General features: G+C 35.6%; 5 protein-coding genes and 1 long non-coding RNA gene across 9 annotated transcripts; 3 read left to right on the top strand and 3 right to left on the bottom strand.

Annotated features, from left to right (window-relative positions):
- Positions 1-6,771: 6,771 nt before the first annotated feature.
- On the bottom strand, positions 6,772-24,021 carry LOC123532469 (60S ribosomal protein L27-like). Its single transcript, XM_045313915.2, has 5 exons — positions 23,947-24,021; positions 23,587-23,669; positions 11,915-12,084; positions 7,323-7,433; positions 6,772-6,858 (listed from the first exon to the last, which is right to left on the bottom strand). The coding sequence occupies exons 2-5, from the start codon at positions 23,665-23,667 to the stop codon at positions 6,810-6,812; spliced, it is 411 nt and encodes a 136-aa protein (XP_045169850.1). The 5' UTR covers positions 23,668-23,669; positions 23,947-24,021; the 3' UTR covers positions 6,772-6,809.
- Positions 24,022-34,114: 10,093 nt separating this feature from the next.
- Positions 34,115-77,813, top strand: LOC123532663 (ceramide synthase 6-like). Of its 3 annotated transcripts, XM_045314184.2 has the most exons (11): positions 34,115-34,380; positions 42,123-42,249; positions 50,955-51,061; positions 52,756-52,813; positions 55,710-55,760; positions 61,035-61,127; positions 61,906-62,034; positions 64,362-64,468; positions 64,691-64,850; positions 65,764-65,790; positions 70,988-77,813. In XM_045314184.2, exons 1-11 carry the CDS (start codon positions 34,130-34,132, stop codon positions 71,090-71,092), a joined length of 1,215 nt encoding a protein of 404 aa, XP_045170119.2. In that variant the 5' UTR covers positions 34,115-34,129; the 3' UTR covers positions 71,093-77,813. The 3 variants fall into 3 exon arrangements, with proteins under 3 accessions (XP_045170119.2, XP_045170120.2, XP_045170122.2); XM_045314185.2 differs by lacking the exon at positions 65,764-65,790 and having other exon boundaries at positions 70,985-77,813; XM_045314187.2 differs by lacking the exon at positions 65,764-65,790.
- Positions 35,206-38,831, top strand: LOC123564482 (uncharacterized). 2 transcript variants are annotated; one of them, XR_006688991.2, is made up of 2 exons: positions 35,206-36,493; positions 37,223-38,831. XR_006688991.2 is itself a non-coding variant. In XM_053517109.1 (2 exons), the coding sequence occupies exons 1-2, from the start codon at positions 36,586-36,588 to the stop codon at positions 37,431-37,433; spliced, it is 312 nt and encodes a 103-aa protein (XP_053373084.1). In that variant the 5' UTR covers positions 36,558-36,585; the 3' UTR covers positions 37,434-38,826. The 2 variants fall into 2 exon arrangements, 1 of the variants encoding a protein (XP_053373084.1); XM_053517109.1 differs by lacking the exon at positions 35,206-36,493 and adding an exon at positions 36,558-36,686 and having other exon boundaries at positions 37,223-38,826.
- LOC128546513 (uncharacterized) lies at positions 35,995-37,228 on the bottom strand. The gene is made up of 2 exons (XR_008365997.1): positions 36,562-37,228; positions 35,995-36,501 (listed from the first exon to the last, which is right to left on the bottom strand). It is a non-coding gene; the product is annotated as an uncharacterized LOC128546513 (long non-coding RNA).
- Positions 77,814-90,475: 12,662 nt separating the features above from the next.
- LOC123531638 (2-amino-3-carboxymuconate-6-semialdehyde decarboxylase-like) lies at positions 90,476-98,875 on the bottom strand. The gene is made up of 9 exons (XM_045312778.2): positions 98,724-98,875; positions 96,297-96,491; positions 95,627-95,786; positions 95,102-95,178; positions 94,337-94,430; positions 93,739-93,834; positions 92,814-92,986; positions 91,782-91,877; positions 90,476-90,804 (listed from the first exon to the last, which is right to left on the bottom strand). Exons 1-9 carry the CDS (start codon positions 98,778-98,780, stop codon positions 90,733-90,735), a joined length of 1,020 nt encoding a protein of 339 aa, XP_045168713.2. The 5' UTR covers positions 98,781-98,875; the 3' UTR covers positions 90,476-90,732.
- Positions 98,876-106,092: 7,217 nt separating this feature from the next.
- LOC123530873 (retinal homeobox protein Rx1-like) lies at positions 106,093-111,290 on the top strand. The gene is made up of 5 exons (XM_045311650.2): positions 106,093-106,096; positions 106,472-106,699; positions 106,947-107,113; positions 108,297-108,372; positions 109,584-111,290. Exons 1-5 carry the CDS (start codon positions 106,093-106,095, stop codon positions 109,787-109,789), a joined length of 681 nt encoding a protein of 226 aa, XP_045167585.2. The 3' UTR covers positions 109,790-111,290.
- The last annotated feature ends 22,926 nt before the right edge of the window (positions 111,291-134,216 follow it).

The raw sequence follows: 134,216 nt of genomic DNA on the forward strand, positions 1-134,216 counted from the left end.
GGTGAGGCGCAATTCAAATTAGCGACACTAACTACTCGGCGACGATGGCCCCTAAACCCTTCATTGGAATAATATAATTAAAGGTTCAGACATTATTTCAAGTAATAAAACCGGCCTACCTTCTATATAGCAAAGTTTTAGAACATGAAGGATGTTCAACTAAAAGTTTGAAGCAAATTGTATTCAGATATGGTTGTGCATCTGAGCAACTTTGAATCCATTCCTCCAAAAAGTGCAGGAATTGAACACACCAAATTTCATCAGTATGGCCTATTTTTGTGAAATCAAGAAAGGGCCATAATCCTAGAAAAACTAGAAGATGCTTTTGTAGAAAAGCGCATGTCTCCCCCAATGCATAGTCATATAGGCAAGAAGTCAATAGGGGACAGGAGCAAAAGTCAAAAAGACACTGATGGTTGGCTGCAACAGGATCATCTACTTGGCATGTCCAGTCATCCCATTAAGTTTCAACATTCTGGGCCTAGTGGTTCTCAAGTTTGAATTGGGAATGGTTTTCCATGTTCAGGCCCCTGTGACCTTGACCTTTGATTGAGTGACCCCAAAATCAGTAGGGGTCATCTCCTCTGCATGTCATATCCTCTTATGAAGTTTCAACATTCTGGAACAAGTGGTTCTCAAGTTATTGATTGAAAAGAGTTTTCTATGTTCAGCCCCCTGTGACCTTGACCTTTGATGGAGTGACCCCAAAAACAATAGGGGTCATCTACTCTGTAAGTCCTATCACCCTATGAAATTTGAAGGTTCTAGGTCAAATGGTTCTCAAGTTATTGACTAGAAATGGATTTCCATGTTCTGTCTGCTGCGACCTTGACCTTAAAGTGACCCGAAAAACAATAGAGATCATCTACTCTGTAAGTCCTATCACCCTACGAAGTTTCAACATTCAGGGTCAAGTGGTTCTCAAGTTACTGACTGGAAATGGATTTCCATGTTCTGTTCGCTGTGACCTTGACCTTTAATAGAGTGACCCCAAAATCATTAGGGGTCATCTACTCTGCATGTCCAATCATCATATGAAGTTTCAACAGTTCTCAAGTTACTGACCGGAAATGGTTTTCCAGGTTCAGGCCCCTGTGACCTCGACTTTTAACAGAGTGACCCCAAAATCAATAGGGGTCATCTACTTTGCATGTCCAATCATCCTATGAAGTTTCAACATTCTGGGTCAAGTGTGACATACAGATAGCAGCAATGCTATATGCCCCCCAAATAAATGTGGTCATAATGGTTGCTCCATGCATGTCCAAGTTGGACAAAATCGGATGCACATACACCAGTCATTTTGACATCTATGTTCAGCTCACTGCAAGGGAGCTACACAAAACGTCAGTTACTGCTGGAATTAGCTCTAAAATCTTTAACCCCAAAGTGTGACCCAGACATTCAAGAAAGGGTGCGACACTCCCTGTCATTAATGCAAGGATTTATGACAAATAAAACCAACACTGCTTCACTATGTCAAAGTTACTGTCCGGACAAAATCAGAGACGCACAAATGCACACACACACACACCCAACAGCCGTTTCAAGAACTCCTGTCCAGCTCAACTGGTTCGACAGAAACTCCTTTCGAGTGAAATTTTCCAAAATTACTTCTTCTGATTTTAGCAATTTCAAAGAACAAGCATCATATTAAAGGCCCTTTTCATGTTGTACTACAAATAAGCCCTGAAGGATATATAAAGAAAGGGCAGCAAGTGCCCAACCTAGAGGTACAGTGATGTCATAGAAAATGTGCTTTCCTCACAAGAATCGGAGAACACCTACTCCAGGACAATGGACAACATTTCAATTGTTCGGCTTCACTAACTAGATGCCGACGGGCAACATGTCGAGCCCGCCCTTTGACCCTAACTGTGACCTTGACCTTTGAGATAGGAACCTAGGGTTTGCACATAACACTCTGTCTCATTAAGTTAAACATTCATGCCAAATATAAACAAGATTCCTCAATGCATGCCAGTTTTGGGCCAGACATGATCTGACATGACCTTTGACCTTCAACTATGACCTTGACCTTTGAGATAGGAACATGGGGTTTGAGCATGACACTCCGTCACACTGAGATCAACATGCATGCCAAATATAAACAAAATTGCTACATGCATGTCAAAGTAATGGGCTGGACAATATCTGACATGACCTTTGACCTCCAACTGTGACCTTGACCTTTGAGATAGAAACCTGGGGTTTGCGCATGACACTCTGTCTCACTGAGGTCAACAGCCATGCCAAATATAAACTCGAGTTGTCACAAGAGTGACGAATTATACCCCCACAATATGGCCTTGTCACAGAACTAAGCCAATGTCAAAGCCGAACTTGCTTGACCTTTGACCTACTGACCACAAAATCAACAGAGGTCATCTGCTAGTCATGATCAACATCCCTGTGAAGTTTCATGATCCTCCGCCCAAGCGTTCTCAAGTTATTGTCCGAAAATTGATTAAATATTCCTGGTCACTGTCACCTTGACCTGTGACCTACTGACCTCAAAATCATTAGGGGTCATCTGCTGGTCATAACCAACCTCCCTATCAATTTTCATGATCCTAGGCCCAAGCATTCTTAAGTTATCATCCGGAAACCGTTTAAATGTTCCAAGTCACTGTGACCTTGACCTTTGACCTACAGACCTCAAAGTAGAACTTGACCTGTATTTCATGATGTTACACCTGTGTACCAAAATTTATGATCCTTGGCCCAAGCGTTCTCAAGTTATCATCCGGAAACCATTTAAATGTTCTGAGTCACTGTGACCTTGACCTTTGACCTACAGACCTCAAAGTCGAACTTGACCTGCATTTCATGATGTTACACCTGTGTACCAAAATTTATGATTCTAAGCCTAAGCGTACTCAAGTTATCATCCGGAAACCATTTATCTGTTCCGAGTCCCTGTGACCTTGACCATTGACCTACATACCTCTAAGTCGAACTTGACCTGCATTTCATGATGTTACACCTGTGTACCAAAATTTATGATCCTAGGCCAAGCGTTCTCAAGTTATCATCCGGAAACCGTTTAACTGTTCAGGGTCACTGTGACCTTGACCTTTGACCTACTGACCCCAAATTCGAATTTGACCTGTATTTTCTGATGTTACACCTGTGTACCAAAAATTATTTCAATTTGTCAATCCTTTCTTGAGTTATCATCCGGAAACCATGCAAAACCAACAGACCGACAGACCAACCGACCGCCAAGCTCACTCCTATATACCCCCCCAAACTTCGTTTTGTGGGGGTATAACAAGATTGCTCTATGCATGTCAGTTATTGTCTGGACAAACAAATCCAGACGGACGTGCACATGCACTGACACACGCACATACACCGAACAGCCATTTGGATGACTATGTCTTCGCTTCCGCAAGCGGGCTCGACAAAAAGCATTGTAGGTCCATTAAACAAGAGGACCATGATGGTCCTGAATCGCTCACCTCTTCCCACATGACCCAGTTTTGAGTATGACGTCGTTTTTTTCTATTATTTGACATAGTGACCTAGTTTTGAACATGACCTAGGTATTATCAAGATAAAAATTCTGACCAATTTTCATGAAGATCCATTGAAAAATATGGTCTCTAGAGAGGTCACAAGGTTTTTCTATTATTTGACCTATTGACGTAGTTTTTGAAGGTACGTGACCCTGTTTTGAACTTTACCTAGATATCATCAAGATGAACATTCTCACTAATTTTCATGAAGATCTCATGAAAAATATGGCCTCTAGAGAGGTCACAAGGTTTTTCTATTTTTATACCTACTGGCCTAGTTTTTGACCGCATGTGACCCAGTTTCGAAACTGACCTAGATATCATCAAGGTGAACATCAGATCAATTTTCATGAAGATCCATTGAAAAATATGACCTCTAGAGATGTCAAAAGATTTTAATAATTTTAGACCTACTGACCTAGTTTATGACCGCAGTTGACCCAGTTTCAAATTTGACCTAGATATCATCAAGATGAACATTCAGACCAAATTTCATACAGATCCCATGAAAAGTATGGCCTCTAGAGAGGTCACAAGGTTTTTTTATTATTTGACCTACTGACCTAGTTTTTTAAGGCACGTGACCCAGTTTCAAAACTGACCTAGATATCATCAAGGTGAACATTCTGACAAATTTTCATGAAGATCCATTCACAAGTATGGCCTCTAGAGAGGTCACAAGGTTTTTCTATTTTTAGACCTACTGACCTAGTTTTTGACCGCAGTTGACACAATTTCGAACTTGACCTAGATATCATCAAGATGAACATTCAGACCAATTTTCATACAGATTCCATCAACAATATGGCCTTTAGAGAGGTCACAAGGTATTTCTATTATTTGACCTACTGACCTAGTTTTTGAAGGTACGTGACCCACTTTCAAACTTGACCTAGATATCATCAAGATGAACATTCAGACTAACTTTCATACAGATCCCATGAAAAATATGGCCTCTAGAGAGGTCACAAGGTTTTTCTATTATTTGACCTACTGACCTAGTTTTTGATGGCACGTGACCCACTTTCGAACTTGACCTAGATATCATCAAGATGAACATTCTGACCAATTTTCATGAAGATCTCATGAAATATATGGCCTCTAGAGAGGTCACAAGGTTTTTCTATTTTTCGACCTACTTACCTAGTTTTTGACTGCACCTGACCCACTTTCGAACTTGACCTAGATATCATCAAGATGAACGTTCTGACCAATTTTCATGAAGATCTCATGAAAAATATGGCCTCTAGAGAGGTCACAAGGTTTTTCTATTTTTAGACCTACTGACCTAGTTTTTGAAGGCACGTGACCCAGTTTCAGACTTGACCTAGATATCATCAAGATAAACATTCTGACCAATTTTCATGAAGATCTTGTGAAATATATGGCCTCTAGAGAGGTCACAAGGTTTTTCTATTTTTAGAACTACTGACCTAGTTTTTGACGGCACATAACCCAGTTTCGAACTTGACCTAGATATCATCAAGATGAACATTCTGACCAACTTTCATAAAGATCCCATGAAAAATGTGACCTCTAGAGTGGTCACAAGCAAAAGTTTACGGACGCACGACGGACACCGCGCGATCACAAAAGCTCACCTTGTCACTTTGTGACAGGTGAGCTAAAAAGTACAACACTTTCTAAGGACTGATCGGATGAAAACTGTTCGACTTAAGAGAGCGGACAAGGCTAAATTGGCAGTTTTTTTTAGTAATTCAAGGGCCATAATCCAAGTGTCTGGGGCGATTTGGGTGGTTATCGAACTTGGCCAAGATATTATGCTCACATAAATCGTCAGCAAGTTTGGTGAAGATCGGATGAAAACTGTTCAACCGAGAGAGCTGACATGCTTTTGGACGCTGACCGCCCGCCCGCCACGGGTGTTCACATTAATACGCCCCACTCTTTCAGAGATGGGCGTATAAAAATGCAGCCCCTATTGCATACACAAGGTTTTTTGTTATTTGACCGGGTGACCAAGTTTTTGACCCCAGATGACCCATATTCAAACTTGACCTAGATCTCATCAAGACGAACATTCTGACAAGTTCTCATGATCACGAGTTTCAAACTTAAAATGTGGTCTCTAGAGTGTTAAGAAGATTTTCCTTCAATCTGGCCTTGTGACCAAGTTTTTGATCCCACATGACCCAAATTCAAACTTGACGTAGAGGTCATTCTGATTAATTCTCATGAGTTTCAAACTTAAACTGTGGTCTCTAGAGTGTTAACAAGATTTTCCTTTGATCTGGCCTACTGACCTAGTTTTAGACCACATGACCCAGTGTGAAAGTTGACCTAGAGATCATCAAGACATTCTGACCAAGTTTCATGAAGACTGGACAAAACATGTGGCCTCTAGCATGTTAACAAGCTTTTCCTTTGATTTGACCGGGTGACCTAATTTTTTATCCCACATGACCAAGATTCAAACTTGACCTAGAGGTCATCAAGACAGACCAAATCTCGTGAGTTTCAAACTTCAACTGTGGACTCCCAGTGTTCACAAAATTTTCCTTTGATCTGGCCTACTGACCAAGTTTTTGATCCCACATGATCCAGTTTCAAATTTAACCTAAAGATTATCAAGACAAACATTCTGACAAAGTTTCATAAAGATTGAGTCACAACTGTGGCCTCTCCAGTGTTAACAAGCTTTTCCTTTGATTTGACCGGGTGACCTAGATTTTTGACCCCACATGACCCAGATTCAAACCTGACGTAGAGGTCATCAAGACAACCAGTGTGACCAACTCTCACAAGTTTCAAACTGTGGACTATACAGTGTTAACAAGATTTTTCTTTGATCTGGCCAACTAACCTAGTTTTTGACTCCACATGACCCAGTTTTGAACCGGACCTAGAGATCATCAAGACAAACATTCTGTCCAAGTTTCATAAAGGTTGGGTCACAACTGTTACTTCTAGAGTGTTCACAAGGCAAATGTTGACAGACGCCAGACAATGACCAGTCACAATACCTCATCTTGAGCACTTCCTGCTCAAGTGAGCTAAGAAAACTTGTAATTTCTGTCCATTGTAATAAAGCATTTAACAGACCAAGAATCATCAATGACTTGCCAGTCAAAAGATGGTTTTGACCGCAAGTGAATATCAATGATTCATGCAAGTCTATATGCAGGTTTCAGTATAAAATTCACTCGAGGACAGGTCATCTATACATTTAAGCTGTCTCAATCAAAGAGCACTTTAAACAGCTTCACAGTATCAATGAACAACAAATTCATCTTAGAGGCATTTTTAATATTTTTTTTCTTTGTACATCTAAAAGCGTAACTTCTGGAAGAACCATCTGTTTTTGCCACTCTTGTACCTGAAATATAAATATGATGCAATATGAAGTACAATTTAGCCACAATCTACACATATATATGAGGTTTGGTCCAACGTATCTTTTAATCAGTATTGTATATTCATATTTTCTTCTGTCATCAAAAATGTACCAGGCAGAGCTAAGTAAATTTTGCGTAAATATGCTATTAAATTGGTAAAATATGAAATTCAAATTAATATAATGCATACCAAAACATGCATTTAAATCAAACATATGTACAAGTAAAATACTATTTTCATATTTCTGTCACTTCAACTCTATTGCTTGGGACAATTTTACAGTATCATTTTAAATTTTTTTTTTTTACTTTATATACATCTTATAATCAAGGTTGCTTGCACAGCAATTTATGTAGCAGTTTTGAATGACCAACAACTGTTTGTCTATCACTGATTTTGATATATATTTTAACACTGGTATAACAGCTGTTATTTCAATCTTACCTCTCCTCGAATTTTGCTTTGACATCACGTTTTGCTTTGCGTTTCTTGGCTGGATCCTTAAAAGCCTCTTTGTTGACTGCAGCCTTGTCGAATCCAACATCAACAGAGTATCTGGAATGTTAAGTATCATTTACTTGAAATATGGAAACAAGGACCCTGGATCCCTCACCTGAGTAATATGAGCTACATGTTTCAGATGTCAAACTGATGCTAAAATATTAAGAAAGTAGGTCAGTAGGTCACACTTATGGTCACTGAAAGTCAGTTTTAAGATTGGCGTGCAAAACTGTACATGTCATCCAAATTTCAAGGCTGTATCTTAAAAAACAAGAAAGTAGGTCAGTAGGTCAAATTCATGGTCACTGAAAGTCAGTTTTAAGATTGGTGTGCTAAACTGTACATGTCATAAAAATTTCAAGGCTGTATCTTAAACAAGAGGACCATGATGGTCCTGAATCGCTCACCTATCCCCACATGACCCAGTGTTGAACTGAGTATGACGTCGTTATTTCTATCATTTGACATAGTGACCTAGTTTTTGAGCATATGTGACCTAGATATCATCAAGATAAAAAATTCTGACCAATTTTCATGAAGATCCATTGAGAAATATGGCCTCTAGAGAGGTCACAAGGTTTTTCTATTATTTGACCTAATGCCCTAGTTTTTGAAGGCATGTGACCCACTTTTAAACTTGACCTAGATATCATCAAGGTGAACAATCTCACCAATTTTCATGAAGATCTCGTGAAAAATATGGCCTCTAGAGAGGTCACAAGGTTTTTCTATTTTTCGACCTACTGACCTAGTTTTTGACCGCACATGACCCAGTTAAGAACTTGACCTAGATATCATCATGCTGAACATTCTCATTAATTTTCATGAAGATCCATTGAGAAATATGGCCTCTAGAGACATCACAAGGTTTTTCTATTTTTAGACCTACTGACCTAGTTTTTGACCCAGTTTCGAACTTGACCTAGATATCATCAAGGTGAACATTCCGACCAATTTTCATCAAGATCTCTTGAAAAATATGGCCTCTAAAGAGGTCACAAGGTTTTTCTATTTTTAGATCTACTGACCTAGTTATTGATAGCACATGACCCAGTTTCGAACCTGACCTAGATATCATCAAGATGAAAATTCTGACCAATTTTCATAAAGATCCCATGAAAAATATAGCCTCTAGAGAGGTCACAAAATTATTTCTATTTTCAGACCTACCGACCTAGTTTTTGACCGCACGTGACCCAGTTTCAAATCTGATCTAGAGATCATCAAGGTGAACATTCTGACCAATTTTTATGAAGATCCATTGAAAAATATGGCCTCTAGAGAGGTCACAAGGTTTTTCTATTTTTAGATCTACTGACCTAGTTTTTGATCCCACGTGACCCAGTTTCGAAGCTGACCTAGATATCATCAAGATGAACATTCTGACCAATATTCATGAAGATCTCTTGAAAATATACCTCTAGAGAGGTCACAAGGTTTTTTCTATTTTAGATCTATGACCTAGTTTTTGACCCCACGTGACCCAGTTTTGAACTTGACCTAGATATCATCAAGATGAACATTCTGACCAATTTTCATGAAGATCCATTGAGAAATATGGCCTCTAGAGAGGTCACAAGGTTTTTCTATTTTTAGACTTACTGACCTAGTGTTTGACCCCACGTGACCCAGTTTCGAACTTGACCTAGATATCATCAAGGTGAACTTTCTGACCAATATTCATGAAGATCTCTTGAAAAATATAGCCTCTAGAGAGGTCACAAGGTTTTTCTATTTTTAGATCTACTGACCTAGTTTTTGACCCCACGTGACCCAGTTTTGAACTTGACCTAGATATCATCAAGATGAACATTCTGACCAATTTTCATGAAGATCCATTGAGAAATATGGCCTCTAGAGAGGTCACAAGGTTTTTCTATTTTTAGACCTACTGACCTAGTTTTTGACCCCACGTGACCCAGTTTCATATTTGACCTAGATATCATCAAGGTGAACATTCTGACCAATTTCATGAAGATCTCATGAAAAATATGGCCTCTAGAGAGGTCACAAGGTTTTTCTATTTTTAGATCTACTGACCTAGTTTTTGACACGTGACCCAGTTCAACTTGACCTAGATTCATCAGATGAAATTCTGACCAATTTCATAAAGATCCATGAAAAATGTGACCTCTAGAGTGGTCACAAGCAAAAGTTTACGGACGGACGCACGGACGACGGACGCCACGAGATCACAAAAGCTCACCTTGTCACTTTGTGACAGGTGAGCTAAAAACAAGAAAGTAGGTCAGTAGGTCACATTCATGGTTACTGAAAGTCAGTTTTCAGATTGGTGTGCAAAACTGTACATGTCATCCAAATTTCAAGGCTGTATCTTAAAAAACAAGAAAGTAGGTCAGTAGGTCAAGGTCACAGTCAAGTGATCCCTAATCGCTTACGGTCATCAGGTAATTATAATTAAACAGTCTAGGAAATATGATCTGATAATTTTTGAAGTATTTTTTCCTAGATAACTCATATAACAAGTGACCCCCAGGGCAGGGCCTCTTTTCACCCCAGGGGCGTAATTTGAGCAATCTTGTTAGAGATCCACTAGGCAATGTTACATACCAAATATCAAAGGCCTAGGCCTTGAACTTTCAGACAAAAAGATCTTTTTTTTTTTCCCTATACAAGTCTATGTTAAATTTGGTACCCCCAGGGCAGGGCCTCTTTTCACCCCAGGGACATAATTTGAACAATTTTGGTAAAGAAACACTAGGAAAGGCAACATATCAAATATCAAAAGCCTAGGCCTTGCAGTTTCAGGCAAGAAGATTTTTAGTTTTTTTCCTATATAAGTCTATGTAAAACTTGAGACCCCCCGGGACAGGGCCTCTTTTCAACCCAGGGGCATAATTTGAACAATTTTGGTAGAGGACCACAAGGCAATGCAAAATACCAAATATCAAAAGCAAAGACCTTGCATTTTCAGATAAGAAGATTTTTAAAGACTTTTCCTATACAAGTCTATGTAAAACTTGAGACCCCCCCCCCCCCCGGGGCAGGGCCTCTTTTCAACCAAGGGGCATAATTTGAAAGAATTTGGTAGAGGACCACAAGGCAATGTTACATACAAAATATCAAAGGCCTAGGTCTTGTGGTTTTAGACAAGAAGATTTTTAAAGTTTTTTCCTATATATGTCTATGTAAAACTTGTGACCCCTGAGGCGGGGCCTCTTTTCACCCCAGGGGCAAAATTTGAACAATGTTGATAGAGGACCAAAAGATGATGTCACATGCCAAATATGAAGGCTCTACGCCTTAAGGATTTGGACAAGATGATTTTTTAAGTTTTTCCTTTCGGTTGCCATTGCAACCGAGTTCTGCATGGAATTCAATTCTTTGAACAATTTTGAAAGGGGCCACCAGATCATTCTGTAAATTTGGTGTAATTCTGCCCAGTGGTTTTCTAGGAGATTTTTTTTAGAAAATGTTGACGGACAATGGACATTGAGCGGTCACAAAAGCTCACAATGAGCCTTTGGCTCAGGTGAGCAAACACTGGCCTTTCATGTGTTACCCAGGTTCGAATTTAAGTTTACATACTTGAAAAATGCCGGTGAAAATTGAAAATTTTATGCGGTGAGATTTGACATACTAGCAGTTTCTTGTGAATGAAAATGTTGGAAAGAATAATCCACATTTTCAATTAAGATCTCATCACTTTCTTTCTTTTGCAAATTGCAATCAGTGCAGTTTTTTTCTCATACTCGGAAGCTGGGCATACCCTTCTTCATTTTAACATGTTTAACCAAATCCATAATACACTATTTATGATTAAGCAAAAACAACTGGTTGGGAGTTTTTCATACAGGATTTTCAGGTTTTTTTTTTCCATTTACACAGTAAAACAATATTTACATAAAAATGCTAGTAGAATATCTGGCCAAATTCGAATCCTGTTATGTGAAATATGACCATTTTGACTAATTCAAGGGCCACAATAATTATTCTTGATGTTACTGGAGCAATTTCATTTTTACCCATGATTGAAAATGACCAAGATCTTGTTGCTACATTATATATTTTCAGGAGAATAGTCAAGCCGAGTTCTCCACAGTGAATTCAAACAGTAAAGTTTTTGATAGATGGACATAAACTGACGAAATCCACTACTTGGAGCCGCCGTAGCGCAGTGGTAGCGCGTCCGCCTTGAGATCAAAGGGTCCCGGGTTCATTTCCGACCACTGCCTTGGCAGTAGTGTCCTTAGGCAAGACACTAATTCCACACTGCCTCTCTCTCTGCTCTTAGAGGTTGGTTCCATCAGGAATGAGTCGCGAGAGCCATTAATATAAGTTGTAAGAACTTGTTTGGCAATCGAGAATAAATAAATTAGTATAAACTAAACTGACGAAAGGTGATAACGGAAGGATATTCTTGAGAAAAGGTATCCCTGATTTCATTTCTCATTCAGGGAATGAATGGCAACTGTGCAGCTTTATAAAAGGACGTAATGGTCATTTAATCCTGTTTGAATTTGCTTTTTTTTTCAAAATCCTTTAAAAACTACAGAAAACATTTGAATGTGTACCTTGTAGGCATAAGATGGTTGAAGTTGTATACTCTAACAAATGGCTTGACCTTTGACCTCTGCTTCATCTTCTTTTTGCCCATCCCTCTGATCACTCGTCTTGGGTATCTTTCAATACCAGCAACCAAAGCGTGGCCATATGGTTTCTCTGAGGTACCATCATCGTAATTCTGCAAATATAAAATGAAATAAAATCAGACTACAATAGCTGCTATATGACTACAATGTAAACTGAATAAAGCAACCCCCTGTATTTCAAGACTTCCTGTCTTAAACTACTGCTTTCATCTCACCAAACCAAATTTGCTATATAGATATAAATTAGCTGCATTAAACGACTTCTTTTTTATTGTAAAATATTTATGAAAAACACTGCTTTTATCACAACACAATTTTCCCCCTATTTTAGTGGTTACTGGCAAGTTTTTTCCTCCTTACAGGCCCCGCCACCATTCCCCAAAGCTTAAAAAAACATGACCTGTCACTAATGGTGACAAATGCAACCGCAGCACCTTGACCTTTGACCTGGCGACCTTGACCTTTGACCTGGTGACCCCAAAGTCAGTAGGGGTGGTGTACTCAATAAGTACTATCAGCATGTGAAGTTTGAAGGTCCTGGGTGAAGTGGTTCGTGAGTAAAGTGCCTTCATGCAAAAAGTTAACATTGGCCCCTGTGACCGTGACCTTTGACCTGGTGACCCGAAAGTCAGTAGGGGTGGTGTACACAATAAGTACTATCAGCATGTGAAGTTTGAAGGTCCTGGGTGCAGTGGTTCGCGAGTAAAGTGCCTTCACGCAAAAAGTTAACGTTGGCCCCTGCAGGGCTTTTTCAGGGGGTTTTGGGAAAAAGGCCCCTGGTCATATTGGGAATTTTTAACGCGGTAAATTGTCAAAATTGGGAAAATATACTGACAAATTAAGTGAGTTTTTAATTAATATTAGTTTAAATCTTCAGTTTAAATTTTGCTGGTAGAGAGTATCCCCTTGTGAAATTGAGAATTTTTTTTCAGGATTGTTTTCCAATATTGCCTAAAAATACAGTAACTCTACATTTGTCATGTTAAAATTTTTGTTTACAGTTCGTTTTCACCAAAGTTGTAACTGAAATTATCCAAAAAGTAGAATGGCAAAGTGGGTGTATTTTCGAGTGTAAAAACTGGGTCGTGAAAATATGTGACAATTTAATTCTAATGGTGTAAGAACTACCTGTCAACATGTTAGTGATGGGCCGATTAGCGGATATAATCAATTGACGGCTAGAAAAGTCCAACTGATTCCGATAATCGATTATGTTTTCTCAGAGTCGATAGCGGGTACGAATCTACACGGGTATGAACGAAGGTTTCAGAAGGGAAATACCGTGCATGAAAATTTATGTTTACCTTAGAAATATCCGAAATATGGACTACCTGCATGCATAACGGATAAAACAGAAGTATGCCGACACTCAAACGTTAGTATTTCGTTTCAGTTATGCAATGAAAATGGATTTAACATCTTACAGTTAGGATCAGCTGTTAACATGGCGGCGTCCATAGCGTCAATAAAAGTGGGGCCAAAAAAAATAGCGAAACTCTGATAAATTTTCGTATTTTACAACGGTATGCCCGAGGGAATTTATCTGTTGAAAGATGTCAAGGTATCTACAGGCATTATCAAACAGTTTTAACCAATGCTGACTGTAACTTGGTCAATGCACTTAGCCAATGGGCTGATCTGAAGTATCTGGAAATGCAAGATATACCAACAAACATCCACTTTTAGTTTGGCAGCTAGTTAGTCAAATGGACCAAGATAAGGGTGACTATAAAGATATACTTAAAATAATACATCTGACAAATGTCTTGCCATTGGCTAATGCCTCATGTGAGAAAGCATTTTCCACAATGAAGAGAATAAAGTCTGACTGGAGGTGTAGGCTAGGAGCTGAAGTCCTTGACACTTTGATGCGAATCAAAGTTGCTGATGTTGCCCTTAGAGAGTATGACCCAAAACCTGCTGTGACAAGATGGTGGTTGTCTGGACAAAGACAGAAAAGACCAAATACTCTGCCATATGGAGCCAGAAACTGAGATGCAGTTTCTAGGCCAAACTATTGCAAGTTCATGTATCTGGCACTGCCTGACCTGAGTTCACTGTCACAGCAAGTTTTGGGTCATGTACATTACAATGGCCATGATAACAGTGTATTGCACTATTAATTTAGTTAATATTTTGGTGGTTTAGAATTAATGTTTGATAATAAAGTGACAAGTCGTGGAAAATGCAAGTTGTTTTTTCATTTAGCAAGTTAAAAAAAATACCACTTGCGAAAAAATGCAAGTAGAAAATCTGGCTAAATTCGAACCCTGAAAATCACTGACAGATAAATGAAATTGGGTGGCGTCTACATGGAAGGAGGGGGATGTATTTTGTTTGTGTAGTGTGGAAGCAAAGGGAAGGGAAGGGAGGGGGGTAGGGGAAGGGGGTATTTTGAGGTAACCAGGGTGTGAAAGGGTGAGAGGGGGTAAAATGTCTAAGGGAGGTGGGGTAAATTTCTTTAACAAGAGCTGTCTGTTGACAGCCCGCTAGACTATTCAAAGCATTGATGGAAGTATGGCGTGAAAATATTACCAGAGATTTTCAGACAAAAAAAGACAAGAGGGTCATGATGACCCTGGATCGTTCACCTGAGTAATATGAGCCACATGTTTCAAATGGCAAACTGATGTTAAAATATTAAGAAGGTAGGTCAGTAGGTCACATTCATGGTAACTGAAAGTCAGTTTTAATATCGGTGTGCAAAACTGTACATGTCATCCAAATTCCAAGGCTGTATCTTAAAAAACAAGAAAGTAGGTCAGTAGGTCAAGGTCACAGTCAAGTGATCCCTAATCGCTTGGGGTCATCAGGTAATTATAATTAAACAGTCTAGGAAATATGATCTGGTAACTCATAATTATAACAAGTGACCCTCAGGGCGGGGCCTCTTTTCACCCCAGGGGCACAATTTGAACAAACTTGTTATGATCCACCAGGGAATGCTACATACCAAATATCAAAGGTCCAGACCTTGAAATTTCAGACAAGAAGATCTTAAGATTTTTAAAGTTTTTTTCCTATATAAGTCTATGTAAAGCTTGAGACCCCACAGGATAATTTGAACAATTCTGGTAGAGGACCACAAGGCAATGCTATATACAAACTAGAGATGCTTTTGAGAAAAGCGCATGTCTCCCACAACTGCAACATTGAAAAATGTCTAGTTTCTCTCGATGGCTTTGATGAATGGACCCCATTGAAAAATGTCTAGTTTTTCTCGATGGCTGTGATGAGCGGATCCAATCAGTAATTCAAGGGCCATTATTCAATAGTGCCTGGGAGGATTTGGCTAGGTATCGAACTTGGCCGAGGTCTCACTGTCAAAAACATTTTGTTCCAGCTCGGTGAAGATCAGATGAGAAATGTTCGACTTAAAGAGTGCGGACAAGCTTGAAAAATGTCTAGTTTCTCTAGATGGCTGTGATGAGTGGATCCAATCAGTAATTCAAGGGCCATAATTCAAAAGTGCCTGGGTGGATTTGGCTAGCTATCAAACTTGGCCGAGGTCTCATGGTCAAACACATTTTGTTCAAGTTTGGTGAAGATCATAATTATGAGAAATGTTTGACTTAAGAGTGCGGACAAGCTTTGTGACAGACAGCCAGACACATACACACACACACAGACTGGAGTAAATCAATATGTCTCCCACACCACTGTGTGGTGGGAGACATAATTATCAAAGGTCTAGGTCCTGTGGTTTTAGACAAGATTTTTGAAGTTTTTTACTATATAATATCTATGTAAAACTTGTGACCGCCGGGGCATTCTGACCAAGTTTCATGAAGATACAGTATTAAATACATGTGGCCTCTACAGTGTTAACAAGCTTTTCCTTTGATTTGACCTGGTGACCTAGTTTTTGATTCCAGATGACCCAATATCGAACTTGTCCCAGATTTAATTGAGAGTAACATTCTGACAAAGTTTCATTAAGATTGGGCCAAAAATGTGACCTCTGGAGTGTTAACAAGCTTTTCCTCTGATTTGACCTGGTAACCTAGTTTCTGACTCCAGATGACCCAATATCGAACTCATCCAAGATTTTATTGAGGGTAACATTCTGACCAAGTTACATTAAGATTGCACCTAAATTGTGACCTCTAGAGTGTTAACAGTCAAATTGTTGATGACGCCAGACGCCGACAGACACACGGCAATCACAATAGCTCACCTTGAGCACTTCGTGCTCAGGTGAGCTAAAAACAAGAAAGTAGGTCAGTAGGTCAAGGTCATAGTCAAGTGACATCATAATACTTGGGGTCATCAGGTAATTATAATTAAACAGTCTTGGAAATAGGATCAGATGATTTTTTAAGTATTTTTCCTATATAACTCATATAATAACTAAGAGACCCCAGGGCTCTTTTCACCTCAGGGGCATAATTTGAACAATTTTGGTAGAGGACCACAGTACTAGACAATGCATCAAACCAAATATCAAAAGCCTAGGTCGTATGGTTTCATACAAGAAGATTTTTAAATCTTTTTCCTAGATAAGTCTATATAAAACTTAGGACCCCCAGGGCAGGGCCTCTTTTCACCCGAGGGGTACAATTTGAACAACTTTGGTTGAGGACCATAAGACAATGCTACAAACCAAATATCAAAGGTCTAACTGTTCTGGTTTCAGACAAGAAGATTTTTAAACCTTTTTTTTCCTATGTCTATGTAAAACTTGGGACCCCCGGGGCAGGGCCATATTTGACCCTAGGGGGATAATTTTAACAATCTTGGTAGAGGACCACTAGATGATGTATCATACCAAATATTAAAGCCCTAGGCCATGTGGTTTTGTACAAGAGGATTTTCAAAGTTTTCCCTATGTAAGTCTATATAAACCATGTGACCCCCGGGGCGGGGCCATATTTGACTCTAGGGGGATAATTTGAATAATTTTGGTAGAAGACCACTAGATGATGCTACACACCAGATATCAAAGCCCTAAGCCCTGTGGTTTTGGACAAGAAGATTTTTAAAGTTCCATGGCAACCAGAGTTCTGCATGGAATTCAATTCTTTGAACAATTCTGAAAGGGGGCCACCCAAGGATCATTCCTATGAAGTTTGGTGTAATTCTGCCCAGTGGTTTTCAAGAAGATGTTTTTAGAAATTGTTGACGGACGCACACTGCACGACGGACATTGAGCGGTCACAAAAGCTCACCATGAGCCTTTGGCTCAGGTGTGCTAAAAAGATACTAAATAAGCTATTTATAGTAACATAAAAGGGAAGCAATTAAAAAAAATTGTGTAAGGAATCGAGATCTTATGGTGATACAAGCTGTGTGTAAGTTTGGTTAAAATCAAATCATAAATGAAACTGTTATTGTGCAGAAAAGGTCAAAATAACTAATTTTGGCTCTTTCAGGGGCCATAACTCTGAAACCCATTAAGGGATCTGGCCGGTTCAAGAAAGGAACCGAGATCCTATGGTGACACACGTTTTGTGCAAGTTTGATTAAATTCAAACCATAAATGAAGCTGCTATTGTGCAGACAAGATCAAAATAGCTAAGACGGACAGTTGAAAACTAATATGCCTTCCTTCGGGGGCATAAAAAGGCCATAACTGAGCTAAAGTCCTTGTCCTAGTTATGTAGTCTTGCCTACATAATGTAGACTATGATGGTATACAAGTGGTCAAAGTTTCAAAGTCATATGACAAACAGATTAGGCAAAATATGGACTGGTTTCCAAGTCCAAAAAGGGCCATAATTCAGCCAAAATAGTTGACAGAGTTGACTCTTGCCTACAGATGGAAATTATGACGATAAGTGTTTAAAGTTTCAAAGCCACATTTCAAATATTTTTGACAAAACCTTGATCCAAAAAGGGCCATAATTTAGCCAAAAAACTTGACAGTCATGTTTTCATGCCTACTGATGGAAATCATGATGATAAACAAGTGTTCAAAGTTTCAAAGCCACATGTCAAATTGTTTTGACAAAACATGGACTTGTACGAAAACTGAACCAATTTCCAAGTCCAAAAAGCACCTGTGTGCAGTCGGTGAGTGTCATAACTGCGTATTAACAGTTACTTGGGACGTCTGATATTTTGACACATGATTTGACAGTTTGGTTAGATATAATTAACTGCTGAAGGGTCAAAGGGGCGGTGCTGAAGAAAGGCAAAAGGGCGGCAATTAGGGCAGAAGGGCGACGCTAAAAAAGTGCAGGGTGCTGGGCCCGGTTTTCTCTCTCTAGAAAAATCCCTATGTTATTTATTTTTCGTTACCGCTTTTATAGCATAGTTTTGCATTTTGTTTCTGTACCTTTACGACATATTTGTCGTTAACCCGACTAGTACAGGTTTTATACAGTGGAGTATATACGAGAGTATTTGTTGATTTGTTTGTTCTGAGCATTCTTCCCATGAATGATGCATAACCTATCTGCAAGGTGACAATTGTAACTGCATTCAAGTTTAAAATTAAAACAGCGTTTTTTCTGAAGAGACTCTGAGACACTCAACAGTCAGTAAAACCTTCACTTGTGTACAGTGTTTTATCAACTGTTTTTTATCACGATATGATCCGAGGATGTGTTTAACATGTCAGTGATTTTTTTTGCGCCGATTTGACTCCGAAATTCGGTGTCTTCCCAACTGACAAAAATGGTCAAAATTCCCAAAAAATGCTTAAAAATTCCCCAAAACAAGATGATTTTTCCCAGTAAGATTGATTTCTTGTGAAAGTTGAACTAAAACGATGCAAATAATCATAAAAATTGCGACTCTAATTATGGTTTATTCGCAGAATTTTGTTGCCAACTCGAAACGCATTGTTTACACAGAACGGGTCACGGCATAGTACGGCATTTAGTATGACTTTCATCACGGTCACTAAACGCTTTTTCATGCGTCAAAATGAGTCGGAAAAAAAAATTGTTAGAAACTTACCAGTGTACGAAACTCAGATTTGGATCCAATAGCCCGTTTGGGCTACCAGATTAAAAATTTTCCAAGCCCGACACCAATTTCACTAGCCCGAACTTAAACACCTTAAAATACATAATTTTTGCACCATATAACATTTTGTTTTACAGACATCTCTATGCATGTTTGAAGTAATAAAAAAGACATACAGTACATGTTTGCCATGTTTTTGAAAAATTTTTACTCGAAATACTTCAGTCCAGATCAGCATCGTCAGAGTCCAAAAGCATCGGACATGACACTCCTTGCCAAAACGAAATCTAAACTGTTATGCCCGATTTTTTAGGATCCGCACTCGCCAATTACTGCAACTCGGACTGTTGACAATTTGTAAGATGTAATACCGAGTGCTGAATACACATTTACACACACGCTGATAACATAATTTAAGCTCTGCCTACTGCAGGTACTTGTGAGATTTTCGCGAGAAGTGTGAAAGCTAATCAAATTATCCGTTACGCTAGAGGTGATTGTATTCAGCCAATTAGCGCTGCGGTTACGTCTTTGACACTGTTTGATTCTCAACACGTGAGAGTGCAAAAACCAATAATTCCATAAGTGTTTCTTAATCTGGAAAATCACGATGCAGTACTCGTTTAATTAGCATGTTTTTTTTAAACAAATGAGGAAAATTCGGTAGCCCAGTCGGGCTTGTACCTGTGGAAAATCGGTAGCCCGAGCTGAAATTTGGTAGCCACGGGCTGTCGGACTACCGTGAATTTCAAACACTGACTTACCTAAATTAGCGAAGAATGTTGCATAATTCCAAATATTATAGTAAGAAAATAAAACTTAAACACGTAATCGGTACTCTGGTCATTTGAACATCTTTTGGTAAAGTTAAAGAGAAATTAAATTCAAATCAAACGTCAGAAAAGCAAAGTGATCTGTCCAAGAAATCTGAGTCCCCACAAAATGACCCTCAGAAATCAACAGAAGCTCATGGTGACCCTAAGCTATCTGAGCTATCAGATCCTGTGACATCAGAAAATAACCTGTCTGTCCTGTCTGTTCAACCTCAGTGCATATTTGAATGAAATAAATTTACCTTAAAATAAAACTTTTCAAAATGATTTCTTTATTAAGGTTTGTTCATTTTTCCCAATTTTGAAGTTTATCATGCTAAAAATTCCCAATTGAAAAGGCATGGGCTGTTGCCAAAAAAAGTAAAAAAATCACTGCTCGTCATCAGCGTTCGCTGATCTTACCGTATCCCCCGAGACGTTATTGCACAGCGGTGGCCCATTTCTCGGCACTTGTTTTATTGACAAAGCCGAAGCTAGACAGATTTTGGTTGTCAGCAAAACTGTAGATTTTGGTAATTTGCAAATTGTCCCAATTAAGACAATTTCCGAGAGCATTTTCCCAATTCCACCGGTGTCGGTGGTATTCCCAAATTGATGAAAAAAAGGCCTGTGACCTAATTGTACAAAATAAGTACTTGTTTGCAAAGCAATTCGCAGGTTATTGTTAGTGTCAAATTCATTGAAATGTATTTGCATTGCATAAGTAAAAGTTCAGTACATGTAATTTAAACCATAGAACGTCCTTAGTATGATGCAAATATCCACACAAAGATTGTTAGTCCTCATGATTTATGGTTCATTAGGCCTATGTTTACACGTCTTACTATGGGTCACAGTGATTTTTTTTTGCCCTTTTGGGAAAAGGTCCGGTACCGGTTAAACTGGAAAAAATAGTGGGGTTTTTACTCAGATTGGGAATTTTTATAGTTAACTGATAACATCATTTAGAATGCTTCTTCCTTTAATTCCATGTAAATAGCATCAAACAACTATTTAAATGGTTAAATCATGGTGAATGTCAATGTAACTAAGTTTTCCTTCTGAAATCATCAAAATGCAAACTTAATTTGGTCATGTGGGGAATTTTTGGGATGATAATTGGGGAAAAAAAAGACAGCATTTTTCAATTGGGAAAAAGTCCTTTTAGGGGTACTTTATAAAGAAGGAAAAAAATCGCTGGGTCAATTGAACTAGCCTGGAACTTCAAACAAACCGGCCTGGTGCAAAGAGGCCATCTCTCTGACCTGATAGAGAGAGGGATCGAACTATAAAGATGTATGTTATCTTTATCCATTCAATGTCTGCCGATTGGTTGTTGTTTCATAATAATTTTACATTTCTATTCATTCAGGGGTCTAGCTAGGTCCAAATTTTTGGGAGAAGTCACTTCTCCCTCAAGCTGATTTAGGGAGAAGTGGGGAGACTTTAGGGAGAAGTGGGAAGACTTTTTCTACCGCAATATGATGTTGAGTGATTCGAAAGGTGGCTGTAAATTTTCTTGTTTCTTGATAAAAAACATTGATGTGACCATTCATTTTCTTAGTTAAATCATTTCCCATACAGTGGTAATCCTTTCGTTACAAAATTCTGAAAAAAAGTAGTTTTCAAAATTCAAGCCGATGCTGTAAATGTAACCTGCCGAATTTTGGTTATATCTTATATGAAGTGTTCATTATTAACACCGAGCAAAGAAGTAGAAGTGTATTTATTTTTATAGCTCTTTGCACCGAGTTATTCACCGCGGCATGTCAGTATCTCACTCGAATTATAAAACTGAAAGTAAAATGTGTAAACTAGAAATACATAAATTCAAATAAATTCATCAATGGAAGTCAATTTAACGTAGTTAATACATTACATGTCGTTCTTTTATCATAGATAACAAATATTTGTGTACCATATTCCAATTAATCGCATGGTTAATCAGCAGTTTCTTTAATAAAACATTGTGTTGTTTGTTTTTTTTGCACTCGAACATGTTGACAATTAACGCGAAGTGTCAAAGACATAAACGCGGCACTGATTGGCTTAACACAATAGACTCTGGTGTACCAGATAATTTGATTCGCTTTCACACTTCTCGGGAAAATCTCGCAAGTACCTGAGGTAGGCGGAGCTTAAATTATGCTACCGGCGTGTGTTTGTGTATTCGACACTCATTTATGACACCGTGCAAATTGTCAGCAGTCCGGGTAGCAGTAATTAGCGAGTGCGGAAATCAAAGAAAATCGGGCGACTTGCATTTCGCTTTGAGGTTAGATTTCAGGGGGTTTTTTTACGACTGGGGGAAGAGGCCCCAGCCTGTCACTGGGGGAAGAAAATAGCGCGCGACGAGCAGTTTTGGGGAATTTTTTCACTCGGGGGAATTTACAATTATGCATAATAAACACTTTAAACTATGTTTTTATTACATATTCTTGCAACTTTTAGCAACTATACACACTGTCACTTAGCAATAGATGGACTTGCACTAATGTTCACTTATCATTGTAACAAGGTGGGTGGGGAGAGTTGAAATGCTCAAATCATTGAATATTTAAAGGTCACATGCTTTTATTCACAAAAAATGCTTTAAAATAAGAGTTGCTTTTGCAAGAGTCATCATATTATTATTAAATGCATACTTTTGTTGGCTTTTTATTTCAATTGTACTAGAAAATCTTGTAAGAAAGGATAAAAAAGTCCGAAAATCACGATCGCGAAAACGTGTGACAAATATGAAAAAACGAAAGCAAACATTAAAAATTCTTGATAAAATACCCGTTTTAAATTTCATCTTTTCACCAGAACTATTCCATACTTATAATATCTGATTACTTAAAACATTTATATTTTATTTTGCTCTAGCAAAATACCTCGGCAAAGATAATAAATTTGCGTAACGGCCGACCGGCTTATTTAATCGAATCAAGCACATAAAATAATTACTTTAAACTAACAACACATATTACACAATACAGCATAAGCTGTTACCGCTAATTAACAAGAGGTACAAACACAATAATCTGACGCTGCATTGTTTATCAATCATCTATATTACATACTGATGATAACCACGTGTCAGTCGGCGCGTGGCGTGATTGACATCTGTCAGTAGCTAATTAACATACGACGCTCCGCCTACTGTCATACTTACGCTGGTGTCGACAAACAGTATGAAGTTCACTGGGATTTTGATTGACAAGGGGCAGAGCTTTCGAACTCGTTACGCATCAAAGAGTATTACCGCGAGACAAGCAGACGCCCACGGCATATTATGTGCGGGTCAGATACGAGTTTTTATCGATTTTCGCTGGTCAAAACCGGAACCTCGGGTCCACTGAACGCTCTTCAAACATTTTTCTACTATTTCTAAAGGTTTCCACACCCATTGAAAATTGTGAAAGACCGTCTGCAATTGTGAACGGGTCCGATATTCGGTCGGGAAAATCGCTGGGAGTAATCTCCATTGCTTTGTTTACGATTTTGGAGGGGGGAATTTCGGACGTAGGGGAATTTCGACTGCGGTAGGGGAAATCCATCGGCTGGGGGACGAGGCCGATATTCGGCCTCTGCTATAGTATAAAAAAAAACCCTGGATTTGAGCGAAGTTTAAAGTTCTAGAGCGCCTATTTCGCTCAAGTCGCCCACTTGCGAGAGCCCTGTCATTAAATCAGAGCTAAATCGAGCTATACAGCCCAATCGGGAAGTGTAACCTGCCTGTTTACAGAATGTTGTTGGAACAATCAATATCCTTGACCTGATAACAGTTCAAATGAACCATGCTGTAGTTGTTGCTTGTGTCCTGTAGCAATGCATGAAAATATCTCCCTTAAATCACTAGGTAAAATTAAATCTCACTTTACTTACCTTGACAATAACTGCCTTTCTGCCAGCGAATCTGCCTCCTAGGACCAGGACAACCTTCCCTGGTTTCATAAATTTGCCCATGGCTGCAAACAGAATAGAAAGACGGGCGTTATTTAACTAGGCAGACATATAATGTGACGTAGACTGAAACCTAACATCATTACCGAATTATTCCAATGCAACGGATAGTAATTGACTGGACAATTTGCAAAACATTCATGAAATCCGGTTTGTTGTGAACAAAATGAAGGTAGTTTAATGAAAAATAAAGCATGTACAATTATTTGATATACAACTTTCTATATAGAAATGTTTATAAAGGCCGCTGTTCTCTGATTTTTTTCATTCTGTACATCATACCTGCGATATATTTTGGTCGCGAACCGGAAAAGGAAGTTAACAAAGATGCGTTTGATTATAATGCGGTGGGCATGTATTGTTATGATGGGTTCTGACATTCGGTGACTTCTACATCTACGGGGATACTCCGCAACAATCAATTCCTGATCATAACTGGGAAGTCGGGGCAGTTGTTAAAAACATGTTGCTATGTTACATGTCTTAAGAGAGTAAGAGCAGTAATATGTACAGCTTTGTTAAAAATAAAAACAGGATAATGACATTAGTACACTGACAAAAATGAGACAACAACACCCAAGAAGATTTATATGTGCCTGCTTAAATATTAATAGTTTACGAAATAAGTTTTATAGTATTCAGGAAATTTTGATAGAAAATACTGTTGACTTATTATTTATTTTAGAGACAAAACCTGATGAATCTTTTCCAAATTCTCAATTTGCAGTTGACAATTACCACATGTGGCGGGCTGATAGAAATTCATATGGTGGAGGCATCATTGCATATCTACGCTCGGACATCGCTGGTGAAAGACGCCCAGAATTGGAGTTTAAAGACATTGAATCCATCTGTGTCGAGGTAAAATTGAATCAAACAAAGTGAATCATTTTTGGAACATATAAACCTCCATCTCTGAACAGTAAAATTTTTGAAGAAAATTGTGATATTATTTTGGACAAATCTTTAAATAAATATGACAGTTTGTTGCTAACTGGAGATTTAAATTTTAATATGCTCATTGAGGAAAAGTGTGTGCCACTTAAAAATACTTGTGATATCTTTGGTTTAGAAAATATTATAAAAGATCCTACATGTTTTCCTATTAATAGTAGCCCTGAATTATTCGATGTTGTGTTAACCACTAGCAAACACCTGTTTGGCAATCATGTAAATTTTGACTGTGGGTTAAGTGACTGTCACAATCTCATAGGAATACAATTTAAGCAGGAAATAGATAAACTGAAAAACAGATTCAGTATCTATAGGAGCTTTAAGCATTTTAATACTGAAAATTTTAACCAGGATTTATCAAACATTCTTTTAACTATAGACAATTGCGAGACAGACGTTAATAAAAGGTATAATGATTTTAGTAAATTATTTATTGAGACTGCAAACAAACATGCTCCCTTAAAGAAGAGGAGGGTTCTCCAGAGACCAGTCCCTTTTATGAATAAAGCCCTAAAACATGCCATATATAAAAAAAAGAATGCTGTTTAATAAATACAAAACAAATAAAACATCAAAAAACTGGGAAAATTTCAGGAAACAAAGAAACTTAGTCACAAGTTTGAGGAGAAAATCTTTGAATAAATATTTTATTGACAGATGTGTGGGGGGATGTAAATCAGCTGATTTCTGGCCTACTGTAAAACCTTTTCTTACCAATAAGGGCAACATCAAGCATAAAGATACCATTTTACTGGAAAATAATAAATTGATAACAGATCAACAGGAAGTATGTAATGTGTTTAATAATTTTTCATTAACGTAGCAAAAAATATAGGTAACAACTCAATTGAAGTAAATGAAAATCATCCAAGTATTGTAGAAATCAAAGAAAACACTTCAATTAAAACTGAATTAACTTTTAAACCTGTAAGCCCTGATTTTATTGATAAGCAAATTGATAAGTTATGCATTAAGAAAGCCACAGGAGCAGATGGTATTTCCTCTAAACTAGTTAAGCTGGCTAAACCTGTTATTTCAAATTACATCACTTCCATGGTTAACCAGTCTTTTACAACTTCAGCTTTCCCTGATACTTTAAAAATGGCACAAGTCACTCCTTTACATAAGAAAAACAGCAATCTTGAGAAAGGCAATTATCGCCCAGTCAGCATCCTTCCAATTGTGTCTAAAATTTTCGAACGTGCAATGAATACCCAAATCGTTGAATTTTTCGATCAGCATTTTAATATATATCTTTCTGCATTTAGGCCAAAATTTGGGTGTCAGACAACATTATTAAGGATCATTGAAGATTGGAAACAAGCGCTCGATGGAAATAAATATGTGGCAGCAGTCTTGATGGACCTGTCCAAGGCCTTTGATTGCCTTCCTCATGATTTGCTGATTCTTAAATTAAAACATTACGGAGTTAGTGATAGTGCATTAATGTTAATTACAAATTATTTAAGTAACAGAAAGCAATGCATTAAATTCGGTCATCTTACTAGTAGCTTTCAATATATAGACAAGGGTGTGCCTCAGGGCTCTATCCTTGGGCCTGTTTTACTCAACATTTTCATCAATGATATTTTCCATTTTGTAAAGAAAAGTAACTTGTATAATTACGCAGATGACAACACACTATCTCATTCGGACCACAACATTAATGAAGTAAAAAACTCTTTAGAACAGGACAGTCTTTCTTTAATACAATAGTTTACTGACAACAAAATGCAGGCAAATCCTGATAAGTTTCAGGCAATAGCTTTAGGACCAAAATCAAACAAAAGTAACCTTTCCATAGATTTAAAAGATACTTCAATTACTTGTGAAGAGGAAGTCAAACTTTTAGGAGTTACAATAGATTTTAGATTAAATTTTAAAACTCATGTTTCAGATATTTGCAAAAAGGCTTCTAGACAGTTAAATGTGCTAAACCGTATTGGGAAAAATCTTTGTAAATTAGGAAAACTTAATATTTATTACTCTTTCATAATGTCAAATTTCAACTTCTGCCCCTTAACATGGCATTTTTTTGGTGAAGTAGATGCAAATAAAATAGAGAAAATTCAAGAAAGAGCTTTACGGTTTATCTACAATGATTATACATCAAACTATCCATCTCTCCTAATTAAATCCAACCTACCAACCTTAAAAATTAGAAGATTAAGAAATGTTGCCTTAGAAACATTTAAAATTATAAACAAACATGCACCAGTTTATCTTCATGATCTGATTACAGTAAAAAATAATTCATATTCTTTTAGGTACAGCAACACTGCAGAGGTTCCTCAAGTTAGAACCACAAGGTATGGCCTGAACTCTTTCCGCTCGGCAGCGCCCAGACTTTGGAACTCACTCCCTCAGCATTTCCGTGAGGAAACAAACCTGAGCCAGTTCCGGAGTCTGATCAATGCCTGGAGCGGACAGAGTTGCAGATGCTTTTCATGTGCCGTTTTGAGTTAACCTAGTTGTTACATGCTTATTTTCATTCTGCTTTTGCTGATTTTATTTTGTTGTGCTTGCTTTTACCTAAGCATAGTATTTCTAATTGTATTTTATTACAGGATTTTCTTTGCTTCTTTGCTTGTTGTACATTGTACCTGCATTATTTGTGTTATGCTTCATGTTTGCATGCACGTTATATAACGTTGTGTTTTGCTGCAACTATCGAGATGCAGGTGCTAATCCGGTCATTTTGTTTTTAATTCTATTTTATAGGTGTTTTAATAAAATTAGACACACTTGTGCTGTCTTTTATCTTCAGTTTTTATCCGATGTTATCTTAGGCATTTTTAGGCTACAGTCAAGATTAGCATCAGTACCTCAGTTTTTCTTTTTATATGTAAATGTGCTATTACATTACGATGTTTTAATAATATGTGTGCAAATGCTTTTACTCATACTAAAATTGTGTATTAATTGTTATATATCTGTTAAATAAGTCGGTCAATAGATATTCATAGCTAATGTTGATTTGTTTTGCCATACCGACAATAAATAAAATTTGTAAAATAAAAAAAAAAATATGCGAGTCTAGGTCAGATGTGAAGCACTGAAGGTTCACACTGTCCTTGATGTTATAAGGCAAGGCGTTCCAGTATCTGATTGTGCGGGGGGGGGGGGGGGGAAGGAGTTCATATGATATTGTGTTCTTGAAGATTGAATGATAAAGTTTAAATTTCTAGAGGCTGTCGGGTGGTTATGATCTACAGAGACGAGGTTGTGTGATATTTTATACAACATAATTAAAGATGCATGTATTCTTCTCTGTTCTAATGTCTGCCATTTAAGTATTTCAAGCATTGATGTTACGCTGCTTTGGTATGAGTAATCATTCATAACATATCTGGCTGCAGCTCTTTGTACCTTTTCTATCTCTTATGCTAAGTTTTTCTGCCATGGATGCCATATGGTGTTACAGTATTCTAATTGTGGGCGGACGTATGTTTTCTAGGCAGTTTCTTTGATATTACGGTTATTACAATGTACATTTCTTTTTATGAATCTGATAGTGTTATTAGCTTTTGAAGATGTAGTTTCAATATGTTTTTTTTCCCCAACTAAAATCATCACTAATAGTAATCCCAAGATATTTAGCATTTTCTGTGGTTTTTAGTTCTTGATTATGTAATTTATATGGAAAGATGATATTTTTTCTTTTTTGGAGATTCTTACTAGACATTGCGCCTTTAAATTTCAAAAAAGGTAGAAAATATTGCATACCAACACGAAAAATGTCTGATTCAAAATAAACATTTTTGAAGAAGGGGTACCCTTCCTAGAAGGTGATAAATGTAACAATAAAAATTCTGGTCATACGTTAATAACTTTAAAAGTGGCTCCAAAGGTATTACATGTCTTAGAGACAATGGTATCCTTAAAATAGACAATAAAGAAAAGGCTGATATTTTGAATAAACAATTCTATTCTGCCTTAACTGTCGAAGAAAACTTACAAATTCCCGATATGGGGCCTAGCATGTACCCATCAATGTCAAACATACATGTTGAGAGTAATGGGGTCTTTAAATTATTAAATAAACTCAACCCACATTTTATAAAGCGTCAGGTCCAGATAGTAAAAATGCCCGTATACTTAAGGAGTGTTCTGGTGAACTTGCAGACATATTGTCTATCATCTTTAACCTTTCCCTGCGCTCAGGACAGACCCCTAATGACTGGCGTAATGCCTCAGTAGCTCCTATTTTTAAGAAGGGTGACAAGTATAACCCGATCAATTATAGACCAGTTTCCCTTACATGTATTTCATGTAAAGTCCTTGAACACATAATTGTTAGTAACTTAATGAAACACGTTTCATTGTCTAACATTTTATTAAATTTATAACACGGTTTCCGAGAGAAAAGATCATGTGAAACGCAACTAGTCCAATTCATCCATGACTTGGCCCACAACCTGGATAATAGTAAAACCAAGAAACATGTCCAAACCGATATATTAATCATGGATTTTGCCAAGTCCTTTGATAAGGTGTCTCATAAGAGACTCCTGCACAAGTTAAATTTTTATGGTATACGGGGTTCCACCCTTAAATGGATTGAATCTTGGTTAAATAACAGGTCTCAGGTTGTAGTCCTTGATGGTGCAGAGTCTGACCCAGTCTCAGTAGTATCTGGTGTTCCCCAAGGCTCAGTTCTTGGACCTGTATTATTCCTCTTGTTTATTAATGACCTACTTGAGGGTATCGTATCAACAGTGCGTCTTTTTGCTGATGACTGCGTGTTGTATCGCGATATCCATTCCTACTCAGATTGTCTGACCCTACAAGATGATTTGAATAAACTGCAGCAGTTGGAGCAAACTTGGTTAATGAAATTCAGTGTGGCCAAATGCTATGTTATGAGAATTTCTAGACATAAACAGGCCAACCTTATTAAACATAATTATTTGCTCTATGGTCAAGTCCTAGAGGCAGTTGACTCTGCTACGTATCTTGGTGTAACTATCACCAATACTCTGGATTGGTCCAAACACATAGAGAATGTGGCTAGTAAGGCCACTAGAACACTGGGTTTCATACGTCGTAACCTCTCTTTTGCCCCACAGATTGAGTATGCGTCCTCAGTATGGAATCCTTACACCCAACAGAATGTACAGAGGATTGAAAAGGTGCAACGCACAGCGGCAAGATGGGCATGTAGGAGGTGGCGCAGGACTAGTCATGTGGGTGACATGTTGACAGAATTAGATTTGGATAGTCTAGAGCATAGAAGAGAGATCACAAGTTAACCTTTTTCTACAAAATTCATAACAATCTAGTCTGTGTCGATAAGGATAGGTATTTGACCCCTATTAAAAATAGGTCACTTAGAACCAGACACAGTCAGCCCTTCCACTACTACAGACTTTCCCCACATACAGATTGCTTTACGTACTCCTTCTTTCCTAGGTTAATACCAGTCTGGAATGGCCTGTCTGAGTCAACTGTCTCCATTAGTACAGTGGACTCCTTCAAGAAGGCCATTATGACAATGTAAGGTAATATAGCCTTGTACATAGTTTTAACAGGTTGTGTCGGCTACCCTTTTTAAAACATATAATTTGACTGTCAGAGCGATTTTGGCATCAAAATTACTTATTTTCTATTAACTGTATTATACATGGGTAGTTGTTTGTTTTTATCAACTCTTCTGACTGTACAAATTACCTCCCGCATGACGTTATGATCAATAATGATCGAAGTCATTAAAGGAAGAAAGAAAGAAAGAAACTCTGATCTAAGCCAACTCGCACCCAAAATAGGCAACTAATATTTGATGCAAATTCAAATGAATAATTTAATGAAAATTGGGTATGGCTAAATACCGAACATGAGTCATGTCCACGGACATGACTGGTAAATACCGAACATGAGCGATTATTATTTTATTAAAGCAATATATTATGTTTTGTGATTTAAATTGACTATTTATGCTAAAAACTAGTGCCTACCAAAAATATTTAAAATGAAAGCATATTAATGCTTTTGATTTATATGAAATAGAAGACTGGCGATCAGATTCATGACCGTGAACAGACTGGTAAATACCAAACATGAATGATTATGTGTACATTGAGGCGTTACCTATAGATGCCTTCAAGACCAGGATGGGCAGGCTACACATGTAAGTCTGGAGCAGAATGTTTTTATCCTGTTTTTAGATGCACTGATTTTCCCTTCACGCATGTACACAGTCACAATTGTACGACGGTGCTCAAGAGGGTTCCAGCACATTATCCGGAAGAAGACGAAGAAGTTATGGTAACACAGATCAGTTTGAGTTGTAAAAAGGAGTAAGAAACGAATACAACTTTGAAATGAAACGTCAAAAGAGAAACACACCCAGTGAAAAGACCGAGAACGCTAAAGGTGATTCCAAGACTCTGTATGGATTAGTATCTAAACTAACTGGTACCAAATCTGAAAACCCACTGCCTAAATGAGAGTAATAAATGCTGAACTTTTTATGGCAAAAACCTAAAAAATACGTCAATCCATAAGTGAATACCGTCCGAATTTGTGTCGTGCATATCTAAAACGTATTCGACCTGGAGCAATCAAACAGCAAAGAATTATTATTCCGCTTGTCAAGTTGTGCACCAGGGGTTTTGTATATGATTCCGATCAGCCATACCAGAGTTATGACACTTGCCTCATATGTCTTTATTTTGATCTAGATTCGCGAAGCGTTTCTTCTGCAGAATACTCTGCACGGGTAATGGTTGATTCTGTGGCAGTGTGTGTGTGTGTTCGGGTTTAACGCGCAAGTAATGTGAATAGTTGTTAAATGTGCGAAAGATCTCTCAAAGTGCAAGTTTATAAAATAAAAAGACTACTGTTTTGTATAAAAAAACTTAAAAAGGGGTCACAGTAGCTAGACAGCCGGCAAATAGACTAAGGCGGGGATTGGACTGTATATTGCAAGGGAGGGTATTCTACAGACGAATTGGTCTCGGAAAGAACGGTTTTCAGTAGTAATATGTGCGTAATGTAAAGTTAGATAGTTTAGGTTCCCGGTAGGGGTGAGGTGATATTGATATTCATGGACTAAGTTTATTTGATTTGGTTACAGACAATCTGAGAAGTTTGGTGGCCGTGTTTGTTTGAGGTTTGCCAATTTAGGGATTTTATCATGTGGGGAACACTGGTTGTTTAGTCATTCTTGTTACAGACATAGCGGGCTGATTGCCCATTTAATAATTTCAATTTTATTAGTTAAGGAATTTTGCCGCGGGTGCAAAACGCCTGAACACTATTCTATTTGGGAGAGGACATAGGTGTTATAAGCCTTTATTCTAGATGAAACGGAGAGACTCATTTGCTTTAAATGTAATATGACTGATATGGGCTGACTAGTTTAGATATTTCAAGATTTTCACCCCAAGGTATCTAGCGACATCGATGCTTTTTATTTTAGTGGTATGTAGAGTACCGGTATATGGGAACATATATGGACCATTTTTCCTAGTTTTTCGCAACACCACATACACATTAAGATTTACTTCCATGGACCAGTCCTGTTCTCACTGTTCAAGGACATACATGTCATTTTGTAAGAGTTGAGAGTTTTGAGCTCATAAACAAAAGCAATGGCAAAAGCCAACGTCAGTTTGCAGAAATGTTTGGTATCGGAAAACTCAGGTAAAAACTGCATAAGATCATATAATTTAATAACTGGATATTGGAAATTGCAATCAAATCCTTGATTAATGCAAACAGTATTTTTTCAATTTTTGCTTAAAAAGAGATGTTCTATCAGATGAAGGCTGATATGAATTAAAATAATATATTGTTATAAAACGTCAGGATTAAAATTTATAGATATAATTTATTACATGTTCAGGTCCAGAAATCCTCAAACGCAAGGCGGAAATCATGAAGGGTTATGAGTGTAATGATTTTAATCAATATCAATATATAATTGATAGCCTTTGCCAGCACTACTTGTGTAACTGATTAGCTGTAATGACAATGTTATGATGGACGTTGGAAAATAAAGATGATATTGTTTTGATGAATTTTTTAGTACATTTGTATTTCCTTTTATTATTCCTTCTCTTGAGAAGGAATATTATAGTTTGGTTAGTCACACTTGACTGAGCTACTGATATCGAAAGCTGTTGTCATTACAAGCTGGCCAGTCAAACTCCGTGACCTTAGAAATAACCTCTGATGTTAAAACTATTCTTTCCTAATTGAGGCGACTCTCTGACTGAACGCGTCCATGGATTACATATTACTAAACCCGAGGATGGTTGACTGATTCTTTTATTTCCTCCATTCTTGAAGAACATAACATATGTACAAACAAATTTACATGTAAACAACTAAATATTATCGTTATCTCCAAATGCATGGTTAATATGTGAAAACAAACCCCATTGCGACCCTCTTATTATGTGTAACAAATTCACGCATCGAATCATAACGGATTGACCGGGTCAATGTCTTATTGCCATATTTACTCAACTGAAAGTGGTAACAGATTTAATTTGTTGTTGGATTTAACAATTTATGTTAAATAATAACTAGCGTAAATACCTACTTGACATTTTTTGGCAGTATAAAACAGACATTGCAACCAAAATTTTACAAGATGATCATTATAAATTTTTATAGATGTGCCCTAGAAGAAACTTTTGATATGCTTTAGCTTGTTCTATCTTATATTAAAATCATAATAATTATAAATATATAAACATTCAATATACAGTGTATATGATCTTAAAACACATAACACACGTTAGACCTTATGTGTGTGTTGGATGACTTCCACCTATATTAAGACCACCCCTCTATTAAGAACACCTTTTGAAAGAACCATTGGTGGTCTCATTAGCGGGGTTCTACTGTACCTGAGTAGGAATCGCCGTCGAAAATAACAGATTCCAAATATGACAATAAACAAACCTGATTTGCTTTTGGATACTGTAAGTAAAAGTAGATACTAAAAATAGAAGTTTGATATAGCGTCACGTGCCAACCGCACTATGCTGCGGCTGTTATTTGATTTTTTCGGCCCCGATCTGCTGAATATATTTCATATTAATTCATCAGTCCGAGAGTAATACGAATTACGGCGTACAAAATGCTATTTATTACTTATTGAATTCAATTTGCAATCGTATTTTTCTCGGGATTAAATAATTATAAATACTTCTGTTTCCTGTCGCTTACAATGTATTTAAAACGTCGAGAAAAATATGAGAGCAAACTTTTGAAAACATCTCCCGTTTTTAAAGATAAAATATTTATAGGTTATTAGCTTTGTGTCGGGAAATATGCACGAGTTCTTCAGCGGAAATATTGCGCGACTTTAGGAGCCATTTACAACGGGTGTACGGATGGTAACTGGACATCTAGACTCCGGGTTCACACATGTCCGGTCAGCCACTGCCTTTTTTCGATTACCACAATTGTCTGACAATAAAAAGGCAAAAATCAAGTCTTATTATTCGGATATTTCGGGTATCATCCCACGAATTTACTTTGGTACCCGACGCCCTGCATGTGCAAATGGAGCAGAAAACCAGCTGAACGTTCGATCTCGCGTCGGATTATTTACAGCAAAATGGTTTGGCTCTTTGAAAGACTGTATGCTATATTTTGGAGTGAATGGTTTTGGCTTCCAAGAAATACTACATGGGACATACTGAAAAATAAACCGGGTAGTGGTAAATACTTCCCAGAGACAAAGGACTTGTTGGTTGCCGTCGGAGTAGCACTAGCGCTCTATGTGTTTCGGCTGCTCTATGAAAAGTAGGTCACACGGTCATATCACATGTTGCTGTCACCCCACCACATGGAGTTATGACAAATGCATATTTCCAGATTCAGTACTCATTTTTTGTAGAAAAAGATTCAGTATTTTCTGATATTCACAAAGATTTCATTAGTGTTTGCCTCTTTAAAAATGACAGCAGGACATAGGAATGTCCTGAATGGGAGTGTCTGAATTATTTGCCACAGGCAATTTGCTGAAGCTGAAAAAAGGAGTTACCTGACAGATTTAAAAGATGTTTTATAGTGGTTGGGGAAGGAGGGCGCAATGCACGATTTTTCGCATTCAGTTTAAAAAAAAAACAACCCACAAACTCGCATAAATGCGCGAAAATCCCGGCAGAGAAAACGATAGAGTATTCAGTCGTGACGTCAACACAGCGACAAAAATAGTATTGAATCGAGACGGAGACAGAGTAGTGGTACTTTCCAGGGATACCTATGCTATTCAAATCGCTTTCCGCGAAGTTTCCATTTATGATGAAAATGTTCGTGAAAATGTTTGTTAACTAGAATAATCTCTTTACGTCACAGGTTTGGCCAGATTTTCTGCGTTCCGTAGTTGCTGAGAAATTATAAAAATAAGAAATGTATTTCAACCAGTAATTTGAGTAAAAATGTGAATTTTATTTCTGGCTGGATATTGTTAGAAAGGTATAGCTATTAGTATTAGCCATGATTAGTTTTTGTTTGATTTGAAATGAATAGCGCAAAACATGGGGAAAAAGACCACTGTCAGGACAATTTCCATCCGATGACAAGAAATGGCTGGCGTCGCTGTAATTTTTATGTTTGACATTTTATTTATAGTAACCATCGCAACAGAATGAATTATATATTTCAATCTAAATAAATCAGAGTATGCATTTTGGATGCATCAGATTTTTTTTATTTTATATAATTACAATTGGGTTGTGCTGTCATATGTGGATTTTACAGTCAACCATGCTTTTCTCTTTTCATACCGCCTCGGTAGCCTAGGGTAGAGCGTCCGCTTTGAGTGCAGGAGGTCGTGGGTTCAATCCCCGGCCGCGTCATACCAAAGACGTAAAAAATGGTACTGGTAGCTTCCTCGCTTGGCGCTCAGCATTAGGAGGATAGTGCTAGGACTGGTCAGCCCGGTGTCAGTATAATGTGACTGGGAGGGGTATCATGCAGGTTTTTTCTAGCTAATTTGGGAACATAGCCTTTACCCCCAGAATTGAGAATTTTGATGCATAAATGTTCCAAATTGGGAAATATTTAATCCCATAGGATATAGTTAAGGATGTGTTTAAACACTTTCTCATACACTTGTTTCACATTGTACAACCTCTTTAACATACTTCCATTACAAAATTGTCCATAATTTGGTCAATATTTGTGCAATTTTGATGATTTTTTTTTTCAGAATGTAGATTGGGAATTTTTGCACTAATTTTGGGAAAAATGCATACTTTTTAGCTCGACTCTTCGAAGGATAGTCTAGCTATTCTACTCACCCTGGCGTCGGCGTCACACCTTGGTTAAGTTTTTGCATGCAAGTACATACAGCCATCAATAAGAGGCATATATCTTTGAAACTTATTTTTTCTTTTTCTAGGTCAATTACCAACCTTAGTGTTATTTCTAGAGCGACGCAGCGGGGCGCCCCGCCCCACCCTTTTTAACTGCCGCCACGCTGCCCTAAAATCGGTCCTATGTTCCGCCCCTTTACTGCCCTTTTCAACTGCCGTCAAAGTGCCCTAAAATCGGTCCTATGCTCCGCCCCGTTACTTCGCATTAGCCTCAAATTTGCATAATCACCTAAGCGCGTGTCGTATCGATTCAGCAGCCTGTTGTATACATAGGCGATAATTACGTCACGGAGCGTGAACACACTACAGGTCACATGTTGTGTAATGATTAAATTATGTCAGCGTTATAATGATGTACGGAGATTTGATTGAAAGTTGTAATTGGGATCAAGGGATTACGACTAATTGTATAAATTAATACAAATAAAAGGACTTTGATCGGTGATAACAAAATTAAACATTGATCAGAATCAAAATATTGCCGTGTTTGTAACGCTATTAAAGAGACAATGGATTACGGTGCTGAAAACAAAAAGGTAAAAATCTGAATTCTAAAATTATATGTTCTTGTATCATTCTTAATTCAGAATTTGACGAGTTAAACCATAAATTCATAGTTTAAGTGAACATGCCTTCTGTAAAAAGAAAATTGGTTCAGTTAGAGAAAGAGAGGGCTAAAATTGCAATAAATAATCATTGTATGACATCGTTCTTCGGAGCTAGAGCAAGGTAAATAAATAGATTATTCTTTAATATTAAAGGCACTGACCGACCAGATCAAACATTTTTAGAGAAATTATTTTATTGTTTGCAGATGCATTCAATAGATGCGTTCACATGCATTTTATTTTTGCTTGATAAAGGTAGATCTATATTGAATCTAAATTTCATATTTAAAAAAATGCACAATTACTTCATATTGTTTATTTGATGACGACTTTATACATTTAGTTTATACTAATTTGTTTTAGCTCGATTGTGATGAAAGCTTCAAGCTTATTGGAACCACTCTCGAGTCCGCTTCCTGGAAAAACCAGTACTGGTGTCATATGAGAAGTCATGGTCGTGACCCCAGTGGGGCTCGAACCCATGACCCCTGGATTGAGCGGCCGACACCTTAACCACTAGACCACCGCTCCCCTTTATACATTTGAAGTAAATACCTAAAGATAAATCATTTTAGTTAAAGTTGTCCATAGGATATCTATTATGGAAAAATATTTTTTTTTTTTTGGTACTACAGGGTTTTAATTGTATTATTTCAGTGATGAGACAACTCAGGCTACCGAGGCTGTATTCGATCCAGCTCCTGTGCGTCAAGAAGAATGCCAGCCACCAGTATCAACAACTTCAACACCAAAACAACGGAAAACGCTGAAAGCTAAACACAAGATTGGCTTTGAATCTGCATGGACATTGACCAGACCTTGGTTATACAACAAACACGAATCTGAATACTTTTCACTGAAATATTGAAGACAAAATTGATACAGCTAATTTCATCACAATTAGAATTGCTAGATTACATTATATGAATGCTAATTTTGCAAAAGATATGAAATTATTCAACTGATTAAAGAAATGAACTGTATAATATTGTATTTGATTGTAATCCTTACTTCAATGCAAGGGAAGCAACACCATAATCAGGTGTAATTGTTCTAAAGCCCTCTCAAACAACATGTTAGAAAATGCCCTTCTTTCCTAATCGCGGTACGGATGCCCCCCTGCCCCTTTTTAGTAGCACCCTGCCCTTTTTGAACCCTAGAAATAACACTAAACCTCTCTGGGTCAAGTCCCATAACTCTGACATGTATTTTGAGCAAATTATGCCCCCTTTTGGACTTAGAAAACTTTGGTTAAAGTTTTACATGTAAGTTACTATCTCCAAAACTAATGCAGATATTGATTTGAAACTTCACATGTGTCTTCGAGGTTATAAAACTAGTTGATAGCAGCAAGTCCCATAACTCTGACTTTCATTTTGGCCAAATTATGCCCCCTTTTTGACTTAGAAAATTCTGGTTAGTTTTGCATGCAAGTACATACAGCTATTTCTAAAAGGCATATAGATTTGAAACTTATTTTTTCTTTTTCTAGATCAATTACCAACCTCACTGGGTCAAGACCCATTAACTCTGACATGTTTTTTGAGCAAATTATGCCCCCTTTTAGACTTAGAAAATTTTGGTTAAAGTTTTACCTATAAGTTATTATCTCCAAAACTAATGCAAATATTGATTTGAAACTTCACATGTGTCTTCGGGGTTATAAAACTAGTTGATAGCAGCAAGTCCCATAACTCTGACCTTCGTTTTGGCCAAATTATGTCCCCTTTTGGACTTAGCAAATTCTGGTTAAAGTTTTGCGTGCAAGAACATACAGCTATTACTAAAAGGCATATAGATTTGAAACTTATTTTTTCTTTTTCTAGATCAGTTACCAACCTCACTGGGTCAAGTCCCACAACTCTGGCATGTATTTTGGGCAAATTATGCCCCCTTTTGGACTTGGAAAATTCTGGTTAAAGTTTTTACATGCAAGTTTCTATCTCCAAAACTAATGCAGATATTGAATTGAAGCTTCACATGTGCCTTCGGGGTTATAAAACTAGTTGATAGCTGCAAGTCCCATAACTGATATGCATTTTGGTCAAATTATTCCCCCTTTTGAACTTAAAACTCTTTTGATATTTAACCTTTTTGGGTAATATTTTCCTGCTTTTGGGACAATATTTCGAATAGTCGAGCTTGGCTGTCTTACGGCCAGCTCTTGTTGGCATTGGGAATATAGCCGAATAACGGCTATAAAAACGGCCGAAAAAACAACCTGTCATGCCACGTGTCTACGGCAGACACCTGTAAACAACCTGTATTGTAGAACGGTCACACATTAAACCGGAATCCACTTAAAAACCGGAATACACCGGAATACACTTTCCATAACCGGAATACACCTGTATTTTTTTAATTAAAGGTATTTTTGAAGGTATTTTGATTTAATTCAACCACATATATCATAAATAATTAACATGCGAAAGGAAAATAAAATACGTTCACGCAAAATGATTTTATATGAGATTGAAGTTCGGCGACCGCGCGGGAAATTTTCATAACCGAAATACACCTGTATTTTATTAATAAATGGTATTTCTGTATGTTTTTTGATTTAATTCAATCACACATATCATAAATAATTAACATACGAAAGGAAAATAAAATACGTTCACGCAAAATGATTTTATACGAGATTGAAGTTCGGCGACCGCGCGGGAAATTTTCAAAACCGAAATACACCTGTATTTTATTAATAAATGGTATTTCTGTATGTTTTTTGATATAATTCAATCAAATATATCATAGATAATTAATATACGAAAGGAAAATAAAATACTTTAACGCAAAACGATCTTATAAGAGATTGAAATGCGGCGATCGCGCGGGATATTATCATAACCGAAATACACACGTATTATATTAATAAATGGTATTTTGTAGGGTTTAATGCAGAACTCATTCGCATATATTATGAATAAAAAATTTTCAAATGGAAAATAAAATACTTTATTCACTTATTTACTTTATTAACGCAAAACGAATTGATACGAGATTGAAATTCGGCTAGCGCACGGGAACATGAATGAATGTTTGAGAGAAGTTTATTAAAAGTTAATTCTGTATACGAGATTATAACTCTACGATCTTACGGAAATAATGTACGCTTACGAGAATGACCGTAATCTAGAGTAGATATCTCCAAGAAATAAAGTTTATTTATTTATGATCATCATCTGGTCTATTCGGGTTTATTCTGAAAGATTTTTAATATCCGTCAAAATGCTTTTTAGGTAAATAATAAACGTTATCATGCATTCATATTGACTGCAAGACCGATTCCAAATCGGCATTTTTTTAGAAAAATTCGATGCACTGATTTTTTTTATTCTAAATCATTTTAGTTGATCATTGTAAGTAATCGTCCGTCATAAACAAATCCGTTACAATCAACTAAATTACCAGTAATTGCAACCGGGATGTAAATAAATAAAGTAAGTTTTTAAAGCTAAAGTTGTTTGCAAATTAACTGACACCTGGTAGTTTGTAATAAATGCCCTTAAATTTTTCTGAAAACAAATTATCTTTTTTTATATATGATTTAAAAACTTTTGGTTTGAAGTCTATGATGAAATACCGACATAATAAGCTTAAATGTGTTTCTTTAAATACCGACGCATGGCTGCTAATTGCTGTCTTGTAATCAAAAAGTGTTGACACGGCAGTCTTTGAATTGCCGACTGCTGTTTGTCACACGAAACTGCGGGTCTTTGATATGTTACAAAGTTATCTTAAATGAGTATTAACACCCCCAAATAACTTCTCTGTTACTTGTAAAATTAAATCGTGTAGTACAGAAAAAGTTATAACATTTTAAAAATTATGGACTGAAATTACACGTGCCCCTGCGCAAATTACACATTAACATTTTACCGATCAAGAATATACCGTCTTACAAATGATACTTATAGCAGAACAGATATATTAATGTACCCGTATACAACAGAAAGGAAACTTGTTTATTTGTTAGAATATCGGTATTGATCACGTGTCATTACCAAACATAATGCAATCAACAATACAATCGCGGTGATAAGAATAAGATATAATAATTGATAACAAGTGACAACCGGCAATCCAATCAACATGTTCATCCCGTCAAAAGGGCGTATGATTGTAATTTGATTGTACATTTGAGAGAGCGGCAAATGCTTATTATTGTCTAATTGTACTTTTGACAAATCTTTACCATCGAATAAGTCATAAACTGTTAAAATTACATCTGGCACTTTATTTGTTTATTTATATAGAATTGTTCATGGTCGTTATAATACAAGAAATTGAAAACACAAATGGACTGCGTTACGATAAAAGCGTATTGTATCGCGTCGTTAGTTATAATTAGTTATAACTGATCATTGTGTAGTCGATAGCTAGAGTCATTTTAAGGTGGCTGCGGTTCTTAGACAAAAATTATTAAATAATAATGATCACAAAAGAATTTTGCTAAATAAAAAATGAAGACTGTTTCTTTTTCTGAAAATGCATTCATTCTTGGCGTTAAAATAATTCCCCTGTTACCTGAAATATGAAATTTAATTATAAATACATCTGCGCTCCTGCAATTGTTGTTGCTTATATGGTTACACTATATTTCATAAAGTAATATTATATAATACCATTTAAAGACAATTTTGAAATAATATTTAAACCAAAAAAATCAAAATTTTGAAGAAATTTACCTACCGAAGTTAAAAGCTAACAAAATAATGACGATTGTAGTTCATTCACGAGTGCGCAAATTTCACGTGCGCTCAACAAATTTTCAACCTCGTATAAAAACGTTTTGCGCGTTTTAATTTGCTTTTTTAAATTAATTATTCGTTTTAAATATGATTGAATTCTGTCATTTACCATAAAATACGATTTATTAAAGAAATACGGGTGTATATTAGAGAATTTTAGGACACAGAAATTCATTCACGAATTTCCACTGCGCTCGCTGGTTTTCAATCGTGTACAAGACGTAATGCGCAAAAGTATTTTAATTTCCTTTTGAAAATTAATTATTTATGATATATATGTTTGAATTCAGTCATAAGCAACTTCAAAAATACCATTTGTTGATGAAACACGGGTGTATTTCGGTTATGGTAATTTCCCGAGCGGTCGCCAAATTTCAATCTGGTATAAAATCGTTTTGCCTTAAAATATTTTATTTTCCTTTTGTAAACTTATTATTTATATTACACAGGAATGATTTCTGCAAAAAAATCTCTACAAAAATACCATTTATTAATAAAATACGGGTGTATTTCGGTTATGAAAATTTCCCGCGCGGTCGCCGAACTTCAATCTCGTATAAAATCATTTTGCGTGAACGTATTTTATTTTCCTTTCTTCTGTTAATTATTTATGATATATATGATTGAATTATATCAAAAACACTTCAAAAATACCTTTAAATAAAAAAATACAGGTGTATTCCGGTTATGCAAAGTGTATTCCGGTGTATTCCGGTTTTTAGGTGGATTCCGGTTTAATGTGTGACCCTTGTAGAAAGCCAAAAAAAAGAATATGTGTTTCTTATGAGTGATTTCTGATTTTTCAGGTTCGTTGTATTACCATTTGGACTTCTGTGTGGATTAAAAAATGATAAACCTAGAAGAGCACCTACAAATGATGTCTTGGAAAAGGAGTACGGACATAAAAAGAATCCAGATTACACACAGATACAGGTAAATTTTCTGTTTATTTTGTCAGCATCATTTGGCTAGCAGTAAGAGCATATTTATTTGCAGTTATCTGCAATTGACCTAAATGGTATTAATGGCCTTGAACTGCAGTCATATTTTTCACTTGCCCAATGGGCGATTTTTGCCTGTCCGTACTCCACTTGTACCTACCCTGGGCTATAGGGCAGTCTTAAGGTCAAGCCCTGCTGAACTCTGTAAATTGTTTCCCCCAATTGCTTCAGAACCACTTGAACTAGTATCTTTAGACTTGATAACATGATTGGGCTTATGAAGTAGATGACTCCTAATGTATTTGGTGTGAGTCGGTCAAGGTCATAGTGATCACGGGACTGAAAATGGGACAATCCATCATGGTGGGAGGGTAGGGGAGTGGGCGTATGTTTTTTTTTACAAAAAGCTCTTGTTTGAAAAATTCTCACACCAAGAGCGACACCAGCTGAACAGATTTGAGATCTCTGTGGGTTTTTGTGGTTGAATGATGAACAGTTTTCTATTCAGAATTTTCTTTGGATTTATAAACAATTGGAAGTTTTTCTTTTGATTTGGAATTTTTGCTTCAGATTGGGAAAATTGGAACCTTATTGGCTGTGGAAATGGGGCATGATATTGACCCTGTGGAAAAGATAGAAAAAGCCTTGGATACGACCAGATTTATAAATATATTCTTAACTGAAATTTTTATTATGTCTCCCACCACACAGTGGTGTGGGAGACATATTGATTTACTCCAGTCTGTGTGTCCATGTGTCTGTCACAAATCTTGTCCGCACTCTTTAAGTCGAACATTTCTCATCCGATCTTCACCAAACTTTAACAAAATGTGTTTGACCTTAAGTCCTCGGCCAAGTTCTATAACTGTCCAAATCGGCATAGGTATTTTGGAGTTATGGCCCTTGAATTACCGAAAATCGGCCTTTTTACTCTTGTCCGCAACATTTCTCATCAAATCTTCACCAAACTTGAACAAAATGTGTTTGACCATAAGTCCTCGGTCCAGTTTGATAACAAGCCAAATCGGCCAAGGCACTTCGGAATAATGGCCCTTGAATTACCGAAAATCAGCCTTTTTACTCATGTCCGCGCTCTAAGTCTAACATTTCTTATCCGATCTTCACCAAACTTGAACAAGATGTGTTTGACCATAAGTCCTTGGCCAGGTTCGATAACCAGCCAAATCAGCACAGGCACTTCGGAATTATGGCCCCTGAATTACCGAAAATAGGCCTTTTTACTCTTGTCCGGGCTCTATGTCGAACATTTCTCATCCAATCTTCACCAAACTTGAACAAAATGTGTTTGACCATAAGCCCACTGCAAAGTTTGATAACTAGCCAAATCGGCCCAGGCACTTCGAAATTATGGCCCTTGAATTACCCAATATCAGCCTTTTTACTCTTCAAAGGTATATTTGTAGTGAGTAAACAGTATAAAGATTGACTTACTATTTAGATGATTAGGCAGTTATGGGAGACATGCGCTTTTCATTATTTTACAGCCAGATCTCAAAATAATCTTAAAGGGGTTTGAATTGATTCGTGTTTAGGGAAATATGGCCGTTATCTGGAGCTCTGGGTCCTCTTCCACAATCAAAAACCTGGAAAAATCTCCATATGACCTAATTGGTTTGACTCTTAACCCTACAAATACAAAAAAACTTGTTAAGCATCATAAGCAAATGCTTTTAGTAAGGAAAGCGCCATTCTGCTGTCATTGATGTTTTTTAGCTCACCTGAGCCAAAGGCTCAAGATCAGCTTTTTTGACTGCCTGATGTTCGTCGTCCATTGTGTGTCATGTGTCAACAATTTCTAAAAAAAAGTCTTCTCAAAACCACTGGGCAGATTTACACCAAACTTCACAGGAATGATCCTTGGCGGCCCCCTTTCAAAATTTCCCAAAAAATTGAAATCCATGCAGAACTCTGGTTGCCATGGTAACCGGACGGAAAAACTGTTAAAAATCTTCTTGTCCAAAACCACAGGTGCTAGGGCTTTTATATTTGGTACGTAGCATCATCTAGTGATCCTCTACCAAGATTGTTCAAATTATCTCCCTAGGGTCAAATATGACCTCCGCCCTGGGGGTCACATGGTTTACATAGACTTGTATAGGGAAAACTTTGGAAATCTTCTTGTGGTTCTAGAGCCTCGATATTTGGCATGTGACATCGGTGATTCCACACTAGTGGGCAATATGAGGGTTGTTATAAATATTTGAAAAATTATACTATTTCACTGCTTGTAAGTCAAATTTAGATAAAACCTATCAATTTAGCATAAAATATAGAAATAAAAAAACATAAAATATTCTAAAAAAGTTTTTGAGGCTTATTTATTTTTTTAAATTTCTTTTGAAAAATCGGCATTTTTTAAGAATTCATCTAATAGTCCTAATCATCCTAATTGTTCAAATTATGCCCCTGTGGTGAAAAGAGGTCCCAAGTTTTACATAGACTTAAATAGGAAAAAATTTTAAAAATCTTCTTGTCTGAAACTGCAAGGCCTAGGCTTTTTTATATTTGTTATGTTGCATTGCCTAGTGGTCCTCTACCAAAAATGTTCAAATTATGCCTCTAGGGTAAAAAGAGGCCCTGCCCTGGGGGTTCCAAGTTCTACATAGACATGTAGGAAAAAACTTTTAAAAATCTTCTTGACTGAAAGTTCAGTCAAGGCCTAGGCTTTTGATAATTGGCATGTAGCAATGCCTAGTTGCTCTCTAACAAGATTGTTCAAATTATGCCCCTGGGGTGAAAAGAGGCCCGTCCCGAGGGTCACTTTGTTTTTATATGAATTATATGGGGAAAATACTTCAAAAATTATCTGATCATATTTCATAGACCGTTTAATTATAATTACCTGATCACCCCAAGTAATTAGGGTTCACTTGACTGTGACCTTGACCTACTGACCTACTTCCTTGTTTTTAGCTCACCTGAGCACTTTGTGCTCAAGGTGAGCTTTTGTGATCGCCCTGTGTCCATCGTCCGTCCGTTGTCGTCAACAATTTGACTGTTAACACTCTAGAGGTCACAATTTTGGCCCAGTCTTAATGAAACTTGGTCAGAATGATACCCTGAATAAAATCTTGGATGAGTTCGATATTGGGTCATCTGGGGTCAAAAACTAGGTCACCTGGTCAAATCAAAGGAAAAGCTTGTTAACACTCTAGAGGTCACAATTTTGGCCCAATCTTAATGAAACTTGGTCAGAATGTTACCCTCAATAAAATCTTGGACTGGGGTCAAAAACCAGGTCACCAGGTCAAATCAAAGGAAAAGCTTGTCAACACTGTAGAGGCCACATTTATGACTGTATCTTCATGCAATTTAGTCAGAATGTTAATCTTGATGATCTCAAGGTCCAGGTTGAATCTGGGTCATGTAGGTTCAAAAACTAGGTCACCAGGTCAAATCAAAATAAAAGCTAGTTAACACTCTAGAGGCCACATTTATGACCATATCTTAATGAAACTTGGTCAGAATGTTAACCTTGATGATATATAGGTCAGGTTCAAATCTGGGTTTAGATGGGGCAGGGCTTTTTCTGGCCATTTTGGGAAAAAGGCCCCTGTGCTTTTTGGGAATTTATGACTCGCGAATACTGTCATATAGGGAAATATATGTATCGGTTAAACATCCAAATTAGGAAAGTATTTCCATGAAAATCAGTCTTTTTTTTTTTTTTTTTCCTTACGTATATTTCTGTGATTTCTACTGCTAATATTCATAAAAGGAAACTGCTTTATATTCAAATTCAAGCTGAAAATTCAATAAAATCTACAATACAATGGTTGCACCACTATAATTTGCAACAAAATAGGTCTAAAAAAAAAAAAAATTTTTTTTTTTTTTTTTTTTTTTTTTTTTGCTTTGATTGGGAATTTTTGAACAGCTATTGGGAAAAAATATGCATATTTGCCATTGGGAATGGGGCCGAATTTCGGTCCCGTTGGACACGCTGAAAAAGCCCTGTGGGGTAAAAAACTAGGTCACTAGGTCAAACAAAGGAAAAGCTTGGTTAATAACACTCTAGAGGCCACATTTATGACTGTATCTTCATGAAACTTAGAATGTTAATCTTGATGATCTTTAGGTCAAGTTCGAATCGGGGTCTTATGGGGTCAAAAACTAGGTCACCGGGTCAAATCAAAGGAAAAGCTTGTTAACACTCTAGAGGTCACAATTTTGGCCCAGTCTTAATGAAACTTAGTCAGAATGTTAACCTCAATAAAATCTTGGATGAGTTTGATATTGGGTCATCTGGGGTCAAAAACTAGGTCACGAGGTTAAATCAAAGGAAAAGCTTGTTATTACTGTAGAGGCCACATTTATGACTGTATCTTCATGAAACTTGGTCAGAATTTTAATCTTGATGATCTCAAGGTCCAGTTTGAATCTGGGTCATGTATGGTCAAAAACTAGGTCACCAAGTCAAATCAAAGAAAAAGCTAGTTAACACTGTAGAGGCCACATTTATGACCATATCTTAATGAAATTTGGTCAGAATGTTAATCTTGATGATTCCTAGGTCAGGTGAGCGATACAGGGCCTTCATGGCCCTCTTGCTTAAGATACAGCCTTGAAATTTGAATGACATAATTATACAGTTTTGCAAACTGATCATAAAACTGACTTTCAGTGACCATGAATGTGTGACCTACTGACCTACTTTCTTAATAATTTAGCATCAGTTTGACATTTGAAACATGTAGCTCATATTACTCAGATGAGCGATCCAGGGTCATCATGACCCTCCTGTTATTTTATTAAAATCTGTCAAGTAATAAGGAAATTATAAGTAAACAATTTTCCTGTGTGTACAATATGGAAAAGGCCCGCCCGCTTAGCTCAGTAGGTAAGAGCGTTGGTCTACGGGTCGCAGGGTCGCGAGTTCGATCCTCGGGCAGGGCGTATGTTCTCCGTGACTATTTGATAAACGACATTGTGTCTGAAATCATTAGTCCTCCACCTCTGATTCATGTGGGGAAGTTGGCATTTACTTGCGGAGAACAGGTTTGTACTGGTACAGAATCCAGGAACACTGGTTAGGTTAACTGCCCGCCGTTACATGACTGAAATACTGTTGAAAAACGGCGTTAAACCCAAAACAAACAAACAAACAATATGGAAAAGTCATGTGGGTTGGCCACCATGTAAACCACAAGTTGAATTAGATAGTTCTATATTAAATTGTTTCGTTTGCATGTTTCATTTTAAAAACAAGGAGTTAATCCATGAGAGGAATTTTTGGTTGATTAATTATGAAGAGGATAAAGAGAAATGGGTGGGTAATTCATGATCAGCTTGAAGTAATTTATTGAGATTTTGAGACATCTTTACATTAATTTTTTAGCCAAAACTGTATGAAGGCCTGTCTGTATAACATCCTGGTTTATTTCAAAGATAAACAGGTACAAGAGACTTGTATAAATCTTACCTGTACAAAACAAATGAGGTGCCTTGCACCAATTGTCTTTGCTGGAAATCTATCGTTATAATCTAAACATGTTTCTATGCTTGGTGCAGAACGCTTCTTATATTACATGTGCAGCTAATTGTTTATGAGGACTTAAAGTTTTTACTTATGACTGGCAGGCCATTTATTATATGACAAGTAAAATTAAGTTTTGAAGTTTTGTTTCTCAAGTTTTGACTTAAAACATATCAAAACTGTGTTGAACTTAGTTCGTGCTATATGACCTACCTATATTCAACACATGTTAAAGTTTGCTGGGCTTAAGCCGGATTTTGTAAGATTAAAACGCAAAAACTAATTTCTTACATTGTGTTTAACAGTTACAAACATTTCCTTCAAATGACTTTCCAGTCAACAATCAAAATAATTTACTCTTGGACCTTTGGAGCTAGTCAATAGTTTTGACTGTTGACCTGCAAATCATTCAGTAATATATCGTTGTATTACATTATCATGAAGAAAATTAACACAAAAACCGCCTTCCATTTATAGTTGACAAACCTGGCCAATTGATGCTGTTATTATTTTTATTCCCCCGGTGGCATATTAGTTTTCAACTGTGCATCCGTCAGTCCGTTCGTTCGTCACAACGTTAACTTTTTGCATGAAGGCACTTTACTCGCGAACCACTGCACCCAGGACCTTCAAACTTCACATGCTGATAGTACTTATTGAGTACACGACCCCTACTGACTTTGGGGTCACCAAGTCAAAGGTCAAGGTCACCAGGTCAAAGGTCAAGGCGCTGCGGGAGCATTTGTCACCATTAGTGACAGCTCTTGTTTGTTTTTGTTTGGCTAATGTCACACTGAGTGAGTTATAGGCTACTTTCCAGCTTTTGGTGGTGGACGAAGACCTCAAGTGCCCCTTCAGCTATTATTTGAGGTACAAACAGGCACATCGGTGGAACCACTGACCTTCCAGCTGGAAGGCTTTCTCACAATATCACATGAAATATTTCACGCCTAAAATTGTTTGAACCAACAGTGCTGATGGGCAAGTAATTCAATATCAGCGACCATGACCACTATGTTACTGAAAACCCTTGATTCTAGTCTTTTCTTGAGAAATAGAAGAAAGTTAGTAGCTAGTATAAAGGTAAAATTAAAACATTCATAATTAACCTTAATGCCTTACTAAATATATAAATCAAATTTGATCATATTTCACATTTATATTAGTTTTAATAGTCAGATTCTGGAATAGCATTGAATTTCCTGATAAACTCAACCCAGGCGGCAGAAGTATTTAGCCTATTAAAGACTGATTAAATGTATTTGCTGGAAATATTTTGAAATGAGAAGTTTTACAGGATAGAAAATCTACTAAAAGACTACTCCAAGCATTACTTTCTTTCAAACGATATAACAGAAATTCAGAATTTCTCTTTACTGATGGAAGCCATCCAGATGGCGTGAGGAAAGTCACTAGTGCCTAAAATGATTCCAAGAAGAGCACAAGTCATGGTGTCTTCTGTGTTGCTGGAAAGTCACCATCTGTAACCTTAACCTTTAGCATGCTAGATAAATTGTCGTCTGCTGGAAATGTCGTCTGCTAAAATTGTAAAGTTCATTCAATTTGCTCCAAAATTGGAAGAAATATTGTCAGAGTAGCAAACAGCTTGGAACCTGATCAGACGCCGATTTAATCGGCGTCTGATCTGGTTCCAAGCTGTTTGCAAAGGCTGTTAAATTCGCCTGCAGCAGGCTAAGGGTTAATTATGAGTTGTGTTAATGTGACAACAAACTGATTTATACATAATTTGTTTGTCAAAGTTTGATTTTCCAGAAGTATCCCATACCATGCAACATGCCATTAATTGTTAAAGGATGTTAGCATTATTTTTAACAGTTCCCATGTTTTTATTTAACCAGAAACAGTTCAAGCTTAAACATTAAGTTTGGATTTTGGACCATGTGATCCGACACTAATAAAAGCTGAAAAACAAAATAATGAAAGGTTAAGTGGGTTATTTTCCTGTATAAAGAAAAAAAAAGCAATTTTAAGATGCAGACTGGAAACATGAATCACCATGCAGTGCTTTAATTTTTTTGTTGATCACTGCACTTTTGATCTTGGTATCCCTTCTATTCAGGGACAAAGTTTTTCTCAAACCACAGGATACAATGAGTAATAGCATGTTATCTTTAAATATATGATAAATGATGTGTCTTTATGGTTAACATTAAGTTTCGCCAGATTTGGACTGAAAAACCAAGATACCAAGGTAATTAAGATCATATCCATTTTGGTCATGATATATGTATATCAAACGTGAGAAAATAAAAGTAAAATCATGCACTTTTGTTATCTTTAGAAACATGTACGTTGCACACAGTGTGAAAGTTTAACCAGATAAGGGTATCATAGTTAATCTGATTTTGTAAACCTCTGATATATGATTCAAAAGCGACACCTGTAGCATTTATCAGTATATTTAAAATGGTTATGCTATTAACATCACTTTGATATATATATATATATATATATATATATATATATATATATATCGTATTACCCTTCATATACATTCATGTATTCATATTCAGCTGACCATTTTAAATGAAGAAAAAAATACGTATATAGTACAGGAAATTACTTTACGCCACCTTACTCTGATTTTACTTTAAACTCAAAATTATATATTTTTTGTAAGCCAGCTTAGTATTTAAGTTGTGTACATAATACATTTTGCCAACTTTGAAAAGCAAACACGTATCTATTTAAAATAAACTTTTAAGATAATTTACATGTATGATTTTTCCAGTTTCTTTAAGTTTGCTTATTATTACATGTATGTGAGTTTAATATGTACCATTTAAATTTCTTATTCATTTCCTTAACATCACAGATATAGAGTATTAATGTTACTATATACAAGGGCATTTAACAGGCTTCATGTAAGTGCTAGACAGAGTTATGACATTTTGTCATTGTCCTTACATGTTTTGCAGAATTTTAGTTTGTACTCCATAAAAAAGTCTTCAAAAGATCTATCCATCTCTGCAAAAGCATACAAAGACCATTTATAACAAATATCATAAAAAGTCTTTGTAAAGATATGGGTTTGTGGGATAGTTTGAAGTTGTTATATATCTCACATGTTTGGAATTTTTTCCCAATTTTGACCACATTACTGCTAAAATTTCCATAGCCAATTGTAAGCCTAACATAGTTGGAAAATAAGTCGTGATTATTGTTTTAAACTGTTACAGAGCTATGCAAAGCGTACAGACATGGAAGAAAGGCAGGTGGAACGTTGGTTCAGATTACGTAGAAATCAAGATAGACCAACTATTATGAAAAAATTTACAGAAACAGGGTAAGTCTGTTAGGAGGAAGATTTTTTTCTGTCATTATATTTTCCTATCTGTCATCTTCCTTATCATTATCAGGATGAATCTAGGCTTCCAGGAATAGTGCTTTAATGTTTTTATGTATTACATAAGGAAAGGATTTCCGAAAGAGGCCATGATTCCTTTAGTTTGTTCCTCTGTAAATGGTGCTACTGTGAAATCATTAATATTCGTGGTAGACTAATTTTCGTGGATTTTGTGGAGTCAATTCATGAAATTTAATCCCAACGAACAAGTAAAATTCCCATTCATTTTATGTTCAAAAGATGAAATCCACGAATTCATATCCCCACAAAATTGCTGTTTTGACCAAAACCATGAAATTTCATGCCCACGAAATTAAATGATTTCACAGTATATTTAGAGAGCACCAGTGAGCACTAGTTCGGCAAAAGCTGTTTAGTAAATGGTAATGGTGAATTTTACCCAAAGTGACAACAAATAAATACACTGAAATTGCTCCTACTCATTTCAAGATTAATTTTGTTACATTTGTAACATTACCATAATACATGTTCATTATCCAGGCAACCACTGAAAGCATTCTAATGAGCCTCACAGAGTGATCAACATTAACACTATCACTAGTCTATATTTTACATGGTAATTGAAGACTTTGATGTGAGGTTAAGAGTGTGTTCAGATCAATTCTTCTTGTATAGATTAATGTTGCTTTGATCAGAGTGTTTATTGTTCAGATTCTGAAAGATGTTTTATTTATTGATTTAACTTTTGCTGCCTTCAAATTTGGGGGCCAGGACAAGACTATGAATCTTGGAGTGATCGGAATGCCCTGTGGCTGTATAACAAATTTTTATCAATGTCCATTATCCTCCACTGCTGATAAATGTGAAGAAGTACTAAGTTACTTGTGGAGAGCAAGTTGGTGCTGTTAATAGTAGTTGAGAATTGAAATACTTCTAAAGTTAACAATGTTCAGGAAATAGTATGTACATTTTAAACTCGATATCTCGAATTCCAAGGGATCGAGCATTTTACTTTGAGATAACCGAAATTCGACTTAAATTGATGTTTTTTTTGCATGTTTTTTTTTTTTTTGACAATGCACGAAAATGTCTGAGATAGCTGGAATTTTGAGATAAGTGGGTTCGATATATCAAGTTTCAACTGTTGTTTTATGTTTTGTGCAGAATATTTAATGATTTTATGCAGTTCATAAGGTACTTTTCCCCCCCAGATTTCCGTCAGTGATGTTTTCACAATTGATTTGATTTTGCTTTTGTTTGGATTCTGGAAAATATCAGGTGAATTATCCTGTAAGTCATTTAGTTTATTACCACCTCGGTAGTCTAGTGGTAGAGCGTCTGCTTCGAATGCGGGAGGTCGTGGGTTCGATCCCCGGCTGCGTCATACCAAAGACGTAAAAAATGGTACTAGTAGCTTCCTTGCTTGGCGCTCAGCATTAAGAGGGTAGTGCTAGGACTGGTCAGCCCGGTGTCAGTATAATGTGACTGGGTGGGGTATCATGTCACGTGTCTACGGCGTGATATTCCAGTGAGGCAGCACTATAAAGTTGGGCATTGTGCTCACTGCTACAAGTAGACACCATCGTTTATATGACTGAAAAATTGTTGAAAAAGACGTTAAACCCGAAGACACACACACACACACATTTAGTTTATTTTTGACTTCTTTGCAGATGGAGATTTACATACTATTTTGGAATATTTATATATGGCCTTACAGTTCTATGGGATGTAAGTAGAAAAGATTTCTTTTATTTTTGAGCCACAGTAAAAGTGTTGAAATTATTAATGACTGGTAGGTAATTCAGCAGTCTTGTGTACTGATGTCACAGTAGGAAAATTAGTACTTCTGTTTAAGATCAGTTTTGTTTTATAAATATATATATCTTCAATATGACATTATTAAAAATAAATGAATTTTGATTTATACCGAGCCATCTTGGAACATGCTGATACCACACTGTGGTCAACCGTTAACAAAGATAATTATATGGTAGTGATGCTTAGTGTGAGTTAACTAGTGTTATTAGAAGGATTTCTTACCTGGCTCTCAGTTCCTGCTGGTTCTGCCATTTAATTAGTGCTACTTTTATTTCATACTCTGTATCATTACTGTAAATGGTAAATTATTAATCAATAATTTCAGCATGTTCAATGAGAAATGCTGCAAAGAAATTTACACTATTTCATTCCAGCAATAATATCTGTAAAGACAAGTTTAAACCAAAGTGTGACAAGAGTCTTTTAAACAAGCATACATTCCATTGTTTTTCACGGTAAAAATTTGCAGACTCTCAAAATTTTAAACGGCATGTCAAGATTGTCTGCTGCCTGCATTAACAGAATTGAAATTTATGTTTAAATATGTTAAAAAGTATTATTAACCTTTAGCCTGCTGGCGGCAAGTGATTCTGCCTTTGCGACCAGTGCAGACCAAGATCAGCCTGCACATCCGTGCAGTCTGATCATGGTCTGCACTGTTTGCTATTCAGTCAGTAAATTTTCAGTGAACGCCCCTTCGAATAATAAATGGTATTGCCCAAACTGAATGATGGACCAGTCCATTTAAGAAATTTAGCAGGGTTATTAAATGATTTTCACTCAGATGTTTGAGCATACCAAGAAATCATAACTATTTTAGAGTCATTAATTTTAGTGGATGGTAATACTTGTCCACAAGAGTAAATCATACAGTGAATGATAAGATTCCTACCATATATTCTCTTTAATACACCTATCCCCTAATAAATGACTCCCCCCCCCCCCCCCCCCCCCCCCCCCCCTATTTTGCACACACACAAAAATTCTGAATATTAGCACTGTGGTAGTGCTGTTATTGTTTCATTTCATTCATTATACTTAAATTTACAGTTTACATTAATTTTATTAAGGTGTAAAAAAAATTGTTTCCGGTATCCCGACCTACCCTAAATTTTTGGCCCGACCCTAAATGTTTTTATGGCCTTGGAGAATAATTTTTTCAACTTTTTAACAAAAAGTTGCAAAACTGCACATTTTATGCTTTAAACATGGCCAGTGATGTTAGAAATCAACTTACTAATGCTTTTAAGGTATAACCCCCTTATTTGTATTGATTTTTTGACACAAAAATAATTTCTGAAAAGTCTCCCTTAATAAAAAAGAATTTGAAAAAAAAAAAATTCCGACCTACCTACCCTAATTTTTTGAGCATGTTACCGGAAACAAAGATTATTTTTTTAGGCCTAAACTGATGTAGAAAAAGGGCAAGCAGTAATATATGTCTCCCTTTTGCCAAATCGAAACACATCCCAGGGGCATTGATAATTGAATATACAGTCCACAGAGTCATCAACGAAAGAATTTGCTCATTAATATGATCAGACTATTTTGTTTCATAATTTTCACTGTAAAAAAAAAATGTAAGTTCGAAATCAGTGCTCTTGAAGCATGTATCTAGAAACTTGGAGCTCTTTATATCCACTTCATGTTTGCCGAGTTTCAGTAAAGTACTTTCTAGAAAAAAGCTTTTAAATAGGAAAAAAAACCCAAATACTTATAAGTTTTAAGAGAATTGTAATTTTCTATAAAATAAGACGGAGAGTGTGTATATTGATATTTGTCAAGATAATCTCAACTTATAATCTGTAGGAATCAGACAAATGATCATATATAAATTTAAGATTGCTTTTCGGTTGTTTGCATAATGACAGTGGTTGAGTGCTTGTGCATCTACTTGCAAGATTTATCTGTTAAATCTACCTTCCAGTAGAGATTTTTTTTTTTTGTTGCACTGAATGCAAGATTGGTTTTTGCTCATCATTTTTTGCGGAGCATAACCTGAAACGTGGGAGGTTTCAAATTATATGAATTGTATTAAGTGGTGAAAAAAATGATGAGAGTGATTTTGGGCAATAAATTTAGGACTTTATTATATGAGCCGCGCCACGAGGAAACCAACATAGTGGGTTTGCGACCAGCATGGATCCAGACCAGCCTGCGCATCTGCGCAGTCTGGTCATCCATGCTGTTCGCTGACAGTTTCTCCAATTCCAATAGGCTTTAAAAGCGAACAGCATGGATCCTGACCAGACTGTGCGGATGCGCAGGCTGGTCTGGATCCATGCTGGTCGCAAACCCACTATGTTGGTTTTCTCATGGCGCGGCTCATATGTTTTAGTCAAAGTGGTTGTGGTGTGTCAAAAATTAGACTTTGATATTGCTGTTTAAACCAGATTTATATATACATGTTCATAAATCTTTTGAAAAACTTAATTTGAATGTTTTAAACATACCATTGATTTGTAACGAACCATTCCAGTACAAAAAAAATTGTCATCATATAAGGACATACCAAGTTAAGAAAAAAAAGGTCAAAATTTTCACTACTGATGGACATCATTTATAAATTTGATGTGCTAAAGTTCAAATACGTTAATTTATGTTTACAAAGTAATAACCGATTTGATTCTTGCATATAAATAAGTGAGTTATCAAAATTGAAGTAGGCAAAACATATACGTTAGAGGCTCAAATTAACTGTACTTATGCATACTCATGCACATTGTAATGCCAGCTTTTTATTGCTTTGAATTATGTTAAAATTTCTGTTGTAATAGAATATTTAAAGATGCTTTGTATATTTTAGAAACCATGGTTATGGGACTCCAGACATTGTTGGTATGGTTTTCCAGAACATGTAAGTTTTAAACGCCATGCATCTATCATTATAATTAAGATTAAGAAAGAGGTTTTTCTATCTCAGCAAAGTCTTTTTTAGCTCATCTGATTTTTAGCCCACCATCATGGTGGGCTATTCAAATCACTCTGTGTCTGTGGTCTGTGGTCCGTCGTCCATCCTTTCGTCTGTTAACAATTTCTCGTTATCGCATCTCCTCAGAAACTACCAAGGGGATTTTGACAAAACTTTGTCAGACTGATGTATTGGTACCCTAGTTGTGTCCCCCTGAAAATCAGACTGGTTCAACAGTTTTTGAGTGAGTTATGGCCCTTTGTTTATTTTTAGCTCACCTGAGCAATGCTCAGGTGAGTTTTTCTGATCGCTCGATGTCCGGCGTCCGGCGTCTGTCGTCTGTCTGTCAACATTTAGTTTGTGTATGCGATAGAGGCTGTATTTTTCAATTAATCTTAATGAATGTTGGTCAGAATGATAACCTTGATGAAATCTAGGCCGAGTTCGAAAATGGGTCATCTCGGGTCAAAAACTAGGTCACTAGGTCAAATCAAAGAAAAACCTTGTGTATGCGATAGAGGCGGTATTTTTCAATTAATCTTCATGAATATTGGTCAGAATGATAACCTTGATGAAATCTAGGCCGAGTTCGAAAATGGGTCATCTGGGGTCAAAAACTATGTCACTAGGTCAAATCAAAGAAAAACCTTGTGTATGCGATAGATGCTGTATTTTTCAATTGATCTTCAAGAATATTGGTCAGAATGATTGCCTTGATGAAATCTAGGCCAAGTTCGAAAAATGGGTCATCTCGGGTCAAAAACTATGTCACTAGGTCAAATCAAAGAAAAACCTTGTGTATGCGATAGAGGCTGTATTTTTCAATTGATCTTCATGAATATTGGTCAGAATGATTGCCTTGATGAAATCTAGGACGAGTTCGAAAATGGGTCATCTCGGGTCAAAAACTAGGTCACTAGGTCAAATCAAAGAAAAACCTTGTGTATGCGATAGAGGCTGTATTTTTCAATTATTCTTCATGAATATTGGTCAGAATGAAAACCTTGATGAAATCTAGGCCGAGTTTGAAAATGGGTCATCTCGGGTCAAAAACTAGGTCACTAGGTCAAATCAAAGAAAAACCTTGTGTATGCGATAGAGGCGGTATTTTTGAATTGATCTTCATAAATTTTGGTCAGAATAATTACCTTGATAAAATCTAGGCCGAGTTCGAAAATGGGTCATCTGGGGTCAAAAACTAGGTCACTAGGTCAAATCAAAGAAAAACCTTGTGTATGCAATAGAGGCTGTATTTTTCAACTGATCTTCATGAAATTTAGCCAGAATGATTACCTTGATAAAATCTAGGCCGAGTTCGAAAATGGGTCATCTGGGATCAAAAATTAGGTCACTAGTAAATCGAAGAAAAACATTGTGTTTGCAATAGAAGATGTATTTTTCAATTGATCTTCATGAAATTTGGTCAGAGTGATTGCCTTGATGAAACCTAGGTCGAGTTTGAATATGGGTTATCTGAGGTCAAAAACTAGGTCACTAGGTCAAATTAAAGAAAAATCTTGTGTATGCGATAGAGACTGCTTTCTTTTTCAATTGATTTTTATGAAATTTGATCAGGATGATTGCCTTAATGAAATGTAGGTCGAATTTGAATATGGGTCATCTGAGGTCAAAAACTAGGTCACTTGGTCAAATCAAAGAAAAAACTTGTGTATGTGATAGAGGCTGTATTTTTCAATTGATCTTCATGAATTTTGGTCAGAATGATTGCCTTGATAAAATCTAGGTCGAGTTTGAACATGGGTCATCTAGGGTCAAAAACTAGGTCATATCTAAGAAAATGCTTGTTTTATCGTAACAGACCAATTTTTTGGTCCAATCTTAATGAAAATTGGTCAGATTATTTGTTTCCATGAAATTACTAGGTCAAACATGTTTTACACTGTTATGGTGTGTTTCTTAGGTGGGCGACCTAGGGCCATCTTGGCCCTCTTGTTATAATTTACATAGATTTATATAGGGAAAAACTTTAAAAATCTTCTTGTTCAAAACAGCAGGGCCTAGGGCTTTGATATTTGGCATGAAGCATCATCTAGTGGTCCTCTACCAAGATTGTTCAGATTATTTCCCTGGGGTCAAGTATGGCCCCGCCCAGGGGGTCACATGGTTTATAAAGACTTGTATAGGGAAAAACATTGAAAAATCTCTTGTCCAAAACCACAGGGCCTAGGGCTTTGATATTTTGTATGTGACATCATCTAGTGGTCTTCTGCTAAGATTGTTTCAAATTAGGACCACATGCATAGTTTCGTGTTCCGAAATGAAATTTGACCTTGATTTTGACCTAGTGACCTACTTTCACATTTCTCAAGCTACAGCCTTCAAATTTGGACCACATGCATAGTTTTGTGTACCGAAACAAACTTTGACCTTGACATTGACCTAGTAACTTACTTTTCACATTTTTGAAGGTACAGGCTTCAAATTTGGACCACATGCATAGTTTCGTGTTCCGAAATGAAATTTGACCTTGATTTTGACCTAGTGACCTACTTTCACATTTCTCAAGCAACAGCCTTTAAATTTGGACCACTTGCATAGTTTCGTGTATCGAAAATGAACTTTGACCTTAAGATTGACCTAGTGACCTACTTTCACATTTCTGTAGCTACAGGCTTCAAATTTAGACCACATGCATAGGATTGTGTACTTAAACAAACTTTGACCTTGACATTGACCTAGTGACCTACTTTCAGGTTTTTGAGCCCTCCCGCTTAGCTCAGTAGGTAGAGCGTCGGTCTACGGATCGCGGGGTCGTGAGTTCGATCCTCGGGCGGGGCGTATGTTCTCCGTGACTATTTGATAAACGACATTGTGTCTGAAATCATAGTCCTCCACCTCTGATTCATGTGGGGAAGTTGGCAGTTACTTAGGGAGAACAGGTTTGTACTGGTACAGAATCCAGGAACACTGGTTAGGTTAACTGCCCGCCGTTACATGACTGAAATACTGTTGAAAAACGGCGTTAAACCCAAAACAAACAAACAAATAATTTCAGGTTTTTGAAGGTACAAGCTTCAAATTTGGACCACATGCATAGATATGTGTTCTGAAATGAAATTTGACCTTGATTTTGACCTAGTGACCTACTTTCACATTTCTCAAGCTACAGCCTTTAAATTTGGACCACTTGCAAAGTTTTGTGTACCGAAATAAACTTTGACCTTAAGATTGACCTAGTGACCTACTTTCAAATTTCTCAAACTACAGCCTTCAAACTTCATGCATATGCATAGTTTTGTGTACAAAGAATTTTGTCTTTGAAATTGATCTAGTGACCTACTTTAACATTTCTCAAGCTACAGCTTTCAAATTTGGACCACATGCATGGACCACATGCACAGTGTTGTGTACGGAAATGAAATTTGACCTTGAGCTAGTCAATAAGTCTTGAAATTTGGAACACTCAAAAATGGTACATTGGTGAGCACCAAGATCACTCTGTGATCTCTTGTTTGAAAAGAAAAATGATGAGTTCTTGTCATCACTTGATCAGCGTTGGCGTCGGCGTTGCCTGGTTAAGTTTTATGTTTAGGTCAGCTTTTCTCCTAAACTATCAAAGCTATTGTTTTAAAACTTGCAACACTTGTTCACCATCAATAGCTGACGCTGTACAGCAAGAAACAACTCCATCATGCTTTTTGATAGAATTATGGCCCCTTTTGGACTTAGAAAATATCAGATTTCTTGGTTAAGTTTTATGTATAGGTAAACTTTTCTCCTAAACTATCAAAGCTATTGCTTTGAAACTTGCAACTCTTGTTCATCATCAAAAGCTGACTCTGTACAACAAGAAAGATAACTCCATCCTGTTTTTTTGCAAGAATAATGGCCTCTTTTGGACTTAGAAGATCAGAGTTCTTGGTTAAATTTTGTGTTTAGGTCAGTTTTTCACCTAAACTATCAAAGCTATTGCTTTAAAACTTGCAACACTTGCTCACCATCAAAAGCTGAGTATGTACTGCAAGAAACATAGCTCCATCCTACTTTTTGCAAGAATAATGGCCCCTTTTGGACATAGAAGATCAGATTTCTTGGTTAAGTTTTGCGTTTAGGTCAACTTTTGTCCTTTATGGTCAAAGCTATTGCTTTAAAACTTAGTTATTCATCATTTAAAGCTGACTCTTCACAGCAAGTGCTGTAACTCTACTTTGCTTTTTTTAAGAATTATGGCCCTTTTTGGACTTAGAAAATCATGGGTAGGACAATATTTCTGTTATACAGAGACAAAAAGAATCAGATGAGCGTCTGCACCCGCAAGGCGGTGCTCTAGTTAATTCTAGCCTTTGGAGATCAGCCTTAGAATACAAAACTGCAGTTGTTGAATTTTATGTTTTTGCAGAAACAACCAATCGGGGCTCGAAGTTGAAGACAAGTATTGGAATGCAACATTACCATTTGTCTATTTCAGTTGCTTATACGTCAAGCACTCTACTCTGTAAAAAAATACTTTTCAAGGGCAATTAGGTCTTTAGAACTACTTTTGAATTTTCTGTTCAACAGAGCATCAAATCATTAACTTTGATTATATTGCTTAAACGCATTTACAGTATTTTTGATCTTACTGAAGTGTATCATGCAAATCTTCTCCTGCAAACCATGACAATTGTAGTTACTATAATGGTATTTGATATGATGAAACATTATGGCTGACTAAATTATGGTTACATTTCAAGTTGCATAAAACCATTAACTGCAAAAGCCCATAAATACACCATTTTGTTAAGAGTGAAAAATCACTAAGTGAAACAATGTTTTTGTCTTTTTCACATGGTTGTATTGAAATAATGGGATTGGTTACTGAGACAGTAGAAATGAGCGGGAAATTTTGCAGATGCGGTTTATTAGAAAACCATTTTCATTCCAAATTTCAGTTAAGAGGTTTTGGACTGACACCATTGATGTGTTGTTAAAAGACATGGTACTGTAGTAAATGTTTAATTTTAACCTTTAGCCTGCTGGCGGCAGATGATTCTGCCTTTGCGACCAGTGCAGACCAAGATCAGCCTGCACATCCGTGCAGTCTGATCATGGTCTGCACTGTTCGCTATTCAGTCAGTAAATTTTCAGTGAAAACCCCTTTGAGTAATAAGTGGTACTGTCCAAATTGAAAGATGGACCAGTCCATTATAGAAATATAGCAGGTTAAGGGTTAAGCAATACCTTGTATTAACTTTAAGATAAAGTTATGTTTCATTTCAGAATATAGACACAGCAATATACTGGTACTACATTATAGAACTAGGATTTTACCTCTCACTTATGTTTTCACAATTTCTAGATGTTAAAAGAAAGGTAAGTTGTTGTCTAGATACTCTAACAATAGTGAGGAAATATATAGAAAATCTATATTAACCTTTAGCCTGCTGGCAGCAAGTGATTCTGCCTTTGAGTCCAGTGCAGACCATGATCATTATTAATATTTTCATTATTATAAAACTATTTAAAATATTGATGGAGCAGTTCTTGCTTAATATGGAAAATCTCTCTGAATTAAGAGAGCTGGGTTGAAAATTACTGTCACTTTTAATAGGACTTAAGTTATAAAATCAATGGAAAATCCTTTTCCTAATTGTGTTGAATTTGAGTTCTGATAAAATCTTTACTAAAACTTAAGGAAGTAAAGAGGAAAAGGAGAATTGACTTAATAAGGCATTGCCGTACCTAAGATCTTCTTATCTCCCCTGTTATTCATCCAGAACACTGTGTTTATGTTGCAAAAAAATTCAAAATTAAGGATGTGAAATATACAAGTCTCACTTGGTTTGAGCCACGCCATGAGAAAACCAACATAGTGCGTTTGCGACCAGCATGGATCCAGACCAGCCTGCGCATCCGCGCAGTCTGGTCAGGATCCATGCTGTTCGCTTTCAAAGCCTATTGCAATTAGAGAAACCATTAGCGAACAGCATGGATCCTGACCAGACTGCGCGGATGCGCAGGCTGGTCTGGATCCATGCTGGTCGCAAACGCACTATGTTGGTTTTCTCATGGCGCGGCTCATTTTATCTGAAGCTTTCAGCTTGGAAATGTACTTTCACTGTTATATTCTGAATGTATTCTCTTGTTTCAGGATTTTGTAGAAATGTTTATACATCACATAGCTACAGTATCATTATTAAGTTTTTCATACCTTGGCAACTTTTTACGAGTGGGAACTCTAGTGTTGTGTATACATGACTGTGCTGACTTCTGGATAGAGGTAAGGCATAGGACATATATTAATCGGTTTTGTGTATAGTAAATTTTGTCAACAGCTTTTTAGCTTCGCCGTACAACGTATATGAAGAGCTATCTTAATCACGCTGGAATCCACCTCGGCATCCACAGCTTTTGTTACAGCAATTATTATTTAGAGACTGTATCATAGCTCTTTGCGTACTTCGATTTTTCAAAACAAAGTGGTTTTAACAAGTGCACCGGTTACGATTAAAAATGTAAAGAACGGACTCTGTCTATGAATCATTGGAATGAATGAATGGCAGTCGATCTTAGTCATAACACTGATTGACGGTGAATGCTAATGACTCATTGTGTTGCAGAAAGGTGTTTAGTTTGTAACTGTAAGTTCCTTTCAATTGAAATCCTCTCGAAACTGGTAGTAATTGATTATATTTTGACAAAGATCACTGTCTTTGCAGTTTGCCAGCTGCTAAAAGGGCAAATATATAAGATTCAGTGTAAGTTTCACTTCACTGGTACTGCCAGTTAGTAAGTTCATACTCTAAAAAACACATCAGAGAATTCACGGCAGTTTTGACCGATCAAAACATTGGCAGCATTAGATTATATTTTTTCTTTGCCGTTAGGTAACAAAGCGAATATGCCGATAATCCGGAGTTCACCGATAATGATGTTATTGTAACAAAATTGTTCCAGTTCAAGTAATGTAATTGGTGCAGTTAAACTGCGTAGCTGTAGCTACTACTGTTATAGGGAAGTGGTAGAGTGTCAGCCTTAGGTGTGAGAGGTCCTGGGTTCAAGTCCCGGTTAGAGCTTATATATTTGCATTCTGCTACAGCATCTTTTTTCTGTTAACAGACTGTTCCAGATATTCTAAATTTTTAGCACACAGTATCATGGATCATTATTTAGCAATCCAGATCACAATTGAATGTTAAATCAAATGCACCCAATTAGAAAATATTTGATATATTATGTCCCTGTGATGTTTCTGCTCTCAACATGCTTAATGTTCAAGAAGAGTTACATTTCCTTGATCACAAAATTTTCTTTTACATGAAAATGTTAAATGCTCATAACTCTACGCTTCTGGTTAAAATATTGTCTGTATATCTATTTTTGAAAAATATATGGACATTTGCCTTCATTCAGTTTTTTAACTTCATAACTATAATTTGAAAAACTTAGGTACTATCTCTATATTATTTGATAGATTTGCTTCAAACTTGAAATAGTATACTTACTCATCCCTGCGTCATATGATTCAAGTGCCATAACTCATGCACCAGTATTTCATTAATTATGCCACCTATTTTACTTGAATTTCATGTTAAAGTTTAAAGCACTTTCACTCGGTGTCTGTTATTACTGGATGGCTTTAATTCAGACGTAAAATAGATGTTCAACATCATCACCCACATCAAAGACAGAATGTTCATAGGGGGCCTCTTTGGCCTAGTTGTCAAGGTGGCTGACTTGGAATCACTTGCCCGTCACCGATGTGGGTTTGAGCTGCAATCAGGGCATTGAATTCTGCATGTGAGGAAGTCATCTGGCTTACAGAAGGTCGTTGGTACTACCAAGGTGCCCGCCCCAGATGAAATAATGCACGAAAGGGTACCTAGGGTCTTCCTCCGACAAAGCACGAAAGTTGCTGCGACGTTCAACCCAACAAAAATAAAACAAAGTGTGGCAACAATATTTCATGAATTATACTCATTTTTTACTTCAAATTTCAGGTTTTGATGTAGTTTTGGTAGCTGTGGGTATAGCTTCTTTTCTCTGTGTGGCTATGTTGTACTTTAAAAATCTGTGAAACTACTAGCCTGGATTTCAAAAGTTCTTGCTAAAAATGCAACTTTGATTACCTACAATATTCATTCCAGTCATTGTGGTGTGTCAAAAAACATAGCTGATAGAGCTTAACATAGAAGAATCTTCAAATATCTTGTCTTATAAACCGCTACTCCAGTACTTAAATAATTTCCTATAATGGCTGTGGTGACCCTATACAGAAGTTGTTTAAGTTATTCTGGTTTGTTAATAACATGGCCATCAGAGAGTGTAGTCACTTTTTCATTTAGTGTTTATGCATAATGGTCAAGATATGTTTATATGTATATTGTGGGAAAAATTCCTTGTGAGAAAACACTGTTCCAATATCAGAATATTTCCACAGATATTTTCCTTGGGTGACATCTACTAAAATTGTTCAAGCGAGCTATGAAACTTGCACCTATCTAGGGCCACCATAGCCCTTCAGTTAGAACGTGCTGTTGGAAAAATTATTATTTATTCTGGTGTTAGCATACAGACTCTTCATTCAAGATATTTTATTTGTTTCAGGGTGCAAAGTTGGCGAAATATGTAAAAGCCCATAGGCTCTGTGATATTCTGTTCGCTGTATTTGCTGTTGTCTGGTTTGTTACCAGACTGGTGTGTTACCCACTCAAGTAAGTACACCTTGCACCTAAACTACTTATTTTAAAACAGAAGACCTTGAGAGTTACATCGAATTATTAAAACTTTAGTGAATTTTACCAGGTTAAGTTTTTACATTTAAAACATTTTTAACTTGGAAAAGGACTTTTCATCATCCACAATAATTGTGTATATTTTTTATGTATATGTTAAATTTATATGTATCATTTTAAGGGTTTTCTGTGTTGTTTCAGGGTTTTAAATGCAACTTGGAACCAAAGCAATGAAATTATGGGATTCTGGCCGTCGCTGATTTTCTTCAATGGCTGGCTATGCCTTCTTCTCATTCTGCATACGTATTGGTTCTCCTTGATAGTACGAGTCGCCTACTCCGCCCTCACCAAGAAATCAGAGGTAGTATAGCACCACTTGTTAGCATGGGTGTCGTAGATCTAGATCCTTTACCCTGTTTAATTAAGGGGTTTGTTGCTATGTGGCTAATGCCTTACTAATGCCTTATGAGTGATGAGGATTTGAATAATGGTGTTGGGTGTTTGTTTCCAGTGAACAGTGCTTCATCAGTGCAGGGGATTTGAAAACTGTTTAGTAGCAATGTTTGGATGTTTGTTGCTAAGTGACCAGTACCTTATCAGTGCAGGAGATTTTAACAATTTTGAGTTAAGGTGTCGGGTGTTTGTTGCTAAGTGACTAATGCCTACTCCATGCAGGAGATTTTAACAGTTTTGAGTTAAGGTGTCGCGTGTTTGTTTCTTTGTGGCCAATGCCTTATCAGTGCAGGGGATTTTGAGCAAAGTTATGTTGTCAGTTATTTGTTGCCAAGTGGTAAAAGTCGAATGACTTGAAATGAGATGTATCATGAATGCCAGGGATAGGAGCCATGTTAAGGTAAGGTGTCAGGTGTTTGTTGATAGTGAAAGTCCCATTGCTTCAGCTGGGATGCCCCATCACTGCTTAGGATTTGAACCATGCTTGTAATAAGTAGTAAAATTACTTATCGAAAAATTTGGTTGAAGGTAACTGTAGATTTGCAAAATTCAGTATAATTAACAATCTGTCTGCAGTATGAAACTATCTACCACTTGAGGCTAGGTATATTGATAAGAAATAATTCTGGTTAATAACATGCCTGTTATGCCAGCCTCATTGATTGCGAATGTTACGGAATATAAAACCATTGCAAGTACTGTGTAGCCTTCTAGAGTGAACAGAACTTGGAAGAATGAAGCCTGTTTGTTGTATAAAGGTAGTTTGTCTAGAGAGGTTAATTTACTGAGGATTTTGTTTAATGGAAAAGAAAATAATTCAGTTTGCAGGGAGATGTGGCTCTTCAGAGGTAGTTATAAGTAGTTATAAATTCACAGAGTTAGAGATGGTTCTCCAAGAACTATCTATTGACACTCATGGCTTCTACTTATCATAAATTGCATTTTTGCATAATCTGACAGTCACAGTAATTCTTTCTTTCTACACATCTTTACAAATAGTTTGATGGGGTATGTTTCTTCAGCTTTATAACCTTTTGTATCTTCTGTATAGTTTTGCTAGTAATTCATTTTCCCTGATCATATGTAACAAAAACGCGCCATTTCCCTTTTTTAGTGAACATCTTAAGATTTATACTAACTCAGGTTGTTGGTTGTTATAAATGGACAATAGCTAGGATATTGAACAACTACTGGCATCATGTTTGAAGATTACTGCAGCTAGTGAATATCATTTCCCCCTTCCGCATTACAATGCTCCAAGGTTGCAGAGGTGATTAAAGAGACCAGTTTCCAAATGCAGCCATACGATTGGTTAATTTCAAAATTGTGCTGAAATATAACCAATCATATGCTGCTGCTTCCAGACTGGTCGTCAAGTTTAAACCCAGAAATAGGATCTGGAGTAGTAGTTTTAAAAAGTGTCTTTTGTCTTTTCTTTCTGTCTAATTTCTTGTCCTCTGTAACTGTTAAACTCTCCAGTGATTTTTGTAATGAAAGTTGCACCAGTATGTGACTGGGTATTCAAAGTTGAAGTTTGAATGCCAAAGATCTTACTGGTCTTGTGTTTAAAGCTGTTTTTTCACATAAAGCAAGTATGTCTTGCAATAAAATGAATATGCAGGAATCTTAAAGGACAGCTTTAAAATATTGATTAATCTTGGATCTCTGGAGAATATTTTGTTATTTGTTAACTCTTTGATAGTGAGAAATTAAAAAAGTATTAGTACAGTTGAGATAATACCGTTTTCCATTTTTCAAATTCATTATAGTATCTGCAAAATAACATAAAATTCTTTAGTTCAGATTTAATTAACAGTGATTCATGCTGAGTGTATTGATGTCGTTCTCATGTAATGATTTTTGCATTACATTGTAATCTGTATTTAATGTTATGGATGATCTAAGAGTTAAGAGAGATTATCTGTCAAGGACCTTAGATTTGTCCACTTATTCTGCACTGTAGAAATCTTACCATTGCACAAAGTTCAACAGTTCAAAAATTCATTAATTTTGCCTTATCTGTGATAATTTGCTATTAAATCAATACGAAGGATCTGTCTGACTAAACATAAACCTTTTTTTTTCCTTTAAAAAATGCTTTAAAGTTTGCTTCTTTTACACATCATACACTCTACCCTTATCAGTAAGTATGAAATTATTTTGCTGAATATAAAGGCCTAAAATAGAATGAGAATGTGCTTTGTTACCAATGCTTCCCATTTTCTCTGCAGGGCTCATTCCTGTCACTTCATATTTCTGTACACGCTTTCTCTCACAAGTTTCATTTACTGGTATCTATAAAAAAAACAGTTGAATGACAACTTGTCATTGACAAGTGTATATATATATAAATTATATATATATAATGTCAGCAAAATTTTTTTAAAGCTAATTATGCTTTGTTTTCAGTATTGATTAATTTGTGTTGACATAGTCAGTTTTATAACTTTTTTACTTTTGACTTGATTAAGGATGATTTGGGTAGAACTGTGGATGAAAAGGTAGTATTTTTCTGATGTAGAAGCATTACTAATTTTGTCGCATTTGATAACAGACATTAGTTAGAACAAAATTACTATGTCTTACAAGGGCTTTTGTATTAAGACTGTCGATAACAAAATTGAAAAAAGAAAAAACTTCTCTTGGTGTCATGTGTATTCTGTTACCTTGATTTAGTATCTCTGTACAAATATATTGAGGAGCTACTTCATGAAAACATACCTGTATTGTTGCTGAGATGACAGTAATTAGGCTATTTTTTTGTCACATGAACATTTTACTTCCTCGTTCCACGGATGTAAAAACAACAGAATCAAAGTGACCATTTTCTTGCGAAATCAGATACTGCTGTGAACAATGAAGCTTATGTAGTAAGGAGCATAAAAGGCATTTTCATGAAATTGAATAAACAGTACCTCATTCATTTTTGAATGTCACCAAGATTTAGGGAGATATGCTCTGTATGTTCTTACTGTTATTTCAGATTTGTGTTATTTTTTTAGATCTCGGTTCATTCACATTAGAAGAGTGTTATTTGATACTGTTCTGAACAAGTCAGTAAGTTTAATGGGGACATGCCTAGTTGGCTCAGTAGATATACACACAAGATTACGAAATGAGTGTGCTGTTCAGCTGAGCAATTTATAAGGACATATAAAACTGTGTATTTACTTAGGCACTGTCGTAAGGTTGTTAGTTGAAGGCAGACCCCATTATTTTAGTCTAGAGGTGAAACAGATTTGCCTTTAACACAAAAAAGCAATTAATTTGAATAATGTTGAGAAGTCCTGTGTATTTTTAGCATAAATACTACATGCAAAAAAAAACCTTTTCATGTTGCAGAATCAAAATTTGAATGCTAATCCATAGGTACTAGTTTTGAGCTTAATTCTGAATAATTGGAAGTGGGCATGATAACCAATTACTGGACTGCTATGGATCTAGGACATCATTTTTTGACATCATTTTACACCCATAACGTTTGTGACAAAGTTTGTATACATTGATATTTAATATGAGTAAATGATATTAAATTATTCAGAGGCAGCGGCATGCCTTAAGTGGTTATTAACACTTCCAAGCCTGTTTCGGCTTTCTGACTATGCTCATGTGCAAATAGTATATAACATTTAATTTCTTAGGAAGACACAAGCAGGGAATCTGTAATAAAGACTATTAAAATCAATCTCAATGTACATTAATGATATCACAATATTTGACTTCATTCCATAAAAACTATTGTATATTCCTAATTTAAAGCCCTCACCCAAATAATCTTCCCCAAATCCCCCATTCCTAAATATCAACCTGAAAAAATAATATAGGTCATTAGAGAGTACCATTACTTTGGTAGTGCTGATTATTCTACGAAAACCTGAGTTATTAGATTGGGGTAGATGTCGGTCGGGCGGGCGGGCGGCGGCGGCGGCATCAAACTGGTGTTTCCGGTCAATAACTTTTGTTTCGGTAAAGATATTTGAATAAAACTTGGTATGTATGTAGCTTATATCAAGACAAAGGCTGGGATTGATTTTGGGGTTTCTGGGGTCAAGGTCACTGTTACTTAAAATAGAAAAAAGGTTTCCGGTCAATAACTTAACTTAGGAATGAGCTATCATGATGAAACTTGGTGTATACAAAACTTATATAAAGTTGTAGCTTGGGATTGATTTTGGGGTTTCTGGGATCAAGGTCAAGGTCATTGTTACTAAATATAGGGTTAGGGTTAGGTTAGGGTTAGCATATCTTCTACATGCATGGAGGGATTTTGATGAAAGTTGGCACAATTGTTCACCATCATGAGACGGAGTGTCGTGCGCAAGAACCAGGTCCCTAGGTCTAAGGTCAAGGTCACACTTAGAGGTCAAAGGATACAAGAATGAAAACTTTGTCCGGAGCATATCTTCTTCATGCATAGAGGGATTTTGATGTAACTTGGCACAATTATACACCATCATGAGACGAAGTGTCTTGCGCAGTTCCCTTCTTTAGAATTACTTCCCTTTGTTGTTACTATAAATGCTACATCCAATTTTGAGGTGTATTTTGACCAATCTCTACCTGGTAAGGAATTCTGTGTGGACTTACAATTTTTTTTTTTTTTATTTTTTTTTAAGATTAACTTCCCTTAGTTGTTACTATAAATAACTTATATTGTAACTTTTTTATAATTGACCGTAGGGAAAACCCAAGACCACTTTTCTGTGGTACAACATAGTTGTTACTTTCTAATTTTAGGTGTATTTTAAGGTATCTCTACCTGGTAAGGAGTTTTTTTGTGGACTTAGAAAAACAAAAGAATTACAATGATTACTAAACAACCACAAAATTAAAATTCCATTTGCAAATACAGGTGCTAGAGTAAAGAAATTTGCTGTGACGGGCGTATATTGTGACATTCTGGCACTCTTGTTTATTCTTATGAAAAGTGTTGAAAACCTGGTTTCGTGGCATTGCCGCGTTTCTTGTTAAATTTATTAATGTATTAATCTTGATATTCATGGTGGACAGTTTTCATAGATTTCATACTGAAATACATCCGCAATATTAAAACTCATAAAACAGATCAATTGCCCTATTTATTGCCCCCGAAGGGAGGCATATAGTTTTTGAACAGTCTGTCGGTCTGTCTGTCGGTCTGTCAGTCTGTCTGCAATTTTCGTGTCCGGTCCATATCTTTGTCATTGATGGATGGATTTTCAAATAACTTGGCATGAATGTGTACCACAGTAAGACGATGTGTCACGCGCAAGACCCAGGTCCGTAGCTCAAAGGTCAAGGTCACACTTAGACGTTAAAGGTCATTTTTCATGATAGTGCATTCGTGTCCGGTCCATATCTTTGTCATCCATGGATGGATTTTCAAATAACTTGGCATGGATGTGTACCACAGTAAGACGACGTGTCCCGCCCAAGACCCAGGTCCGTAGCTCAAAGGTCAAGGTCACACTTAGACGTTAAAGGTCATTTTTCATGATAGTGCATTCGTGTCCGGTCCATATCTTTGTCATCCATGGATGGATTTTCAAATAACTTGGCATGAATGTGTACCACAGTAAGACGACTTGTCATGCGCAAGACCCAGGTCCGTAGCTCAAAGGTCAAGGTCACACTTAGACGTTAAAGGTCATATTTCATGATAGTGCATTGATTGGCGTGTCCGGTCCATATCTTTGTCATTCATGCATGGATTTTAAAATTATTGGGCATGAATGTGTACCACAGTAAGACGACGTGTCGCGCGCAAGACCCAGGTCCATAGGTCCAAGGTCCTTAACTCTAACATCGGCCATAACTATTCATTCAAAGTGCCATCGGGGGCATGTGTCATCCTATGGAGACAGCTCTTGTTTTTTGTAACTTTAAGGTTTGAAATCCACACATTAATGTCCCAACCAAATAGCCTTTAACCCCCAATTTGAACTTGAATGATTTTAGCATGTTGATACTTTTTTTAATAATTAGTTTTGGATCATCTCATTATCATCAATCATTTTTACATGTGATTCTTAAACGTAAGGTACTTTTTTATATTTTCTTGAGCAGGTTGATGATGTACGAAGTTCCTCAGAGGAGCCGGTGTCTGACGAGCCGGAACAAAATCATGTCGGAAATAACATCGCTAATCACAATCATACAAAATCCGGTTGAACGGGGAAAAATACTACTGTGATTTCATCCATCTTCGCTATCAGAGGTCAAGGACAAGTTTTCAAGATGACCTTGGGAAAAGGTCAAAAGTTCAGGAAGAAAGATGTAGTCATAAGATAATAAATATGTTATAGTCTTTGTATCAAAAAGAAGTGAACTTAAAAATATGTGTACATGTGAAAATAGTATTGACTTAACAGCGCAAAAGCATGACATAAATTTGTTGCCTCAACAACAAAAGCAAAACATTTTTACCTATACAAAGGAGAAAATATAGGTTTAGTGTGGAGGTAACAAGTTTACAGGTACAATCATTTATCATTAAGGATCTTCATATCTCAAAAGAAGAAGTTTATTTTCATTTTATTCATAGATATAAAGCAGACAGATTTACTTTCTGCTGTTTTTCTAAAAAAAAGTCTGCCTCATTAGTTTTTGCAGCTTGACAAGAATTTATGTCAAATTTTTTTATAGATGTAAAGGTATATTTCGTAAGTAGTAGACCTGGTGCCTATTAGACCTATTCTGCTGTAAAGTTGCCATTTTATTGCCTAAGTATTTACAAAAGAACAAACTCGAGTTCCATAACTTGTTATCCAGTTTATATTTGTGCCTAGGTTATGGAATGTCCTGATAATAGAAGACAGTCGTATAGCAAAAAAGTATATGTCCCCCCCCCCCCCCCCCCCCCCAATCCTGAGCATAAAATTCCCAAATGATTGTTAACTATTGGGGTTTTTGCTGTTTTATAATAGTTCTTCAGCTTTGTTTATTTTGGTTAAGTACATACAACAGTTATAATACACTGTTGAACTAATATTAAAATGCAATCTCACTTACGTAAATATTTAAATATTGCACACATAAATATCTTTATGTACATTATTATTAAGATGGTATCTGAGAGCATATTCCTAATTCCACTAGTGTTGCTGGCATTGCCGAAATGATGAAAATAAGGTCTTATATAAAAGGTAGTTTTAAAGCCTATCATTTAAGATGAGAAAATATATTTCCCTTACATAAGGAAAATTATGGGAACTTATGAGTAAGTGTATTCCTTTAAAGTTTTCAACTTCCTTCCCGGCATTTCTATATACAAAGATTTTGCCTGATTCTTTTCACAGAGTGCAAACATAAATGGTAGAAGTAGTTGTTTAGTACTGAAGGTAGCCATACAAATTTTAGAGCCATGGGTTTTCTGCTTTATTACAAAGTACATTGACTGACACCATATCACATAATGCAGTTTGCTTCTAATGAACTTTTTATATATTCCTTGCTCAATTTGAAACACAGAACGGCTATAAACAATATAAACTGGATAGTGAGTAAAGGAAAACATTCATTTCTCATTTAAATTCATCTCCACTTCATCAATATGTATATGAGCCGTGCCACGGGAAAACCAACATAGTGGGTATGCGACCAGCATGGATCCAGACCAGCCTGCGCATCCGCGCAGTCTGGTCAGGCTCCATGCTGTTCGCTAATAGTTTCTCCAATTCCAATAGGCTTTAAAAGCGAACAGCATGGAGCCTGACCAGACTGCGCGGATGCGCAGGCTGGTCTGGATCCATGCTGGTCGCATACCCACTATGTTGGTTTTCCCATGGCACGGCTCATATAAGAGTTTTTCTTGATAGAAATTATGGTCATATGAAGTGCATGTTTCATGGGAGTAATGGCATTTCAAAACTAGATGTTTTTGTATTGTGTACAAATAACTTTGGTTGTTTCTAATGTCATGAAAACAGCGCCTTATATCGAATTAAGTGTGAATTATGTCTCCCACTACATAATGGTGTGGGAGATGTATTGATTTACTTCTGTCTGAGTGTCTGTCACAAATCTTGTCCGCACTTTAAATCGAACATTTCTCATCCGATCTTCATCAAACTTAAACAAAATGTGTTTGCCAATAAGTCCTTGGCCAAGTGCGATAACTAGCCAAATCGGCCCAGGCACTTCAGAACTATGGCCCTTGAAACATTTTTTTTTTGATAATCAAAGCACTCAAAGTCTGATAAGGCAGTTGAGGTCTTGGTGCGTGGTTGACTCATATACTACTATTCAGATGATTAGGCAGTTTTGGGAGACATGCGCTTTTCTCAAAAGCAGCTCTAGTTTTTTTGCTGTGTTTGTTTCAGTGCAATATCGACAGGCTTTTAATTAAAGAACTTCTTTTCAAGTATCTGTTTGATATGCGTGGGTTGGTCTAATTGATGTTTTTTGTATGTGTGTGTGTGGTTTTTTTTCCCCACATACTTCAGTTACCATTTCACTCTGTCATGATGTATTATAAAAATCCAGTTTAAAGAAGTTTTAATATAATCCACTCAGAAGTAATCTATCAGAAAATGAAGAATAAGACAAATCTGTAATATTAGAAAAAAAAAGAAAAAGAATGATGTCTATATCAGTGGTGCGGCCAGGCCAGTAATGACTTTTTCAGATCTCTCAATATACATGATACTTTGTGATAAATTGACCAAAGATATTACATATTGCAGTCATTTGTTCGCAATCTGCCTGTGTCTGTTGCCCAATCAGTGGAGTCTGTTGCCCTTAGAATTAAATGGAGCTTTGATAGTGCTTGGTATGCATGCTGCAGAATTAAGAGTGGACATATTTAAGAAAATTGATAAATTCCCTTCAGTATACAAGTTTGTCCAAAATGTTATTGAAACTGTATTACCTGTATGTATAAAAAAAAACAAGGTATACATTCCTTATTTCTGACACTATTAAAGCATAAAAATGTTGGTTAAGGAATAGAGGGGCAAGTATTATGAAGTCTTGATTCCTATGTATAATTGATTCAGGACCAAAAATATTGAATGTAAAGGAGTGTCTTTCATATTAACTTTTTTTTGGAAATACAAAATTGAAGGGAAAAACAGGTTTTGTTCTTCCAAAAAAGGTAAATAAACTCATTCAATTTGTATTTTCTCTCGTTTAAAACCATTTGACCTTAAGGTCAGCACTTATACTGGATTAAATTTGACCTTTCAATTAATAAATTTCATATTATTACTAGTTTCTGACAGTTTTGTGTTAAAATCTGTAACATACTGTCCTTTACAGAAAGAGAAGTATTAAAGGGAACAGATCTTAGGATATGACTTAATTCATGAAACTTGTAGATATAGAGAATAAGGGCCAGTCACATACTTCCTGAAAATATATATTATATAATCTTTATTATAAGTATCAGATTGTTTGCTTACCTATATGATTATAATAATAATGTGACTCCTTGCTCAAGATAGGAGTGAATAAACTCCATATTGTGTAGTCTCATTCTGCTTGCTGTGTTATGCTGAGTTAGGGGAAGCTCTTTGTTTTTTACATGTATAATACTCATTGTTACAATATTTAGCACATATACATGTATGGTGTTTATTTTCTCAATGATTAATTGCAAGACTAAATTAAGGAAATTTTGCAAGAAATAATAAATTCCTTACATTCTGTCACCCATCTTTTATGCTGTGTACTTTCTCTCAAATGTGATGCTATTTTACTTTATTTATTAACTGTTTGCAGAAAGAAAATAATGTTTTTATTTTCTAATACAAAGTGCCTAAATCAAGCAAAACTGGAGTAGAAAATTTAAAAAAAAAAAAAGGAGAGCATTTAAGCAGTATTGTATATTCATATAGTTTTGTAGGAAGTGTATAGTTTAAATATATATTGTGAAGTCTAGTGTACTCTGTGCTGTTGTACAAAGCTGACAGTTTATTATGTCTCCTACCACACAGTGATGTGGGAGACATATTGATTTACTCCTGTCTGTCAAAAATCTTGTCCGCACTCTTAAGTCAAACAGTTCTCATCCGTTCTTCACCAAACATGAACCAAATGTGTTTGACCATAACTCCTTGGCTAAGTTCGATAATGAGCCAAATCGCCCGAGGTACTTTGGAATTATGGCCCTTGCACATAATTACTGATACACAGATGTAGACCGGTCTGACTATTCAGATGATTAGGCAGTCGTGGGAGACATGCGCTTTTCGCAAAAGCACCTCTAGTTTGTAGATTGTTTTAGTCAGATAACAAATTATTTGTATGTATAAGGATGTAATAATTGCTTGTGATCATGCAATAAGATAGATATGTATCTCCTGTCTTAGGTATGTTTTAGTAAGTGAACTGTTCAGTTTAATAAAATGGGAGTTTGGAGACTAAATATGATATTCGTAGCATTTGATTGGTTATTTTTTAGCAAAATCTTGAAATTCACTATTGGCAAGCCTTTATGGTTGGGTTCTTTTCAAAACTCAATGTTATATCCTTGCAATTTTATGTAAAATTTATTAATTTGGGGTTACTAGCAAAAGTTTTATGATTATACTTTTAAAGGTGTGATTGAAAACTTGCTCTAGGTTTCATGGATGTAAATATACTAGCCTCGGAATTCAGCTTTGTCATTTGCCAATTTATAGACTGAGATTAGCCAATCAAATTATCAGTTGACAGGGTCTGCAAGCTTTTGTTACTGTTGAGGTAAGTTAAATTGGTACCCAAGGTTTACTCAGCAGTAGGAGATACTGTGTATTACTATGTTTGTTTTTTGGAAGAGCGGTAAGTTAGATCAGTGATGAAATTGTAAAAATGATCATAATCATGCTACTTATAGCAAAATTAGGATTGTGATTTTATTATGAAATCTATAAAGTACTATTATTTGGTAAATTTTTAAGTTCTTTTAAGTACTTTTTTGTTGGTAAATGGCTATACTTTGGCACTTTATTTGCACATTGTGAAATCATTAATATTCGTGGGGGACTAATTTTCGTGGATTTTGTGGTTGACTAAATCCACGAAATTAAATTCCAATGAACAAGTAAAATTCCTATTCATTTTAAGTTCAAAAGTTGAACTCCACGAATTCATATCCCGACGAAATTGCCATTTTGACCTAATGCCCACGAAATTTAATGATTTTACAGTATATGCTATGCAGTTCTTGAGCAGTTCTCGTGTGAGTTTTTGGGGCTTTATATTTACTGTTATTGTTAGAAATGGGTAAATATATAAATGATTATATGGTTATAACTTGCAGGTACCTTTGCGGAAATTGAACATTTATAACTTTAGATTTTACAGAGGTTGAAGTTTTCAAGACATGTGCACGAGTGCCTGCCGGAAAATTTCTGCTGAACTGTATAATTTAGCTGCTCATTACATGTAAATCTGTTAAGTGAAGGTTTTACAGGTGCATTGTAAATCAATTGTAATAATCTGAATTTTGGCAGCTCAAACATGTAGTGAAACATAGAATGAAATGATCTATAACATATAGAGATAGTACCTAAGTTTTTCAAATCTAGGTTTGAAGTTAAAAAGCTTTGAAATGAAGACAAATGTCCATATATTTCTCAAAAACAGAAATATAGACAATATTTTAACCAGAAGTGCGGAGTTATGAGCATTTAATATTTTCATGATAACGAAAATTTTGTGATCAAGGACATGTAACTCTTCTTCAACATGGAGAGCATAAACATCAAAGGGACATAATATAGTCAATATTTTGTAATTAGGTGCATTTGATTTAACATTCAACTTTGATCTGGATTGCTAAATACTGATCCATGATACTGTGTGCTAAAAATTTAGAACATCTGGAACCGTCTATTAACAGAAAAACTATGCTTTAGCAGAATCTAAATAGTTAAGCTCTAACTGGGACTCGAACCCAGGACCTCTCACACCTAAGGCAGACACTCCACCACTTCCCTATAACAGCAGTAGCTAATAGCTATGCAGTTTAATTGCTGGATTACATTGCGTGAACTGGAACAATAATCAGTGAACTCCGAATTATCGGCGTATTCGCTTTGTTTCCTAACGGCATTTTTTGTGTAAAGAAAAAATATAATCTAATGCTGCCAACGTCATAATTGGTCAAATCTGCCCAAATTTCTCTGACGTGTTGTTCAGAGTATGAACTTACTAACTGGCAGTACCAGTGAAATATTACTTACACTGAATATTTTATATTTGCCCTTTTTGCAGCTGCCGAATGGCAAAGACGATAAGATTTGTCCAAATATAAGTAATTATTTTACCAGTTTTGGGAGAATTTCAATTAATGGGAAATTACAGTTACAAACTAAATACCTTTCTGCAACACATGGAGTCATTAGCATTCACTGTCAATCAGTATTATGACTAAGATCGATTGTCATCCATTCATTTCAAAGTTTCATAGACAGAGTCCGTTGTTTACATTTTTATCGTAACCGGTGCACTTGTAAAAATCACTTTAGTTTGAAAAATCAAAGTATGCGGAGAGCTATGGTACGGTCTCTATAACATACATACAGAAATATCAATCATCAGCTTCTGTTCTAACTTACTTTGTCTTCAGTTAAGTTTGAGTAATTGTAGTCTTGTCAGATAGTGTTGTCGGTCTTAATTTCCACCCTGATACCCATTACTCTTAAAGTCTAAGTTTTTCTTTTATATTTCCTGTCAAATACTTTTTTCCATTTTGATTATTCTGTATGCTAAGGTGATTATGCCCCTGTTATACTGAAAAAGAAGGCCTACAAGTTTTGTATTGGACACATACATCTATTTTTCACATGTACACTTAAAGCCACTATGTACAGATTCTTGAATATTTTTAAGCGTTATTTGGAATATGCTGTTGTACATTCACCTTTTGAAAATGAGAAAAAAATAAACTTCTGTTTGCCACCTTAAATTTTTTGTGTGCCTGATCTATTATCAGCTTTTTGCCTGAATTTCATGATTGTTGAAAAAATGTATAAGGAGTTGATTAAATCCTGTCCAGAACTCAATTCTCAGCACATAGTTAATGAAGCTGAAAGTGTTTTGGTGGCATGGTTGTGTTTCATCATGAAGTGTGCAATTCTTCAAGGAAATTTTGTTCTGTTCAAACATTGTTAATGTTAACATATGACTATAGATTTAAATAAGAAGCCTGTCTATGAATGCAATGTAGAAGTCTAATCTTTACAGTGTAAAACACCTTATTAGATAGAGCCATTCATCCTCCACCTATCAGTCATGTGGAGAAGTTGATGACTCGCAAGGAACAAGTTAGAACTGACAGAGTCTGTTGGAAGTAATTAGCTCTTGCTCAACTTAAATACTGTTGTGAATTGCATTTAAAACCATACCATATGAAACAAGCTTTGTAAATTGTCTTTAACCTTTAGCCTGGTGGCGGCAAGACTTTGAAGTGATTCTGCCTTTGCGACCAGTGCAGACCAAGATCAGCCATGCAGGCTGATCATGGTCTGCGCTGTTCACTATTCAGTCAGTAAATTTTCAATGAGCACCCCATCGAATAATAAATGGTACCTCCCAAATTGAATGATGGACCAGTCCCATTGTAGAAATTTAGTAGGATGAAGGTTAATGTCTTCTCTCAAGCAGCAAGTTTTAACAATAAAAATTCATGTAGTTCTTGTTCTTTTTTTTTAAAGAAAAAAAAGAACATTAGAATTACTGATGTATTTTGGTAAAGTTGTCAAGATACCATTTACTGTTTGATCTATTTAATCTGTATCAGTTTTTTGATGTGCAGCTTTATTTTCCTGTATCAAGATCAAGATATGAACTTAAAACCGTACAATCATTCTAAAGGATTATTTGGGTGGTAGCATTTATGTGGGGGGCTTATAGCGGTGCTCCTGTCGGTCTACCTGTATGTTCTTGTTTGTCCAACTCCTCCCACACTATTACCCTGATTTGCTTCAAACTTTCACAGATGTACAAGCTTGATGTGCAGATGACAATAAAGGAAGAAACTTTTGCTGTGACTATATTTACTGCAGTTAAGGCCCTTTGATAGTTTTGCTATATAGCATATAGAGAAAAATCTTGTGTGTCCAACTCCTCAAAACAGTGTTGAAAGGATATGCTTAAATAAAGGACTTTTTTTGTGGCTAGAATTATTAGCTCGACTATTCATAGAATAGTGAGCTATTGCACTCGCCCATGCGTCGGCGTCCGCGTCCGCGTCCCGATTTTGGTTAAGGTTTTGTATGTAAGCTGGTATCTCAGTAACCACTTGTGGGAATGGATTGAAACATCACACACTTATTCACTGTGACAAACTGACTTACATTGCACAGGTTCCATAACTCTTTTTTGCTTTTTTACAAAATTATGCCCCTTTTTCGACTTAGAAATTTTTGGTTAAGGTTTTGTATGTAAGCTGGTAACTCAGTAACCACTTGTGGGAATGGATTGAAACTTCACACACTTATTCACTGTGATGAACTGATCTACATTGCACAGGTTCCATAACTCTAGTTTGCTTTTTTTACAAAATTATGCCCCTTTTTCGACTTAGAAATTTTTGGTTAAGGTTTTGTATGTAAGCTGGTATCTCAGTACTTACTAATGGGAATGGATTGAAACTTCACATACTTGTTCACTATCATGATCTGACATGCACTAAGCAAGTCCCATAACTCTACTCTCTTTTTTTTCAAAATTATGCCCCTTTTTCGACTTAGCAGTTTTTGGTTAAATTTTTGTATGTAATCTGATATCTCAGTATCCACTAATTGGAATGGATTGAAACGTCACACACTAGTTCACTGTCATGATCTAACATGCACTGTGAAGGTCCCATAACTCTACTTGGCATTTTTACAAAATTATGCCCCTTTGACTTAGCAGTTTTTTGTTAAGTTTTTGTATGTAAGCTGGTATCTCAGTATCCACAAATTGGAAAGGACTGAAACTTCACACACTTGTTCACTGTCATGATATGACATGCAGTACAGAGGTTCAATACCTCTACTTTGCATTTTACAAAATTATGCCCCTTTTTCAACTTTTGTATTCATTCAATTGACAAGGCTGTTGAATAGTCGAGCGTTGCTGTCCTCCGACAGCTCTTGTTTTTTATAGAGTTATGACCCTTGCTTAATTTCACAAAATATGCCTTTGTGAAGAAATTTGGTGTGGTCAACTCCTTATATACTTTTTGAAGGCATTGGTTTAGAGTTGCTCAGACGAACAACTGTACATCCGTGCAGGCACTGTTCGCTATTCAGTCAGTTAATTTTCAGTGAACACCCCTTTGAATAGCAAGTGATGCTGCCCAAATTGAATGATGGACCAGTCCATTTTAAAAATTTAGCAGGGTAAAGGTTAAGGAGAAATCCATTAAAAAAAGATTGTTACAGAAAGGGGTGGATCAAACAGTAAGTGGTTTCGTATATTGCATTTTTTAAATTAATGGTAATATCTTGACACAAACTTATATAGCGAGATGTGTTTCATACCTTAAACATGTGCAATATGTTATAATGTTTAAGTGCTTGCCCATTTTGTCTTTACCCAAAACAAAAGTCTTAAATCCTGACTAGTCTACACTATAGTTCTGTTATGTGTGTTGAGAAAAGTTGTATGAGATAACTGAATTGCTTTGTGAAAAGATTTTGTCTTGTGTCTAATTTTATGTTGTACAGTTTTAAGTTAAACATATTTTTTTCTTCTACATATTGTTTTGAAGAAATTCGCAATATGTTTGAATATGTCATGATTTCTTTAGCTCTTTCATAAAGTTCAATTTATATTTTTGATGAGTCAAAATGTTTTTCCAATAGTGATGAATTTGTTGATTTTTTTTTTTTGCAAGCTAAATAATAAAAGTGAAGCAGTTTTTTACCCCCCACCCTCCCCACCCCCCCCCCTTCTCCCTTCCATTGTTAAAGCCTCCATAAGTAATTATGCTTGAAGAGCATTGTCAGTAAATATTGGCAGACTTTCACCATACCTTTCCCTGTAGTCAAAATGATCTGCTCAGTGTTAGTTTTGTGATCAAAATATTTTTGTCCTCTTTGGTATATTTCTTGCATGTAAAGTTTTCTTAGTTTTTGAAATGATCAGGTCCTGTTACTGTCGCCATAACAGGATTGATTGATTGGTTATTTTTTATGCCCCCGAAGGGAGGCATATAGTTTTTGAACCGTCTGTCGGTCTGTCAGTCTGTCGGTCTGTCCGCAATTTCGTGTCCGGTCCATATCTTTGTCATCGGATGGATGGATTTTCCAAATAACTTGGCATGAAAGTGTACCACAAGTAAGAACGACGTGCAGGGGCAAGTCCCAGGTCGTAGCTCAAAGGTCAAGGTCACACATTAGACTTTCAAAGGTTTAGTGCAGTGAATGGGTGTGTCCGGTCATATCTTTGTCATCGATGATGGATTTTCAAATAAACTTGCATGTATGTGTACCACTGTAAGACGACGTGCAGTGCCGCTAGACCAAGGTCCGTCGCTCAAGGTCAAGGTCACACCGTAGAAGTTAAAGGAATCTTGTGCATTGATGGGCCGGTGTCCGCGGGTCCATATCTTTGTCATCGATGGATGGAGTTCTAAATAAATTGCGATAAATGTGTACCACAGTATGACGTCCGTGTCATGCGCAAGACCCAGGTCCGTTGCTCAATGGTCAAGGGCACACTTAGACGTATGTAAAGTCCATTTTCATGTTTGTGCCATTTTGATGGGCATTGTCCGGTCCATATCTTTGTCATTCAATGCATGGATTTTTTATAATAAACTATGCATGAAGGTGTGAACACAGTAAGTCGATGTGTCGCGCGCAAGACCCAGCTCCGTAGGTCAAAGGTCCTAAACTCTTAAACATCGGCCTTAAACTATCATTAAAAGTGCACAGCGGGGGGGGCCTGTGTCATCCTAGGAGACAGATCTTGTTTAATTCTAATTAGATACAGTTTTGTGCTTTCTGTGTACAGGTTTGCATTTTTGAAATACAGCCAAGTTCAGAAAACATCCAGTGTTGGAAGCATATATTGTTGTGAAAGTAAAAGTGAAATGTAGATTTTTAAATGTTTCGAAAGTAGTACTTTTTATATGGGAATGAAATGGGGGACAATAAGATAGGTCCTGTCATATTTATTCAAGACAAATGGAAATATTGAAATGGAAATATCAAAAAAAAGGGTTGGTATCAAACTTTACTGTAGACTGGAACTACTATGAAAATACATACAGTAAAAAAAGAATCAGTAGAGCTTGCAACAGGATGACTGAATTGATTGAGATACCCCGGGTTTCAAGTGATTAAAACATAGAATATGCAATGAAAACAGCCCGGAACCAGTCAAATTGGTTGAGTGGGCTGGAGTGTTTGAGCACAATCCGTGCTCGAGAAAGCAATGTTCATTGTATATTCATACTGTATACACAAATTATCCATCTCAGAATTAATTGACAATTCCTTACCGTTACTTTCCCAGATAAATGACTTACTCTTGAAAGCAAGCATTTCTAGTAACCAAGAACAGTTGCTGGAATGAAGTTTGGCTGTTCCTATCTATGCTGTTTCCATGTTGTTTCTGTGATAATTACTGTATTATATCAAAAAATGAAGTTACATGTGTTGAATTGAAAGGGAATGCAGACTTATTTCTTTGTGTTAGTTTTTGTGTGCTAAAAGTTAAAAAAGTGTGAATATATTCTTCATTCTAATATGTTTTAAATTGTGCTGTTTGAGGTAACAAATGAATTATACAGATAAATTGTTTTGTTTGATGCTTGGAGAACTAAAAGAAAGACTTAAAATTGTAATGAAATTGGTACTTACTTATACAAATAAATTGTTTTTTGAAATTACTTGATGGACTTCAGCTGCAATTCTTTTGTATAAATGTCTTGCATATAGTGTTTATTTTTATTAACAGATATCTACATTTAGATTTTTGTTTGTCATCTTTATAAGTATTGAAAATTTTATATAGTTTCCTGACAAGAAATGATTTGTGTTTAATTCTTTCTATTATTTTGTTCAACAGTATTTTTCACTTGCATAACAATAACTGTCTCATAGTTTTTGTGTTGTTGCTTTTTAAAAAAGGACCTTATGATCAACTGTTTTTATGAATTTTGATTTATATATTAAGAAAAAAGGGAACACCATACTTTATATTTCAAAATCATTCCTTAGTGCAATTGATAAGCAACCCAAAAGGGATTGAAAAAGTTAAGTATGATATATGCAAAGAAAAACTTTTTTTTAGCTATGAGTCCTGTTTTTGAAGTGACATTAGCAAGTATGAAATTAAATTATACAAAAAAATAAAAATAAGAATACAGATGTATTAAAAACAAATAAATAAAAATAAATAAAAAAACTCGAAAATATAAAAAATATAGAAAAACACTTTTTATATTTGCTTTGGCCCTAGAGCACTATGAATGAATGATGTAGAAACTTAGTCGCCAGTATTTCTGTCCTTTGTCGTTGTATGAGGTTATAAGCCATCCTTACGTAGAGTACAAGTGTTGAATTTTACATTTGGCAATATGAAGTATTCAGTGGGATTATAAGAGCTGGGTTACATGTGGCCATCTTTTCAAGCAGAACAATTGAAAATTCAGCTGGTTTCCATAATGGTATTGAATAGGACAATCTGGTTTTCCATTTTACAGATACAAAAGTATAAATCTGGTATAATAATAATAAAAAGTTCTGTTACAATAGTCATAATATGTATTTCTTTCTGATACTTTCATATTGGGATGGCTATTGATTTTGGTTGTAGATAAGATGATTCTTTGTTGGAAGTGAAAGTATGTACCCAAGACTGTATTACCATTAAATCTATAGAATGATAAACTTGTAACTTGTGTAATTTTAAGCAAAACTTAGATATAGGCTGTAATATGTAATATTAAGTTTGATTGAAATTTAATATAATTGATCAGACAACAAAGTCCTTTGTTTGGTAACTGTGCCGAAGAATTGAGATTATAAACATTAATTTAGAAAATTCCTACACAGAGTATGCAGTGATATGAAACTGTCTTATATGTATTATTAATTCAGTTTCTCACCTGAATATTTGTGGGTTTAAACTATAAAAATATATTTTGAATAGCTTTCTTTATGATTTTGTAGATTTCTGTGTTCTGAAGTTCGACACTTAGATTCCTTATTGAAATATGCAATCAAATTCTATGTGCACTTGTTCTGTACAAGTGCAAAATTTCAGCTTCTTGTTTGTAAGATAAGTTTTCATGTGGGAATTGTAGGAAAAATGGCTACTGCATTTTACTTCTGTAAGCTGGCTTTGGGTGAGCCAAGACACCTTTCAACAGTTCACAAATAGTATTTAAATCTTTAATTATTTTTTTTTTCAGTTTATTACTTAGATGTTTTTTTAGCTCAGCATAGTACAGAGTGCTCATGATAAGCATTTAGGATCATTGGATTTCTGTTGTCCCTCTATCATACAGTCCACTTAATTTATCTCGATTCTGAAGCAAGATGTAATTAAACTTTGCAGCTATGGGTATGGTCAGCCTGCCATCTTAGCTGAATAGGGAGAGCTGCCAGGTCATGAGTTCCATCCCTGAAAGGGCGTATGCTCTTCGTGACGATTTGATAAAAGACGTTGCGTCTGAAATCATTCTTCTTACACCTCTGATTCATGTGGGGAAGTTGTCAGTTACTTGGGGAGAACAGGTTTGTACTGGTACAGAATCCAGGAAAACTGGCTAGGTTATCCGCCCGTGTTACATAACTGAAATACTGCTGAAAAAGGGTGTTAAACTCGAAACAAACAAAATGGATAATATTATGGTCATAAGATCTTGGTCAGGTGTAATTATGGGCCTGTTATGTGAGAGTTTGGCTTTGGCTTATTTGATAACAAGAAATGCCACACTTCTACATTTCTTCTTTATAACACGTTAGAATATCAAGTTTTATTGTTGGACTAAAAGAGAACAATTAGCTCAAGGTTATATGTCCCTAGATCTATGATTTTTTGCGAAACGTATCGTTCACTTTGATGACTGCATGCACCAGTCTAAATAGTTACTAGCATGTGAAAAGAGTGGTACATTACTATTTTTTACACTTGTGACATCTTGTATTTCACTTCACCAGTCCCAATTTATATGTAGAGAATGAAAATCGAATTCCCATAATACTTAGTCAGGTTGTTGAGAGGACAGGTTTATCCAGAGTTACATGCCCTTGATCAGACTATTTATCAATTTTCTATTTGTCTGAAAAAATGCTTGGTTTTTTTTTTGCATATAGAAATAATAAAAACTCATGTCTTCAACTCCTGTCAGATACGGAAATACACCCAATGGTAGAGTGTATTGCTTTAGAGGTGACGATAGAAATGTTCGAGTATAGTCTGTTAACCTGACCTTGAACTTATCATGAAAAATGATAATATTCGGGTGAGCCTTTTATAGACAAATCATGACCCTTTTATTTTGATTTCATACAAAGTTTGGAAGTGCATGCTTAGTTGTATTTTTGTCTGATTTATACTTAGCAAAAATCATACGATTGAAGGATTTTTGAAGTCATTTTAGCATTAGAACACAAGTTGGTGCTATGTGTATGCATTACTTTCATTGGTAGCTTATCTCTCTTTAAACAATGTTTTCCTGGTTTTCTAAGGGGAAAGCCATCGTCATTTATGTTTCATTTTTGTGAAAGTAATTTAGTAATGTAAGTTTATAAAATAAAATAAATAGTAAAAATTCAGCGTGGCACAGTATGTTTTGTCTGCAAGCTATGTATGTACTTGTATACATTTACATGGTATTTACTTTAGTATGTTGCATTTGTAAACTAATATATTATAAGGCTGTTTTTTATCTCGAAGAAGTTAAGTAATCTAACAAATAAGAATAAAGAAATTCAACATGATCTAAATAGAATTAAGAAAATATATAAAAATAAGAATATATACAAAGTAATGACGAAGCAAGTTAACTTATATATTGAAAGAATTACATTATACTATAAAGAAATGTAAGTCATGCAATAAGAACATGTTATTTGCAAAATGACAGCATTTTATTGGAATTTATTTATATTTTACTCAAAAATATGTGAAGCACAGACTAGACCTGTTGAACAAATTTTTATGGAGTGGGACAGGAGGTATGCCGATTAAAGTAGCTGGTTTTATTTACTTTAACAGACTTCTGTATATGATTAACATAGTTATTAACAAATATTAGGTAAATGAAAATGTAAGTTGCTGCATGTGTGTGCTAGAAGTTGATGTTGTATTGACCAGAATACATGCTTTGGTGTGTACATTTTGATTGAAATGATTCTAATAAATCGGGAATGATAAACTATGATGTTTAAGGTAGTTATGCATGGTAGTTTCCGATTTGTTTGTACAGGATAATTTAACATGGATTTATTAATAGTATGAGAGCATTCCCTGACGAAAAACGATTCTGGTTCACCTTTTTTACAAACCACAGGTAACTTTCTCTCAGTGACGGTTTTATAGTGTTCAAGACACCAGGTTTTATTCTAGTCTCTTTTGCGGGTTATGGAATGTACAAGTACTTTGGTTTTTACCACTTGATAATTACCTTAAATAATCTTACACATTTTACAGGGAAGGATGATTTTAAAGGCTATCTTGTTAGGTCTCAAAGTAGGTTGAAAAATCCTTTTATGATGTACATTGTTCAGAGAAAACCTTCAGCATGGTTTTACTCTGATCTTGGTACTCAGAAGTTTTGTTTTGTGACAAGTATAATTTTGTTTCAGGATGTATTGTTCTTATGGGTATTAGAGATTTTAACCCTTTATTCAGGTTATCATCAAAGTTGTGTAAGATGAGAGAGCAGACATTTGATTAGCCACTTGTTAATAAATTTTAAACTTCATTTATTTGATCCTCTTATTTTGTAGTTGCAAATGGTGTACGTCCAAAAAACTGCTACAGTCGTAACATGTTACTTAGAGAGATTTTGTTTATATTGCTTTAGAGATATTGCTTGTTACTAACATGTAGAAATTTGTGACCCTTTTTGTTTTTTTATAGCCAAAGATTAAAATATTTTACCGAGTACCTGTTTTCTTACCTTGTATATTTTCATAATTATTATAATTCATGAAATTGTTCATGTTATATTCATTTCTTGTATTCAAATAAATGGACGAACTTTTCAGGCTGTTTATTTCCTTATTTCCACACAACCACACATTCCCCCATATGTTTGTTGTTGAAGTGTAATTTTGCCTACAGTGATAGTGAACCGCGTGATCTTCCCGCCTCGTGTCAATGGGTGGGCGGCATCAAACTTGTCTGTTGCAATCCAGAACAAGATTATTATCCCCAGCCGAAGGCGGAGGGATATACTTTCTTCTTTTCTGGCCGTCCGAAACCAGATCTATGACATTGTGTGGAGTATTTAGATAAATCATAGTTGAAAGGTAACTGCTTTACTGAAATGATACTCCAGTGCAAGAGTTAAACGAGATTATGGCCCTTGCTCGGCCTCAACCCCCCCCCCCGGCTCTCCCCCTTTATATTATGGTTTTACATAATTATTGTAGGTTGTTCCATTTACTGTTCCGTCATAGTCGGTTGCCATGTGACATGGTTGGAAGGATTTCAATAAAACAAGGAAGACCCGTTCACTGCTACAGAACAATACGACTCTGCAAGTTTCATTAAGATTGGTTTAGGAAGACAAGATTTATTGCCCTTTTCAATTTTATATATAATATTTTTAAACTTTTTTTTTCGTACGGAGTCATATCTCAGAATATTCGTTTCAATAAAACATGGTAGAAATGCTATCTGATATAAAGAATGGCGGCCCTGCAAGTTTTAACTGGTTTGCTTGAGGAAGACTGGATCTATGGCCCGTGGGTTTCGAAAGAAATTTCATAAATATGATCAATATGAACTGTAGACGTGCACATTTTTAGAATGGAGTTTAAGTGGTGTACGGTTGGATGGTTTATGCGGTGTGTCGTTCTGTTGCAACCAGTTTCAAACTGTTTGTAGAGAAAATAAATAAGTAACAAAATGATGTGTAAATTTGCGAGACATACTTTTTGTTATGCCTCTTTCCTCTCGGCAGGGGTTTGGGTACTAATCACATTTAGTGATAGAATCTAGTTTAAACCACCGGTGCCCGATCTGAAAGAAGTTTTGCCAGGCAGTACAAGTCCCTACTGATTAAGCAACAATGTATGTAGAATGACAAGGGATGTTATGAAAGGGGGAAAAAAGAGTGCCAGACTCACAAAATACGCCCGTCATCGAACTTGGCCTAATTCAAGGGACATAATCCAAGAGTGCCCAGGGCGATTTGGGTGGCTACCGTACATGCCGAGATATTTATGCACACAAACATTGTCAGCAAGTTTGGTGAAGTTCGGATGGAACTGTTCTCGACGTTTAAAAGTGCGGACAAGGCTAATTTCGCTGTTTTTTTTTGAGTTAAATTCAAGCGGCCATAATCAAGAGTACCTGGGGCGATTTGGTGGTTATCGAACTTGCCGAGATATCTATGCCCAAGAGGCAAACATTGTCAGCAAGTTGTATGGTGAAATCGGATTGAAAACTGTTCGATTAGAGAGCAGACAAGGCTAAATCCGTTGTTTTCGAGTAATTCTATGCCATAATCCAAGGTGCCTGGGACGATTTGGCTGGTTATCGTACTTGCCGAGATATTATGGCCAAATTCATTGTCAGCAAGCTTGGTGAAGATCGATGGAAAACCTGTTCGACTTTAGAAGCGGAACATGCTTTGGCGGCGGCCGCCGCCCGCCGCCGCCACGGTCGGTGCTACAGTTAATATTCCCGCTCTTTCAGAGACGGGTATATACAAAAATAAGAAAAGCATGATCTTTAAGTAATGTCAAATATTTGAATATTGAAATTAAAGACAGAAACAGAAAAAAAGACAACTTACTTGATGTTGACCTATAAGCATGATAAATGTTTGCGCCAACTTACTGGGTATCCATTCAGATCAGACACAAAAAAAACATCTAAAACCGTTGGACAAAAAAATAAATCTTGACCTTTGACCTAGCGTCGTTTTATTATGCTGAATGTCACAGTCTGTTTCGTGTCCACTTTGTAACTCAGTCGCCCATGCAGGAATTTTGATATTTCTTGCTACGAATGTTTTCTACAGAGATGACATGTCATGTGCAACACCCAGAACCCTAGCTCAAAAAACATTCTCATGACCTACCCCTACTGAAGTTCGTTTTGCCTTATTTTACTGCCCTGTCCATTTTTTCTTGCAAAGGAGCATATTATACCTTGTTTGGCGGAGCCTTTTTTAAAACTTTATTTGAAAAGAAACAAAAGCAGAACAACGTATACATATATATACGTAGGAACGTATCGGCATTTTTTTAAATCTTTATTTAGAAAGAAACAAAAAAAAAACAACAACATATCAATCATTATAAAATATCACTAATAATCCTTGGATACCTCAAAAAAGGAATACATTCGTCGTCTTCATTTTCTACTTTCAGCACTTCCTCCGAGTTACAAATATTTCTCACAACACTCTCAAGTCTGAAAATATCTCAAATCCACTCCTGGCGAAAGTGAAAGAAAGAACACCAAAGTTGCCAACCCTACATTAATGCAATGTTTCTGATGAATCGATTCTTCAATTTAAAACACAATAAGAACGATATTATATTAATGGCACGGTGCGGCTTTTATCTGACAAGTAAATGCAACATTTAAATGCAAGCCGTGTATTAATGCGCAGATGTGGACAACACATCGTTCGGGTTTTATGCTATAGTATTCAGAATATATCGATGCGGTCAGTAACCTGAACGTTGTTTTCAGATGTTATAAACAATAATATAACCGGTTTCCTCCAATCGATGAAACTACCAATTGAAGTTTGGAGCAGAGAGACAAATCTAATATACACACGATAAATTTTGTCATCGTGTACAAAATTCCGATGTAAAGTTTAAAGTGCCTCTACTAACTTCAAATTAAGCATGTAAAATTGAACTCATAAGTAGATGGAATTGTGACAGTTATTTTTTCTGGACCTTGTGTTAGAATACTAAATAACTGGAATCATGTTTTCCGCCAAATCGAAAAATAGCTTTTTCATCTTATGTAGCAGATTTGACACATGTCTACTTTTGCCATTATTAATAGAATAAACAATATGTTCAGGGTTTTACGTACTGTTTAATCGACGGAAAGTGTTGGCCTAATGATTGGAGGTTTTATCTCCTATTGCTAATCGGCCCAAAAAAATATATAGGTGCCACACATGAGAAAACCAACATACTGGCTTTTGCGACCTGCATGGATCCAAGTCAGCCTGCGCATCCGCGCAGTCTTGTCCAAGATCCATGTTGTTCGCTTTCAAAGCCTATTGCAATTAGAGAAACCATTAGCGGAACAGCATGGATCCTGACCAGACTGGCGCGGATGCGCAGGCTGGTCTGGACTCCATGCTGGTCGCATAAGCCACTATGTTGGTTTTTTCTTGGCGCTGATCATATGTAACCATATACATGCTTTGTATGCTTTAACCATACCACATATCTAACAAAAAGTAATAACACACAAAATACGAAAGTGAAAATATATAACATTCTTCCTTTGTTATAACTACGAGATCCATTATTTTATACATAAAGTGAACAAAATGACAAGAAGACGTGATATTTAACAATACACGCACCACAATGTTAAAGCACCTCAATACATGTATTAAAATACATTATAAATCACTACATACTGGCAAGAATTACATAGCTTATCACCCAGTTAGCTGAAAGACAGTTTTTGTAAAAATAAACATTCGGCAGCTGGTGTAAAGTTCAACTTTTTCCTTGAAAGTTTGATTTATCCAATCCAAGAAATTCGCAGGCATTGTCGGAAAGCAGTTTGTTCTGAAACCAAAAATAACATATAATGAAAAGCCGGCAATCTATTTCTGCAAAGACTCTTAACTTCACTTTTTTGTTACATGTGTGTTTCGGCCTAACTGTATTTACGTTTCAGTTTAACCGTCTTTATGAAAATGACAGCTCAATCAAAATACCTGAAATCAAACCGGTCTGTAAAAACAACTCTTTTGAAATAAAAAAATTCGGTCTTCGTTGACAGATGGTTCCCAGTTACACGTAAATTTACACTATTTAAAGTTAAGTGGGAACTTTATCAGGAGGGTTTATAGTAGTTTCCTCTATTCGAAGGTGGTCTTTTAGCAAAGGTTTGACTGTGTTTCAAGTTAGCCAAAATAAAGCGATTGTTTGTGAAAACTATCAGTACGGCTGAAACGTAATAACGGTAACACGACCCAATAAGTTTTTCTGTTAAACAAAAAAATACTGAAAATTGTGTTTTTATGCAACATTTGATCTTGTGTATGTCACAATTATCACGTCATAGCGTCAAAACTGGCAAATATTTTGTGGATGTTGTCAAGGATGTACATAATAATCCTTGATAACGTGTTAGAATCGAAATAATATATTTCAAACAGTGATTTACTCTTGAATAATATCATTACCTATCGTTAAGATGTGTATTGTTATGTCCTTCGCATCCGAACTCCAAACAGTGACTTTATTCAACGACAAATCACTGTTTGGGATTTATTATTTCTTAAGTACATCACGTTTTCAATCTCTTCGGATTTAAAAAAAAAGAGATGAGATATAACTTTTTCAGCTCACGGGTCCAACTAGACTTAGCGGACATAACAGAAGTTGATAATTTTAAAGCTCGATACCCCAAGAGCGGACCTTACGGATTTCAAACAAGGAATAAATTAAAGTAACATAGATTAATTATAAAAATGATAAAAGAGAAAAGGCGAAACCCCCTAAAATTGTAAATACGTGTAACGAAAATGTTAAAACACCTTGATTTCCTCAGAAAAGTCGGACTCCTGTATCAATTTCCCAGGGTGATGTTCTCCTAGTGGAAAAGGGTAGTCAGATCCACATATCACACGGTCCTGCAAAATAAGTTTTTATTACCACACTAAGTCATTAAATATGTGTTTCCTACCTATCAGAAAACTGTTGTTGGTCTCACTGCCACTGTGGGCCTTGACTTTCCCGTCAAATCAAAACATGGTACTCTACTCACCATAGACAATGATTCTATTTGAAGCTTAAGCAGGATAATCCATGCGTTCTGCGGTAGTGTTTTAACAGTTCTCGGTTCATGGTGTGGGACTGACGTAATATGGACCTAACGATCCTTAAATTGAAAAAGGGACATCTGCTGCCCACACCATTCATGTATTAAGTTTGACTATCATAGGTCATGGCATTCTTCAGTTACTGATCAGAAGCAGCATTGCTGCTTTTAATGAGTCTCAGGTCACTTTGCAATTGACGTTTGACCTAATATAACCCCAAAAGCACTGACCACTGTAGAGAGCGTTCATCAGTTATTGACTGGAAATCGTTGACAGTCTAAATTTCACGACTTTGAACGTTAACGTCATATGCCGAAATGTTCTCAACTTTAGCTGGCAAAATTGCTACAATGGACTGGCCCTTTATTCAGTTTGTGCAGTAGACCAGTTTATTCCAAGGGGAGTGTTCACTGAAAATTTACTGACTGAATAGCGAACAGTGCAGACCATGAGCAGACTGATCTTGGTCTTCACTGGTCGCAAAGGCAGAATCACATGCCGCCAGCCGGCTAAAGGTTGAATTACAGATATGAAGCCATTGTTAACTTCCATGCCACTTTGGTAATGAAGTTAGACAAAATTGTTATAATCATCTACTGACTACGAACAATTACCCTATGAAATATGACAACTGTAGGCCAACGCAATCGGAAACCAAATTGTCTACAACGGACCGAGACACTGACCTCAGCAATCCCATAATTAGTAAAATATCATTTCAGTATAAAATGTATTGATAAATATTACCTCTCCTATGATGTCAACCAGAAGCTGAAGTGCTTTAGGGTCATGCACTAACGCGTCTGTGTAAAATTTACCAAGGAACTGTCGAGGACTTTTCTTACAATTAGTGGCACACAGATCCGGCCGCACGTTATATCCGTGCTCCACTCGGCCAACCGTGAATGGAAAAGCGCCACCTTCGAAGAAATATAAAGAATACAGGCGTACTGGCTATTTTTATGCCTTTAATAATTCTGCTTAAGAACAAGTACTTCACAGTATACTCATAGAAAATTATAACTAATCATGTACAAACATACAACTGTCACGCCTTCTTTTCGATGTATCTGTTGTAAAACCATTCTTTAAACACGCACCTTCAGTGTAAGATCAATCAATCCCGTGTCAGTAATTATAGCATGCGTTTGATGATGCCAGAATTTGCCTTTTAAGGTAGTTCAGCATCTTTGGATCAAAAGTAGTAACTGATTAAATTATTTTTAATTTCAAGATACTCCTAGTTTATCAAACATACAGAATATCTTAAAATAGCAATCTGACTTAAATATGGAATAAACGATCTTTATTATCATAATGAATCTATTTTGTAAAGTTTAACGTCGCACCGATTTAACGTCGCACCGACATAATTATAGGTCATATAGCGACATTCCAGCTTTGATGGTGGAAGGGAAGACCTCAGGCGGCCCCTCCATACATATATTTCATCACGGCCGAGGGCCAACTGGGTAGAAACCTACGACCTTCCATGTTAAGCCAGTCTGGTGGTCTTGCTTCACATGAAGATTCAACGCCCGAGGAGGCTCGAATCCAAATGGATCTGGGGGCAGGTGATTTGTAGTCAGCGACCTTAACCCCTCGGCCACGGACGTCCCATAGTGAAAGGCATATTTCTAAGTGCAAAGATAAATATTTCAGAAGTATTTACCTCCGTGTGCAAAGCATACTTTCAGTTTTGGAAATTGTTCAAAAACCCCACCCATCGTCATACAACAAATGGCGGCACTCGTCTCAGCGGGCATACCTGGGAGAGAAGAAGACACGATTGTAGAGTTTTTGCACATAGGATCCTTCAAAATACATAGTTTATACAAATAAAACCACGAGACAATTGATTCTGTTTGAGGAAAACAAGTGAACACTGCACCTTACGGATTTGATATGTAGTGAATATTTATCTAGTTACACAAAAATGCATATATAACACTACAAAGAAAACAGTGATATCAGAACATAGTAGGCAGGAACAATGTCATGACCTGACTCTTATCAAGATAAGACAAGAATACACACCTATGTTCTATTAAAACCCCCCGGCCCTCTCACTCGCGCGCTCTTTAAAAACCAAATAACTTAATTATTATCAATTATTTATACGGATCTTTAAGCAGAAATTTCAATTTCTTAAACTGCAGAGAAACGAAAATCTAAACATAACAGATGGAAACAAACAACAATTTTGTTCTGTTAAGTACTGCGTTCAATTAGTACGTTCACTAGATGTTTACTGAAATAACATTTCATACCGACAAGCCAAGGAAGCCAGTATTTCGACATTCGGCCTCCCATTTCCATATCCCAGGGGTGTACAAATACAGACACATTGTGTTCTTCTGCAGCCTGACAAGTAAAAAAAAAGAAAATATACTAAAGTACTGATTTTCTGTAAGTCTTGGTACTTCATAATTTCTCAATACGTTAACATGGCAAAGAAACTGCTCCTGTTTTCGTATGAAAGAGAAAGCAACGTACAGCTGACATTTGTTTAACCCTTACCTTGCTAAACGAATGTGTCCATCTTCCAATTTGGACAGTACCATTAACTGTTAAAAAGGGTGCTTGCCTAAAAGATACTGGCTGAATAGCGAACACTGCAGATCATGATCAGACTGCACGGATGTGCAGGCTGATCATGATCTACACTGGTCGTGAAGGCAGAATCAATCGTGCCCAGGATGATAAGGGTTAGGATTACTGTCAAATGTTCAAGTTTTAGAACATTTTATTTGTTATTATCACATGTCCATTTCAACAGAAGCGATTCATGCTAAAATATATTATCTCAACCACAACAGGACTATACACCCATCTGAAACAAAGAACTATTTTTTTTCTGGGTCACGAATCTGAATGGAAGTAGTTCAGAAACAGATATGATATGGAACCGGATTTTAATCTAGTTCAGTACGGATTCTGATTATTGTAAGTTCGTATTTATAATTGAAAAACTGACTGTATTTTATGGAATGATTCACTATTGCAGGCATATAATAAAATTGTATTCCAGTTACCGCGAATATTGGTCTCAATTCTTGTGCGTCAAGGTTCCAGTCATTGACATGTGATCCAATCTGTATTCCATTGAAACCTTGAAAACAAAGAATCAATTAAAATTATACTTAAATAAAAAGAAATGTTACCTTAAATTTCTCTACTTTGTCAAACAGACCCTATTCTCCCTAGAGGTTTGCCTGAATGATGAATGCTGGTCGTCCTATTTTCAAAAATCTCTACTCACTCGCTTGCAACTATTCATGACGAAATTCAAATTATATACCGAGATCAGGGCCGCATAGCCGGTCTGGTTAGCTGAGCAGCGAGACGTACAGCATGAGTTCCCATTTGGAATTTCAAATCGTGACTTTGTTTCCTAACAAAGAAGTATATTTTTATGATAATTTAACCAAAGACAATATTTTGAAGACATCCGCCGTTACACCACAGACTGAAGGGGAGAAGTTGATATCTCTTTTCAAAACAATTGGTGCTTTAGAATATCTAGCTCATGTGTACACGTGATGAGATCAAAACAATACCTAGTTCATGTTTACACCTGATCAGCTCCTTGACAGCAAGTTCCGGGGCCTGCATGGGGAGAGTACCCAGCCCGGCAAACCTGGCCGGGTATTTCTTTACAGACTCTGCTAAGTCGTTGTTCAAAATCTCACAGAGGTCTAAAGTATCTTCTGGCTTGGCCTGAAATTGCTCATTATGAGTTTAAACTTGCGGACAAATTACACAATCCTGACATAAACTGTGTGTATATAAAATAAGGAAACGAAAGTGGCGTGCGAGATGTGAAAACATATTATAGTGACATCCGTGCACTGGTTTGTGTTTTACGTCACACCAAAATAGTTATAGGTAATATAGCGAGTTTCCAGCTTTTGACAGTGAAGGAAGAACCCCGGTACCCCTGCAAGCATTATTTCATGCACAAGCGGGCATCTAGATAGAACCATAGGCCTTTGTAAGCTTGATGGATGTATCCTCTCATAAAATACTTCTAAACCACAAGTGAGGTATCGAACCCATAGCGGTGATAGGAAGTGATCCAAAGCCAGCGGCCATAGCCTCTCGGCCACGGAGGCCTGTTGATAGTGCTTGTAGATCAACATCCGAGCCATCAGGTCCTTATCAACAGTTTGAATAATTATGTCACCTTATAATAATGCAGTAAATATTAAACTTGAAACCCCTACTTACCCAGTAACTGAACATAACTGGAACGGTAGACAATACTTGTACATCAACATTCGTTGCGTCCATCTCGGAGATTCGATCCTCTAACAACCAGCAATTTGGTTCAACCTTCCGGAAGAATTTGTCACCTTTCATCATATCTGCACACCTGCCTTCACAGCTGTGATCAAGCTGAACCCAGTCGCCATACCCATACCTCTGAAGAATGTCAAAAAAACTTAGTTGTTACAGGATATTATTACAAGAGTCCTGAATATACAAGCCAGTCATAGTTTGTGCTATTGATGGTATATAGTTACACTCGAAATTTTGCTGGGTCATGCTAAAATTTGTAAGTTTAGTTCTGAAATCATTGTAATTTACTGAACGCTTGCAGGTCAATATCCAGAATCATACATGCTCCTGATATAAATCGCCCATCCAAAGCTTATGCCAAATGACCGGTCTATACTCAGGCTATTAATAAGACAAACAGTTAAAAATAAAACTGTGAAAATTATTTTGTGATATCATGTAATAAAATACTTATTGAATGGCTTACGAGTCAATGGTCAAAACTACGTGTATACTATCGCCTTCGGTCCTTCAAGCAATAGTTTTCACTATTGACCGACAAGCCATTCAATAAATGTATAACAATTTTAACTGATGCAAGTTGTAGAAACTGTAGAAAGTGGAAAAGTGCCCCCAACAATGAGGTCAGGGTTGAAGCCTCTCTAGTACGATCTAGCCTAGGTATCAGAGACATACTAGAAGCGTATTTCCCTGAGGCAAACTAGACAGTCTGAATGACTTGAAATATAGAATTACACTAGAGACGAGCTAATAAAATGAACTCTACATTTTTTTTTCTGCGGATGATGTGTCACGCATCTACAATCCCGTCAAAGCAGTTATTTTAAGCATGGTGCCAATTATAAATATCATGGTTTATCAGCGACATTCACAACAAATACATATTATATATACGCGACTGTGAAAAATCAATTCAACTTATCTGATGACTATAAATGTAAAAAATGTACAAAACGACCGTTCCTAGAAAAATTAACAATAATATTTGTTTTATTTTACACTGATGATATGAGAACTTTTAAAGAAGCACAGTCTCGCAGCTGTACTTCTATTATTTACTCGTATAACAAAACGTTTTTTTTTTGTTGTTGAATATGAAGTGTGAACACGGGTTAATGACTTAGCATTCAAAACGCTTATCCTGTAACGATACACTGTCTTTATTTAGCAATAATGAATTATTTATATAATTCAAAAGCCTTTTTAAAAAGGCAGACACTGTCAAAGTATAATATGAATTCATGAAGCCCGTGCCCTAATGTTTTACGAACCATATGAAAAAATTTTAAAGGGCTGAAATTAAATTAAGACTATGACAACATTAATTGTGTACAGCTAAAGTTATACATTTTGTAACAAACTGCCAGCTTTTGTGGTTGGAGGAAATTTCTGCGTTCAAAAGGACAAATAATTTGCCCTGACTTTAACCACCCAAATTCATAATTTCTCGTCTGAACCTAATACATGCTTTAACTGTTTACATTTTAATTCTTTTTTCTTTCAGTTGGTTAACGAAGAGTCTAAAAGCCCACAGATATTACTCATGATGATATAAGCTTGAAGAGATATACTTTTAATAAGCAATATTTTTGAATACAAAATGTCAGCAAGTTTAAATGAGATAATTCGCTGATTCTGAAAAAAAAAATCCTCGACTTTTCAAGGTTGCCATGGTGAACCGTGCGTCTGCAAGTTAGGAGCATGGCTTCCTTGCAAGAGACTTCAATGATGTGCAACTGGTTGGAACTCTAAGTTACATGTAAGACAGGATAAAGCTAAGATGTAGGCCTACTTAGTTTAATGTTCATTAAAAGGAATTCTGACGGATTATTGACATTTTTAAACTTGACATCATCAAATCTAGAAGAAGTAGTTCTTTTACATGGAATGGAAGCATACCGTGTAATAACATGTATAGTCTATTGTATATTTATATCCTAAGCCTAAATTGTTTGTTTCCGGTACCCCGACCCAGTACATTTGGCCACACCCTAAATGTTTTTAAGGCCTTGGAGAATATTCTTTTTCAACTTTTAAACAAAAAGGTGTTTGCAAAACCGCCCTCTCTTTGCCATTGCTAAACTGGTCCGCGAACTCAGGATTGTTAGAAATCAACTTCCGATATCAGGCCTCTGATTCTATTTGTATTTTTTTTTGCCAGAAAATAATTTCCGTAAAAAAAAAAAGGGGTTCCCACTTAATCAAAAAACACCACCCCCCCCCCCCCCCCACCCCAAAAAAAAAAATACCGACCTACCTACCCTAATTTTTTTGAGCATGTTACCAGATTTTTTGTTAGGCCTAGATAAACACTATCAATCAGTCTCGATAAATGTATGAAACGTTTATAAATACCTGTTTTAAATCAGGCCATTCCTTTGGTAAAATATGCGTATGTAGATCAATTTTCATCGTTAAATGTCCTAATGCAAGCAAATCGTCATAAAACTAAGTCAGTTTATACATGTATAAAAATACACATGTATGCAATTTAGTTCAAGGTCATATTGATACGATAAACCAATGGTATCGTCAGGATTGTAGAGGTGTGTCACAGAATAGCGCTAAAGTCTATAGCGAGCACGTATTCAACTGTACCAAAGAATTTATCATTCAATATATGACTCAATTAGGCTAAGCCATTAAAAGTATTTCACGTGCAATTTAGTTTTTAAATGTGAAATCATAATTACAAATGATGAATGCACTAAGATCTCAAATAATTCTGCTTAATTATTGTTAGATTCTAAATTCGTATAATGTACAAGGACTTCTAAAATATTTAGAACTCCCCAATTGTAAAAAAAGAACTGTTTTACGAACAATTAACGTAAGTGTATGGTAAAATATAGTTGCTTCTATATATCGTTGCTAGCTGTATTTTATGGAAACGCATATTGACCCCCTTTATATTTATTAAAGTTATACAAAAATTAAGGTTCTATCAGGAATTTTATTTTAAAATTACAAAGCATACATGTTTTGTGTGATTATATCGCGGGCTTAGCGCAAAACGGTTGTAACTGCTTCTTTATTTCATATCAGTTACAACCGTTTTGCGCTAAGCCCGCGATATGTATTCATCATATCTAAGTTTTGATATCTATTTACAACTTCAGCCTTCACCAACTGGACCGTTAATATATACAAGAGATAAATAAATTCAACGTTGTTTCCTCAATATATATTTTTATGCAATTTCACATTTGGTTTTATTTGTGTTAAATGTTTTGTAGATTAATAATTCATTATGTAAAATCGTGTTCTAGATTATTATGCATATGAAACCTTACACTGGCAAAAGCGCGTGTACAAAAATTGTTCAGTATTTCAAATGTTTTTTTTATTGAAAGAGTAAAGACGCCTGTTGGCTTTGCTAGGAAATAGAGGAATAATAGTTGACCTCACTCCTCAATCAAACCGGCTATCAATTACTTGACGGTGAAAGTTTAAAGTGACTGAAATAATTTTGTAGCTGTTGAAACTTCACAAATGTTTAGAGATCCAGGTCCCTATCTGCAAAAGGGTCATAGTCATACCCAGGGCCCTCTCTTCAAATTTGGTTAACGGGCCAGTCCGTCTGGCTCTGAGAGGGAATTTAATTTTCAAGTCATTTTCATATGAAAGGGGAATTATTTTTTGTATACTTCTGTCTGTCACAACATACTGGTTACTATAACTAATGTTTTTGGCAGCAAACTACAAAAAAAAATTGTTGAAGGGGTAATTTTTTCAAAATACAAATTTTTTTAGGGGTGACTGGGTACAAAAACTGGTTACATGAACTCTAGTCACTGCCTTATTTAAAACATCTCAGACGTTTGTGAGTGATGTATGATACTGTGGCTATACTACCGTCAGTTCTTATTTGCATAAACAACAAAATCGTTGTTCTTACTCCTGGTGTTTGTGTCGTGACAATGTTCTTCCACATCTGAAGTCTATGCTCCACGAGTTTTTTCTAAAATAAAATAATTATCCAATTTTTTTTTTTAAATAAAATATTTATTTAGCAGTATTACAAAACTCTCTTGCTCCAAATTACTACTTCAAAAGATTGAAGGAAATTCCTAAAATTATATGTTCAAAATATAAATAGTCATATTTTTTTCAATAATCTATACTGGACATTTATTATATCATTTTTATTATCATTTGCATTAGTATGCCTCGTGTGTTGTTCATGCAAAGACTGTATGTAAAAAACAGATATAGGTAACGATTGAAAATGACATACTTATATATATTAAATATTACGAGGGGTGGGTGGGGGATTAATATGCGTTTCCGTACTCTCATAATAACATTTTTGAAATATATTTCTTTCATAAGTTTGTGAAACAAAAACGAACTAGATCTAAAATTTAAAAAAAAATGATTTTCGTCTTCTTACTCTATTATAACAGTACAATCAATATATTTCACTTCGTGGGCTTCCGTTTTTTTTTAATATCTACCAGTCTGCGTGCAGAAATTCTGAGTTTATTCAAGAAAAGTACATGGTTCCTTTCTGCCTCATTAAATATTGATATTTATAATTGCTGAAGTGGAGGGACCGGGTATTTGTTTGGTTTCAGTGTAAGATTAAAATTTCTTTCACCGAGTGAACACTACATGCACTATTGTTACAAGAGACGTATCATGCTTATGCACGAACGAGAAGACAAAACACTTTGACCTCATATTCTAAATATTCTATTTATTTCATGTTTTAATGGAATTTTGCTCACTTTATAGTTTCTTACCAGTGAAAAGTACATTCTTGTTATTTGTCACAGTGACACAACACATTATAATAATGTACACTTTACAAATCTTCTAAATCAACCCTTAGTTTTAATTACGATATTTCACATTTTTGTTGTTATTTTCTAGTGTCTGAGATGCATATGCGGACAATTTATGAAAATACGAGCAATACGAGCACAAAATGTAGCTTTAAATGAGCACAGCTTTATTAGAAGAACACAAAGATGTATTCCTTTTGCAAACACCTATTCAAAACGTTTTCTTTTCGTTCTAACGATGACAAAATAATAGTGTTACGTAATTTTTAATTTTTAAGATTTGTTTCCCTGTAAAAAAAAAAAAAAAAAAAAAAAAAAAGATTTGTGTGTTTTTGTGACTTTTGAAAAAAAATGAGGTATGCTCTTAAACTGGGTTAAATCATAAAATGACTAAAATTAATTTGTTGACATTTCATTTTTACAGTTACAGTATATTTGTCTAAACGAATACCAAATCTCAAAACTGTATTTCAAGTAACATGTAAGCTATTTGTAAGAAATTAATAGTTGCATTGGAAGATTTGGAAGATGTATTTAGCGCGAAGAATACTTTAATTCTGAAATATAAAAATACTTTAAAGATAAAACGCAATAACGACAGAATTTACAACAGATATTCAGTTGTACCATATGGACATATTCTGTTTGTCGGGAAAAATAAAATACTCCAAACAAGGATCATCTTCAAATTATTTCCCTATCTCGTAAGGAACCCATATTAATGTAGCCGGGGAAGCCCTTCAAATGTCTCATAACTTTCAACATCGCAAGCCATTAACATCATATGATTTCCACGGCCTCAACTTAGGATATTGTTATCATTAAGTTCCATTTTCAGAAGCCCCATAAAGCCCCATTAATTTAGCATGTTGCCGTTCGCTCAATTTCACTTCCATCATTCTTTCTCAAGTGTCGGAACAAATTACTAATAAAAATTATAAAATTTCCACAGTAAATCAAATATGAATTTGGATAAATCGCAAAATGACCAAACGACGTTTTTCAGTCGACAGTTCGAGCACCCACTATGCGGACCCAGCACGCTGAGGCGTCCTTATACGGACAGGTGCGGGTTCTTAGGACATGGGACTGATATCAGCCAAAACAGGCCAAACGACGAACACTACGCTGGAACGGGACATGCCGCATTTGGACAGAAATTACAAGGTATTTGCATTTTTTATTCAATGACCTCATACAAAATTATTTAAAAACAACCCATGAACGTACGCGATTAAGTCCCGGAAATATATGGAATTAGTGTATTTTCACTTGGATGAGACTAAATTCCGTGTCACTTTTACGACATTAGGAACGTCGTATAGAAGACAGCTTCAATACCGTCTTCTGACTAATTAAGTTAGTTGATTGCAAATGACATAAAACAATTGAATTATCTCACGGTGCTTTCCAATCAATTTACGGGACCGTAAATCCTTTTGATTTGATTTAGAAGATGTGATTTGCTGGATGCTGTATCAGAAATTTCGGAATGGACAATTCGTCTTGGTAATTTTTATTATTTGTAACGTTTCGCAATAGGTATGTGTTATTATTTCGGAGTTTGTGCTGAAAGCAATGTAAAATTATCAATTTCGAGACTTTTTTTCCGAAAATCAGTGGTATTGATTTAATTTTAAATGCCCCATTGAACATGAATACAAAAAGGATAGGTTTAATGTAATGATAATATTAAAAACAACAACAGAAAATCAGCAAGAATTTAGTGTTTTATTAATATTATTTTAATGAATTTGCCGAGAAGCAACTGAATTTAAAATGTAATAATTGTTCCTATAGACGCTTGCTCTGTATTCTGATTATTTAACAAAATAACGGAAATATTCTAGTACTTATAAAACAACTGATAGCGTTATTCGGCGTATTTGTTTCATCAGTATAAATATATAAAGAGGAACAAAATAAACGTCAGCTGAATGAACTTTTTTAGTGACAAGTAAATTTTTTTTTGTCTTGGAATTTACAATTTTCGGCTAACGGAACATATGGTAAGTCAAATTAAATGTTACAAAAAATTCATAAATTTGATATACGTGTAATAATGTCCATATGATATGTAGATCTTTACATTATATAGCTCCGAATACGGATACCCCTATCGGGCCTGACTCAGCATGTTCTGTGTTTAGACGGAACTTTATTATGTACAAAAAAAATTGCATTTTCGTACTGTTAAATAGTTATTACGTGTATCAACAACCTTCACTTGCTTAATTTCAAACTCACATGTGTTTGTTCATTTAAAACTCCTAGCAATTTACATATTTTGACAACTGCAAATACACGTTTAATCAGAAGAATATTTTAGATAGATCCACCTCCAACTGATAAAGGCAGAATATCACAATCTTTTAAATATCATAAATCATAGTGTTTTTTAATATATATAAAAAAATGTTGTTAGTATGATATGTACCTGCCGTATCGCTTAAAAAGATTTCCTGTTAATTTTAAAAACAAGCGTCTGCTTGAATTGTTATTAATTAGCTGATTGACAGCAATATTTCTACCTTCATGTAAGGTTAGTCTTCAATCTTTTCTCTGAATACAGACGACAGAACTTATGTATACGACTATAGTCGTACACGACAAATGCCACAGAATTTCATCGTCTGCACAAAACTTTAACCACCTCGGACAACACACCCCTTAAAAAGCGAGTAGGGCCAAAGGGGTCTGACACGTGTGGGTCATATAAATACGGCATAATAAATATCTATTATGCCATATCCAGTGACCCATGTTTTTATTTCCAGTGGCTTGGGTCTATTTATTATGCTGTATTAAGGTGACCCATGTTTTTGTCCCCAGTGGCTTGGGACTATTTATTATGCCATATTAAGGTGACCCACATGTGTTAGACCCCTTTGAGTAAGGCATGCTCTAGACTTGTAGATATCCCGCACATCCTATTTTATGGACTTGGAATGGCTAACTGAATGAAATTCCACAACGAAAGAATTGATGTTCGAACATTACCGCTTTCTAATCAGTTTCTTGCTGAAAAAGGTAGAAAATCTATTTCAAACCTACATTGATTAAGTTCTACCTCATTAATGAAATCAAATAGTCACAATTAATTAATTGATAGTAAAAATTTATGTAATCTAAGACGACTGCAGAATAAGGAACATGGATGAATTACAGAAAAAAAATGTAGAATAGTTTTCAGTTTTATTTGCACAGTTGAAACTATAATAAACACAATAACCAAAAAGAAGCGAGTTAAATATGAGACAGGGTAGCCTGGTGATTTCAAATTATCTTTTAGGCCTCACCAAATTAAAAAGTTGTTCATCGGATTTGCCGCTCGTATATTTTCAGAAACACAAAAAAATGGACTTTAAATAATTCGTCTATAATATATCATGATACTTATATTAAGTTGTATTAAAGTTATTTTCCCCTATGCAGTTACGCCATTTTCTTCGAATGTCCCAAACTGAGTTGCTACAAAAATCGGATTATTTCATTGAAAATTGGATAAAAAAAAACATACTAATTTATTTGATAACATCAAACTACATTATTTTGGTAAGGGTAAATACATACTGATGCATGTCACTTTTCAATTTTCTGTTTTTCCTGTCCAAATCATCAGCATTTGTATACGAAAGTGGGTGTGGTAAGGAACTTACATTACGAGTTGTGTTCAGACCAATTTAGAACTTTAAATTTTCCAATCCTAGAACAAGAGCTGTCCGTCAGACAGCACGCTCCACTTTTCTCAGTGCTCGACTCTGAATTAGAGCTTTGCCAGTAAAAGGGGCATAATAATCAATAGCTTTGAAAGTAACAGAGATATTGGACGTTATATAAAACTTTAACCAAAATATTTAACGTTAAAAAGGGGCGTAACTTTGTCAAAATCCAATCAGAGTTATGGGGATTGTTTCTCCTGGTGTAGACTTAGATAGTAAATAACTATTTTAAGTTTCAAGTCAAAAGCTTAAACAGTTACAGAGATATTTGACTTTATCAAAAACTTGGAAAAATCGAGCTAAAATGCTACATTTTCATAGCAGTAAATATTCAAGTTACATATCTATGTCATGATTATGGTTTAAGGTTATGCATTGTTGTATATTACATATTTTCTAACAGAATTTTCAAAAGCATGCATTATTTGATTACACTGTACTGTATACCGATGTTATTACCTTTTTTCACGAGTTCGCTTTGTTGTGCGCCTGCAGGTCAAGACGTACCCAAACCAAAATGTACCCATCTTTTCTCAATTTCAGGTGAATTAGTTTTAATGTAAATGGCATTCTATTTCAAGGTTTTTGTTAGTTAACTGAGAGTCAAAACAAGATATTTCTTCGCTCTTCGCTCGCTCCTGATTTTCTCAACAAAAAAAACTATTTTAATTATTTTTTCGCTCGCCACCTCAATTTTTTTCAGAAAAAAATCCGATGAACAACTTTTCAATTTGGTGTGGCCTTAAAACAACAATTTATTTATTAACAAAGAATTGTTGCAATAATTCTTTAGAAATTCTTATTAAAAATCAATGTTTATTCAGTGAATTATCGAAATATCAGAGCTAAATATATCTGGTATTTTGACAGTGAAAAATATCAAATATATATTTTTCACTGGTAAGAAACTATCAAATAAGTAAATTTAGTCAAAACATGAAATAAAAAGAAAATTTGTTTGTTTGACATGTAAGACAAAAATATTTTTCACTCATGAACACCGCAATAATAATATCTGTCATGTGTTTACGAATAGGATAGAAATATCCGCCCCGAGCCTCATTACCGCCCAATGCGCAGGTGCCCTCGTGACGGATATTTCTATCCTATTCGTAAACACATGACATATATTATTAATCAGTGCATGAACCACTAGTTGTCATTAACAGCACGAGAGTCATCTGGCATGGGGGGTGCCAGATGAGTTTTGCCGGTATGGGTAAAATCACCGGAAACGCCAGTCCGGTGTGCAAGACTGTGCCACTCGAGAAAATATTGCATCTGGTGTTCACTCAGTCTTACACTGAAACAGACAAATTTCTCCTGTATCATTATCATTTTATCTATACACGAGGAGCGAAAACTAAAAATCAAATAAATAACCAGTAGATTCTAGTTATAAAAAAATAGTTGATTCTTTTCAAGTTTTTTTTTCAAGTTTATCGCATCGGTAAACATTTCCTTCCACTTTTGCTTTCCGGACTCCTGATTTGTTTGAACGATATTTAATGTTTCTTTGAGCGCGACATAAACAAAAATTCACGAACCTTTATATTGTTACTATTCAGAAAAAAAAATTCGTACATATTTTCAGGGTACAACGATGATCTTATTCAAAGGAAATTCCATACCACACTCGGGTATTCACATTCTTTCAGCAATGTTCATTATAGTTCTGAAGTCAGGGACAGGGCTCAGTTGACGTCAAATGTAAATTATGATGTCACCAGTGGAACGCGCGACGGACCGGAAGTACGCGATGACGAACAGCCAAAAAGTGATACTGAATCTTCAGGCAAGCTACAAAGTGAAAGGCATTCAGGTAAACAAACTTTCAGAAAAACGTCAACAAGAAAAAATAATTTTGTTGCAAATTCCAGTGTCATATATTTTTTAAAGTTTCTTTATGTACATGTATACAAGAATTTCATCATTCATAGTAAATGAATGAGACACGAATAATTTATCGGAGACATTTTATTATTAAACAACAAATTGAATGAAAAATTTGAAACAGGAAAAAAGAAACAAGTAAGTAAATAAATAAATATCTTCCTTTCTGCCTAAAGGTACATCGTCGGCAAATGGAAAAAGGAAACAGAGACGCTACCGTACAACTTTTACTAGCTACCAGTTAGACGAGCTTGAAAGAGCATTTCAGAGAACTCATTATCCCGATGTATTCTTGCGCGAAGAAATGGCAATAAAAGTAGATCTTACAGAAGCTAGGGTTCAGGTAATCTAGACTCATGGTTAAGTTTATGGGCGGCAACTGTCGTGAGATCACGTATTCTCCGAATGCTATTTCGGCATTCTCTTTAGCTGCCAAAGTAGCTGATACGAGCACTCAGCCGGAGAATGCCGAATACATATACGTACCCGCACGGAAATCGCCGACAGACATTACGGTTCCTCACGGATACCTTAAGTCCGATAAAATTTTGAACAAAGCTATTGGAGTTGTGCCATGATCCAAAAACGTTATTATTTAAGCAACTGATGTTGGGTATACATAAGATATACCCTTATAATCGCATATTCTAATCTATATGTCATACGCTTGTTAATTTAACAATTTGATGATCATTAGTTACAATACCCGTTTTCATTCCAACACACTTGAATTGGCGTCTCAAGGCAATTACAGTTTGAATTAAACCCCCGCAAAAGACGAGCACCTGTATCAGAAGACAAATAATTTACTCTCTTATTTACACCTTAAAGACATTGACCTCCAGTTTTGGGCTAAAAATGATTTTTCTTTCAAATTGAAGTTTGATCATATCAGGAACATCAGAATATGAGTTTTTGTTTCTAAACTATTCTAAAAATGCCAAATCATGAACAAAAAGATGACCGTGCTAGGAATCGAACCCCGGACCGCCGCGGCAATAAAGGAGTTTTCCGCTGTCGTTACGATTATCGCTATAGAGAATTTAATGTTCAAATATAGATATTTATAATCGAGATAATACACCTCGCGTAAAGCGTTACAAACACTTCTCGATTTTCATCGTAAAAAGTAATAAAAACGACTAATTCTCATGTGTTTCCGTAACATATAGTCTATCAGTAATTAAGTTTCAAAGCATTCTTAATAAATACAGCATTAATTTCCAGATATCTAAAAAACACACATTTTTTTCGAACGATCGGAGGCCAGTGCCTTTAACATAGTGAAACGGTCGACAAGTGCATCCTCAAACGACTATTATATGTCATAGGTTCTGGTCTAGTGTAAACTTTTTTTTCCACACAAATGTACTGTTTATACGTTAGTCAAAAATTTTTGGAAAAAAATACACACTAGACCAGTGACTGTGCTGTTAGCAATTTCTTTATAAACAAACTCGTGCATTCTTTTGTATATTAATTTTCAATTTTTATGCTAAATTTAGTTCACTTTTCACTACCTCCAGGTATGGTTTCAGAACAGACGTGCAAAATGGAGAAAACAACAGAAAGTTATAGACAAGAATGTCAGTATGCAACAGGGTAATTTACATATGGAGTTGTGCATAAGACAAAAGTGTCCTCGGTCAAGTGGCGAGCCTATTGATGTATAAGCTACCAATGAATTTACAGTTTTTACTACAGAAATATTTCATGATTTTCGCATAATCTAATCTTGCGATACATGACCGTAAGTTTTATTTTAATTTTGTAGCAGTTTATTTACTAGTATAAAAAACGATGTGTTTTAATGGAATATATAATTATAAACTCAATTCATTGATTTAAATAGTTCATTTGTTGTAAATTGTAATTTGAAATATTATTTATTGTACACAACAATGTTGATACATTTCAATAGAATTTGGCTTCTTAAACGGAGATCACGAAACCCGACCCTGTGTCTTTTGTCACGCCTTGTCTTGATCGCGTCGCGAATTTCACATAACGTCCGTTGTGTCCTTGTAAGGAATTTTATATATGCTTTCCCATTGTGGTAATGTACCGAAATCAGCAAAGTTAAATCGTGTTACATATTTATTTGACTCTCTCTTAAAGTTGCGTGCGTGTAACAAATTTTGTATTCCTTCACGTATGTCTAGCAACGCTGAATAGTGTGTTACAAATTTTGTATTCCTTTCCGTTGCGTCTGTGTCAAGCAACGTTTAGCGGGTGTTACGAACTTTGCATTCCTTCCCGCTGCGTTCATGTCTAAAAACGTTGAATGAGTGTTTTTGTATTATTTTCCGTAACAATGTTGAGTGTGTGTTATGATTTTGGTTTTCATTACAGTTCCGTTCGTGGCAAGCAACGTTGAGCGGGTATTGCATATTTTGTATTATTTCCCGTTGCGTTCATGTCTGGAAACGTTAAATAGGTGTTACAAAGTTAACATTCCTTCCATTTGCGCTCGTGTCTAGCACCGCTGAGTGAGTGGGTGTCAAACATTTTGTATCCAATTCCGTTACGTTCGTGGATAGACACGTAGAGTGTGCGTGTCATGAATTTGCATTCCTTCCCGTTGCCTTGGTGTCGTATACCTTCCCACAGTAACGTTGAGAGGGTGTTACAAATCTTTTATTCTTTTCCGTTTCATTTGTGTCTAGCAACGGTTGAGTAGATGTTACGAATTTTACATTCGTGTCTGGAAACGTTGATTGGGTGTTACGAAGTTAACATTCCTTCCCGTGGCGTTCATGGCATACGTCTCATGAACGAGCAGCTTGAATTGACTTGTTCTTTTTTTTTTACAGCTTTACACATCCAGACACGAACACCACCATATTCTGGAAATGACCATATTTCACCTATGACCCAGTTTTCAAACATGGCGTTACCATATTTCCAAAACAACGCCGGTGTTGATTGGTCACAGACATTTTCAAATTCTATAACTCCGCCCGTGACGTCATATTTACAAAACGATGAAAAGACAATGAATGTAGAACTTAAATGTTGAAATGTTTAAAACTGAGTAGCTCTATCTGTTTACACTGTGAAAGTAAATTAGGTTGCTCGAGTTTTCTTTGACAGAAGTCAAATATATTTTACAAAAACTGTTTCCATCATTTGCAGCTATAGTTGTTGTGAAAGTTGCAAAATGGTCTCAATTTTCTTTCATAAAGGACTCAATTGTTGAAGTAAAACACCACAGCTGATTTGTTTATTTTTGTTTTAAGTTTGTTACGTTGGTTTGAAGTTAAATCGACACGTGCCTGGACACATTGGAGCTCTAAGCTAAGCTTTTAATTTAACCTTTAGCCTGCATGCGACAAGTGATTCTGTCTTTGCGACCAGTGCAGACCAAGGATGTGCACTGTTCGCTATTCTGTCAGTAAATTTCAGTGAACACCCCATTGAATAACAAGTGGTAGTGCCCTGATTCAATGATGGGCTAGTCAATTTTAGAAATTTAGCAGGCTAAGGGTTAAAAGCTTCCTTAGTTTGGGTCAGTTCAGGCATGTTATGAACCGTCGTGATAAGCACGTGGCCAGATGGATTACCCAGTAAAGCGCACCTAGAATCCAAATCAGTTAGGTCAAGTGCTTCGAAGATAGCTATTGTAACCACTCAGCCACGCAGGCACCCAAAATCATAGATTTACATACCCTGTTACATACAATGATAAGATTTCATTCTTTACCATTTTTATGCATTGTGCTGACAAAATTTTCGAATAACACAATTATAGAAACGGTGTCAGGACCCACACATATATATAATTAAATTGTCAGTTATTTTTCAAGTTAATGAATGTTAGAATGCAAGCGGTCGCGTGTTCTACTTGGAAGGGGGACAAACCTGAACAGACAGAAACTAGTGCTATTCAGACATTATCTACCATAGCTAATACAGCTACCTGGGCTGCTAAAATAAAGTGCAAGTACGGATTACATTCGTATTAAGAGTGTCCGACGATGAGACGAGTTTTGGACGATGAGACGAAAAGTGAGGAACGGAATTCAAGTGGAAATACGCATACAATTATAAAATATTTGAACAGTAAATTGATATTGTTATTTGTTATTCATTAAATTGGATATGAATGTATGCGTAAGACGATTAATTAGGCTACTGTTGATAAGACTTATCAACAATGAATAATCAAAAGACTAAGGATGAACTGCGGGAATACTTGTGGAAGGAGATGTGTGAGCTGCTTGATGAGACAACATTGACAAGAAATGGATTAAATGACAATTTCCTTGAAATTATGTATTTATATATACATGTATGTCATTCAAAACCTTCGTTTATATGTATTTATATTCAAATATCATTCAAATCCTATTATATCATTAATTCAAACCCTAATGCCACAATCATTTATGTCATGTCTTACATGTAGATATAAGTTCACATCCTTGCTACAATCTAATAAAATATGATATAAGGCTATGAATTCTGCAGATAAGAGGTAATGAACGCTGCTATACCTGTTCCCCATTTAGGAAAAAATATCTGTTTGTTTTTAAGTAAATATTTGAACCAAAAATCTTGCATTTCAGTCTTTTTATCTCGTGAAATAAAAGTGACAAAATGCTCTGGCATTTTATTACTTTATTTTACCCGTTTGATATTAAGATCATCTATAATATCAGGCATAAATAGAAATCTGTTGGTTGTAGCTGTCATACAAATGTAAACTGACAAGAAAAAAAACATTTAAACATATGGAAGCCCTGCAGGGACCATTGATTTCCGTACTTCCCACTTCTGACTTCTAACTTTTGCACTTCTCACTTCCAACTTCTTGACTTCCTACTTCTAACTTCTGCACTTCTGACTTCCACACTTCTGACTTCCAACTTCCTGACTTTCGACTTCTGATTTCCAACTTCCACACTTCTTACTTCCGACTTCTTGACTTCTTACTTCCTTCTTCTTACTTGTGCACTTCTGACTTCTTACTTCCGACTTCCACACTTCTTACTTCCGACTTCCAAAGAGTGGAAGTCAGAAGTGCGGAAGTTGGAAGTCAGGAAGTTGGAAGTCGGAAGTGTGGAAGTTAGAAGTCAGAAGTGCGGAAGTTAGAAGAGAGAAGTAAGAAGTCGGAAGTAAGAAGTGTGGAAGTTGGAAATCAGAAGTCGAAAGTCAGGAAGTTAGAACTCAGAAGTGCGGAATTTAGAAGAGGGAAGTAAGAAGTCAAAAAGTCGGAAGTAAGAAGTAAGAAGTCAAGAAGTTGGAAATCAGAAGTCGAAAGTCAAGAAGTTGGAAGTTAGAAGTGCGGAAGTTAGAAGTCAGAAGTGCGGAAGTTAGAAGTAAGAAGTCAAGAAGTCGGAAATAAGAAGTGTGGAAGTTGGAAATCAGAAGTCGAAAGTCAGGAAGTTGGAAGTCAGAAGTGTTGAAGTAAGAAGTCAGAAGTGCGGAAGTTAGAAGTAGGAAGTAGGAAGTTAAAAGTGAGAAGTGTGGAAGTTAGAAGTCAGAAGTGCGGATGTTAGAAGAGGAAAGTAAGAAGTCGGAAGTAAGAAGTGTGGAAGTTGGAAATCAGAAGTCGAAAGTAAGGAAGTTAATAGTCAGAAGTGCGGAAGTTAGAAGAGGGAAGTTAGAAGTCAAGAAGTCGGAAGTAAGAAGTGTGGAAGCTGGAAATCTGAAGTCGAAAGTCAGGAAGTTGGAAGTTAGAAGTGCGGAAGTTAGACGTCAGAAGTGCGGAAGTTAGAAGTCAGAAGTGCGGAAGTTAGAAGTCAGAAGTGCGGAAGTTAGAAGAAGGAAGTAAGAAGTCAAGAAGTCGGAAGTAAGAAATGTGGAAGTTGGAAATCAGAAGTCGAAAGTCAGGAAGTTGGAAGTCAGAAGTGTGGAAGTTAGAAGTCAGATGTGCGGAAGTTAGTAGTAGGAAGTGGGAAGTCAAGAAGTTGGAAGTGAGAAGTGCAGAAGTGGGAAAGTACAGAAATCAATTGTCCCTCCAGGGCTTCCATATAAACACGAAAATCACTGACAATACAAATTACAATTTTAAACAGTTTACTACCGATACTATAATCAAGGTTGAGGATAAGTATCCATTTTCAAATTTTACCATCTCTATTTATGACATGGTACCTGGGATAGATGGGAAGCTATGTAGTTCCGCGTCACCTGGTGAAAGGGCCTTCCTATATAACATTGACAAATAATACCCGTATTTATGACACACAAAACATTTGTATCTGTTCGCTTTGTTAGGCAAACTGCATTTTTTTTTTCTAAAGAACTAGACCTAATATTATTTCCGGAAAAAAAATCGTGAAAATTGTCGTTACTGTTGTTACTGTCAGGGAAGCATGCTTACCATGCTAAGAAAATTCTTGTGAGTGGAAACACGGTGGAAATAACTTAATGACTGGGTTTGATGCTTTTGATTAACTCTTTTGATTAAGCCAGTGAAAGGACATAGAAAACGTTTATGTACATTTAGCTCTAAGGATAAAGGAAGAAATTAATGATTGTTTTGAAATGAAAATAGACTTTTCATGTACAAGAATTAGTAATTTTCAATGTCATTTGACAATAAATAGGTATTTTCCGTTTGTGGTAGAACTACTGGTTATGCTGGTTCTAGCTTAATATACATTTTCGTCTAATGAATAACACAATTGCGCAACAACTTTTTCTTTTAAAACATATTTCACCGTTCATAAAATTCTGTAAAGATATAATGTGATAAAAATATGTGTAAAATAGTTAAAAATGCAGCCAAGTTATATCATTTTAATCCCAACCATTGAATAAGTCTGAAATATATTTGTGCCAGTTGGCCAGTTTGAAATAAACTCACACGTAGTTTGTATCTTTCTTATCGAATACATTAATTGCTTTTAACGCTTGTAAAATCAAATGTTTTGAATGATTAAACATATTAAACTACTATATAGATTTTGAAATTATATTTAAAATTTGCATTTAAGTGGATATGCTTGTTTTTGTTAGTGGTAGCGTAACTCAGCAAGGATTTACTGTCTTGCTGTGAACATTACTTGTAAACGTTTGAATCAAAGATATTTTAATTATTAATATGTTTTTATCCTATCCCATGCTAAGTAAGTATGTTAATAAAACCGAATGTAACTTATTACGATCAAAATTATGACCGTTGTAACATTAAATTTGAATAATTTTCAGTTGCAATTTTATCGGAAAAGTAAATGGAGCTCAGATGAGAAATGCATAAATATTTCTTATGTTCCCTGTTTTCAAAGTCAAAATGTGAAACTCCCTTTGTGCTATTTAATTTAGTAAAATGAAAGTTTGAGAAAGTAATTCTAATGTGATTCGATTTTTTGTCAGTCAAGCAAGGAAGAACTTAAAGTGGTGTATATCATGCAATAAACAATGGTAGACGCACGGACCGTTAAGAGGACATTATGATTATTGTGGGTTTTCGTTTGATATACCACTTATGTTCATGTGGTTCATTTCCGTCTGTCCTGAACGCTGAACCGTGTAAATCAGACGATAAGTAACGAGAAGGCCTTGGTTATTCAATATACATAACCCTTAAACTAAGTTCGTCTCTTTTGAGGTGAATTGGCATAAAATGACTGGTTGACTCTAGATGCACTTGTCGGACTTTAAGAAATGGTGAATCAAGCGGAGCTGTATTTTTCGTGTCAACATTAGTGAACCTACTTCGTTCGCTACTTCCCATTACATAAGCACACATCTACATCGTTATAATTATGCAAAACCAAAACATTTTGACACACGAATGTACTCTTACAAGGATGATCGAAAATGCATAGACGCTTGGAATGAATATATTTTGTGACTGAAAATAAAAGGACTAACTCAAACATTTTAGGTGAGAAATAATTTCTCTCAAGAATCCATAAAAAAGTGAGACTAATGGTACAAACTTATTGACATAAGATGTGTGCAGGATATTCTTACAAATCACCAAATATAGTGTGTAGAAGGTAGTAAACCGTTGCAACGCTTTTGAAATAATGCAGAAAATTTACATTCTTCTTGCATTTTTACCAATATCTAACATTTATTTTCACCCACTTTATCATTTTTCTCAGTGTCATATATACATTCTATGTCAAACTTGGTGGAAATAAACATGTTGAAAAAACTTAACCCAAACTGTGGTCGAGAAGCTTTAACATATACTAAACGAAGTTGAAAAGCAAAATGCAATCAATCATTGACAAGTGAATTCTTGGAGTTTGTTTATTTTGTTTAACTTTTGGCCTATATAAAAGTAAAGACGATACATTCCTGTTTAATGCTTCGGTTTCATTTTATTAAAGGTAAGGATAGAACGAAATCATTTGTAAAAAGAAACTTCGATGTAAAAATGCTGACAAACTTACATAGAATATTCTTATACGGTGAAAATCTATGAACATGCTCAAAAATTCTCAAAACCCAGGTAGAACGAAATATTCTTTTGTAAAACAAAACAATGCCACTGTTGTACATTACTGAAGAAACTTTGAATGAAAGAAATAACAATTAACGTAAACATCAGATAAATGTCTTTGTCTTGAATTTCTTTTTTCAAACAGGAAGACAAGTTTAAAGAAAGGGTTTGCAGAATAATTATATGCATATTCATTCCATGATTAAATCTCGTCTAAGGGGGCCTCCGTGGCCGAGGGGTTTAGGTCGCTGACTTCAGATTACTTGCCCCTCATCGATGTGGGTTCGAGCCTCACTCGGGGCGTTGAATTCTTCATGTGAGGAAGCCATCCAGCTGGCTTACGGAAGGTCGGTGGTTCTACCAAGGTGCCCGCTTGTGATGAAATAATGCACGGAGGGGCACCTGGGGTCTTCCTCAACCATAAAAGCTGGAAAGTCGCCATATGATCTAAAATTGTGTCGGGGCGACGTTAAACCCAACAAAATAAATATATAAATAAATCTCGTCTTAAGGGACATTCTGCATATTAAATTACCATTTTATGTTTTTGCATTATATGTTTATTTCATACGGCCGTCTGTACAAATGTGACGGCAAAGCATTGCGTCGAGTCGAACTGTAAAAAGTCAAATGATCAAAATATAATTCCGTACGTGTATTCGGTTGATGATACGGGATACCGGGAAGTATTTTTTCAAAACCTAATAAAAACAAATATTAATACCGGAATAAGATTTAATACGTAGGTGTCGGTCGACAGATCTGTTATGAATGTGATGGTATAAAACTAATAATACCATATCATCAAAGAATGAAGACAAATATATTGATTTTAATAGAATACAAATTAATGGCACACACTGCACATATATTTCAGACGATGTGCAGTGCGCTTGAATCGGCTCTGTAAGCCGAAGGTCAAAGTCGCAAATTGAGCTAAAAGGTCAAAACTGTTGATCATATTTTGTGTCTGGAGCATAACTTAATAACCATGCAAGATATTGACTTCGAATTATGTATGTATGTATCTGGCGATGACACAATGTGCAGAGCACATGAACTGGGTCTGTAGGCCATAGGTCAAGGTCACAAATTGAGCTCAAAGGTCAAATCTGTCCTTCATATTTTGTGTCAAGTGCATAACTTATTAACCGTTCAAGATGTTGACTTAAAACTTTCCATGTAGAAACGTAGGAATGAGGCAATGTGCAGAGAAGATAAACCTGTTCTGTAGGTTTAAGGTCAATGTCACAAATCTAGCTCAAAGGTAGAATAGGTCCGTCATATTTAGTGTCAGAAGCATAACTTATAAACCATTCAAGGCATTGACTTCAAACTTGAAATGTATGTTACTGGTAGATGGTTATGAGACGATGTGCAGAATACGTGAATCAGGATTGTAGGTCAAATGTCAAGGTCACAGCAATGTCATATCTGCCCATCATATTTCGTGTCCAGATCATAACTTAAAAATATTAAAGGTATTAACTTGAAATTTGGAATATAGACAGGTGGTGATGAGACAATGTGCAGACTGCTACAATCAGTTACAATCCCTCCCCACCACATGACTGGACATAAAAATTAACTTTACTATTTGTGGTAATAAGCAATCCATTTATTATTAAGCCTACTTTTGCCAAAATATCAGGGGATATTTTTGTATCTTTATCCACATGTATCATGCAAGTCAAGTGTTACTCTAAACAAATAGACACATAACAAACATCCTTGAGCATTTACAGTTCATCGTTACATACAAACAAAATAATACATGCACACAGTATAAATGTAAATATAACAAATGGAAGCAAACAAAAACATTACATCAAACTATTACATATAACTAATATCATTAGATCTGAATCCAAATGTTTTTTTTTTCTTTAAAACAAAGACAAAATTATTAAACACATTAACATGTGAACATTTAACAAGTGAGGGAGGTTTAGCATACTTGGATGTCTATGGTAATTCAGTATGTCTAGGAATATAGTGTGCTCTTAATAAAGCATAAATTGGACAAATTAACACAAAATGATACCCGTTTTTGATGTCTTTACATTGACAAAATGGACATTTTCTGTCTATATTTTGATGTCTGTAACCTGTTTCAGTACAAAGTAATTTAGCTGGTAATTAAACTACCGATGTCACATTATTATATTTAGGACCATGTTATATTATATTATAGAAAATTATTGTAGTCCCTATTGTTTTCGAAAATACGTAAGACAATGTTTTTCCTTTTACATGAGTTATATCACACAACTATGCTTTGGTATTGCTTTTCCCCAACGATAATATGATACAAAGATTTAAAAGAAGTAGAACAATGTATGGACAACATTTTGGTAACTTGTCAAAATCTAAATATTTCAATATTAAATAAGCAAATAAGCGCACCTGCAAAGTTAAAGCATACTGGTTACAGAAGATCTTTCGTTGTGTGGTCTTGAACCACAATTAAGGAAGTTGTTTTTTTACATTGCACCAAAAATGTAAAGTTTTTAGATTTGTTTGAGTATTATCAAGTTAGGTAACAAATCAAATGTGATATTAATATAAAGAGAATGAATAATGAAAATTCAATAAATTAAGTGAATGAGATATTTTGCCATATACACATTGGGCAGATAATGTCATACAAATCGTATATAATGATGATTTTATGTGTGTTTACTTATCGTAAAGAGCACATGCGCATTACAAGCAAACATCCGGTAACGGTTAAACAATAGGACAGCCAACTGCGTTGTAAGTCGTCTATAGTATGTTTTATTTTTGAAAATCTTAACATGATTTGTACCTTTTAGCTTATGACGAAGCCTTGTGTGATTCTAAACTAAAGACTCGTTTTTATTTCAAAACAAGAAATATCTTTAAAAATGATGGTCGGCGAATTGTAATAAGGAAAGAAGTTTATGAATTTTTCATCTAACATTCATCTTTCATCTAACATTTTTCAAATTGCAAAACTAAACACCGCACTTTAACAATTTAAATGGTTCTCTTTTAATTTTTCGCAAAGGTTTCGTAGGGTTGCAATTTTGTTTCGTTTATCCTTAGCCGAATAATTACAGCAGTAGTTTGATGATGATTCATGAAGCGGTTCATGAGAAGAGGTCATTAAACGTTTTTCTAATTTTAGCTAAATTGGTCCCTATCTCCATTTGTAACAAAATAGCAGGAGACCTTACGATATTGTTACATATCGAGTTTGATAAAAATCCATTACATTTTAGTGGTTAATGCGAAAATCTACTTTTAGCTATAGTGGTCCCTAATAGGGCCCAAGTTCCTATATAAATAAATTTGGAAGAGGACCTTATAATGATGCTCCAGACCAAGTATGACAAAGATCTACCAAGCTGTTCATGAGACGCTGTATAAAGGCATTTCTAGCTTTAGCTCTAGCAGCCCCTAAAAGGGGTCAAATGTCCCAGCTGAACAAAGTTGACTGCGGGCCTAATAAAGATGCTACAAATCAAGTTTGATTAGAACACATGAGAAAAAATCAATTAAAGGATTTTTTTATTTTTTATTTTTATTTATTTCTAAAATAGGCCAACTGATCCCGCTTCAACAAATAGCATATTCGCTATTCATGAATCTTTGGACAATGACGTCACACCTATAAAAAAATGAAGGTCAAGCAAAACATACAATTGTGATTATTTCAATATTTCTGTTTCATAAGCAAAGTTTGACCGTAGTCATATCACATAGATAAACTGTATGCAGCGTACCTTCATTTCAGTGTAATGAGATTCAGTCATTATAAGCATATATATAATAAAACAGATTTTAACTGAGTTCAATATTTGCATACCATACTAAAGAAAATATTCATATATAATAAATCAGTTAAATAATTTATAACATTCAAATATATCAAAGCAAACAAGTACTCATTTTAATATGCAATCTGAATAAGTCACAAAAGCAAGAACCACCCCCCACCCCCCTCTCTCTTACAACTTTGTTGTTGTAAGGGGGTATACTGGTTTCAGGTTGTATGTCTGTCCGTGCATCTGTCCATAGACACAATCTTGTGCGCACCAACTCCCCTCATCCCCTTGACACAATTTAATGAAACTTTACACAAGTGATCAGTAACAGCAGTAGTTGTGCATGCTGCATGTTAGGTTCTTTCAGAAAAAGACAAGTTATGGGACTTCGTTTTTATTACTATACTAAATACATACAGTTCACATAATTATGCAATCTTGTGTGCGTCAAATTGCAATGTACTGTGTCAGTGTGAGGGGTACATTCGATCATCATCTTTAGTGATAGCTCTAGTTATATTTGCACAAATTGCAGTTTACAAATTTCAACTGAAGAAATATGTTTAGGTTGATGTTTACAGTCATAAGGATATACATCTTGATAAATAACAATGAAATGATCTAGTTGGCAGACAAATTTTCAGCAGGGAATACTTTATTGTTTTATAGACCTCTTTGAATGTAACAGTTTGATCCCCAGGGCAAGACACATCTTATCTGTCATGATGTTAGATGTCTGAAAGCGTACAGTACCTTTACTATAATAGATGCACAGAAGTTGCCTTGTGGTGAACAAGAACTTTATTAGCATGGGCTACATGAAATTATGTATATATAAACATATAGGGACAAATTTGGTAAGACAAACACCATTTTGATTTATAATTTTGTCAGTCCTGTTAAACAGATTCCTGTGGGTAAGCTGCAGAGTACACTTGCTTCTCAGTGCTGTTGGTTTTGGTTGCCAGGGGTTGAATTATCATGGGGAAAAAACCACATTAATCTACCCAGTTGCCCAACTTTACCTTACCACCTTTCATGACCAATACATTTTGGTAAACTGCATTGAAAGAGCTACAACCTGAACACAAAATCATATTTTTATTACCCAGTTTATGGAACAAAAAATGACATTTTTATTAATAATATAAGGCTGTATCTGTTACTTATAACCAGTATTTTGGTCAATTTTTAGAAATATCTACTGCTGAAAATGGTCATACTGCCAGAAACAGCCTTTTTCATTAGAGATTGCAAACTAATTGTGTAATTTTGGATACAACAGTGATAAAGTAAAATGGTTGTAAATAACCCGTTCGACCTTTTATTATAGACGATTGTGAACTGGCGAAAATACAGTTTCTTAAATATTTTCACTCAAAATATATTTGACAATATCAGATTGCAGTATGTGTGGATACAGTTTCAGTGAGAAATGTTAGAAATCTATGAAACAAAATGCACAGCTTTTTCCAATGGTCCGAGAGCTCACGGACTTTTATTGCAACAATTGAGGCCAAAAGAAGTTTTTACTTTTTTGGAAACAATATTTCATATCCTCCATGAAAACCCATTTCTTAAGTGTCAAAGCCGTGCCTATCTATATTTTGTTTACTTATGTTTGTGATAGGGGAGGTAAAACTCACTTGCTAAAATTTAGGGGGTAGGGTAAAGTTTACGTCTACCAGTTTTTTCACTGTTTAATTACAGTAACTATCTTATTGTCAGTAACTGTATATATGTCAACCAATGTCAGCAAAAAGAAATTCATCAAAAAGGAATGAAGGGCAAACTTGATATTTAAGGTCAAAGGTCAAATTCATGTACAAATCACAAAAATTGGCATATTTGAAATTTATTTTCATTCTTAAAAATTAGTTTGTTATCATAAGTCACTCAGTTTTACTTATGTAATGTGTATATATCAGCCAAAGTCAGAAATGCAAGTCTTATTGCAAAACGTCAAAGTCAGCCCTGATAATTGAAGGTCAAAGTTCATTTCATCAAAAATGTGAAAAATGTTACATTTACTTTTTTAATCTGTTTAATATGTATTCACATTATTAGTCACTGAAGTTAATTTGTTTTAATGTCTGTATGCCAGGCAAAGTCAGCAGTGCAGATGTAACCCCAAAACTGCCAAGGGTAAAGCTTATATCAAAGGTCAAAGGTCAAATTTGTGTGAAAAATTGCCTGAATAGCTTCCTGTTTGAAATATAAATGCTATTTCTAATCGTTATTAGTAATTGCTCGTGATTTATTTTAATGTATATATGTCCCACAATGTCAGTAATAAAGATATCGTCTGTAATTAGAAAAGTTCAAATGTGATATTAAGGGTCAAAGGTCATTTTCATGTAAAGAAAATAAAAAATTGCTCTTTTCACTTTTCTTCTTGTTGATAGTATATTTGTCGATATTAGTCAACGATATCAGGTCATTTTAATGTATAAAATGTTAGGCAATGTCTAGTAGGCACATATAATTTCAAAACATCCAAGGTAAAACCATAGTATCAAAGGTCAAAGTTCAAAAAAGTGAGTAAAATGTTTCAAAAATATCACCTATTTGTAATAATTTTTTTGTATAAAAGTATTTGTTTTGTCATTTTAATAACTAATCGTTGTTCATTTTACTGTATATAAATCAGACAATGTCATGGAAGAGAAAATAAGTCAAGGTCAAACCTGGTATTGGAGGTCAAGGGGTCACTTTTGTATAAAAAATCACAACCTTTACCATACTTACTCATTACTTTGATCAAAAATAGCTTGTTGTTATAATTCACTGTTAGCAATTTACTTTAATGTATACATATCAAGCAAGGTCAGCAATGTAGGTCTTATCCTTATAAGTCAAAGGCAAACCTATTATCAAAGGTCAAAGGTCAAATTTGTGTAAGAATTCGCAAAATAACACGAATAATGCAAAGATTCTTGGTTGAGGGTTTATCCCGCTACCAAAGTTAAAGTGTATTCTGACAATCATAGCATCTTTATTTTATTCCGAATCACATCCAAAAGATGTTCATGTGCTACACAAAATAGTCCCATTCATGAACAGTGCGAATAAAATTATCAATGAACAAGCAGTTCTTATTCAACCTGTATCCACTCACACTGACCATTTAGATTATAAAGATCTATCAATGATAAGGTATTCCAGCCCATGGTTACATCACAAGCTGGGTCAGGCAAAGTTCATCTTAGATATGAGGCACATTAAATTTGTATTTGTTTCTCATTCATGTATATTCATAGACTCGCATTTAAACAGAAAATCTATCTACCAAAAACCTGCAACCATCAGACATTTCAAGGCTTTGATTCTTTATTGTGTAGGTTATTTGTGTCACTACTAGTAAAACTGATCATTTTAAAGTACATACAACTGACAATATCACTGTTGAAATAATAATGAAAAAAAGGTCAAGGTCAAACCTGACATTAAAGGTCAAAGGTCATTTTCATGTAAAAATTCATAATACAGCATTTTTAATTTCTTCTTCGTTACAAATTATCTTGTCATTTTGTTCATTGAAAATAATTCTGTCTTATGTTTATTTGTAAATCAATGTCAGCAATGCAGATCTAATTTCAAAAACCGTGATTGGTATAGCTTATATCAAAGGTAAAAGATGAAATTTGCGTGAAAGATCGCAAAAATAGCATTTTTTGCAATACTTTTCATTGTTTAAAGGTATTTTGTCATTATTAATATCTTATGGTTATTCCTTGAAGTTTCATACATGTATATATATGGGTCAATGTCAACAATGGAGATATCATAAGAAATGAGTCTAGATCAGCCCAGATGTTAAAGTTTAAAATTCATTTTCGGGTAATAAATTCAAAAGATAGCACTGTTATTTTATCTCTTTGTTCAAACATATCTTGTTATAACTTGATGTTAATTCATTTAATGTTAGCCTTTACTTACTTACTTCCTTACTGCCTTCCATCTTCTTATGGCCGTTTTATTTTTTATGATTAGATGCGGCAATGTACTGCACCGTATATCTGCAGGTCGCTGATATCTCTCCACGGCTTGGTCTCAAATGGGATGTCTGTTGGCTAAACGTTCTGGCTTGCTTCTTCCAGATAGGAACAGCTCTGCAGAATGTGAAACGGTGTTTGTTCCTCTGATCCGCACTGACATTTAGCTTTCTCTGCAACTCACAGCTTCTTCATATGTTTTCTCAGGCCACAGTCTTCAGTGCGCAGACAGAAGACAGTTAATTGCCTGTTTAGCTTGTGTAGACAGTCCTGATTTGGCAGGAACCTCCATTTATGTTCTTCCAGTCTGACGCAAAGCTGTTCTTCCACAGAGTCTGGCTTCTCTGTATGAAGTTGGACGTTAGGGCTGTATTTTGCCTGATTGCTGTCTTTGCAAGTTTGTGCGCAGCTTCATTTCCAGCTATGCCCACATGTGCAGGAATCTATCGAAATGCTACATTGTTGTTCTCAGACAGGAGATTGATGTTTTTCAACAGCTGTCTGATTAAGTTGACTGATGACCTGCTGAGAGAGCCTGAAGAGCTGACTTGGGTCTGTTAGGAATATATTATCCCTTTCTCCTCCTCGCTCATACTGTTCGAGTGTCGCCGATGTGAGGGCTTGCATCTGGATCTGTAGTTGGAGGATCTCTTGCCGACTGAATGAGAGAGTATGAAGGAGGAGCTGTCTGAAAATTTGATGTAGGCACCACCCCAAGCTTTCTGAACTGCCTTTTCCCACTGATCCATTGGTATATTCTTGGGTCCAAGAGTGTGCTGGATAGCGGTTATTGATCATTTCTAGCGTAAGAGATTGTTGGTAAACCTGTGTTGCTTTCCCTTTTCTTCTGCTCCTGGCACCCTCCAATCTGATCTTTGGAGCACATTGTCTGGGAACCTATTCATTGGCTCGAGCGGCTCTGCCTCTGTGTCCAGTGCTGCTGCTTTCCCTTTTTGCAGTTTTTTGACGATGTGGTTAAGACTCTGTCTTTTCAGTCTGTTCTTGTTCTGCTCTCAAATTTGAGTGGAGTGGGTGGGATGGTAGTCTCTTTGCCTTCTCTGCATGGACAAAAGCTTTGTACTCTCGTCTTGTCTCTAATGGTTCAGGTTGGCTGTCTTTTCTATTTATTTTATTTGAGTTGTTTTCATTGCCCCGGGATTATCCTTAGACCTGAAATTTAACCTTGTCCAGTTTATCTTTACAGGTTTTGGAAGCAGGTACTTGGACTGCAGAGGATCTTTGCATTTACTCCCCAACTTGTTCCAGCCATTTTTTTTCATAATGGCGAGTTTTTTGAAGGCCCTCTCCTTCGACATTTAATGTTAGATTTGACCTTGACTAATTTTTCATTATTATTTCAAGAATGATATCATCTGTTATATATATCTTAAAATGAATAATAATTAGTTAATAGTTTTTAAATACCCCAAAACATAAAGAAAAATTATTGCAAAAATACTGGGTTTTTTGGCTAATTTTCACGCAAAGTTGACCTTTGACCTTTGATAATAGTTTGGCTTTGCCTTATATGGATAAGACCTACATTCCTGACCTTGCTTGACATGTCTACATTAAAATAAATTGCTAACAGAAAATTCTAACAAGAGCTATTATTTTTAACAAAGTAATGAGTAAGTATGCTACAATTTTGATCTTTTACACAAAAATGACCCTGACCTTTAATACCAGGTTCGACCGTGACTTATTTTCTCTTCCATGACATCGTCTGACATATATACAGTAAAATGAAAAAACGATCAGTTACTAAATTGACAAACAAATACTTTAAAAAATAAAAATCATTACAAACAGGTGATATTATTGCAACATTTTATTCACTTTTTTGACCTTTGTCCTTTGAAATTATGGTTGACCTTGAATGTTTTGAAATAATATGTGCATACCAGACATCGCCCTACTTTTTATACATTAAAATGAACTGATATTTTTGATTAATATCGACAAAATATCATTAACAAGAAGAAAAGTTAAAGAGCTATTTTTTCAATCTTTTACTTGGAAATGACCTTTGACCCTTTATATCACATTTGAACTTGTCTGATTTTAGACGATATCTTTATTACTGACATTGTCGGACATATATACATAAAAACAAATTACGAGCAATTAACAAATAATGATCAGAAATAGCTGTTATATTTTCAAACAGGAAACTATTCATGCAGTTTTTTCCCAAAATTTTGACCTTTGATCTTTGATATAAGCTTACCCTTGGCAGTTTTGGGGTAAACTTTGCACTGCTGACTTTGCCTGACATACAGACATTAAAACGAATTAACTTCAGTGACTAACAATGTGAATACATATTAAAAACGTTAGAAAAAGTAAATGTAACATTTTTCATATTTTTGCATGAAAATGAACTTTGACCTTCAATTATCAGAGTTGACCTTGACATTTGCAATAAGATTTGCATTTCTGACTTTGACTGATATACACACATTACATATATAAAGCTGAGTGACTTATGATAACAAACTATTTTAAGAATAAAAATAAATTTCAAATATGCCATTTTTTGTGATTTGTACATAAATTTGACCTTTAACCTTAAATATCAAGTTTGCCCTTCATTCCTTTTTGATGAATTTCTTTTTGCTGACATTGGTTGACATATATACAGTTACTGACAATAAGATAGCTACTGTAATTAAACAGTGAAAAAACTGGTAGACGTAAACTTTACCCTACCCCCTAAATTTTTACAAGTGAGTTTTACCTCCCCTATCACAAACATAAGTGAACAAAATATAGATAGGCACGGCTTTGACACTTAAGAAATGGGTTTTCATGGAGGATATGAAATATTGTTTCCAAAAATGTATAAACTTCTTTTGGCCTCAATTGTTGCAATAAAAGTCCGTGAGCTCTCGGACTACAATTTTCGTACTGTCTTTCACTTAACGTCTTTCTGAGATGCCAACATGGGGTTTTTCCTCTGCCATTAAAACCTAGAAAATCGCCACCAGACAAACAAAAGTGAAAAAAGAAAAATGCGAGATGGACAAACAGAAAGAAAGAAAATATATCTCTTTATAGACACCTGCAGTAATTTTGACTGCTAACTGTAGCTGATAGACACATCTATTCAACAGGGAATACTTCTGTTTAATGGACTTCCACAGACTATCACATTGCTTAATGAATAATGTCTGAGACATCCTGTGGTCAGTCAGTTTGTTTAAGGAAAAACTTGGTGACATATGAGTGAAATAACAGAATTTTCTTTACTTTTGGCTGGGATTTGTACTTTAACACAGGTTTTAATTGTATGAGACATATCAGTGATACGTTTTTCTTTACATAATGGCCATTAGTTTGCTATGAAATTTTATCGTTAATTAATGTTATGTATATGATTGTTCTGAATTTACTAGAATTAAGATTTGTAGAATTGGATTAAAGAGAGTTACAAGACAGTGTGAAATATTGGACAAAATTCTGCATTTATGGATGTGACATACCAGTGTAATAACAATTTTCTTTACTTATGGCTATAGGATTTGTCATTAACACAAGTTTTAATTTTATGAGACATATCAGTAACATTTTCTTTATGTAATGGCCATTAGTTTGCCATGGAATTTTATCGTTAATGAATGTTATGTATATAGCTTTGCAGGAACGATTGATTTGAATTTACTGGAATTAAGATTTATAGAAGTTACAAGTGTGAAATATTGGACAAAATTCTGCATTTATGGACAAACAGGGTAGTAACAATGTTCTTTACTTATGGCGATAGGTACCTGCAATTTTTCAATTTGCAATGATATCGACAATTAAATGAAATTGAATATAAGTTTATCACATTTAACTGCACTTCCCTCGTTAGACATTATTTGTCACATGTCACTTGTGTGTGCTTTCAAATATACTGATTAATTGATAATCAATAGGTGTGATAATCCAATCAAACTCTATCAGGACTAATCAGAGACACGTGTTTGTTACGTTGCATATATTCAAAGGATATTAATTGTGCTACGGCAATGAACGCAATAAACGTTTTTATATTTATATATTAAACATGATATAATTCTTTTGAAAACTGATTTTTCAAAATATATTTTCTTCTTAAACATGTTAAATCGTCAAATTAATTCTGAGGAAATAATTCAGTTAGTTACAATAATAAACGTACTAGTATGGCCGGTCCTTTCCGATCAGCGCGGTTTATGCACTGACATGTGTTTTGTGTATAATTCGAATATTGGTATTTTTTTCCTCAATTTATTTTCTTTTTTATTTGTTATACGAAATCTGAAGAAATAATTAAATAATTTCCAATAATAAACGCGTGACATGCCTATTCCGATCATGTTATGTCCTTTCCGATCAGCGCGGTTTATGCCACTCGTATTTTGTCTATAATTCATTTAAAAATCGAAAATTACTATTTTATAATTCCTAATTTATTTTCTTTTTTTTATTTGTTAAATAAAATATGAAGAAACAATTAATAATTTCAAATAAAAAACACGTGGCAAGCCCTTTCCGATCAGCGCGGTTATGTCATGACCCGTATTTTCTCTATAATCAATTTATAAATTGAATATCGATATTTTTTATCATCATTTTTTTCTTTTTTCATTTTTTAAATGAAATGTGAAGACACTTTTAAATAATTTCCAACAATCAACATTCCGGTATCTAGTCATAGCGACGGAATCGTACAACATTTCTGTAAGCTCGCCGAATTTCAATCTCGTATAAAATCGTTTTGCGTTAAAGTATTTCATTTTCCTTTTGTAAACTAATTATTTATATCATACTCGAATGTTTTCTGCAATAGCCCCTATAAAATACCATTTATTAATGAAATACGGGTGTATTTCGGTTATGGAAATTTTCGGCGCGGTCGCCGAACTTCAGTCTCGTATAAAGTCATTTTGGGTGAACGTATTTTATTTTCCTTTGGTATGTTAATTATTTATGATAAATATGATTGAATTATATCTAAAACACTTCAAAAATACCTTTTAATTAAAAAATACAGGTGTATTCCGGTTATGCAAAGTGTATACCGGTGTATTCCGGTTTTTTGGTGGATTCCGGTTTAATGTGTGACCGTGGTTTAGTGTACCGAAACAAACTTTGACCTTTATATTGACCTAGTGACCTACTTTCACATTTTTGAAGGTACAGGCTTAAATTTGGACCACATGCATAGTTTTGTATTCCGAAATAAAATTTGACCTTGATTTTGACCTAGTGACCTACTTTCACATTTCTCAAGCTACAGCCTTCAAATTTGGACCACTTGCATAGTTTTGTGTACCGAAAATGAACTTTGACCTTAAGATTGACCTAGTGACCTACTTTCACATTTCTGTCTACAGGCTTCAAATTTAGACCACATGCATAGGATTGTGTACCAAACAAACTTTAACCTTGACATTCACCTTGTGGCCTACTTTCACATTTCTCAAGCTACAGGCTTCAAATTTGGACCACATGCATAGATTTGTGTTCTGAAGTGAAATTTGACCTTGATTTTGACCTAGTGACCTACTTTCACATTTCTCAAGCTACAGCCTTCAAATCTGGACCACTTGCATAGTTTTGTGTACCGAAATAAACTTTGACCTTAAGATTGACCTAGTGACCTGCTTTAAAATTTCTCAAACTACAGTCTTCAAACTTGATGCGCATGCATAGCTTTGTATACAAAGAACTTTGTCCTTGAAATTGATCTAGTGACCTACTTTCACATTTCTCAAGCTACAGCTTTCGAATTTAGACCACATGCACAGTGTTGTGTACGGAAATGAAATTTGACCTTGAGCTAGTCAGTAAGTCTTGAAATTTGGAACACACAAAAATGGCACATTGGTGGGCGCCAAGATCACTCTGTGATCTCTTGTCTTATGTAATGGCCATTAGTTTAATTGCCATGGAATTTTATCATTAATTAATGTTATGTATATAGCTTTGTAGAAATTATCAGGTCGGAGATTTCCCCTGGATTGAGAGACAGTCTCTAGATCTAAACAACTAGCTTTTAAAGTGTTCAAAAAACATGAAATCATTATTAAAACAATCATTTCTTTACAGTCGCATTATTTAATCATTGAAACAACTTGTTATTTCAAGTAAACTTTACAAGAAACACATTGTCATAGAAGTTTGCTTAAGCATTATAATGCTTTAACAAAATTCCCAAAATAATTTTGATTTTGAAAATTTGATAAAAGAAAGATAATTTTCTATATTTGAAATAAATTTGCGCATTCTAAAAAGAGTGTTTTAATTACTCTTTCAATGATTTTCATTGCTTAAGCTAATTTGAGTCTTTCGAACGAAAGACATTTTGTCTTTCGAACGAGAGACAATGTTTAGATCGAGAGAATGTCTCTCAATCCAGGGGATGTCTCCGACCTGATGATTGGTCTGAATTTACTAGAATTAAGATTTATAGAATAGGATTAAAAAAGAGTTACAAGTGGGAAATATTGGACAAAATTCTGCCTTTACGGATGTGACATACCAGTGTAGTAACAATTATCTTTACTTATGGCCAGGGCTCCGTAAATTTTGATAACTCAATCGGTCCGAAACGAAAATCGTGACATCGGCGCTACCCCACCCACCGCATTCCCAATAATACATATTTTGTAAAACGTGATAGAGTAAAGAAATAAGCATGTCATGCATTAAAACTATGTTACCGGTCACCGCGAGTTACCATACAATGAAGACAGTGTTTCAGTGTTATGTGTGATCATTACTTTGTTTAAATTTCGATGTTTTTCCTGCTCTCCTGCAGGGATAAAATTGCCGGCATTGACACCGTGTACGTAACTTGTCTAAAAGCTAACGCACGTGACTTCGGTACCGTATACACGGCAGATACTTTGTGATGTTTCCTCATTTTTTGACGGAATTCTATAAAATACAATGCGTCAAAGTGAATTCCACGACATATATTCTCTGCTAAACAGCCTCAGTATTTTAAGAATACTCTGCCGTGGACCGAATGTGTATGTTATGTGAACGCTGAGATCGAATTTCCCCGCATGTATAGTGGTGTTAGACCTATGCACATTGTTTTGAAAATCGTGCAGGACAAAATTTACAGTTTTAAGGTTTCGATGGAGGCCTTGAGAAACAAAAATCAAACAACACCAAATCATAGAAAGAAAGAGTTGTTTGACATGAAAATTGAACAGCATGTAAAACATGTATATTACTTTACGAAACAAGTGTCAGTATACTGATATAAACATTGAATTCCGGAAAAGGGCTGCCTAAAGGGGTTCCACTTCCGGAAAGTTAAATGCCTTTAAAAACTCACCATTTTCAAAGAACAGTTACACATGTTCGTTTTGATGCATTTGCAATAGCGTGCGAGTGGTGAAATTTCGCATAACAAGTTGGAACACAGTTTTCAGCAATTGTTTATCTTTATTTCTTTACAAATGACATTCATTTTCAAAGGGAGACAACTGTTCCCGATTATTTTAAGTACAAATGGCATTCATTTTCAAAGGGAAACAACTTTTTCCGATAATTTTAAGTAATCTTTGAGAAAAAGTGTGGAACATCTACATCTACATCTACATCTTTCACCCAACCGTCGATTTCCGACTATCACTGGGCGGCGCTGTCAGAGAAACAGTTGTTAAAGAAATGATATGTTACAATGTTAAAATAATAAAAGCTAAGAAAGACAGTATGCTACAGTTAAAATGGGGCAGAGGCAATAGAATTACATGATACTGACCACCGCCAGCCTCTCTCTAAAGATACCGAGACTGGGGCTAGATTTAACATAAGTTGGTAGGGAGTTCCAGAGACGGATGGTCCTTGGGAAGTAGGAGTTAGAAAAGTACTGAGTGTGAGACATGGGGATTAAGTAATTTAGGTTTCTAGTTGGAATAAGATGAGATTGATGGACTGCAACTGTCTGGGTCCTTATTTTATAAAACATTACTAATGAGTTGTGTAACCTTCTATATTGGAGTGTATTCCATTCTAAAGTTTTCAGCATTTGTGTAACACTACTGGTATAACTGTAGTCGTACATGACGTACCTAGCAGCTGACCTTTGGACGTTTTCGACTTTGCTAGTGAGGGTTTTTTGCCAAGGATGCCAGACGCTTGAACAGTACTCAAGTTGAGGGCGGACATAGGTGTTATAGGCAGCAATTTTGACCTTTTTATTGTCAGTTTTCACATTCCGTTGTATGAAGCGAAGAGTGGAAGTTGCTTTGGAAGTGATATTGTCAATATGTTTGGACCAGTTTAGATCTTTGGAAATGGTTATGCCTAGGTATTTAGCTGCGTCACAAGTTTTTAACTCTATGTTGTGAAGTTTGTAGGGGCAGACCACGGGATTTTTCTTTCTAAAGATTCTAAGGACTTCACACTTGTCCGGGTTGAACTCCATGGACCATGTCTTCTCCCAGGTTTCTAAGTTAATGAGGTCTTGTTGCAGAGATACACTATCTGAAATGGAGTTGATGGTAAGGTATATTATGGTGTCATCTGCAAACATTCTTGCGTTACATTTGACTGAGTCTGGTAAGTCATTGATATATACCAGGAAGAGACATGGCCCAAGAACAGACCCCTGGGGAACTCCAGACAGTACAGGAAGTTCACTGGAAAAATGACCATCAACAGAACCCCTTTAGGCAGCCCTTTTCCGGAATTCAATGTTTATATCAGCAGGTCTAGGAAAGTGGAGTATTTACAGATTATCTGTAAATTTACAGATAATCTATAAATTTACAGATTTTTCAATCTGTAAATTTACAGATCAAGTGTTTGAAAACTGCTAAAATTATATTTAGACACAAAATCGCAGCTTGAAATTAATTGATTTAATTATGGTATGTATTGTAGCAGTGTGTATATAATGTATATAATTAGTCTATGATATCGATTGTCCGATTAGCTCAGTTGGTAGAGCATCTGACTTGCAAGCAGAAGGTCGCAGGTTCGAGTCCTGTATCGGGCTGCACATTTTTCCGCTCCTATTACATTGGTGCCGTGAGTGTGGTGACTAGCCTTGGAATCCTAGAGCTAGGGTGAAGCAATGGCTTGGTTAGTCAAAAAGAATCTGAGTTTGTCTTTGAAAAAAGGAGGGAGGAATGTAGCAGTTTGTATATAATGTATATAATTAGTCTATGATATCGATTGTCCGATTAGCTCAGTTGGTAGAGCATCTGACTTGCAAGCAGAAGGTCGCAGGTTCGAGTCCTGTATCGGGCTGCACATTTTTTCGCTCCTATTACAGTATAAATAAAGGTCAATTGTAACTTTCAGTCATTTCTGTTGACTTTGATTTTTCTTAAAATGCCAAAAACTCAAAGTCAACAAAAATGGCTGAAACCCACAAATAACCTTAATTTATGCATGCTGTAAATAAACCAAATAATTCCATGCTGCGGTTTTGAGGATAAATTTAATTTCATCAATTTTCATACACACAATCTGTAAATTTACAGATTGAAAAATCTGTAAATTTATAGATTATCTGTAAATTTACAGATAATCTGTAAATATTCCACTTTCCTAGACCTGATAAGTATACTGACACTTGTTTCATAAAGTAATATACATGTTTTACATGCTGTTCAATTTTCATGTCAAACAACTCTTTCTTTCTATGATTTGGTGTTGTTTGATTTTTGTTTCTCAAGGCCTCCATCGAAACCTTAAAAAATATATTGGCAGACTTTCAGTGGAATATCTGTGTAGAGAGGAGGATTAGACTTTAATAGATTTGTTAAAATCGGATTTTGCATGAAAGACAAGGAAACATAGGAGATATTTAGAATTTGAATTGGTGGGCGGACAATTTTTCCATACTGGTACTGATGATAAACCCGAACAGAAAATGAGGTTTTTTACCTGTAACTTTTTTATTTCTGCAAATTGTAATCAATGTCCGGTATCAAAATAAAGCTTAACCTTTGCTGAAAACTGTACATAATTCAAATTTATATTTAGTAAGAAAACTCACGCGAAGTGAGGCCCTGAAAGGGGTATGTAAAATGGGGACTGTATGAACGTTGACTGATGATAAATTGGAACACTTTGTCATTTACAAAATTTTCTTGGTATTATTATATTGAAACTTTCCCCAAAAAGCTGCAACAGTCATTCCTGATCAAGTAATGAAAAGTTACCAAATGTCAGGCCTTCATGTTCGACAGTGAGCATGCCCTTACAGAAGCAAGCCTCTGTGGCGTACATGCTGCGTATTTGCTGTGTATATGCCGCGAACACAGTAGTACGCCAGAGGAGTACATTTTACATACACCGCATGCCGCGTACATGCCGTGTACTATTTCGACGAGTACACAGCATGTACGCAGGAGGTCACTAGTACACTTCAAGTACGCAGCACAGACTCTGAAAATTTAAGGAGTACACTGCATGTACGCAGGAGGGACTTGTACAAGAAAATAGTACACTGCATGTACACCGCAGATACTTTGAAATTTGTGCAGTACACTTCATATACACGGGAAAGACTTGTACAATTTCTTTTGGCATTTATACTTAGTTTTTTTTTTATAAGTTAAAGTCTGAAGTAAACTTCATATACGCGGGAGGGACTTCATGCAGGAAGGATTTGTACATTTTTTTTTTTTTTGGAAGCAAGAACTTGATGTCCGAGTAACTTTTATCTTAATAGCGTAGAATAGTTCAGATTACCGGTATTCTGAACAATAAAAATTTGCCAAACTATTTGCAATGTTCATTTGTGAAGCTTACATCTTAGTGATTTCTGAGCTGCACCTTGCATGCAGTGTAAAAATATATTCTTTTTCATTTTGAATTAATCCTGGAGCTTTCTAACTTGGATAATTGAAAAGCCTTATTTGAACTTCGTTGCATTACATTTTGTAATACATGAAATAATTACCAAGATAATGCCTCAACAGCACCCGAATGAGAAGAATTAATAGCTCTCACTGTTATTTGAATTCTCTTAAGCAAAACACCACTCTATCATGTTTTATAAAGGCTTTAATGCTCATTATGTTAACTCATTAAGGCCTCGCCAAATTAAAAAGTTGTTCATCGGATTTGCCGCTCGTATATTTTCAGAACGTTTTTGGCTAATTGCGCTTGCCCCATTGGAAAAAATCAATCCAAAATTTATTGGTGCGCTACTTTTTACGGACGTAAAAGTGTATAAATGCTTATATAATTCCAGTCCTAGATTGTTCTCAGATGGATTTTAATCAAAATAAATACATACTACGCACACATCGT

The sequence above is a fragment of the Mercenaria mercenaria genome, chromosome 11 (assembly GCF_021730395.1).
Source record: "Mercenaria mercenaria strain notata chromosome 11, MADL_Memer_1, whole genome shotgun sequence".
In the NCBI taxonomy this organism is placed as follows: Eukaryota; Metazoa; Mollusca; class Bivalvia; order Venerida; family Veneridae; genus Mercenaria; species Mercenaria mercenaria.

Bases quoted from the DNA above. Each gene is read 5' to 3' on its own strand.
- LOC123564482 (XM_053517109.1), top strand. From the start codon at position 36,586: ATGCCTTCTGTAAAAAGAAAATTGGTTCAGTTAGAGAAAGAGAGGGCT. The intron at 36,687-37,222 runs GTAAATAAATAG...GTATTATTTCAG, and splicing joins TTCTTCGGAGCTAGAGCAAG to TGATGAGACAACTCAGGCTA.
- LOC123530873 (XM_045311650.2), top strand. The intron at 107,114-108,296 runs GTAATCTAGACT...CACTACCTCCAG, and splicing joins TTACAGAAGCTAGGGTTCAG to GTATGGTTTCAGAACAGACG. The intron at 108,373-109,583 runs GTAATTTACATA...TTTTTTTTACAG, and splicing joins GAATGTCAGTATGCAACAGG to CTTTACACATCCAGACACGA.
- LOC123532469 (XM_045313915.2), bottom strand. From the start codon at position 23,667: ATGGGCAAATTTATGAAACCAGGGAAGGTTGTCCTGGTCCTAGGAGGC. The intron at 7,434-11,914 runs GTACACATTCAA...TTAACATTCCAG, and splicing joins AACCATCTTATGCCTACAAG to ATACTCTGTTGATGTTGGAT. The intron at 6,859-7,322 runs GTAAGATTGAAA...TTTATATTTCAG, and splicing joins AAAGCAAAATTCGAGGAGAG to GTACAAGAGTGGCAAAAACA.
- LOC123531638 (XM_045312778.2), bottom strand. From the start codon at position 98,780: ATGAAAATTGATCTACATACGCATATTTTACCAAAGGAATGGCCTGAT. The intron at 96,492-98,723 runs GTATTTATAAAC...GACATTCTTCAG, and splicing joins AATGGCCTGATTTAAAACAG to AGGTATGGGTATGGCGACTG. The intron at 90,805-91,781 runs GTGTTTTAACAT...TTTTGGTTTCAG, and splicing joins ACTTTTCTGAGGAAATCAAG to AACAAACTGCTTTCCGACAA.
- LOC123532663 (XM_045314184.2), top strand. From the start codon at position 34,130: ATGTGCAAATGGAGCAGAAAACCAGCTGAACGTTCGATCTCGCGTCGG. The intron at 62,035-64,361 runs GTAAGGCATAGG...TATTTGTTTCAG, and splicing joins GTGCTGACTTCTGGATAGAG to GGTGCAAAGTTGGCGAAATA. The intron at 64,469-64,690 runs GTAAGTACACCT...GTGTTGTTTCAG, and splicing joins CTGGTGTGTTACCCACTCAA to GGTTTTAAATGCAACTTGGA.